A 121,896-nucleotide genomic window follows, 5' to 3' on the forward strand; every position below is an offset into this window, starting at 1 on the left:
TGTGGTTGATAAAATTATGGGTTTCTAAGTTTGAGGGGGTTAATCACCCCTTTACTCCCACCCTTGGACGTATTGAGCTTTTCATTAGGAAGGGAGGGGACATTGGACTGTTTATTACACTAGTCCCCAAAGTATTATAACAACGTTTTCTCAATTCTTGGCGTAACATCTTTGGAGACTTAAATTAAATTTTGATTGGTTGGTTAAGTAAGTTCAGTTCCAAACGTTTCAACCACTTATTGTAATCTACAAAAAGGATAATATTAATGTATCATTATTATTATTTATCAGGAATTGTCTTAACTCTTTAGATCCCTGGCTTTTCATGGAAGCCAAAGATTGTCCCTTTATAAATTTACGACAAGAGATGAAGAAATTATACGTGACAGGTCTCCATTCAATGAGGCTGAAATTAAATAAATTAATGCATAGATTTTTAGATATTCAATTCAAATTAGGATTTTCTTTAGCTTGGGTCTGTACATCCGTACGTACATTTTAGTCAATTTAGACACGTTAGAATTGTCTTATCTAAATCAAACTTTTGATGAAGATTCCTGTAGAAACTCTATAATAGTTATAGATTTTTACTTTTTGAGTTTTGACATTAATTTTTTGTATTAAATTGTCTCATTCATCTGATATTGGGAACAATGAATCCTAGATCAACCAGATACTATATTTTAAGCGAAGCATCTCTATAATCATCTATTATCTTTGCTTATTGGCATTTTTTAAAGTTTTTGGCAAAATGTCATAATTTTCAAATTAGAAATCCAACCCTTAGTCTATAGCCAGCTTCGGGCCACTACTAGGCTTCTCTGAAAATTGTGGAGAAATAGGTGCAGTTATTTGAGAGATCTTACACATACACAACATATTTCTTTAGAGTTTAGAATTTTATTATTTTGTTTGGCTTTTAATTCATTTTGCTTGAAAGATTCAACATATTTCTTCGTTCGTCGTATTTTAATCTCTCTCCCTCTCTCTCTTCTCTCTCTCTCTCCGTTCTCTCTCTCTCTCTCTCTCTTCTCTCTCTCTCTCTCTCTCTCTCTCTCTCTCTCTCTCTCTCTCTCTCTCTCTCTCTCTCTCTCTCTCTTCTCTCTCTCTCTCCTCTCTCTCTCTCTCTCTCTCTCTCTCTCTCTCTCTCTCTCTCGCTCTCTCTCTTCCTCTCTCTCTCTCTCTCTCTCTCTCTCTCTCTCTCTCTCTCTCTCTCTCTCTCTCCCTCTCTCTCTCTCTCTCTCTCTCTCTCTCTCTCTCTCTCTCTCTCTCTCTCTCTCTCTCTCTCTCTCTCTCTCTCTCTCTCTCTCTCTCTTTATCTCTCTCTCTCTCTCCTGTAAACCAATGCGTTCGTGAAACAATTCGTTCAATGTAACAGAAAATTGATAACAATGATTATTATTTGAGACAAAATTAATTTTCTTTACATCTTATTATACAAAAGCATGGCTTATTCCTTAAATAAAAGTATATGTATAAAAGTATATGTCTATTAGTCTATCATTGTGTCTTGACTGATATAGATTTCTCTTTTACAGTAAAGCTTCTTATAGGTCCAAGGGAGGTTTTTATATCTGTTTTGAGGGAGGCTACCTCCACCCTCCAAAAAATAAAAAAATAAGCCCCCCCTCCCTCTTTCAATATTTCTTTCTTTTTCAAACTAAAAATCAATCATTGTAAACCTAAAATTGGTTACACAAGCAAATATGAATTATATTTAGAAATTACATAAATTTAGTTAAAACATCAGAAAATTCAAATCCCGAGGCATTCATTGTTTTATTGTACTTATGATTTGATAACATTGGCTATTTTTAGCGGGTTTGAAAACCATCCCGTGAAACAGATTTCTCCTAGAGAAGGCTGGATTCAAGGACATTATATAACAGTATTATCACAATACAGTAACAGCTCAATTTAAGCTGATGTTCTACTGTCTTGTTTTGATATTAATCAACTAAGGAAATGGACATTAGAGAATTAATACACAAACATACACACACACACACATAAATAAAGTTTAAGTAGCAGTTGGTATTGAAATTCCTTAAAGCTAGGACATCTGAAATTATATAGTGATTTATTTGTACACAGTGAAGAATTTAGATTGTTTTCAGTGAGATGACGCGGATATTATCAGAGAGAGAGGGGGAAAATTATCTATAACACTAGTCCCCAAAGTCTTATAATAACGTTTCTTATTCGTTGGCTATCAACTTTGGGGACTTTTATTGATTTTTGATTGGTTGGTTTATTAAGTTGAGTATCTAAACATTTCAACCACTAAATATAATCTACAGAAAGGGTAATCTTGTGTATTATCATTGGTGATTTACATCAATTTATAGACCATTGTCTTATTACTTGCCTATTATACAATTTGCATTCATAGCTTGATACTACAATTTACAAACAGTAGAAAGTAGAGTCTTTTTTTCTTTTTTCGGCTTCTATAAAAGATAGACGACTTATTTCTTTTTAAAGATTTCTTAGAAAAATGAAGAAAAAAGTTAATTTACTTTTTTTCATCCCTCAGTGAGATCCGTCAATATTAATATAGATATTTTTAGGGGGGATATGTCATTTGCTTGGATGCTATTTAAGATATACGGCTGGATGAATTGTAATAATTCGGTATGTTCGTAAAACCATAGGGATCAACATATTTGAATAGACTAAATGTAAATGTAATTTACTTAGATCATACCATTTCAGGAACACAGTAATAGTGTCTGACTGATTATGACGTAACAAAATAAAATTAGCCAATGAGAGGCCGTTATTGACCAATGGTAAAATTTATAGTGGCCTCTCATTGGCTAATTTTTTTTGTTACGTTATAATCAGTCAGACACTATTACTGTGTTCCCATTTCAGATATACGGCTAAATTTTCTTCCAAATGTTCATTAATATGAGTGGGGCATTAAAAGGTGTTTAATAAGAAATTATATTTATTTTGGTCCTAAGTGAAACAATAGATATTTTGTTAAAATATCTCTGAAAGTGTAGCATATCCTATTTTATAAAGTAGTAAAGTTTTTTTTGTCTGTAGCTTAAGATCTCAATAACTACTGAACTAATTAAGTAGTTCATCTTTTATGTAGGCTTTACTTGTCCCGTATAATGGTTTAAGACTATTATTTTTTATATTTACGTGTTTTTTTAGCCTCCCTCTGCCTCGTCGAATACACAGCCCCTAGAGGCCATATGCGTAGCTGCTATACATTTTCTTCTGTTACGGAAAATGTTTTTAACGTCTCAAGTAAGACCTGTGGTGGATTCTTAAAAAACTTTTTGGCTCACTTGCTCACTACAATCAGTGAGGCTTACTAAAAGTTTTTTTTTGTGAAATAATCTCCAAAATCGCATAGAAATATAAAAATTTAAAAAATCATTAAAATAAGATTTTGTTTAATTTTTGAAGATTTTTTGTGCAATTTTGTAGGATTTTTCATAAAAAGTTTTATCAAGCCTCACTGATTTTAGTGAGCCAGTGCAGTGAGACAAAAAGTTTTTTAAGAATCAACCTCTGATTTCTTCCAACTAATGCCGTTTGGCTAAGATCTATACTTGAAAGACCGATAAACAATTATAAATAGATATATAAATGGATAGACAGACAGACAGATGGATGGATAATTAATTGATAGGTACGATAACAGATTGACAAACAAGCGCGAAAATGATTAAACTAAATAATGATAAATTATGTGAAAAATATAAATAATTAACAACACCTTTCTAATCAGTTTAAAGTGTATAAAAATAAAATGTTGCTTTTTATAACACATTATTCAATACACTTCTTTTTCAGTATGACTGCGAAACTAAATAATATCCGCTGGATAAGAACCGGTTCTCAGACATACTGAAAAATCATGTATAGCATCGTAATGCAGACAATTTTCCACTAATATTAAAATAAAATCATGAGATGAATACCAGTTTTGTTAGCCTTGGAATTTGGACCTCGGGGCTAACAAACAGTTTTAATTCTAATAATTTTTCGATTTAATCTCCGCGGAAAGCTAACTATAATACAATGCGATAACTATGATATACATAAATTTTTATGTTGTATTAAAATTTAAAGATTGCCAATAAACAAGGAAAGTTTTGCAATTCTAAATTATCCCCAGAATTAATTTTGTCCCCAAAGCTTTATAATAACCTTTTCTTATTCGTTGGCTCAACAACTTTGGAGACTTTCATTGAATTTTGATTGTTTGGTTCATTAGTGGTTTCTACCACTAATTGTAACCTACAGAATGGGTAATTTTGTGTATCATCATTGGTTATGTATAGTGTGTTATCCCTTTAGATCTCTGGTTTATGTCGACTCTATGGCTTTGATAATAAGTGGCTATTCCTGACATGATATCGACAAATTATGACTTTATAACGACATTCTTATGAAAAAAATCGCCTTTGAAGAAATGATTTGGCTCCCAAAATTCTGGGATTATATATGTAAATTTGCTTATAATCTTTACTAAAATGCATATGAAATTCGATATTAGGAGCCAGTAAAAATTAGGAGCCAACTCGCGGAATTTGAATGTTGACATAATAACGACTCAATTTTTGATAGGGATATTGACAGATTTTATTGCATATGACAGGGTGGTAACTAGTTAACTAGCGGCTGCGTTCCTAGCATCTAGAAGCTCTGTATTCGAAGGAGTAAGAAAAGGAAAAAAGTCTAAAACAAAAATTAGACATGAATATTAGATAGCTTAAACCCATATAGGGACCTGTAAGAAGCTTCCATGAAATGGAGAACTCAATTGATTCAGTATTTATCGAAATCTTAAGCTACAGACAGAAAAAACTTACCACATAATAGGATAAAATATATGAAAGGATAACAACCATGATTAATTTTTTTTAAAGTTTGCATAAAATTGTCGATATAATGCTTAATGAAACAAGGATGACAACACCCATAAAACCAAAGATCTGAATAATAAACAAACAAACGAACGAACATGATCTCTTGTAGAGTGACAAAACTTAATAAGCAGAATTGTAATCTAAAATTAGGATTCTGTTTAAGGACATACTTACATTTTATAACTCGATTATAAAGATGCTGCGCTTAAAATGTTGTATCTTTTTGTCGTACAGGGAGACGTACAGGCCTTAATTATGGAACAGCTTTGCTTGTAAAAAGAGGGGGAAGGAAGGGAGACACATTTTATTTATCTTCCTATGACCTATCACTGCATCTCACATTTAAATGATTGAATTTTCCCTCGTGGGAAAAATAATAGATTCATTAACCTAGTGATGGTTAATCAAACACAATTATCCGTCCAATTTATAAAGTAAATTTTAGCAGACGAAGATTTTTGTGTTTTTATTCAGTCACATATTATTCATTTAATTAATAATAGTGACGATATTTTTTATTTATATTACATTTATAATCTCCGGAAAGCTGGCTTAGATTATAAAAAAAAGATGTTACTTTTTATAGCTGACTTCTTGTATAGATAGATAGAAATAAATTACAGCCCTTTCGTTCAAAATGTATACACTTTCTAACCAATAATATTGTCAGATCATTCCTACGTTATTTTCCTTTAGGCTGAATTAAAGAATTGAGGATCTAGAATTTCTATATTTATTGGAGAGAGTAAGAAAAAAGGAAAACGAGAGAAAAGAGAAAAAAAGAAAAAAATCTTCAATTTCACTTTTGTTGTGTCATCTTCATTTAATTAAGACATCAAACACCGAGAGGGAAGGGACATAGGGCTGTTTACTACACTAGTCCCCAAAGTTTTACAATAACGCTCTCTTATATATTGGCTCAACAACTTTGGGAATATAATTTTGATTGATTGGTTATTTAAGTTAAGTAGCCACACGTTTCAACTACTAATTGTAATCTACAGGGTAATTTTGTGTATCAACATTTGGGATGTACATTAATTTATTAGCCATTGTCTTGTTCCTTTAGATTCCCGCATCATACAGTATTCTGTGTTACTTTGAATCTCTTAAACATCTAAATACATGCATTAATAACTTAAAGAACATTTTAGTAGCATACACTTTTCTATCTTAATTAGTAGTTGAGAAAATCACGTTTCCTAAAAGAATATTCCATTAAGACCGGCAGACATTTCAAACTATAAAGTTGTTTGTTAGATTGGGCCTTTGGCCTCTCAAAGATAACAAAACTGTCTATAACCTTTCATCTTAAACTCCGCGGAGAGCTTTTTATAATACGATATGATAAATAAATGTTAATAAGTACAAACAAAATTGAAAGTAAATATATTCCAAAATAGCTTTATTGCATTTTGATGCACCGATAGACCATAGTTATAGAAAAGCTAAGCTTTTAAAAAGATGTACTGACATTTCTTTTAAAAACTTTTAAAGGTCAAGGATGTTTTCTTACTTTAATGCTATACATCATAAAAAGTTTTCAAAACACATACATCTTAAAAATCATGAAAAATCTTACTTTTAGTAGTTAATTTCTAATAATACAAGCTTCCAAAGACAGAGGTAAAAAAAGTTAAGAAATGCAAATAATCTTTTAGTTGAATTAGAAAAAAATTCGTAAAACCTTTTTTACTACTCGTGACTACGCCCCTAGAGTCATATAGGGTACTTGATTGAAGGGGAGAGAGTCAACCCTTCATTATACTTTTTTTTTGTTGGGGGGGGGGGGGATTTTTTTAGAGGCTCTTTATCATAAGATGGTTGAGACACCCTCTCCTATCCTACACCTGTAAGAAGCTTTACTGTAAAGAAGAAAAATATCGGTTCAGCGGTAAGCAAGAACCCTTGCTCCATACAGATAGACTTCCTGTTACTGCTATAAGAATAGGTTAGCCTATGCTGTATATAGGTCTACCTAATCTAGAAGAAAATAGCCTATTTATTTAGCTAGGTATGCAAACAGATTAAAATCAAATGTTTTTATTAGCGACTACATCCCCTAGATGCCTCTAGATGCACTTGAGGAGGGGGTTGGAGTTGAATTTGATAAGCCAATTTTTTTATTTTAGATTTTTTTAAAACATATCTGTTCAGCAGTTAGCGAGATCTTTTGGTACAAACGAACATACATCCTGTTACTTTATCATCAGGATTATGCCTTACAGCTAAATAAAATTCTTGATTTCTAAAATTAAATTTCTAATCTATAATTATCTCATTTTATCAATCAAATATGTCGATAATGATATCTATAATTATAAATAGAGGTAATAGATAGATAAACACTTGTAAATTATCCCTCTCCCTTTATATAGTACTAGCGGCTTATCCCCTAGGGGCACTTAAGGTGAGAGGGGGGAAAGTTGACCCTTCCCCAAAAGAGGTTTAAAGCTTCCCATGACCTATATGAAGCTTCATTGTAAAGGAGAACCATATCGGTTCAGCGGTTAGCGAGATCCTTTGGTACAGACAAACATATTTAAATACTTGTGAGTTTATAGTTATATGATATTGATATAAATTTTAAGCCTCTATCTGTTTATCTATTTATAACATATCTTTATACCATGCTTCATTGAATAGTTAAAAAACAACAAATTTAACTATAATACAAATTTATTTTACCCCCCCCCCCCCCCTTTATCATTACATGCTAAATTTTACCTTTTTTCGGGAGGCGACATTGATCTGGATGTAAATTATACTGGTACCCAAAGTTTAAAAATACTACAATTTCTTATTTGAAGGCTTATAAACTTTGGGTACTTTGTTAGATTTTAATTCGATGGTTCCAAATTTTTAGTGTCCACAAAATTGAACTAATAATTTTGAACCACTGCACAGGAAGGGGTAATTTTGTTTATTATAAAACTTATTATCAATTCAAAGATAGTGTCTTGTTTTTATCAATACATTCCGTCTAAATAAGGATCATTTTGCTCTATTGTGTCGCATCTACGACTATCGATATATTATTATTTGGATGTTGAACCAGATTTTCATGTACTCTGATTAAATGAAACTAATGATAAGCCCCATCCACCCCCTTTACCCATACTCTCCCCTCCTAATGGATGATAAAACTGACCAATGAATGAGGAACATTGTAGCAACCTAATTTGACCACACAATTCGGATATGATAATATGCGGAAGTTAATGCACACCTGGTGAAAAGGGCTAATAGATACAGAATACGTGGATATTATGACAGGGGAAATTTTGTTGTTAATTTAGGTTGCTACAATGTTCCTCCTTTATTGGTCAGTTATTTCATCCAGTAGGGCGGGGGAGTGGAAATATGGGGTAAAGGGGGTTGATGGGGGGGGGGGAATCAATTTAGGTTGTTCATATTGACTTCATTTATTGGTCAGTTTGTTCCGCAAGTAGGAGGGGAGTTGATGAGATGAAGGGTAAGGATGGGGTGTGTGTATATTAAGTTAGCCAGCTTGGAGAAATATTTTAGCATGCTATGCGAAAATCTATCACAATATCCACGTATCCTATATCCATAGCAGGGCCATATGACACCATAATGAATATTTAGCACTTGGGGACAATTTATGGTAACTTTAAATAATTTTTAGTAGCGAAGCTACTCTATAATTTGAAATGTCCGTCTGTCCGTATGTCTTAAACGTTTTGGGGGAAACGAGATTTTCTCGGCTCCTATAAAAGATAAAAGCATGAAACTTTTTGACAACATTTCCTTTATTAAGAAGCATAATTGACTTTAAAACATCCATTGCGGTTGGACTCATTTTTAGCAGGTTTTTGGCTATTTTTATGTTTTTCACATTGTTCCCCATATCTTTGGTGTTTTTGGTCCGATTTTCAAAACAATTTTGGATGTCAGTTTCAAAATAAATTTTTCTATTGTTCTGAGCATCCAGTATGTAAGTTACGTAGATCGTCAGTCTATTAGTCATCATAGAAATCAAAATGAGGTTTCGTGTTCATTTTCTCCAATAAATCTATTCTAGATTTTAACAAATAATCTTTAAATCTACTTGTACGTATTTCATCTATGATTTTTTATGCTTCGCTACTTATGGATATTGTCATCCTTGTTTTTACTTCTCAATAGGCTTCATTAATAGTATAGAATAATCCCTAGAAGCATTGAGTGGACAACTTCCCCCCCCCCATCAAGTAGCAAAAAGATGGAAGGGAGGGAGGGGAGATGGGTTATATAATACACTAGTCCCAAAGTATTTATAATATTGTTTGGAAACTTTAATTGAATTTTGATTGGTTGGTTCATTAAGTTGAATGTTCAAACATTTCAACCACTAATTGTAATCTACAGAAGAGGTAATTTTGTGTATTATCATTGAGGATATACATCAATAGGGGATATCCGAACCATTTCTAATTTAATTCGGCCCATAATTTTTTTAAAAAGATTGTTCAGTTTTAATTGAAGTGATTTGCTAATTAAATTTAATGATTTTAAATAAATTTTCGAATTTTCTTTTCTGAATACCCTTTAATTGATTATAATTATGCTTATATTTTAATGTTTTTTTTTTGGAGATACGGAAAGTTTCATGTGTGACGTCATAAAAACACGTCTAAAAAGTAAGGATGAGAGGAGAAGTTGGAAATGAAACCCCTAAAAAATAGAGGAATTTGAAGGTATTTTTATGACGTCACACATGAAACTTTTTGTATCTCCTGTTTTTTTAAAGATCAGCTTTTCTATTATTTGGGTTGGTATGTCCGAAAGCCAATATTTGTTAGCTCGTTTCATGAATTTAGACATGTTAAAATCATTTTATTAATTTCAAACTTTTCATGATGATTTTTATAACATTATAAATAAGATTAAGGAAGCGTAGCAACTCTATGATTGTTATCAGAAAGACTGTACATTTTAAAAATACTAATTCTTTAAAACTTTTTTAACAACAACTTCTTCTGTGATACAATTATTCTATTCATCTGATATCAAGATCATAGAATTTCTCTCAGTTCTCTACTAAGCTCCACAGGGAAAAAACCCTAAACACGACCCAAAAGAAACTGAACAAACCATATATAATCATAAATAAATGTTTTTTTTTAATAAACTTAAATTTATGGGATTGATTTTAAATGATCATTTAAAATTGTAAGATTTCAAATAAGAACATGATATTGTGTACTTTTTTATACACAATACCTCTAGGGATTTAATAGATGTTGACATTATGCCAACATCCATAGACGTCCAAAGGGGGGGGGGGTTAATGGGGTGATTACCCCCCCCCAAAAAAAAAAAAAATTTTGGATTTTCAATTTTTACCCTTCCCCCCCCCCCCCAAATAAAAAATGCCTCTATGAAATAAAGATTACCCCCCCCAAAAAAAATTTTTATTTTCAAAATTTTATCCCCCCAAATAAAAAAGCTTGGACGCCCCTGCCAACATCCATAAATGCTCAACAAATAGACAAGCAAACGAACGGCATTGACATATACATTGTCTTTTTTATTAAAGTATATCTTTTCTCTACGAACGTCTTTGCAATGATTATAGAGTTGATGCACTCTTTGCAATGATTATAGAGTTGATGCACTCTTTGCAATGATTATAGAGTTGATGCACTCTTTATTTTCTAACTAAATGTTACAGGAATTATCATGCCAAAATTGTAATCGTATAGGATAAGATATAGGCTATACATTTATGGACGCACTGGCGCATTTGGTGAAATTAAATCATCATAAATTGATTTAAAAGTTATATAAATTTTATATTTCGACTTCAACCAATCGAAGAAGTTTATATTCTCTACATTTTCGTATTATTTGGAAGGTTTTTTTCCCCTACTTATTTATGAACCTTACAATAATGAACTCTACATGTAGAATAAACGTTACTCGATAAGTACCTAATTCAGAATTGCTACGCTTTCTAAATCGTATCTAACAGGAACCATCATGCAAAGTTTGAAAGCGGTCATGCCCAAATCAACGGTATGAGCCCTTTAAACAAAACAAAATTTAACCAATATGAAATAAATACATTTTTTGCTTAATGCTTAAAGCCAGGGTTGATATCCTGGCTATCACCGAATCAAGGTGGACAAATAATGGAGAGTTTAAACATCATTCTGGCTTGAAAATACTTTACTCAGGCCATATGAATGAGGATCTAGGACATAACCAAGGGGTGGCTCTTATGCTGACCAAGCAAGCAGAGCAGGCCATGATCAGTTGGCAACCCCATGGTCCAAGAATCATGGAGGCTTACTTCAAATCCTCAGATAAAAACATCAATCTGAGAATAATAGTAGCATATGCTCCTACAGAACAAGCAGATACAGAGGTCAAAAATGAATTTTATGACCAGCTTGACTCTGTATTTAAGAATGGTCATAAAGAGAAGGACCTGACCATGCTCCTAGGAGATTTCAATGCTCAAGTGGGGAGTAATAATGAGAATTTAGAAGAAGTCATGGGCAGATATGGCCTAGGCTTAAGTAATGGCAAGGAAAATGACAATGGTGATAGACTTGTAAGTTTTTGTACTGAAAACAAACTTGTCATTGGTGGAACCATCTTTAAACACAAAAAGATTCATACTGCCACCTGGAGATCAAAGAACCTTTAATCAGATAGACCACATCTGTATATCTAGACGTTTTTAAGGGTCTCTCCTTGATGTCAGGGTTGAAAGAGGACCTGATGTTAATTCAGACCATTATCTTCTATCTTCTAAAGTTCGGCTTAGATTTAAAAAGCAGGACACAAAGCCTAACCCCAGGAAAAAGTATAATTTAACAACCCTTCAAAACTCTGAAAAGCTACAAGAGTTTAAGCTCACTCTAAAGAACAGATTTGAGTTGTTGACTCTTCAAGAGGATGATGGAGTTGAAGATATTTGGCAAGGTATCAAAAAAGTTTATAATGATACTAGCCAAGAAAAATTAGGTTTCAAAAAGCTAACCAAAAGCCGTGGATCACTCAAAGATCCATTGATCTCATGGATCAAAGAAGAGAGGTAAAACAAAAGACACTCTCTAGAAACTCTCCAGAAGATAAAGACCTGTATAAGATGCTTAGCAGGGAAATCCAAAAAAGTGTCAGAATTGACAAAAAAGAACACTTGGAAAACAATTACTATTGGAGACCAAATTCTTGAGGATGTAGATTGTTTTGAGTATCTTGGAAGTAAAATTGATGAAGCTGGAGGCACTTTAACAGATGTTAAAGCTAGAATTAACAAATCTAGGACAGCCTTTGCCAGCCTGAACAAAATTTGGAATCCCAACAACATCTCCATAAAGACTAAGTTAAGACTGTTCAAGTCAAATGTTCTCTCTGTTTTGCTGTATGGGGCTGAAACTTGGTTCCTAAACACAGCAGTGGTCTCCAAGTTACAGACATATGTCAATAAATGTCTCAGGAGAATCCACAAGATCTTTTGGCCAAATAAGATCACAAATGCTGAGCTTCTAGAGCGCAGTGATATGTCAGACATTAAACTGACAATAAAACAGAGAAAATGGAGATGGTTGGGGCACACTCTAAGGAAAGGTCATGATGATATAACCAATCAAGCCTTGACTTGGAACCCCCACATAGGAAAGAGGAAACCAGGTAGACCAAAAACAACCTGGAGGAGGGAACTTTTAAGTGAACTGAAAGCTAAGGATATTCCATCTTTCAGCAATGCCTCGAAACGTGCCGAAACAAAGGAAGATTGGAGAACCATTGTGCATGGCCTAGGTTCTGCCGAGAACTAAAATCTGGGTAAAAACATTTTTTGCTAGAAGTATCAGGGGCGTCCAAGCTTTTTCATTTGGGGGGGGGGGGGTAAAAATTTAAAAATAAAAATTTTGGGGGTACCAACGGCACCCCAAAGCTCATTTTTTTTTGGGGGGGGGGGGAGGTAATCCTTATATCATAGAGGTAATTTTTTTATTTGGGATGGGAGTAAAAATTGAAAATACAGAATTTTGGGGGTGCCTATGGCACCTCCAAATTCATTTGGGGGGGGGGGGGGTAATCACCCTTTACCCCCCCCCTTGAACGTCTTTGTGAAGTATTATTACTATATAATCGATTTCCCATTGTCAGAAATTAAATAAATGCAAAAAGAGGCTTAAAAATGATCCTCAAAATTCTTTTACAAACGATGTCACTCATTGTTTGTTAACGTTCATATGTCTGACAATACCATTTGTTAGGCTTTGTTTTCATCGCTGTTGTCATCCTTGTTTTTATAATGATTCTTATTCTTTTGTGATGCAATGGATATAATATACGTGGATATTATGACAGCGAAATTTTTTTCGTTGAGTTAGGTTTCTAATGTGGACCTCATTAATTGATCCGTTCGTTCATCCAGTAAGAAGGGATGGGGTGAAAGGAGTTATATTAGCTAACTGGAAGAACTATTTTAGTACAGTAGGCGAAAATATGTTGCAACATCCAAGTAATAATATATCGTTTGTTATGCATGGGTAAATTTGTTTAGGTAAGCGAGACAAACAACTTTATAAGTGCAAGGGACAGTCCGTAAGGACAATTAAGCCCATGTGTAGCACAGCAATAACAAGCTTACAATTGATATTGTAGTTTTCGGAATAGCAGCGAACTGCAATACAGTAATACAGTAATGATATAGAATAATAAATAGTTGGGTTTGGTTAATTACCAAGTAAATTCAAGGGTCATTAAAGGTATTGTGGAAAGGCGTGCAGAAGGAGGGTGTATCCACCCCCTGGCAAAATTATGGTGGGTGGTTACACCGCTCGACACTTCCCTTGACAAGTTTCTACAACCCCTATTACAGCCATGGGGGATGTAAGGGTAAAACAAATCACAACCTCCTGGTATTGTGTAAGTGAATTAAGGTATCTAAAGGGATAAGACAAAGGCCGATAAATGGATTTAAATTTACCCCCTTCTGTAGATTAAAATTAGTGGTTATAACGTTTCGACACTCAACTTAATGAAACAACCAATCAAAATTCAATAATATTCATAAAGTTGTTGAGCTAACATTATTATAAAACTTTGGGAACAGTAATAATAATAAATAATTAAAGAAATCAGTAATCACCATCTAAAATGTCTTTTTTCGATAAGAAGATCCTTTGAAACAGAAAGTCTTTGGATTAAAAAGAACATAACTGACTTTTTGATAACAGTCATACATTTGCTACGCCTTTTTTATTATGCCTTATAGTTAAAATAATGTTTTGACTTATATAGCCTGTCTTTTAAAAGATGTTATATTTGTCCAATTCATCTGCCTTTTGATTCCTATTAAAATACAGTAAATTAATTTTAAAGCATCTCTATAACCAAGTCCTTAAAAAGTAAGTATGTTCTTAAACAGTATCCTATATTTACGCAATTTGTATGACTTATTTAGTTCCGACACTCCACAACTGTTGATATTCGTTTGTCCTTCCGTTTTCAGATCTTCGCTTTTATTGATGTTATCATCCTTATTTTACAATGTCCTTGCTGCGATTCTATGCATGCAGTCAACCTTGTTTAAATAAATGTTTTATACTCGTTCCATAGTTTTTAATGCTATAGTAGTACAATTGAATTGAAGCCTAAACTAGACTGCCACTGCGATGTTATATTACTGTTACTACATATCTTTAGAAACTAAAATCCTCCAAAATTTCGCAATAAATGCAACTTTATTTAAGAATAATAATGATTAGGCGTACATTCCATACAGTGAGCTTTAGAAATAGTCAGAGGGTTTGATTAAGCAAATTTAATCCATTTGTAATGGACGAAAAGTTGGATATTTTTGGGGATAAAATTGGAGTAAATATATTAAGCAAAAGGGAAGTGTGTTGAGGTAATTTTTTTATTTAGAATTATTTTTCAAAAACATAGCCCTTTGTCCCTCTATCAGATTTTTGCATTTTTATTCCTAGGACAACACGATACAATGTTAAAAGCCTTTCTATAATCAAGTTCTTACGATGTAAGGATGTTCTTAAACAGTATTCTTTATTAAAGCAGTTTTGCAACAAATTTAAATACAATTTTGTTTAGACCTACACATTTATATTTTGTTTGTTAAGTTCTGACAATGTGCAAATGTTAATGTTTGTTTGTCCTACCGTCTCATTTTAGAGCTCCTATTTCATGGATGTTGTCATCCTTGCGTTTTTTATACAAATACAAGCCATTACGTTTATATTTTTGATCATGCACCGTTACATTTTCTATTATATTTTATTATTATTATTGTACATTTTGGTGGAAATAAATGGATTACCCCTTTGAGATAGCGCAGCTTTAAATAGAATATTATGTACATTGTACGTATGTTTGTCTGTCTTTTTTTTCTGCTTGAAAGCAAAGGTGAATTTTTGATTCTCTGATTTTCAAAATGTACCTTTCAGCTTTTGATAAATAGGCCTATTTAGGACTTCCAGGCAAAGAGTTGGTTGTCTCATGGGTGTTGCTTAACCTAATACCCCGTGTGTTTGGACACAAATAAGATATTTGGCTCCCCTTAATTATCCTGGATTGTTAGACCTGGCGTTAAAGTGTCATAGACAGCAATAAAGGTACTAAGAAAGAGAGGGAATGTCTGATTGAGCCAATAGGAGAATCGCATCGGAATTTACATTGCATCTCATTGGTTGAAATTGTGTACTCATTTTGGTACGAAGGCATGTTTTTTTTCATTTCATACATACATAAAAGTCAGCTGTAAACAGTATATTTTCTTAGTAGAAAGCTTTGCGGAATTAGAATTAATTGCCCAAAAATTTCGTTTAAATTGGAAAGCTTAGTAACGAGGTGGATTCTTAAAAAAAAAGTTAGGCTGGCTACTCGCTGGTGAGGCAAAATTATTTTTGTGAAAAATCCTCTAAAATCGAAAAAAAGAATTTACAAAAATGAAATAAAATCTTAAAAGGGTTATTAACATATGATTTTGTTTAATTTTTGTAGATTTTTAATGTGCTTTTGGATGATTTTTCACAAATATAATTTTGCCTCACTATCGAGTAGCGAGTCTATAATTTCTTAAGAATCCACATCAGCTTGAGTCGAAAGTAAACAATACTTTTGTCTGCTAGAAATGTTCCTTCTTAGATTTGACGAAAAAAGGGTTCAGAATATGCTTCTATTCTTCTATTTCTATTTAGACAGCATCCCCTGCCCCCCCCCCCCCGTCGTTGATGGGTACTGTTAAGGCCTAGTATTTTTTGGTTGACTTTTACTGTGTAACATTCTACTGTATTTATTACATCTAAACTCTGTTTCACTACTTTTGCATATAATTGTCCTTGTTTTATAATGATTATTATTTGGTTTGCTATGTATTGCAAAAACAAAATATATATAAGTATTTGTAACAGTTCTGATCAAGGATATTATGAGTTGAAAGGGGGGAAGGGGGGGTGTTGGGCTGTAAATGATTCTTACCCCCAAACTTTATACACTCGTATCATTGCAGGGAGGAAGGAGACTTTGGACTGTAAATTATACTGGTCCTGATTTAACACGATCTCTCATTTGTTGGTATAAAGAGACTTTACAAACCTTCAGTGTCAAAAATTTTCCACTAATAATTCTAATCCACAGATGGGGTGATTTGGTTTATCATCTTATCATCAAAATAAAATTATTTACGTATATGTGGAGTGTGGACAAAGACCAGTCCCCAAAGTTTTAAAGAACAATTTCTTATTTGTTGGCTTAACAACTTTAGGGACTTTTGTTGAATTTTGACTGGTTTGTTCATTGAGTTGAATGTCCAAACGTTTCAACCACTGATTGTAATCTAAAGAAGGGGTGATTTTGTGTAACATCATTGAGTATGTACATCAATTTACCTGCTTTGTCTTATCCCTTTAGATCCCTGGTCCATTGACCATCTATCGTTGTATCAATTATAAATGCTATTATAAAAGCAATGATGAAATGACATATAAAGATGCTATCAATTTATCATTTCATGAGTATAGCTTACAAAACAGCTAAAATATATCCCTAACAAATAAAAAAATTGGAATTAGAGTACATTAGATTATAAAACACTATGATACCCAACGTTTTAAAAGCAACGTTATTTTTGGCAAAAAACTTTGGTAATTTTGTTAAATTCTGATTGGTTGGTTCCAAACTTAACTTTTCAACCAATACTTTTCAAAAGGGAAGAATTTGTTTATTTTCATTGGAGATGTATATAAATTTATCGTCCATAATTTAATGTGCACAACTCGGTGGCAAAGTTTGAACACTGCTGTTTTAAACCACGAATGAAAGAACGCAATTATAAATCTTTTGGGACTTGCATACCCACTTGATAATTATACCGTGTTATTGCTATTTAAGCTCATTTAAAATATGCTAATGTTTCGCTGAAATGAAGTCACATGTCTATTTTATAACACATAATATATTTTGTAAGACAATTAGAATTTTATCACTAAAGCGCAGCCACTATAAAACTTCACATACCCCCCTGTGAAAACCCAGTGCACATTACTGGTTATTTTGTGTAGTTAAGAAAATGTGTTTGATGGGTTAGGTAGGTAATGGTTAAGAGAACTCCGCAAGGATAGAACCCTTTATGAATAAGGCCATTATTTCAATCATATGCAATTAAAAATCATCCTACTATGTAAAGTATAATTGAGTTCACATAAGATTCCCATTGGTCGCGGAATGGTTGAAGTTATTTTTCAATTTTTAGTTCTAAGTCTTGTTATTGTATTGATTAAAAAATACATTATGTTTTATTTTGGTACTGGCTTTTTTTTCTGCCCCGTTCTTATTCTCTGTATACAGATGCAAGGGGCGCAGTCACTAGTTATATTAAAAACTATTTAAATCATAAACTTTCCACAAATACAAACATTTATCCACATAAAGGTGATGCCTGTGGATAGTCATAGAGTATCTACACTTCGAAAAAGAGAAATTAAGTTGTTTTGTTTAAAGCACAATAGGATTTACTGCCGTTGGGTTATTAGATTATGAAATCTATCTTTTGGGCTGCGTTTATACGCAATATGGTAGATTTTTCATTATCCAAGATACTCTATAATTCACAATGTCTTTCTGTCAGTCTCTAAGTACGTAAGCTAAGGGGGAAATGTGATTTTCTCAAATGCTGTTCAAAATAAACGGTAGAATTTTTGTTTGATGATATCCAATGCAAATGATCATCCAGTATATAATGTACTTTGTCCTTCAGTCTGTCAGTCTTGCTACATATATTGATTTATGACCATCGAACATCTGCTTTAATTATTTTCTATTAGCGTAGATACTCTATTTCAAGAATATGTTCGTATGTCAAAATTATATCGTATAGGATTCCTAATGTTAAAAAGCTATTTCAATGATATACGATTCTTTATTGAAATGGAGAACAGTTATTTATGCATCGTACTATTCCAGTTTTGTTGGCCCCGAGGCACCGAAGTCTCGGGCCAACAAAATAGGTATAATTTTTATGATTTGTCTATAATACGATACAGTAATTAATTTTTTTGTATGGTTCAAAACAGGTTCTAATACAACGGTAATTAATTGGTTTAGGATAATTTATTTTATAAAAAAAATCCAGAGAATATACGGATTAGAGTAGCCAAATAATTTAAAATTGATGTCCTTTTTATATGTTTTTAAACTTTCTTTTTTACACGGAAATCAAATATGAAAAAAATCAAAAAGGTAAACAAGGATGACAACATCTTTAAGTAGCGAAGCACAGCAAAAGATATGCATGGACTAACGTACTACAAGGCTAGTTATAAAGCAGAGGTCATTTTGTTGTTGTAAATTTATTCTTTTTAACTATTAAAGCATCTAAGGGCTCTGTATTGGACTTGATAAATAGCCTAAAGTCATCCTTGTACCGAAATCTAAAAATTAACCGGCCTAAAACTATACCGGGACCTATGTAAGCTTCCCTTAAATGGAGAGCTTAATTGGTTAATTATTTTTCGAAATTTTTAGCTATAGACCAAAAAACTACTTTATTTAGTAGGATAAAGGCTTTTGGAATAGCTTTGCTACTAAAATGTATTATTTACTCTTTTTTTGTGAAAATCTAAACAATACACAAAAAATTGTCACACAAATATCGGGGAAAAGTTAAACGTCCAATAATTGATGTTTTCATCTGTATATGTAGAAGCGAAGCTTCTCTACACGTCGCTCATATTAGTCGGTGTGTATCTAAGTTAAATGTGCATGACTTTACAGTATGATTTGCTTTATATTTGGTTTATTCATTTTTTTGTGCAAGTAAGGTTAGTTTAGCTGGTTTCTTTTCGAGGGGGGGGGGGGGGGAGGTGGTAACAAAGCTCTTGGTTTTTACATACAAGATAAATTTTGACATTTCAAACCAAAATGTCAGTTGGTCCCCCCCCCCCCCCCCCCCAACAAATAACGCCCCCCCCCCTGGAAATTCAATTCCCCCTCAGTTAAAGCATGGATACCTTGGGCCAATTATAACTATCTAAAACATTGTTGAGCTTGTTAACGTTTGTATGGTTTTAAAACAATGGACCTAACTTTTTATAAAATTATAGCCTGAACTGAAAACTTGGTATGCACTAAATTCAACACATTTAATATCATCATATTGTAACAAATAAAGGGTAGGGAGTATTTTTCTTGGGTGGGGGGGGGGGGGTACCACTGTATAAGAGAACCTTATCGGTTCAGCTGTTAGTGAGATCCTTTGATAATAAACACAACAAGAGGTCTAACAATGTCTACCCAAACCCCCCTACATAATGAATATGCAAAAAAGTCTAAAAATATCATTTTTACCCCCCCCCCCCTACCTTTTAATTCAAAGGAGGATACTTTTTAATCTTTAAATTGAAATAAACTTGAGTCCCAGTTACCAAAGGCATAAGGCAAATATCCCATATATTTTTTTGTAAAAAAATCACACAATAAGTGTTGAGTAGCTTCGCTCTTTAAAAAAGTGTAAAATTTGTAGAATTAAGACATTCATCTTCATAGCGCTGCAAGAATTCTTTTAAAGATATTTCTAAAGTTACAAACACCAGAATATCACAGTTAAAATCAGCTCATGCTAGCCTGCAACTCTGCTGTGTTACTACAGCAACAAAAGGACGTTTGAACCGACCATTGTTTTTGAAAAATCAAGGTCGAATCTTCACAACTACCAAAGAAGGACAATTTTACCAGGGATCTAAAGGGGTAAGACAATGACCGATAAATTGTGGTATTTCATCAATGAAGATACACAAAATTATCCTTTTTTAGATTATATAGTTAGTGGTTGAAATGTTTGAACACACGACTTATGAACCAACTAAACAAAATTTAGCAATAGTCCCCAAAGTTTTCAAGCTAACGAATAAGAAAATTTTATAATAAAACTTTGGGGACTATTGTAACAAACAATAGTCCCCAAAGTCGGGCACGGGAAAGGTTTATATCTTTTTTTGAGGAGGTTACCTCTACTCTCCAAATTAATCTTTCATTTTACCATTCGTAGAAAACTGTCAATGATATAAATAACAATTATCTCCCTTCCCTTACTGCTGTATATTGCTTCTCGATGTTTAATGTTTGTGTGTTTCAAATTTTCAAGACTCACAGAGAAGGTCGGAAAAACTACCACCTGGAGATTCCTGTAATATTAATGTATATTCTTTGATCGCGTAGCAACTTTATAGACATTACCGAAAAATACACTTTGAAAATTTAGCTATATATTATTAAATGTTTTAGTTAATTGTATTATTTAAAAGATGATTTACCATTACACCAAATGTAATAAGCAACGCAACTATATGATTACGCCTTATAAAGTAAGAATCATCATAAACAAATTTTATGGCAGATAAACAACGAAATTTTTGTTTAGAAAAATTTTATGATCGTTTGAGTTCGACTGAGCTTCGCTTTAATGCATACAAGCGGATGAATCTAGGTGCTCTGTATTTTAAGAGGTAGGGAGTGGATAAAAAATAACCTAAAACCATCCTTAGACCTACAGATTAGAAGCTTTCCAAAGGTTAAAAAGTCATTCGGTTCAGAAATTAATAAAATATTAAGCTTTAGAGAGAAAAAAACCCTCACTAATTTGTATAGTATTAGCCCATTAAGGCATCTCTTGGGAGGGTGGTAGTACCCTCCCCCCAAAATGGTTGTAAACCTTCCGAGGACCTTAGAGAAGCTACATTGTAAATCAGAACCATGACGGTTCAGCGATTAGCGAGATCGTTAGATACAGACAGACAGACACATAGATAGATAGACATCCTGTTACTTTTATATAAGAACTAGAGTTGGCTCGATATAATTATCTCCCTATTGGCTAGTTTTCTATATGCATATCTATTTCTCAATAAATCTATTTTCCTCGCCCGGCATTACTATCTAAAAGAAAGTAAATATTTAATAATCTAAATGATTTTAAAAAGATTTTTTAAATTATATTTTTTTCTTTACATTACCATCACCAAAGGGTTAATGATGATGATTACAATTTTAGTTTAATATTTGAACACACAAAGTGTCGCCACAATCGAATTCTTTTAAAACAGAGTTTTCTTACATTTATTATATTATAAATTTAAATTTTCTTTTTTATGATTAGAAATTAAATACATTGATATAAGGTAAATAGCAACATGAAATTAAAAAAAGGAATTCATTTTTAATAAAGTAAAATAATGGGTCTTATCGTTCTGGGCAATGAGAGTTTATTATGGATTATTGGAGCACTATGAGTTTTAAACAAATATTCCTTGGAAAACTTGAGCTCGTTTATAGACATTTATTTCCTATATAGATCTGACATGGATCTTGAAGCAATTAAGCAGGCCGTTTTGTACATGTTAAAACTTGGAAGATTTCATTAAATAAAAGTTATCGCAAATATACTTAGTAAATGATTGTTATCCTTGTTAACGAGGCAACTGTTTAACTTAGATTTTGCCAAATTATTTCACCTTTTGTGGTTTAAACATATTTTTTAAACATTTTACTTATTTTATACACAAAAATGTGCTTTTGAAAGCGAAACTTTTCTATAATTAGGGTAGGTCCGTCCGTTCAAGATAGATAGCTTTTTTTCGTTAATTTAGGCATTTTAGAATTGTCCTATTGATTTCAAACTTTGCATGGTGATTCATGTAGTAGTTAGGTACAATTTAGAATGCGTAGCAACTCTAAAATAATTACCAGAATGTCCGTATGTCCATTTTATACATGTGGATTTTTCTACTTTTTTAACAACAAATTTTGTGTGTTCTAAATATCCGTTTGATCTGATTTTTGGTATATTGATTTCTCGGACAACAAAGTACAATATTATAAGCGAAACAACTCTATAATCAAGTCCTAAAAATGTAATTATTTACGTCCATAAACATTATCATGTATCAAGCAGTTTTTCAACAAATTTACTTACAATTTTGATCCGACTCTTATACTTTTCTATTCTGATTATTCAGTTCTGACACTATACAAGTGTTAATGTCCGTTTGTCCTACCGTTTCAGTGCTTCGCTTTTATGGATGATGTCATCCTTGTTTTTATGTAATTTTATACAACACAAGGACATGTAAGTTGATGCGAAGCGCAGCTATAACAGAATAATAATGTATTATAATAAGGTATAAAAGATTCAGTATTTAGTTAATATAATTTTATGTCATGCAAATCTAGTTATAGTAAAGATTTTCTGGTAACTGCTAAAGATTTTTCTAGTTTACATTTCCAAAAAGTAGATTAAAACCTTCCCTGGACCTAAAAGATTCGTTGCTGTAAACAAGAGGTATATAGGTCCAGCGCAGCGGTAAGAGAGATCTTTCTGTACAAATAAACAGACTGTCAGACATACAGACGGACGACATCCTTGTTTGTAATGGATTTGAGTATACGTGGATATTATGACAAGGAAAAATTTTCGTCAATTTAGGTTGCTAAGTTATTGGTCAGTTCGTCCATACAGTTGCAGTAGAAGGAGAGGGAATGGGGAAAGGGATTGGATGAGGTAGGAATTGTTATTTAAGCAAGTTTCATGTTATTAGGGAGTACATGATAATCTGGTAAAAGATCCAAGTAATAATAAATCCAGAACACTGTAATAGTGTCTGACTGATTATGACGTAACAAAAAAAATTAGCCAATGAGAGGCCGTTATTGACCAATGGTAAAATTTATAGTGGCCTCTCATTGGCTAATTTTTTTGTTACGTCATAATCAGTCAGACACTATTACTGTGTTCATAAATCCATTTTGTTTGTTCATTTAGAATATTTGTGAACGTGACTCGGAAGTAAATTTTGAATATACAAATTATGCATTGTTTCATTTTTATTGTGGGATATAGACGGTCACAGTAGAATATCAATGGACGTCAAAATATATAAAAAAAAAGTTAATCCTTATAATAAAGTAATAGGATGTCTGACTGTATATTTGTACCAAAGGAGCTCGCCAACCGCTAAACCGACATGGTACCAACACCCTCCCAAGAGGAATCGCTCTAGAAAAAAATCCCCCCCAAAAAATAAAAAATGGGTTTAGCGAATTCAACTCCCCTCTTCTTAAATGCCTCTAGGGGCTTAGTCACTAGAAAATGTCTAATTTGGTAAGAGAGAGGGAGTTTAGGAGGATAATTTAACCCTCCTGAAATATATTTCCTCAATGGTGCTGCATTGAGTTCCTTTTAATGTTTAGAAGCTCAGGTTTTTTAGATGTTTTTGATTATTTTTGATTGTGTGCCTTTCGAACACTGACCCTCACCCCCAACCCTAATTTTTGAGGGGTAGTATTTTTTCTGATGCCTAATCCCTGCAGAGGACTATTCATTAGCTCCACCTTACCATGCGGGGCTACCCAGCACCCACTATAAGCTAATCTAACCTGACCTAATGCAATGTACAAACCAAGTATATCGATTTATTGTTTAAACAGAAAGTTTAATTTCTATAAAGATTATTTAAAAAGAACATTTAAGTACTTTGTTTTATTCCTGCTTACGTTTCAAATAAACTGTGATGTCTGATAGGATAAAAGGATAAAAAATACAATAAATATACATAAACATTAGTAAGTACATATTTAGGATGATAGTTTTTATGCCAATTATTGTGTTGACTTTTAAAAATCATCTTTTTTGTCTATATGCATTTTTGTATAATAAAATGGTAAAAATGGCTTTTTTCATATGTAAGACGAAGAAACTAACACTGAAGATATTTTTTGTCCTAAGTATGCTCTAAACTTAGAGAGGAAAAACTTTTATAAAAATTTAATGGGCTAGTTTTCAAAGTTTTATTACAACGTTTTCTTATTCGTTAATAAGACAACTTTACTTTAGTGAATTAAGTTGAGTGTTCAAACGTTTCAACCACTATTTCTAATCTATTTTTGTACCACTATTTGGGATGTACATTAATTTATCGGCCATTGTCTTATCCCTTGAGATCCCTGCAAACAAATAGGATGAGAACCTTCGCTTTTCTGATATTAACAGACAGATAAACTTATGGATGGATAGATAGATAATTATTTGCACCTATTGTCCTTAATAAATACAATCAACAATTAACACGAAACGCATAATAAAACAATTAAGCCTTTTTTTCAGACAGAAAAAAAGGTAGATTGAATGGGGAGGGGTGAGGCGTTCTATACTTCCGATTTTAAAAATGATTTCTATTAAATAAATATTATTTTTCAGATAAAATGTAAGAAATAAAAATGAAGTCAGAATTGATGAAAAAATGAAATTTTAACAAACAAAAAACTAAGAACTTTTATAAAAACCAAGAAAAAAAGTGCACCAAAATGGTTTCAGAGCTTAAAAGTCTAGGTAAATTGAATCTTCTTTTCTATCCAAACTCACGGGGTAGTAGGTTAAGTAGCACCCAAGAGTCAAGCAACTCTTTGATTGCACTACCTTTGTCTGGAAGTCTTAGCTATGCATGGTAATGAGTTGCGCCTGTTTTGGGACAAGTCATTCCCCTTACTCTATCTATAAATGTAGCGTATCTGAGATAGTAGCAGTAGCAACCAATTTGAACGTCTTTAGCTTTGAACCAAGATTTGAAACGTGTCACCTCCGCGATGGCGAGCAGATGCACTACGTGTTAAGCCACAGTTGCAGTTTAAAAGTTTCAGTATTTTAATGGAATCTAATCCTCCAAAATACAAGAAAAATTATTTAAAATCAAACAAATCTTTGTTGATTAAGAAAGCATGAGGGATAATTAAATTGAAAGTAACAGGATATGTGTGTGTATGTCTTTGTTTTGTTTCATAGGTCGTGGGAAGGTTTATAACTATTTTGAGGTAGGTTACCACCACCCTTCCAAGGAGAGCTAACCCAATAAGAAAATTCAAAAAAAGTATCTATCTATCAATCTTCTATCTATCTATCTATCTATCTAGGTGTACTGACAGTACTCCTGTCCACAGTTTATTGTGTCCCTTCAACCGACGAAGGGGATATTCAAAATTTTGCAGCTACAAAAACTGGATTTAAAGAGGTGGACTTGGCATGGTCCATGGTAAGATTTTTATTAGCAACGTTACTCTATAACTCACTTTGTCTGTATGTTCATCAGTCTGTATGGTTAGCGAGATTTTGTGCTGCTTACGGACAGACTATGCATCTATCAATCAATATATCCATCATTCAATCAATCTATCTATCCATCAATCAAACTATCTATCAATCAATCTATCTATCCATCAATCAAACAATCCTTCTATTCATCATTTAATCTTTTTATCCACCAATCAATTTATTTATCCATCAATCTATCTATCCATTAATTAATCTATCTATTAACTCATTTATTTATCTATCCGTCAATCAATTTATTAAGTTATTAAACTATCCAATCATTTTTCTATCCATTAATTGATTAACTTATCTATTAAACTATCTATCTATCTATCCAATCATTTTTCTATCCATTAATTGATTAACTTATCTATTAAACTATCTATCTATCCATCAATCAATCTGTCTTTCCATAATTCATCTTTCTGTCTATTCATTTATCTATCCATCAATCATTTCATCTATTCATAATACTATAACATTCAATCTATTTATCCAATAATCTATTAATTGATTTCAGGATTTTTCAAATGTATTTTCCACCAAATGGACAAGTGTGGCTCGAATTAAAGTTGTATGGTTCAGAATTCGCTATTGTGAAATACAGGTGCAATTTTAAAATTTTCTGTAATTGAGTTATGCACGACTGTTAATCTGATCGAACATAATGGTTAGCTCTTTTCGCTAATTTAGGCATGTTAGAATTGTCCTATTGATTTAAAACTTAGAATGATGATTCCTGTAACAGTTAGGGGAAAACTATTGTGTCTAATACTCTTTTGATGGTAAAAAGATCCAATTCTTATGATTTTTTCAGATATGGGGAGAGCATCATTGTAAAGCTAAGATAATTAGAAGAAAAAGAGATAATCAGATTTATAGTCAGCAAATAACAGGTATCTACCATTATTTTCTAGCTATCTAATAACATTATCCCATCTCTGTCTTCGTTTCACATGATTTTTATATACATTCTTTAGCTTCTAACTACATTCTAACTTACTACATTCTAGCTATTTTCAATCTTTCTTTTATCTATCTTCTTATATTCTAGCGATTCTCTAGCTATCTTCCAGTTCTCATTTAGTTGTTTTCTTAAAATCTTTCCAGAATCAATGAAAAGCCTAATGATCGGTCCATCCGTTTACGATATCCTAGCGGACATACAGATAGACATCCTGTTCCCCTTCTACATAGGATATCTATCTTTTATCATTAGTTTTCTTATATCTATCTCATAAGTATCTTCTTGTAATTTTACTCATAATTTATCTATTTAGATCTTAAGATGAACACAGAATACAATTTCTATATTTCTTCTTTTGACTCGAAGGTAAGAATAATATGCGCTCAATAGCCCCTAGGTCCTCGCCAAAAGAAGTGGTTTTACATTTATTTGTGAAACATTTTAGTTTATGTTGTGTGGGGCATTTTTTATGGGATTAGGTAGTGTCGCACTTACCTTCCCTAGACCAATAGAAAACTTCCCTGAAAATTTATGGAAGGATATAAACAATGAAACAATGAAATGATACTTTAGTATATTTAATCATTAAGGTGCCTTCCCTCAAATAACTACCCCACCCCCTTATATTTAAAGAAATTGAAAATGATTACGAGAGATATATTTTTCAAAAAACCTAACCTCTGCAGGGGGCTCTAATCCTGTGATACCTGTCCATACAGTGCCATAACCCTGGCTAACCTAACCTAGCCTAGCCTAAGGTAACAATAACCACCAGTACAAAATAGGAGGGGGTGGGGGGTGTTTGTGCTTGACTAAGAACTTTGAGGGAAACCACCATCATTTGTATTATTTTATAGGAAGAGCTAGAAGAATATTTAAAATCTCTTCCTAATAAAAGGTAAAATTGATTATTTTAAAGAGTAGCTACTAAATAATCTATGTATATCCGTAAGTCTGACCTGTCTGACATGCAAGGCGTTATTTTGTTGTCAACCAAGTGCTGAAGAGTGTTTTCAGTTGTAAGTAAAAAACAAAAACTGATGTTTATTGCTTATTTTTGAAATACAATTTATTGTTTTTAATTTTATCTAAATAAATTTTGGCTTGTTTTTTTTTTAATTTTAACAATCCTTGCATTAAAGTAATAGGAAGACTGTCAGTGTCAATGTCAGTTTGTAGTAGAGGATATCGCGAACCATTAAACCTTTGTGATACTGTTTTACAGAAAGGTTCCGTTCTTTAAGACCCAGAAAAGATTTATATCGTCTTTTTGAGGGAGGGTACATGCAAACTTTCAGGAGAGATCGCCCCTTAAAAAAATTTCTCTCTTCCCCAAAGAATTTTTCCTTTTTATAGATGAAATTGAAAGTCTATGGTTGAAATTATCTTCCCACCCCCCATACTGCACCTTTAATGTCCCTTTAGGCCTCTAAGGGTTTAGCCGCTAGTTTTTAAAATGATATTTATGTAATTATATGAAAATAATTAATGTTTAAGAATGAGATATGGAAAAGCAGAAAAAATGTTGAAATTATCCACCAAAGGTTTCAGCGCTACGGCCAGGTAAAGATCATTTTAGAATCCAACCTTTTTCCGCTGTATAAAAATCAGTTCTGAAAAATATTATATGACAAATATGATCAAATCTTTTTTTTTTGTAAAGACAGCAAAAAACGAGCAAAACGATGGCGCTCATTTTACGATTGCATTTTCTGAGACATACATGTCATAATTTTTCATTTTAATGTCCGCGGAAATCAGTCTATAGTACGATGCGATAAACAATTATTTCATTGTAGTGATTGCAGTCCAGATAAAACAATTGTAGAAGTAGAAACAGGTAAACATTTTAGGAATTTAGGGAAATTGCAATGAAATATGAATATCTTCTAATGAGAAATTACAAATTTTAAAATTAGATTATGAATATAGGGGGATGGGGGGGGGGGATAATCTATTCTACACTATTTGTAACATATGAAAGCATTTTATATGTCTACTTTTAATAATATATTGGTTTCATTGCAATGCCCAAATTAAAATCTAAAAAAATATTAAAAATCATTTAATTTTTAACCTTTTTCCAATTTATTATCTCATTTTTAAAATAATATAATTCGTTATAAACATTTTTTGGTTCTTAACAATTTTCTCATTATTATGTAAATAAATTTTAAAATTGTCTGACTTTATCCATACGAAGGACACTAGTCAACTAAAGAAATGAAAAATGTTAATGCCCTAAACTAGTTACTAAAAGTGCCCAAAACCTTTTGATTAAAAATGTCTATTGAATTTAGAGAAGGCCAAATTTTAAAATCATTTATGTTTAAAATATGTTTTTATTATTTTGTAATTTTGATTTTTTTACCAAGGGCCTGATTTTGACGGTAGAATTGGGGCAGAGGGATCTTTACACCCATCCTGTAATTTTCAGGTAAATATCAGTAGATTCATTACATCATACTCTTCGATACTATCCTAGATGCCTCTAGGATCCTGCGAGGGAAGAGAGGGGGTGGGGTTGTCGACCCTCCACTTTCAATTTTAGTCTAATTATTTCTGTTGTTTATATTTTCTGGGAGGGTTTGGGTACCATTCATCAAATAATTGTAAACATGGAATTTAGGGTGCTTCACTGTGTAGGAGAAACATATCGGCGTCCAGGTGATTAGCGAGATCCTTCGCTATACACAGACAGATAGACACCCTGTTATTTTATATAAAAGAAAGACAAAGAAATGTTTATTATAGGGATCTGGTGGACAACAAAGTATGTACACACTTACCATCGATCATAAGGTATGTAGTTTTAAGAAAGCGAAGCTTTTCTACAATTAGGGTATGTATATCCGTTCGTCCGTACGTAGCGGTTGACACTTTTAATTGATTTTTGCATATTAGAATTGTTCATCTTTTTCAAACTTTTAATGATGATTCCTGTAAAGCTTAGATACGACATAGAAAGTGTAGTAATTCTATAATCATTGCCAGAAAGTCTGTACGTCCATTAAAAACCTTTCTTGGGCCTACATTAAGCTTCCGAAGCAGCTTATAGTGCTTATACAAATGACCAATGATAGGCCAGTATACATTGACCAATGGTAAAATATATACTGGCCTATCATTGGTCATTTGTATTGTATGACGTCATTTTTTGTATAGGCACTCTAAGCTGCTTCGAAGCTTCCCTGTAAAGGAAACCCATATTGGTTCAGTGGTTAGTGAGATATTTTGCTACACGTACTCATAGATACAGTCAAACATCCTACCACTTTATTATAAGTATCTGTACTATTTTAGCTCTGTGGAACAACTATGAACGGTACAACTGCCTGGACTTATATAGTTGTTCAAGAAAACCTTCCTATTCTAACACATACAACTAGAAGGTATAGAGATAGATCAATAGATCGATGGATAGACAGTTTGGAAAGTTTTAAAGTCGATAGGTAGACAAATAAATTTAAATGATGGACAGTCATATAGACAGTCAGATAACCAGTGAAATTGACAGTCAGATAGACAGTCAGATAGAAAGTTAGATAGACAGTCAGATAGACAGTCAGATAGAAAGTTAGATAGACAGTCAGATAGAAAGTTAGATAGACAGTCAGATGGACAGTCAGATAGACAGTCAGATAGACAGTCAGATAGACAGTCAGATAGACAGTCAGATAGACAGTCAGATAGACAGTCAGATAGACAGTCAGATAGACAGTCAGATAGACAGTCAGATAGACAGTCAGATAGACAGTCAGATAGACAGTTAGATAGACAGTCAGATAGACAGCCAGATAGACATTCAGATAGACAGTCAAATAGACAGTCAGATAGACAGTCAGATAGACAATCAGATAGACAGTCAGATAGACAGTCAGATAACCAGTTAAATAGACAGTCAGATAGACAGCGAGATAGGCAATTAGATAGACAGTTAGATGGACAGTCAGATAGATAGTCAGATAGACAGTCAGATAGACAGTCAGATAGACAGTTAGATAGACAGTCAGATAAACAGTCATATATACAGTCAGATAGACAGTCAGATAGACAGTCAGATAGAAAGCCAGATAGACAGTCAGATAGATAGTCAGATAGACAGTCAGATAGACAGTCATATAGACAGTCAGATAGACAGTCAGATAACCAGTTAAATAGACAGTCAGATAGAAAGTTAGATAGACAGTCAGATAGAAAGTTAGATAGACAGCGAGATAGGCAATTAGATAGACAGTCAGATTGACAGTAATATAAACAGGTAAATAGACAGTTAGATAGTCAGACAGATAGACAGCTACATTGACATATAGATATACAGTATGTGCAATAATAATTTGATCTATATATATATACAGGGTGGGCCAGATAAATCCGGACTTTTTCTTATTTTTAAACAAATGAACATAAAATCGTCAATTTTAAAGATTTTATTGAATTTTAAAAACTGGGAAGTAAACTAGGTATATGACTATTAGATTATTCAATAAAATCGCCGCTAGTCTCAATCACCGCCTTTACCCGCCCCCTGAACCGGCCACCGATCCTGGTCACCATGTCCCTGTCCAAGAGGGCGAAGTTCTCCTTGATAGTGGCAATGAGAGAGGTCTTTATGGTTATAGGCGCGTCTATTAGTTCGTGCTTTAATGGCGCTCCAGGCCAATAAGTCAATTGTATGAAGATCAGGGCTGCTGGGAGGCCACATCTCCTTAGGGACGTGAGTAACCGCAGGATCCAAATATACCCATCTTTCAAGCTACCATTCGACACGGCGGCTCTTATTTTGGCCACAGTTAAGCTAGAACAACGTTTTATACCTTTTTGGAAATGGCATGAAGATTAAGCTATGGTTATTATCGCAACACATAGTCTAATACGATTTTTAAGGTTCCAAATGGGCCCATGTAGTCGAGAACCAAGAAATTTTCAAGATTATTGACATTTTTGACACCTTAAAATCTGCCACGTTTCACTTTGCCGGAGTACTACGGACAAACCAGATGTGATAGAGAGCTTTAGTTTTTTCTAGTGCCTTCATTAAGTATCTAACAGTATCTCCAGCAAGTTTTATAAGTCTATCTCAGCTACAGATGGGCTGAGATCAGATTTAGTGAGCCCATATTGATAATCTAGGGTAAACTAGCGCTCATTTCGAATCTGCCATGTTGAACATAAGCACTGCCAGCACGGAGTACACATCCTCCATCCTCCAAAAATTTTTATGGGCCAAAAGGTAATTACCTAAGCTTTTTATAGTGTGGTCAAGCGTCCTGATTGGTCAAGTAGTTTTGGTGCTATGGCCGTTTGAAAAAAGTCCGGATTTATGTGGCCCACCCTGTATATTTAAAGTTATATGGCAAATTTGAGAGACAGAAAGAAAGACAGACAGTTAGGTTAACAGACATGTATAGACAATAAAAAAAAACAATTAGATGAATAGTAAGATATCAACTTAGACAGTTAAATAGAAAGTTAAGATTAAGAGAAACAAAATAATAAATAAAATTTTCAGATATGTAGGTACACAGATAGATTGTCAGATAGATAGCCATAAAATAGTAAAATATACTTTCAGATAGTCAAATTTCAATTCAATTTCAATTCACATACAAAATGTAGATTGATAGATTTAAAAATGAAGGATATATTTTGTTCAGGTTCCAAGTAATCTGTAAGTTGTTAGTAAAAGACACATATACAGTTAAGACAGGCTTTATTCTACCTGGCTCCAGTAATATAAGGTGAAACTTACTTTAAAAAGCTTAATTATCTTATTTTCAGTTTTAAAGTCAGGGATCTCAATGAATAACACACTGGCCGATAATTTGATGTACAACCCAAATGATGATACAAAAAATTACCACTTCTGTAGAATATTATTAAAGGTTGAAACGTTTGGACACTCAACTTGATAAAACAATCAATGAAAATTCAACAAAAGTCTCAAAAGTTGTTAAGCCAACGATTAAAAAAAACTTTGGGAACTATTTTAATAAACACCCCAATGTCCACTCCCTCTCTGTAATATTTACTTTTTAACGCTTACTTATCTTATTTTAAATCCAGTGTTACAGTACAGTTTCGCGGGCTAGGAACTTCAATTTTTGAACCATTAAAGATATAATTTCCTACCATATCGCCTCCTATAGAGGTTTTTAATCCTATTCTAAATATGCTAAGAATTGAAAAATATGATATAAAAAAGATTTTTAGATAACTTCAATTAACTTTTTCAAAAAAAAAAAACACTAGAAAAGATATTGAAAAGGAATATTGATTTAAACACTGAATACATCTGACAGGATCTCTTTATAGTGCCTATAAGATGCTGTGAGTATTGGTGCAAAAAATAGGGACATGATTCTAGTGACGTCATATTTTTCTTTCCCGAAAAAGGGAAGGGGGGAAGAAAATCTCTTTAAAAGAGATGGGGAAAACCCCCTTTTCTCCCATCTCCTTTTTTCCTCCCCCCTTCCCTTTTTCGGGAAAGAAAAATATGACGTCACTGGAATCATGTCCCCATTTTTTGCACTAATACTCACAGCATCTGCCTATAAAAATGACGTCATATAAGAATAGACTAATATGACGTCATTTTTTTTATAGATACTATAAAGTGCTTCCACCTGACAGCTTTTCTTTCAATTTAATGGAAAGATGTTTTTTATATACAACGAAAAGGAATTTTTAGAGGAGCTCCACAGTGTACTGCAAAGTTTTGTTTTTTTAGTTAATTATGTCTACAAATTATTGCAAAAAAATATATATTTGAAACTAAAATTTTCCTGGTCACCAAAATCAGAAATTATTGCATTTTTCAAATTTTTTCACAGGTGCAACTTTTATTTCACAAAAAATATATAGGAAATAACTTAAAATACATTAAAACAAGTGAGTAGAGGGACTGGGACATTTTTCAATAAGAGGTGTTTCAGACCCAATTTAATTATTAATTTCACTGAAAAGTAAAACCAAATTGGTCCAGACGTTATCGACATCTTTAGTTTTACTTATGATTTATGTTTAGATTACCAACAACAGATAAATCAATAGAGAGATCAGCTAGGAACCTAATCCAAGGAGGTAAAATTATACCTATCTATATATATCTATCAGTCTCTATGTCTGTCTGTCCGTTTGTCCGTCTGTCTGTTTATCTGTCTGTCCGTCCGACTTTCTTCTATCTGTTAATATGTCTGTCTGTCTGTCTGTCTGTCTGTTTGTCTATCTTTCTGTCTGTCTGTTTGTTAGTCAGTCAGTCAGTTAGTCAGTCAGTCAGTCTATCTGTCTATCTGTCTATCTGTCTATCTGTCTATCTGTCTATCTGTCTATCTGTCTATCTGTCTATCTGTCTATCTGTCTATCTGTCTATCTGTCTATCTGTCTATCTGTCTATCTGTTTATCTGTCTATTTGTCTATTTGTCTATCTGCCTGTCCGCCCGTCCTTCCGTCTGTCTGGCTATCTGTCTATAATTCTTTCTGAATTTCTATCTGTCTGTCCATTTGTCTGTCTATCTGTCTGTCTATCTGTCTGTCTGTCTATCTGTCTGTCTGTCTATCTGTCTGTCTGTCTGTCTGTCTGTCTATCTGTCTGTCTGTCTATCTGTCTGTCCATCTGTCTGTATGTCCATCCGTCCATCTGTCTGTCTGTCTGTCTTTCCGTCTGTCCGTCTGTCTATCTATCTGTCTCTATGTCTGTCTGTCTGTTTCTGTTTGTCTCTCTGTATTTATATGTGTCTGGCCGTCTGCCTAACTGTCTGTCTACTTTTCTGTCCGTCTGTCTGTCTGTCTGTCTGTCTGTCTGTCCGTCTGTCTGTCCGTCTGTCCGTCTGTCCGTCTGTCCGTCTGTCTTTCTGTCTGTCTGTCCGTCTGTCTGTCTGTCCGTCTGTCTGTCTGTCTGTCTGTCCGTCTGTCTGTCCGTCTGTCTGTCCGTCTGTCTGTCCGTCTGTCTGTCCGTCTGTCTGTCGGTCTGTCGGTCTGTCCGTCTGTCTGTCCGTATGTCTGTCCGTCTGTCTGTCCCTATGTCTGTCCGTCTGTCTGTCCGTCTGTCTGGCCGTCTGTCTGTCCGTCTGTCTGTCTGTCTGTCTGTCTGTCCGTCTGTCTGTCTGTCTGTCCGTCTGTCTGTCTGTCCGTCTGTCTGTCCGTCTGTCTGTCCGTCTGTCTGTCCGTCTATCTGTCCGTCTGTCTGTACGTCTGTCTGTCTGTCTGTCCGTCTACATAGTATCTATTTATCCTTCTACCTTTTTATTTAGATATTCCAAGGCACGAGTATAATATGGATATGGACGCAGAAGAAAGTTTGGTTGATATTATTACTCTAGAAGATTATATGGGTAGGTTGATAGATACACTTAGATAGATAGATTAATATTGATAGAAAGATAGATAGATAGTTTGGTTGATATCATTACTCTAGAGGATTATATGGGTAGGTTGATAGATAGCATAGATACACTTAGATAGATAGATTAATATTGATAGAGAGATAGGATTGACGGTATCATTTTCGTAAGAGATTCTTCGTAGAGAACATAAATTTGGAAAAATCGTACAGAAAATTCGTATTCATAATCATAGATAGATTAACATTGATAGAGAGATAGAAAGGTAGTTTGGTTGATATTATTACTCTAGAGGATTATATGGGGAGGTTGATAGATAGGATAGATACACTTAGATAGATAGATTAAGATTGATAGAGAGATAGATAGATAGTTTGGTTAATATTATTACTCTAGAGGATTATACGGGGAGGTTGATAGATAGGATAGATACACTTAGATAGATAGATTAAGATTGATAGAGAGATAGATAGATAGTTTGGTTAATATTATTACTCTAGAAGATTATACGGGTAGGTTGATAGATAGGATAGATACACTTAGATAGATAGATTAAGATTGATAGAGAGATAGATAGATAGTTTGGTTAATATTATTACTCTAGAAGATTATACGGGTAGGTTAATAGATAGGATATATACACTTAGATAGATAGATTAATATTGATAGAGAGATAGATAGATAGTTTGGTTAATATTATTACTCTAGAAGATTATACGGGTAGGTTAATAGATAGGATAGATACACTTAGATAGATAGATTAATATTGATAGAGAGATAGATAGATAGTTTGGTTAATATTATTACTCTAGAAGATTATACGGGTAGGTTAATAGATAGGATAGATACACTTAGATAGATAGATTAATATTGATAGAGAGATAGATAGATAGTTTGGTTGATATTATTACTCTAGAAGATTATACGGGTAGGTTAATAGATAGGATATGTACACTTAGATAGATATTGATAAAGAGATAGATAGAAATTTTGGTTGATAGTTTGTCAAAGTATAAAGTATGAGGATGTTTGTTTGTGTATCTGTCCCAATTTTTGGCGTATTTTATGTTGGCTAAAATGATTACAAAGTTTTGAGTCTATACGTCTATAGATGAAAGGGTAGTCAACTTATTGTCTAAATTCAAATTGATTAATAAAATAAATATCCTATAAAATAAAGAAGTAAGGTTTTTTTGTCTGATTCTTAAGAGTTTATTGACTACATAACCGATTGAGTTGTCTAATTTAGGGAAGCTTCACATAGTTCATAGAAGGGGTTTAGGCTATTTTTTAGATTTAAATCTTATGATTGTTTTAGGCTATTCTTTAATTTTATTCCGTTTAGATCCAGACAAAGAAGACCAGCTACAAAATTTCATTGACTCAGATTTTGGTACACAAGGTAATATATGTTTGATCTTCATTAATATAAGATGCGTAGATTACATTTCTGGCAACTAAAAAATCCACGAATTCTTATTTTGAGAAAATTAAGATTAAATTCCATCCCCTTAAAGTTCCCGCATGATCGTGATAAGAAAAGCAAATATTCTTATTTAAATCCTGTACAAGTTTGCTTTTGTACAGTTCTTCATAAAACCATTCCTAATGGAAGTAAATTAATGTTTATTTTTATTAGCGGCTTTGCTAAGGTCACCATATCGAGCATTCTAAAATCATATACAGGATGGTTTTATGAAAAACTACATAAAAGCATACTTGAAAAACAAAGTATATTTCTTTTTAAATAATAGATTATTTCATTCCTATGTTTAATTTTGGTAATTTTGTATGATAACTTGGCAGTTTTCCTCAGAGTGCTTAGTCGTGTAAAGAAACCCCTTTATAAAAAGATTAGGGGGAAGGGGGCTGGTAGATTTTTGTGTGTTTGTGTTTTTCCATTGGATTAGTTTTGGTTAGGTTATATTGGGTTCAGAGTAGCCACACAGTGTTAGGGCCCTATAAGTATAAGACCCACAGGGTTATGGCTCTCCAGGGGCTAGATACAAAATTACCCACCCCACTCTTTTATTTTTGAAAATTAAAGGGAGAGGGTTAAAGTGCTCAATTGTCACTTTGAGTGAAAACAACGATAATTTTCAGGAAAGCATGACCAAGACGTTCTAAAACAGCTAGAGTATCACGCGGCTGAGAAACAGCTGACCCCAATAGAAACTGGCTATACATTTTGGAGCAGGTTATTATCATTATATATATTTACTAAGTATATTTGCGATTACTTTTATTTAATGAAATCTTCCAATTTTTAACATGTACAAAACGGCCTGCTTAATTGCTTCAAGATCCATGTCAGATCTATATAGGAAATAAATGTCTATAAACGAGCTCAAGTTTTCCAAGGAATATATGATTAAAACTCATAGTGCTCCAATAATCCATAATAAACTCTCATTGCCCAGAACGATAAGACCCATTATTTTACTTTATTAAAAATAAATTCATTTTTTTCATTTCATGTTGCTATTTACCTTATATTGATGTATTTAATTTCTAATCATAAAAAAGAAAATTTAAATTTATAATATGATAAATTTAAGAAAACTATGTTTTAAAAGAATTCGATTGTGGCGACATTTTGTGTGTTCAAATATTAAACTAAAATTGTAATCATCATCATTAACCCTTTGGTGATGGTAATGTAAAGAAGAAAAAAAATAATTAAAAAAAATCTTTTAAAAATCATTTAAATTATTAAATATTTACTTTCTTTTAGATAGTAATGCCGGGTGAGGAAAATAGATTTATTGAGAAATAGATATGCATATAGAAAACTAGCCAATAGGGAGATAATTATATCGAGCCAACTCTAGTCCATATATATCAATGTCTGTATGTCCGTCTGTCCCTTTGTTTGTCAGTCACTCCATCTTACCGTTCGTCTGTTTGTACATCTGTCCGTCTATATGAAGATCTCGGAAGGAAATATCTATTTTACTTAATAATTGGGGGGGGGGGGGGGAGTTGCAATAAATAAGCATATAACAATCAAATAAATAGAAAGATAGAGTGTTCTATGGAAAACGGAAATATAAATATTAATAGAGATGGATACATAGATAGCTTATAAATGGATGTTGCACAATATTTTGTATTCTGTAATAAAATGATCTTTCCAGCTGGCTAATATGACGATACCCTCCATCTACCCCTTTTACCCATCCCCTCTCTCTTACTAAAAGATAAAACTGACCAATAAATGAGAACTAAAGTAGCATCCTAAAATGACGACAAAATCTCCCCAGTCATAATATCCATTATCATATTCAGCCTGCCCTCTGTGGATCATGTCGGGTACAGCAAAAAGGAAGTACTCAATACTGTCAATCGGAAACCTGGATTTACAATTTCATCCCAAGAGTTAGGAGGTTAGTATGTCCTGTTCTGCTATAGTTGTTTTAGTAACGAAGCTACTCTTACTTTACAAGTAATTCGCTCTGTCTGTCAATTGTCTTTCGGCAAATCTAGCAATTTGCCTATGCAACTACTACTTTAGCATTTAAATGTCGTTTGTCTGTTACCTGAAAGTGAAACACTAAAAGGAAACTTGAATTTCTTGGCTGCTATTGGAGATGGTTAGTTGGATAAAATTCTCCATACCTTATTTAAAACTTACTTGGTTTGTTGGTCTGTCGGTTAGGCTACAGTTGATAATGAATTTCTAAGATATGAAAAAAAAACAAGTTCTTTATATATAAAGGTTTAGTGATTTTCTATATATCTATCATCCAGTTCTCTATCTTTCTTTCTCTCTATTTTTTTCCCTCTATTCATTTATGACCTCCACAATATATGTTCAAAATCAGTACGTTCGTTAATTGTTTTTTTTTCTGTTCCTAGCTATTTATGGATGTGTCATCCTTGTTTTGAAATTAGGATAAAAACTTTATAAAACCAGGGAAAAGGGAATGTGATTCTGACAAACAATTCAAAGTGAAAATTTCCCCTCAACCCCTTCCCTGTTTTCTCCCCCCTTCTTACCCACTTCCCTTCAGTTACACCACAAAAACAAGTTTTACTCCAACTTTACTGCAACAAAATATTTAATTTTTGGAAATTTCAAATGGAATTAATTGGCTGAATAGCAGCCACTGTATAAAACTTTTATTATACAGTATACATTATTACAAACATTAAACTTATATTAAAAATGTTTTTTAGGTTTTGAATCTGGACAAGAGAATCTTATTGCAAGCGTTTTAGGTTTGTGTAACGTTTTGTAGATTTACTATTTTGGAGCGAAACTGCTTAATAACCAATTATGTTTGTATGTATTGTATATCTGCCTGAATGGGATAGGTTAATTTAGAAATGCAGTTTCTAGACAGCTGATTTTTTTTTTGAGTTTCCTCAGATTAAATTTAAACTGACTTTGTCCGTCTGTCTGTCCATCGTGCTAATCATGAAGAAGGTATAGTAAATGAGAGGGAAATACAATTTTCTTGGCTTCTATGTAAGGTTACCCTATGAAAGAAAATCCATTATTTTATTCAAATTTAGGGGTCTTAGGGATAAGACAATGAATGATAAATTGATGTAAAGTACACCTGTAATTACGTTTAACAAAATTACCCCTTATGTAGATTGAAATAATTTGTGGAACGTTTTTATGAATTAGACATAAAACTTCGAGGACCAGTCAAATTTACAATCAAATGTCCATTCCTTAAATTACGTCTGTTTAAACGTGTATTGATCTTATTTTCAAAGAACGTGTCCTAGCTTTTGTGATTAAAAAAAGAATAGCTAGGCGGTGCTTTTAGTAAGTAGTAGATGTAAAATGATCCATAGAATTTAGATATGCAGTCTTTTTTTTGTAGACCTATTATTTTTGAAGTAATTTAAGTTTTTTTTTATAAATAGATAGATATAATGATTTTGAGGTACTTAAACGCAACAGCAAGATCTTTAATTTGACACCTTACTTTTTAAATTCTGTTGAGTAATTATTGAAAAAATCTATTTTGTTGAAGTCCGGTTAATCAAAACTTTGAACTTTGTTAGGTCGTCACGAATGGGTTAAACAAAAATCACAAAAGTTAGATCACGTTCTTTATCCTTTTGTTGTGCTATACTTCTTTAAAACATTCCTGTTTTAGTTTTGTGTGGGATTGGAGTTTGTGTTCTACTTTGTACCATTAGTCTCATCTGTTTATGCAGGCCTAGGTAGATAGATAGACAGACAGACAGACATACAGATAGATAGATACATAGATAGTTTTGTGTGGGATTGGAGTTCTACTATGTACCATCAGTCTCATCTGTTTATGCAGGCCTAGGTAGATAGATAGCCAGACAGACAGACAGACAGACAGACAGACAGACAGACAGACAGACAGACAGACAGACAGACAGACAGACAGACAGACAGACAGACAGACAGACAGACAGACAGACAGACAGACAGACAGACAGACAGACAGACAGACAGACAGACAGACAGACAGACAGACAGACAGACAGACAGACAGACAGACAGACAGACAGACAGACAGACAGACAGACAGACAGACAGACAGACAGACAGACAGCAGACAGACAGACAGACAGACAGACAGACAGACAGACAGACAGACAGACAGACAGACAAATAGACAGACAGACAGACAGACAGACAGACATATAGACAGGGAAGCATACAAATTGCCACAAAGCTAACCTGCTTATTTAGAGGTAAAAGACAGGCAGACAAAATCAGACAACAAAAAGAGAACTTAATGATAGTTATTTCTCGCATCGTATTATAAACAGCTTTCCGCGGATATAGAATTTACAATTATAAGATTAAAACCATTTTTTTTAGCCCGTGCCTTCGGTACCTTGGGGCTAAAAAACTGGTTTAATATTATGATTGTACATTTTTATATTCGTAGAAAGCTGGATATAATACAATGCTAGACATAGATTTTTAGTATGAATGAGAACCGGTTCCTATCAACTGGATTCGAATGAATACGGAAAAAATATTTAATTTTTTTAGAAAAGAGAAAGAGTCAGCAAAAAAGAAAAGGAAAAAGATAGAATCTCACGTCTAAAATAAAGTTGTTTTTTTTGTTGATTGTTTATTTAATCCTAAAATTTCCTTTTCTCGTTTATTGCCTAAATTAATCATTTAAATCTGTGTTAAAAAGAATACTCAGTGCTAGGATTCAAGGATAGGTAAATGGATTATAAACTTCGTGAAAGGTACCAAAAGCTGGTATTTTTCTTTTAAGGGAGAGACTTTTTTTTCGATTTCATTTGTCTACTCGTGAATCCTTAATAATTATATCTATGCTAATTATAATGTAGTTTATCGTATGGATTATTAAATAAAAGTTCCTAAAATTAATCAGGAATAAAGGTCTAAAGAAAGAACTTATATAAATGTCTCTTAATAATTCCTTGTTTTAAGAAATTTCTAATGATATTATTTTCGCCCTTCTCAATGGGCTTTAACCCTACTGGTTTTATCTTATTTTAGCTAAATAAATTATTAGCCAATCTATATAACCCTTTATTTCTGAGACCTCCTGATCATTAATTATTGCTTCCATTTAATTTCAAAGATTTTTTCTCAGGAATAAAAAGGATTTAGCACATAAAAATACTTTGATTGCCCAGTATTGAACAAAATGATGCTTTTATCGCATCGTATTATAAACTGCTTTCCGCAGATATTAAAATGAAATATTACCAGTTTTGTGAGCCCCGAGTTTCCGAAGGCCCTATCTAACAAAACTGGTGTTTTTAATGAATTTCATTTTATTATTTGTAGAAAATTGTTTGTAATAGGATGCAATACATCATTTTTCAGTATAACTGATAAACGGTTCTTATCCAGCGGATATTAAACGGTTTTGAAGCAATACTGGAAAAAATGTAATTATTTTAAATTTACGAGAACTGGGGTTTTTCCCACTTCATAGCCTCTTATTTTCAACTCTTAGAGATGGTCGGATGTATTAATTTTAATGGGCGACTTTTTGTGGAAATATTTATTGCTTTATCCTTTTTATTTCTTGATTTTTGTGTTATTATGAATCTCATCATAAAATTTGTTATTTTTAATTATCTATTTTATATATCTATGTTTATAATGTATTATTTTATCATTCTTATTATTAAATATATTATTATCTAGAATTTTTCTTTGGTTTGATATTAAACAACATACCTTTATCTATCTACAAAATAGTACGATGCCTGTCTGTCTGTCTATTTGAACTTTAAGATCTCGGTAACAGCTGAACGAGGAGGTTGTGCTCCTCAGGTTTTGTTTGTCCGTTAAGATCTTGCTAACCACTGAACCGAATGAGTTATCTATTTTCAGGAATTTCTTAAATTCTAGACAATTTTAGTTTTAAATCCAGTATCTTTAATTTTTAGTAATGTTAAAAACATCCATCACGAAACCTAGGTATTGACAACAAGTATATTAATGTATGTCCAAATTGATATGGCTCTCCATTATAGAGAAGATTTATAAAGTTCACTAAAAGGTTTTTGTGTTTTTAAAAATTACCCTCCCCATCTTAAAAATTAATTCGGTGGTTTTTGACCACCCGTATAAAAGACTCTTTTAGTTACAATGTGCAGGTTTTAGGCTACTTTAAAGGTGTACAAAATTGATATAAAAAATAATTAAATAGAATGCAAATTTGTTGCAGTTTTGCCTAAATACAGGACACTGTCTTACGACATATAATTACATTTTAAGAACTGATGATACATTGTACCTTGTTGTTCTAAGAATTATTATTCCATAAATCTGATAGATAGGGCAATCAGTCTTGTAAAACATTGTCTTCGAAAACGTTAAAAAATCAACATGCTTTCAATGGACCTATAGACTTTTCAATAACGATTATAGACTTGCTACGCTTGCAAAATCGTACCTAACCTTTTAAGAATCACCCTGCCAAGTTTAAAATCGATAGGACAATTCTACATGCCTCAATTATTACGTCAAACTCAAGAGCTATTCGTTACAGACGGACCGACTTTAATTAGAGAAAATCTTTTATTTTTAATAATTTTTTTATTTGTACTTTTAGCCCTATAATGTAAAAATATCTATTTTTTGACGCTTTCATCAACAAATACAGGAAAAGGGAAAATAAGTTTTTGTACATTAACAATTTAGAGTATGTGTGTGTGTGTGTGTGTGTGTGTGTGTGTGTGTGTGTGTGTGTGTTTTGTGTGTGTGTGTGTAGGTGTAGGTGTGTGTGTATGTGTGTGTGTGTGTGTGTGTGTGTGTGTGTGTGTCTGTGTGTGTTTGTGAGTGTGTATGTGTGTGTGTGTGTGTGTGTAGGTGTAGGTGTAGGTGTGTGTGTGTGTGTGTGTGTGTGTGTGTGTGTGTGTGAATATTCCCCTCCTACTATGGTACTACTACCCTATATTTGTGTATTCCTCCTTTCTCTATTCTACTCTTACTTTCATTTGACTGGGGCGGATAGTTCAACAACCTTCATTTCTATGATTGTTGTAAATTTGTCAATTTATCCTTCTCCTAAATACTTATAGATATTGTTTTACACGAAATAATCACAAAGTTCAATCTATAGACTCTCACTCAGAATATAGATTCTAAAATTATTAAAGTAAAGCTATTCTATAATTAAGGTCTGTACGTCCGTTGTTTTAGGCATGTTAGAATTGTCAATTTCAATCTTTACTGTTGATTCCTAGTACAATATAACTAATTGCCCCATGTTCATTACTTTAGCTTTCTATTGTGAATACTTTCCCTGTATCTTTATCTTGTATTGATAATCCACCTACTACAATTTACTTAATATAGCTTAAAACCTGTGCTGTTTGTCTGGGATTGGATAATGATTCATTTAATTTATTTTGCTTACATTTCGATTAGGCTATATGGTCAAAAAACTGCTTTTTTTTCTTTGTCAAAATGTCGGTTGTCTCTCAGAGGCTAGATCTGTGTGCTTATGTTTGTTTGTGTGTCATTGTGTGTGTTACAGAGAATAGAATAGTTTCTCGGTTAGATACAGCAACACACAAACACCACTAAACACACACGCACACACACACACAACACTATGTTGCAAAAAGGAGGAAAGGTTGTACAGGGGAGGCAATGAGGTGAAAGGCCCCGGAAGGGAAACGATGTACCTTCTCCGTCGACGGAGCAAAATACTATTTTTACCCCAAATAAATGTAGGTATTGTCAATAAATTTTATAATACTTGAATCTTTTTAGTTTTTATTTCCTATATGAATAACAATTATGCTGTTGTACACAGGAGTATATCCGAAAGAATTATACTAAAAATGAACAGCAAATATTTTTGATCCACCAAAATACGATGGATGTGTGGAGAGTGATTTTAAGTTGATATTCGTCTTCTCTTTTACTAGAACTTTGACGAGAATAGAGTTTGTAGTTTGTACAGGACAAACAGGGGTGCCTGAGTGGATCTTACACTGATACAATGAATATAAAACACATGGATATTATGACGGGATTTTTTGTCATCAATTTAGGTTGCTACTTAAGTCCTCATTTATTGATCAGTACTTTCCTTCATAAGAAGGGAGGGGATGGGGTAAAATGAATGGATGGGGGTAATGTCAAATTAGCCAACTGGAAGGCCTTTTTATTAGAGTAGGCAAAACATCCAAGCAATTATAAATATACAGGGTGTTTTTTTTTAATGGAACAAAAGTATAGCTTAATATAACCCACTTGCCATTGACAGAAATTAATAATCTATATCTTAATTTCTAATATGTATCATATTCATGCTATTTGTAGTATAGAAGATATGTTGGAAAATGTGAGAAAGGTCGAAAAGTTTTAAGTAAGTTGGGACATTTTACCATGTAGCTCCTAAACTATACATAGCACAGGAATAGTTCATAAACACCCAAAAACTAGAGTTTATGACGATATGCATAACATTTTTCTAATATTAACACAAGCTGCGCAATTTGAATTTTTAAAATGTATGCATTTTTGCACACTCTTTAAATTGGTCATTAGGTAATTTCATAATGTAACCAAATGAAGAAAATCAAAGGTCGCGGTACAAATACCTGTTCTATGCATAGATATAAGCTTATATATGCAATTTTAGCTTTCTAGAAGCATTCTTAGTGGTAGAAGGTGATTTTGCATTTTTTTTGCCAATACGCGAATTATCTAAAACATCGAGGTTCTTGGTTACCCGTCTTTAAGCTGCCCTAAAGGCACTCTTATGTCATTATAGACTATAAGTTCAAATTGTAACTGCCTTTCATTCTTCTTGTCATTTCTAAAAAGCTAAAGAGCTTCCATCTAGCCCTTCTGTGAGTTGAGATCTGAAAAAAGTGGAACCGAGGCTCCATTGAAGGATTGAAACTATGTATAGAGAGCTTGAATAGTCCATCTTTCAACCTGCCTGCTGGCACAGGAGCTCTTAATCCCGCTACAGTTTGGCTAGAATGGTGTTTAAGGTGTTTGAGAAAGTTCTTATTGTCAGTAGGAGATAACATTAAAGGATGCCTAGTATAAAAAAGACTTTAGAATTCGCACCCTGAAGACATTTAACCAAAAAAATTCAATGTTTCACCTTCGCCTTCAAAATCCAAGTTTTGACTTTGCCAGGTCTGCCAGGGAAGCTAAAGTAGACCAATCTTTGATGTTAATGTGTCTATAGAGAGCTATTATTATCTTTCCAAGACAGTTAATTTAGACATAATTATTCATATAACAGTAAAGTATGATTTAGAAAGCGTAGCAACTCTATAAATGTTACCAGAATGTCCGTATATCCATTTTTATGTGATGTAAATATCCTTTTTATCTGATTTTTGGAATACTGATTCCTATTACAACAAGGTAAAATTATATAAGTAAAACATGTCTATAACCAAGTTCTAAAAATGTAAGTATGTCCTTAAACAGTATCCTGTATTTAAGCAGTTTTGCAACAATTTACTTACTATTTTTTTTCAACTTATATATTTGTATTCTGCTTATTCAATTCTGACACTCAACAAGTGTTAATGTTTGTTTGTCCTACCAGTTTGGAGCTTCGCTTTTATGGTTGTTGTAATCCTTGTTTGATGAAAATTTGCCATAATAGGCCATTTTTGGGTCTTTTGAATTGCTGTAAAATGCTTCAAAATTGAAATATCTTTAAAAATGTCTTAGTACATACTAACTGTCATATTCTATCTCTTACAGGGAGGTCATACCATGTCGCCAAGTCAAGTCATTAGAGGGTCAGTTTTAGTGGTCTTAGGTAAAATATCTGACCCAGCATATTACCCTGACAACAAAAACACCTTTGGAAGTGATTTGGACACCTAGAACTGATTCTATGGCCAATATACTAACCCAATTATTACCAAAATCCAAGAATCTTAAAATATTCTCAGTTCTCGACTTTAATGTCACCTTTGATGTCGTTTCAGAATATATGTTCAAATGATACCTCCTAGTAGAATCCAATGCCATTTTTAAAATGCTAAAGAACATTTTTCTAGCTCATCTGTGGCCAATTTTAGAGTTATTGTCTTAAAAACTAGGTTGAAAGGTCAATATTTTTCCGTTCTCTATATGATTTTAGAGTACAAAGGGATCCTTGGTTTTACTTTTTCAGATCTCAGCCCACAGATGGGCCAAAAAGACGTCCTTTTTCTTTATAGAAATGGCAAGGCAAATGAAAGGCAGTTATTGTTTAAACTTATAGTCTAAAATTACATAAGAGTGCCCTTAGGACAGCCTAAAGACCGGTAACCAATAACCTCAATGTTCAGGTTTAGAGATTCATACTTCGCGTATTTTCGAAAAATCTTGATTTCACCTTCTACCACTTAGAGTCAAGATAGAACCAAAAAAATTCATAGTATTGGTTATTTTTATGTATAGAACAGGTATTTGAACCGCGACCAAAAATTTTTTTTTGTGAAATTACCTATTGGTCATGATCCAAAAATCTTCCAAAAATAGGTACTTTGGAAAAACCGGTTTTTAAGGCATAATTTGTTGAAAATCAACAATTTTTTTTTCTTATACAAAACTCCCCAACCCAATGAAGAAATTAAGATATACATTATTAATTTCTGTCAATGGCAAGTGGGTTATATTAAGCAATACTTTTGTTCGATTAAAAAAAACACCCTGTATATGAAATACTGATACTATAAGTGGTTTTGAAAATAGTTAACCTAAATCAGCAAATAAGAGAATACTAAAGATACATTCATGACATATCATTGGTTGAAAAATTTTACAGATCTTAAAACACAAGGGCATATTTTTTTCATTTTCATTATGAGTCAGCTATAAATTGTCATGTACCTTAAGTTAAGCTTTTCTTAGGTAAATCAATTTGTGTAAAAATTTATTCACTAGTATAATGTAAAGCATTTGACAAAACTTATAAAAAGTTAGTTATGAATAGTAATTTCTTAGAATAAAGTTAGCTTTTAAAAATCATATCGTCAAAAGATGTCATCCTTATCTTTTATATAACAATAGATAAACAAAGGTTTTTGTCTGCAAAAAATACCTTTTCAAGTTTGATGAAAAATGGGGTCAGATAGACCATCTAGATATATTATGTCTATTTGTATACCATAAATTCTGATTTTTGTTTCTAAATTCTGAACAGTCATACTGGAAAGGTGTTGTTCCGCTGATTGATACAGAATTGCCAACCATGACACAGTAAGTCATATTTTTTATACAATTTTGCTAAACAACACTATAATTTTTACTTCTTTAACCAATTGAAATTTTAAAAAAATTCTTTCTTGTCCACCTTAAGAAATGATATTTTATAATAACAAACAAATAAAAAAATACTGAAATTTAAAAAATAACGAAGAATTACAAGCTATAATGAACAGTTTAAAAATCAAATTATCAAGCTAATCACCAGAAAAGAATCCAAACAAGAGAAATTTTTGCCAGTCTTAAACCAACCACGATCGAGTGAAGGTGAGATAGTGATTTTTATAATCAGTTTAAATATTACTATATGCATGAATTTTGGCAAATTACATATATGTTTTTAGAGAATTTGTTATAAAACTCTAAATTAATTCATTTTTTCTCTAAAGTCAAGCTTGATTAAAATAGGCACAAATCTACAGATTTTTTTCTCCCAGCCGTTAATATAAAGAAACAGGACCATTGAAATTAAGTGCAGTATGCTAAAAAAATCCATGTATTGTGATTTATTGACAATTCTGTCTAATTAGTGAATTTAATTTAGTTTGGACTCGCTGTAAGAGACCTAAGAATATTGAAACAAGAGGTAAAAATCTTATTTATATCTATTTACACTTATAAAGTAGCTACGCCCCTTAATTCACTCATAGAGTAGCTACCCCTTAATTCACTAATACAGTACCTACGTTCTTAATTCACTTATAGAGTAGCTACGGTATTAAACAAGCTGTAGAGTAGCTGTGCTATAAACCCCTTATAGAGTTACTACGATCCTTAAACGTCTAACAATAGGCTGCGCCCCTAAGGAAGCCTTGAAATAACCATATATTAATTTTTTTCTAATCTAGATTTGTTTGTAGAAGGCCGTTCCTTATTTAAACTATTTATAGAGTGGCTGCGCCCCCAAAGAAGGCCTAAAATAACTGAATATTAATTCTATTCTAATCTAGATTTATTTGTAGAAGGCCGTTCCTTATTTAAACTATTTATAGAGTGGCTGCGCCCCCAAAGAAGGCTTAAAATAACTGTATATTAATCTATTCTAATCTAGATTTGTTTGTAGAAGGCCGTTCCTTATTTAAACTATTTATAGAGTGGCTGCGCCCCCAAAGAAGGCTTAAAATAACTGTATTATTTTTTTTAAATATCTAGAATTGTCTGTAGAGAGCCGGACCTTGTTTTATTGAGTAGCTGCGCCCTAAGGAAGGACTTAAGAGGCCAAGCATTAATCTTCTTTTTTTATTAAGATATATCTATCTATATGAGAGGCGGACTAAACATCTATTGAGTAGCTGCGCCCTAAGGAAACCCTTAAGAGGCCAAGCATTAATCTTCTTTTTTTCATTAAGATATATCTATATGAGAGGCGGACTAAATATCTAAATATCTGTTGAGTAGCTGCGCTCTCAAATACAGGCCTATAAAGAAAAGTATCTAATGAAATTAATAGTTTTTTTTATGTATCTAGAAATTCGTTGATGATGCACTGTTGTATGGCTTAGGCGGACCTGTTCATCAGACTTCTGGGACAAGACAAGAAGCCTCATATTGGTCCACCCCAACAGAGCTGTCCCTGCAGTGTGCACTGTTTTACTCTACTTATTCTTAGGTAAGAAAAGGTAGCTATAGATACTGATAGAGTAAAGGGGAGCTTCCATGAATAGGGTTTCATCAATTTAGGTATCTAAATAAACCCGAAGCTATACCTATACCTAAGACAGCCAGTACCTAATTACCCATACAGGGATGTAATGAATAGATAACCCTAACCTAAATAAGAGGTTCCTAGATGGGTTTGTGTTAAAAAAAAACGTCCTAACTTACCTATACATTAAACTCTATAATTCGTTGATAACAACTACAGCTTATGTTACATTAGAGTAATCATTTGAAAGAGTAAACCTTACCCTAAAGGGTCAAGCCAATGAAAGGTATTTAAAGGATTAAACCAGCTTATTTAATTGTACCAATAAGCCTTCCAGATTTGTCCGGCTATTGGTTTCTCTGACTTATAATAGTTTATTGTTTCAGTATTCAACACAGTTGATGCAACCGTAGAGAGACACTGCTTACATGTAAATTAATTCATATCCAGAGTCCTACAAACAATTAATACCTATAATTTTAACCACCATTTTATCTACATGTCTTATTTATTTGTTACCTACATAATTATGTGCTATTATAAATAAATTGTCGTTTTTAATTTATTGTTAATTACTGGTGGAGAATATAAGATCCATATGTAGCTATGTAGCACTAAAAATCATCACTTATTTTATTTTGGTAATATAATTGTCTAAAAGCTTACACGGAACTTTGTAATGCTCTTCCAAAATATAAACTCAATTGGTTTAATAGATTAGTGAGATCTTTACATAAAATATTATAATTTTTTTGAGGTGAGAGTAATTCTTTAGGGATGATTTTTTTAATAGGGTGTTTTTATCCTTTCCCAAAATAGTTGTTAACCTTCCTTCAACCTATGAAAAGCTACATTGTAAAGGAGAACTTAATCGGTTCAGTGGTTAGTTTTAAACTTTGTTATATACAGACAGACACAAACGGATAGACATCCTGTTATTTTTATCCCTATAAAGATGATTGCATGTTTTGCACTGAAAATTATTGACTTGACAACTCTGTCTTTGACGTACTGTGTTTCTGTTCTCCGTGACTCTCTAACTATCCTTCTATCTCTATTCCCTCCGCTCTCTCTCTCTCTCTCTTTCTCTCTCTCTCTCTCTCTCTCTCTCTCTCTCTCTTCTCTCTCTCTCTTTTATATATTCCCCCTCTCCCTCGCTTACTCTTCTTTACTCTAGTAGAACATAATATATATAAACAGAGTACTATATATACTAAAGAATAGAAAAGTAAAGTAGTATTTAGTAATTCTGAGACTTTAAAAGCCAACAGAACCTCATTGAAAAAATTAGCAAAAAATTAAACTGTACACTAATTCAAATGTACTTTGTTATATAATAATAATAATATATTAGTTGTTATAATTGTTACAAATTAATAATTATTAGTTAAAAAATAAATAATTATAGAAATTTTTAGAAATTAGTGAATTGAATATTGTGATTTTGTTATAATAATTGTTTGTGTGAATATTATGATTTTTAGAATTTTAGAAAAATAAATTGAAGGTGAGAATTTCATGCATTTTATGTTTAAATCTTTTTTTTCTCAATGAGAGGGTTAATCTTAGCAGCTGGAATAAATAAAAAGTAGTATACCTACTTCTTGTAGGGTATAATAATAGTATATGCTAGTATATTTATCTACCTATGTTAATAGATAGATTTACCTAACCCTAGTTTGATCTCTCTTAATTTTATTATTTTTATATAGAAGTAACAGGATGTGAACATATGTGTGTACCGAAGGATCTCGCTAACCGCTTAACCAGTGTTGTGGATCCGGATCCGCAAGGATCCGCACTTTTTTGAGTAAAAGGATCCGGATCCGGATCCTGGGGTATAAATTTATGGAAAAATCTACCTAAATTTATATAAAATAGTCACTTACAAATTTTGAAAATCAGACATTCTCGTGATATGAGCCAATTCTTAAGGTTTAGGTTAGACTTGAAAATTAAAAGTATTTTTGACTTCGAGATTAAAGAATAAATATTTTTTTGAAAATTTGGTGATTTTATTTTTATTGTCAAGGATCCGGATCCGGATATGCACTGACCAAATTTGGAGGATCCGGATCCGCATACAATCAATGCGGATCCGCAACCTATATTGTTCTGATTTAAAGTGTAGCTTCTCATAGATCCTAGGAAGGTTTGTAACTCTTATTCGGGATGGGACCACAACCATCCCAAGAGAAATTTTTTCTTGTTCTGTTAAAAAACTGAAATTGAAATTACACTCATGTAGTTGTATTTTGTAGATAAAAAAAAAGATAAAGCTGTTGTAGACATTCTATACATCAACATTTTTTGTATTAATATTAGTTATTAAGTACTAAGAAAAATAAAAGATTCATATACAAAATTTAGGCCTATTTTCATGATTAAGAAAGTAGATTTTTATTTGAATAGCTAGCACTATTTTGTAAAATCTTATAAACGTTCCTAGGCTAACCTATATGTATGACTTTGGAAATCCTAACTCCAAGGCTAGCCTAAGAAATTTTTATGGGAATTGGCCTATTATTTATTAGTACTAAGTTTGTTGGGTTCCTAGGCATAGTTTGACGTTGCTCCTAACCTCTAGGGTTTACACCCAAAAAATTTGTAAATGTTCTAGAAACTAACATTTTTGGAGAAGAAAAAACTTTAATTAGGCTTGGTTAGATGTATCCAAAAAACATATGTTATAAGGGAGATGATCATTCTCCCCGTAAATTAGACTAAAACCTGCCCTGATTATATAATAATGACTGTAAAGTGATTCTAAAGCAAGTTTTATGCAGAATGAATTTATTTTTTTTCATCAAAAGATGTAAAGAATTAAAATAATAACGTAATTATATCAAAAATCAACAAAAAGGCGTTTATAGGTTATTTAAATTGTTTAAATGCGTAGTTTCTTCGTAATAAGTTGCTGTACATTTCATCATATTTTCAAGATTTAGGGGTTTATAAATTGGTCAAAAAACAATTGATAGATTCAGATTATTATAGGGGTTGTAAAAAAAACACCATACAGTTTTTTTACTCACTTCCTCCTACAGTAAATATTTTTCTTCTTCTCGGTGTTAAGCCGAGATTCGAACCTATCACCTCCCCGACGACGAGCGAGTGCGCTACGTGTTGATATCTCTGTTGATATCTGGTTAGGATATCTCTGTGTGTTTGATTGTTTGTACCGAAGAATCTCGCTAACTGCTGAACCGATATGGTTCTCTTTTACGAAGCTTCGTGTAGCTTTGTGGGAGGTTACCGTCCACCAACCTCCAAAAAGAAATCATATCATAGAAAATAAAGACCCCCCTCAAAAAAAAACTTTTACACTTTTCTTGCACTTAAATTAAAAATAGGGAGTGGACCGACTCCCCCCCCCCCTCTCCTGAATAACCCCTAGAGCCCTTTAGGGGCGTGTCCCCTAGGTTGAATTAGACTATATTTTTAAAAAATATTAAAGGCATAGTGTATACTTTTTATTGCTGCACTAATTATTCATACAAATTCTGGTTTCTAATATTGTATATTTAAATGAATTTACTTTTTCCTTTTTCTCCATATAGCACAAATCTTAACACTCCCCTGTTTTTTTTTGTGTTCTAAATTTTGATGCTTTTTTGCTATTATGAAATTCTATATCTATGTGAAGGGTGGGATGTGTTCACATAATAAAGACAAAAAATCTATTTATAACTTGAGATATATAGGGTTTACCCCACCATAATAGGTTTTTAAAAGCGAAGCTTTTCTATAATTAGGGTCGGTCCGTCCGTCCGTCCGTAACGGATAGCTTTTTTTTTGCTAATTTAGGCATGTTAGAATTGTCCTATTGATTTCAAACATTGCATGGTGATTCCTGTAGTAGTTAGGTACGATTTAGAAAGCGTAGCAACTCTACAATCATTACCAGAATGTCCTACGTCCATTTTAATCATGTTGATTTTTTTACTTTTTTAACAACAAATTTTTATGTGATCTAATAACCCGATTAATCTGATTTTTGGTATACTGATTCCTGGGACAACAAAGTACAATATTATAAGCGATGCAACTTTATAATCAAGTCCTAAAAATGTAAGTATGTCCATAAACATTATTCTGTATCAAGCAGTTTTTCAACAATTTTACTTACAATTTTGCTTCGACATTTATATTCTGATTATTCAGTACTGACACTATACAAGTGTTAGTGTCCGTTTGTCCTACCGTTTCAGTGCTTCGCTTTTATGGATGTTGTCATCCTTGTTAAAAATAGGGTTAGTTCTTTGGATATTTCTCTTTGTAGGGTTGAACTATCTGCCCACAAAATAGGCATAAACCTGTCCAGGACCTATAAGAACCTACAATTTGGGGAATCCCAAGACCTAAATATAAAAATAAATTAGCCTAAAACCTTCCCGGGACCCATGTGAAGCTTCCATAAACTGAAGTTCAGTAGTTATCGAAATCTTAAGCTACAGACAATAAACCTTACCACTTCATATATAGGATTTAAAATTTGTAAAACAAAGAGGGGGGGCCACCAATTATATTTTTTTTTAAACATCAATTATATGTCTTTAGGACCTTATAAAAGGCTCCTACCTTATTTTTCAAAATTGATATAATTTAGACAAAATTATAAAAATTCTGTTTAATGTTGGCAGTAAGGTTTGAGGCATTTCGTTTTTTTTTGTAGGTTTCATATTCAAACCCTTTAAACAAATTTAGATTTCTTAATAAATAAATCAATTCCCTATTGATTTATATTTGTTTTAAAGTTTTTGTTTAAGCATATTTTTTTCTTTTTAGTAAAAACACCTTTTCCAGATTGCACTGCAAAAACATGAAGTAAAAGCATTAAAAAGGAAGTGGCGTTGAAAGGGGAGGGGGACGTGGGGAGAGGAGGTGGTAGTTGCGTACATAAAATGTAGGTCAAACTACCCCTCCTCCACCCCTATTACTACATTATACTCCCCCCCCCCCCCCCGCGTAAATGCGGATTATCGGAGTTGGGGGGAATATATTTTTGTATATTTGCTTTTTCAAATAATTAATTATTTACACCTAAAAGTCTGTAAATTTGCCTAGATTGTCTAGTGATAAATACTATTTTATTTATATAATGCAAATCTACAAAATGAATATGAATTGTACACCCCCTGATTGACGGAGCTTTCTATGGGGTGGCTAATATCGGGATGAAAAATATGTGGAATTGTGTCACTAGGGGCAATGCTAAACTTGTCAATTTCTCCCAGAGGGGGAGGGGTGGAAATTCTATCTTTTACAATTATTTACGGGGGTTGAAACTGTTATCTTGGATCATGTTACTTGTCGATGCAGCGCTTATCACATGTTACTTGTAGATGCAGCAAACTCATACATGTTACTTGTAGATGCAGCAATATCCCCCCTACATTCCCTATAGAGATACTAATATGATTATAAATAGAAACAATTAAGATTAATTTTTTCGCTAAACATTTATTGGTTTTGAATATATGCAAAAATATTGTTAAATAATTACACATGATATTAAATACCTAGCAATCTGGTTGCACAAATTGTAAAATACATTATCATTATAGCGATCCCTCCACATGTATTCATCCAAATAACTTTGTAAGAAGGTTCTGTGACAACCTCTCATTACTTTGATATGAGTCTTTGAAGTTTTGAAGTTCTTTAGAAATGACTAAAAAGCTTATTTTCAATAAAAAATATAACTAACATTGTCTGCCTATCTCCTTTATTTATCTCCCTTCATCATGTTACTTGTAAGTGCAGCAAAGTTAAACATGTTACTTGTAAGTGCAGCGCTGCATCGACAAGTAACATGATCCGTTATCTTCTTAAAATGTTCATTGTTAGCTAGTAAAATTCAAATATTAGAAGTATCTTTAAAAAGCTGTTTTATCGATAATTTTAAAAGAATAACACATTCCAAGTAATAAAATAATTTCTAGAGGCAAAAATTGAAGAACAGCTTTATAGATTAATACTTATCAATAAGGGTTATTTAGGTTATAAATAGCTTAAAGCATTCCAATACAAAGCTAATATGAAAAATATTGAATAGTACCAGTTTAGATTATGCCTTGAAATAAAACCATCAAATCAAATACACTTACATTAAAAGAAAAAAATAGTTTTTAAAAAATTTAGATATAAAATTGACCCACCAAGAGTAGACATTGTTAATTGAAGAGGGTAGGAAACCCCTCTCGGAGCTTCAAAGTACAAACTAATTTTTTCACATGAGCTTAAAGAAAAGAAAGAGCTTACTCTCAAAATAATTAAGCATAAGACTATGTCAAAATCCGCAATTTTAAATAAAATTGTACAAGAGTTATTATACCAAAAAAGCTGACTTTTTATGTTTGAATAAAAAATTTAGATTCTAACGAAAAATTTCTGTTTTTCGACTTCTACGCACAATTATATAATTTAGTCAGGAATTTTCTCCCTCTTAAGGAGATTTCTTTCCCTTTCCTTGTTCTCCGAGTATTACTTTCCCTGCTCTCCCTCCCCCTCCCTCCACCCCTCTCTCTCCCTCTCTTCTGAAAGTAAGACAAGGTTGCTATATATTGATTTCTACAAAAATAAAAAGTTTCCCCCCAAATTTATTTTGTTTATAAATAATTACTTTGCTTTTACGTCGTAGAATTGCGCTTTTTTGTTTACTCTATTCCCTAGCCTAATCTTCTATAATACAAAGTAGAACGATGTCTGTCTGTCCGTCTGTCCGTCTGACCGTCTGTCCGTCCGTCTGTCTGTCTGTCCCTTAAGATCTCGGTAACCACTGAACCGATCGGATTCTACTCTTCAGGGTATCTACCTATTGGTCCTGTGGTGGTTTTAAGCTATTTTCTCGGGGGGTGGGACACCCCCAACCCCCCCAAAAACCAAAAAATCCCCCCCCCATTTTTTTTTTTTTTTTTTTTTTTTTTTTTGAAGGAGTTTCCATGGTCCTTTATGGTCTCTCGCAATAATTTTTTTTATCACCTCTTGGGCAAAGCCCCTAGAGGCTAGGGGCGAAGCCGCTAGTTAATGCTTATATAGGGGTGGAAAATAATAAATATACGTCTATATAAAAGAAAATTTTGTCAACTTCTTTTTGTATGCTATATATAATCACTAGCGGCTTCGCCCCTAGCCTCTAGGGGCTTTGCCCCAAGAGGTTTAATCAAACCATTTTTTTTTTTGGGGGGGGGGGTGTTTTTCATTTTTTTTTCGAGGGGGGGGGGTTGGGGGTGTCCCACCCCCCAAGAAAATAGCTTAAAACCATCACAGGACCAGTAGGTATAATCCCTGAAAAGTAGAGCCCAATCGGTTCAGATCTTAAGCTTCAGACGGACAGACAGACGGACAGACAGACATCGTTCTACTTTGTATTATAGATATCAACCTATTTATTAGATTTTTTTGGAATAACGATGCCTACAACAACAAGGTACAAAATTATAAGCGAGGCATCTCTATAATGAGATCCTGAAACTGAAAGTATGTCCTTTAACTGTACCCTGTTTTTACACGATGAAAAATGTCCACGATACACAAAATTTTTAAATAGGAAGACACATATACAAGTCATACATCCTATAGGGAAATGATTTTCTTATGTATTTAGCAAAAAAAAATTAAAAATTCATTGAAAAATGACCAAGATATTCAAAATTTCATATTGGCAGACCGACATATATCCTATTACTTCTACAGGAAAATTCCTTAAAAGACAGGTGATGGCGAGAGAAATCAGTTTTACTACGTATTATACCAATAAATGGATATAATATAAGTGGATATTATGATAGGGGAAATTTAGGTTGCCACTTAACCATAGAATAAGGAGGAATAGAAATGAAAACCTCAAATACAGGGTGTTTTTTTTAATGGAACAAAAGTATTGCTTTATATAACCCACTTGCCATTAAAAGAAATTAATAATCTATATCCTAAATTCTTCATTGGGTTGGGGAGTTTTGTATAAGAAAAAAATGTTTAGAGATTCTCAACAAATTATGCCTTAAAAACCGGTTTTTCCAAAGTACCTATTTTTGGAAGATTTTTGGATCATGACCAATTTAAAGAGTGTGCAAAAATGCGTACATTTTTAAAAATCAAATTGTACGGCTTGTGTTAATAGTAGAAAATTGTTACGCATACCGTTAGAATTGTCATAAACTCTAGTTTTTGGAAATACATGTATCGTATTCATGCTATTTGTAGTATAGAAGCTACGTTGGAAAATGTGAGAAAGGTTTAAAAGTTTTCAGTAAGTTTGGACATTTTACCACATAGCTCCTAACCTATACGCAGCACAGGAATACTTCTTAATCACCCAAATGACGAGTTTATGACGATTCTAACAATATGCATAACATTTTTCTACTATTAACACAAGCTGCACAATTTGAATTTTAAAAATGTACACATTTTTGCACACTCTTTAAATTGGTCATGATCCAAAAATCTTCCAAAAAAAGGTAGTTTGGAAAAACCGGTTTTTAAGGCATAATTTGTTGAAAATCACTAAATATTTTTTTCTTATACAAAACTCCCCAACCCAATGAATAAATTAAGATATAGATTATCAATTTCTGTCAATGGCAAGTGGGTTATATTAAGCAATACTTTTGTTCCATTAAAAAAAACACCCTGTATTTTAGGGAATATTGAAGAAAAGTTGCGCTTGCGCAATGAAAACATAATATGAAACTTGAATGGTACACATGTCAAGTTGGGACAAAACTGAAATAATATCTTTTTAATGAAAATATATCGAAAAGTATTAGATTTTTCCTCTAACTTTATGTCTCTACTGCATAGAAATTAAATTTATGTTTATCTAATATTGTTTACATTTCACCACTGTCAATGTACTTTATGATGCAACTTGCGTAATCACTCAATTACGAAATGCAAAAGTAACTTGCGTATAACTCAACAATTAATAAAATAATTTATGATAATAATTGAAATTAAAATACTTAAAAATATATAATTGGATATAAACATCTTTTACTCTCAGACCTTGAAAGAATTAAAAATCAGCTGCTAAGGATTTTTTGTAAACAAATTCATGCACAACCCTAATACAAATGCCGTGATCATTATTTCTTAACCAAATATTTTTAAAGTCATTTTTTTACTAAATTCATGTTGAAATGAATTTTTGTTTAAAGTTTTGCTAATACTATAAGGTTTTAATCCATTGTGAATAGGACAAATATGGCTGGACGATTGGCTGTATGGCTTTTAGTATACTATTAAAAAAGGCATTTATTTTTCATATCATTTCTCGATAATATCTGAAATCATATGATTTTACTACAAGCCTTGTAGCCATTTAGGGTATTCAAAAGTTCCAATTTTATTTCAGGCTAGCCAGGCAGAATCTTCTACCTGGATTCTATTCTATACTTTATCTTCTTTGCACTTAACTCCAGTCCTCATTTATTAGTCAGTACTCTCCTTCAGTAGGAGGGAAGTTTGATGGAGTAAAATGGGTGGGTGGGGGTTAGCCTGCTGGAAGGGCCATTTTATTAGAATAAGCGAAAATATGGTGCAACATCCAAGTAATTATATATCTATTAATTCAACCTTGTTTGGCTATAGATATCTAGTACAAAATAATCATGCATTTTTGCCCTTTTATTCTTATGCACGGGATAGAGAGGTGGATTCTTAAAAAAAACTTTTTAGCTTACTGCCTCACTATAATTAGTGAGGCTCGCTAAAAATTTTGTGAAAAATCCTACAAATCGCATTAGATATTTACAAAAATTAAACAAAATCTTATGCTAATAACCCTTTTATGATTTTATTTAATTTTTGTAGATTTTTTATGCGATTTTGGAGGATTTTTCACAACAGTTTTAGCGAGCCTCACTAATTTTAGAAAGGCAGTGAGCCAGAAAAATTTAAGAATCCACCTCAGGGGTAGGCGAAAGGAACATGAATTAACAGATTATCCGTTTTCCTAGCTGTCGTCTAAAGGCATAGATTGGTATTAGTTTTAGTTAACTAACAAATTTAAATGTAAGTATTCAGTCAGTCATTCCGTAACGTTATGGGGGGAAAGTCATTTTCTCGGATGTTAATGAAGATTGACATCTGAAATTTTCAGTGAAGATTCTTATAACATATGCTCATTTAGTCTATGCATAGTTTTGTCCGTCTGCCTTACGGTAAAGTCTCAAAAACCATTAAACTTTTTTAAGGGTTTCGTGATTTTCTACGAGTTTTTGCATATTATATCTCTTATGGTAACTGAACATCTACTCTATAACTCAAATTGTCCGTTTGTTCATTTCAGGATTTTTTGTGCCTCGCCACTTATGGATGTTGTCATCCTTGTAATTCTCTATTGTGTTATGAAAGATTATTTTATCTTGTGTTATTCTCTCCCTGTATACCTGGATTATTCTCTCCCCCGTATACCTGGATTATTCTCTCCCTGTATACCTGGATTATTCTCTCCCTGTATACCTGGATTATTCTCTCCCTGTATACCTGGATTATTCTCTCCCTGTATACCTGGATTATTCTCTCCCCCGTATACCTGGATTATTCTCTCCCTGTATACCTGGATTATTCTCTCCCCCGTATACCTGGATTATTCTCTCCCTGTATACCTGGATTATTCTCTCCCTGTATACCTGGATTATTCTCTCCCTGTATACCTGGATTATTCTCTCCCTGTATACCTGGATTATTCTCTCCCTGTATACCTGGATTATTCTCTCCCTGTATACCTGGATTATTCTCTCCCTGTATACCTGGATTATTCTCTCCCTGTATACCTGGATTATTCTCTCCCTGTATACCTGGATTATTTTCTCCCTGTATACCTGGATTATTCTCTCCCTGTATACCTGGATTATTCTCTCCCTGTATACCTGGATTATTCTCTCCCTGTATACCTGGATTATTCTCTCCCTGTATACCTGGATTATTCTCTCCCTGTATACCTGGATTATTCTCTCCCTGTATACCTGGATTATTCTCTCCCTGTATACCTGGATTATTCTCTCCCTGTATACCTGGATTATTCTCTCCCTGTATACCTGGATTATTTTCTCCCTGTATACCTGGATTATTCTCTCCCTGTATACCTGGATTATTCTCTCCCTGTATACCTGGATTATTCTCTCCCTGTATACCTGGATTATTCTCTCCCTGTATACCTGGATTATTCTCTCCCTGTATACCTGGATTATTCTCTCCCTGTATACCTGGATTATTCTCTCCCTGTATACCTGGATTATTCTCTCCCTGTATACCTGGATTATTCTCTCCCTGTATACCTGGATTATTCTCTCCCTGTATACCTGGATTATTCTCTCCCTGTATACCTGGATTATTCTCTCCCTGTATACCTGGATTATTCTCTCCCTGTATACCTGGATTATTCTCTCCCTGTATACCTGGATTATTCTCTCCCTGTATACCTGGATTATTCTCTCCCTGTATACCTGGATTATTCTCTCCCTGTATACCTGGATTATTCTCTCCCTGTATACCTGGATTATTCTCTCCCTGTATACCTGGATTATTCTCTCCCTGTATACCTGGATTATTCTCTCCCTGTATACCTGGATTATTCTCTCCCTGTATACCTGGATTATTCTCTCCCTGTATACCTGGATTATTCTCTCCCTGTATACCTGGATTATTCTCTCCCTGTATACCTGGATTATTCTCTCCCTGTATACCTGGATTATTCTCTCCCTGTATACCTGGATTATTCTCTCCCTGTATACCTGGATTATTCTCTCCCTGTATACCTGGATTATTCTCTCCCTGTATACCTGGATTATTCTCTCCCTGTATACCTGGATTATTCTCTCCCTGTATACCTGGATTATTCTCTCCCTGTATACCTGGATTATTCTCTCCCTGTAAACCTGGATTATTCTCTCCCTGTATACCTGGATTATTCTCTCCCTGTATACCTGGATTATTCTCTCCCTGTATACCTGGATTATTCTCTCCCTGTATACCTGGATTATTCTCTCCCTGTATACCTGGATTATTCTCTCCCTGTATACCTGGATTATTCTCTCCCTGTAAACCTGGATTATTCTCTCCCTGTATACCTGGATTGTTGTTGTTCTTGCAATTTTTATGTGTCCATGAATTTTGCAAATATTTGCAACTAACCAAAATTTAATATGACGTCATTATCTAATTTATTTATTAATTTAATTTCTATTCTAACTATCTAGGTATATTTATATCTATTTAATATTTGCTTGCAATTGGTTCATCTTTTTTCTCTTTATCAAAGTGATTTATCTAAATAGCATTTAATATTAAAAATATTGGATATAGAATAAATAAATATATTGCATCAATTTAAATTGCTAATATGGACCTCATTTATTAGTCAGTTCGTTCACCATGTAGGAGGAGAGAGATGGGTTAAATAGGGATTGGAGGTTAGTTTTTTAGCCATCTGGGTGTATCACTTTATTTCAGTAAATGAAAATTTAGTGCAATATCCAAGTAATTTTTTTTTCGATTTTACTAATTCAAATTCTTTCTATCTGTATATTTCTCTTAATCTATATCTATTTCTTTTAATTATTTTATTATCTACTAGCGGCTGCGCCCCTAGCACCTTTTGAATGGTAGAGAAAAGTAGAAAATTAGGTGAGGGGAGAAAGTCGCTCAAATATAATTCTGACGTCATAAAAATAAGGGATGAGGAGGGGAGGAGGTGAAAAGAGAACCCCTAAAAAAAGATGGACAAAACCCTTACTTTTTTATATAATTAAATTTTAAATTATCCATTTAGAATGTTTATGTGTATGTATAGTGTATATCTAATGTATACATCTATAAATTTATTTATGAAAAAGCATAATTCGACACTTGGCAAGATCATTTATTGTTCAATGCCCCAACCCTGACACCCTATGTATTAAGTCATAGAAACAACAAATGCAAAAATAAAAATGAAGGTCACTCAATGAAAAATAACAAGGATGACAACATCCATAAATACACAAAACAAATCTATACCATCCAAAGTAATTTAATTTTTCATCATTGTTAAAACTAAATGTATTTTTTCCTCTAACCTATTCTTATTCAAAAGTAACAGGATATTCATCTGTCTAGTGTGTCTATCTACACTAAAGAATCTCGTTAACCGCTGAACCGATATGGTTCTCTTTACAATGTAGCTACTCATAGGTCCTGGGAAGGTTTATAACTATTATTTTGCAATTGTTATTATGAAAGCAAGCAGTATTAATTTTAAATGATTATCAGAAAATTTAAGCAAAATATTGTGCTCATAATAGTTATTTATCGCATCGTTTTATATTCAGCTTTCTGCGGATATTAAAATGAAAAATTATAAGATTAAAACCAGTTTCGTTATCATCGAAAAATGTCTTTAATACAATACTATACATGATTTTCCAGTTTGGCTGAGAACCGGTCCTAATAATTGGTTTCGAAGCCTTACTGGAAAGCATTACAATTTTTAAAGACGGACCGAATTAATTAATTAATCGCTACTCTCCCTGAAAAATGCAATTTATAAGCTTCATGATATCAAATACACAGCTGTTTTACTTTACAAGGGAAGGGGGCCTTTAGTCATAATTAGTGATAATGTGACAGTATAATAGAAGACTAGCAAAGGCAGAATTTCTCATGTTATTCCAACACAAAACCTTTCCTATAGTAAACATATAAGCATGCTATTTTAGTGAAATGAACCAGGGATCTAAAGGGATAAGACAATGGCTGGTAATTTAATGTACATCTCCAATGATGATACACAAAATTACCCCTTCTGTAGGTTACAATCAGTGGTTGAAACGTTTGGACACTGAACTTAATGAACGAACCAATTAGCATCCAATAACAGTCCCAAAAGTTGTCAAGAAAACGAAGGAGAAAACGTTATTATAAAACTTTGTGGACTAATGAAATGAAAAGCCTAATGTCCCCTTCCTCCATGGAAATGATCATAAATAAAAATTCTACAAAAAATGAGTAACACTTTTCTCTTATTCATTCGAATCCGGTGGATAGGAACCGGTTCTCATCCATAAGAAAAAACTATATCTAGCATCGTATTATATCCAGCTTTCTACGAATATAAAAATGTACAATCATAAGATTAAAACCATTTTTTTAGCCGGTGCCTTCCCTCGGGGCTAAAAAAAATAGTTTTAATCTTATAATGTACATTCTATATCCGCGGAAAGCCGTTTATAATACGATGCGAGAAATAACTATTAAAATTAACAAGGACAATTTTTGTTTATTAGTTGCTTAACTTTTTTTATGAAATCAACATGGCATTTATTGTTTGGGAAGCCTACTATTGGTCCAAGGTATGTTTTGGGCTAATTTACTAGGGTATGTATGTGAACCCCCCTAAGAGGGATTTTCCATTCCCATATTTTAATTTTTAATTAAAATGAAATGTTGGGGGATAAAATAAATAAAAGCAAGTATAGTCCATCTAAATAATGTTGGACATACAATTATTTGATAATCAAAGAAAAGCTGTGCAAAAAAAATAAGATGTCAACATCAATAAGTAGCGAAGCTAAAAAGCTGCTTCATAGCATTACTTACTGAAATATGTCCCATAATGATAGGAATGTTGAAAGAAAAAATCAGGGGACTAGCTTTAATAGCAGCTGAGTACTTACCACATATCTTTAGGGAAACGAACGGACGTAAAAAGTGAATTTTAGGGTAGTTTCGCTACTAAAAAATAGGGAAAATATGATAAGGACTGACTAAGCTGTTGCTAATCGTCTAGATTTAGTTTTTGCATCATTTTTATAAATAGTCAAATTTATTTTTACCACTTGCGTTTCATTGAAAGTGTTTTAAATGGCTTATTTTTGCGTTTACCCTCAAAGAGCTTTGTTGAGCAAAAGTACCCCGCTTCCCAATCAAATTTTAAGATACAAATAAGGGGTTGGGAGGTTAGTTTTGAGTTTGTTCAATTCTTACTTCGATTAAGGTTAGGTTAGGGTACTGGGTAGCCCCGCAGGGTTAGGTCACCGCAGGGATAGGCCACGTAGGGTTAGGTCACCGCAGGGTTAGGGCACCGCAGGGATAGACCACGCAGGGTTAGGGCACCGCAGGGATAGACCACGCAGGGTTAGGGCACCGCAGCGATAGGCCACGTAGGGTTAGGGCACCGCAGCGATAGGCCACGAAGGGTTAGGGCACCGCAGGGATAGGCCACGCAGGGTTAGGGCACCGCAGGGTTAGGGCACCGCAGGGATAGACCACGCAGGGTTAGGGCACCGCAGCGATAGGCCACGTAGGGTTAGGGCACCGCAGGGATAGACCACGCAGGGTTAGGGCACCGCAGCGATAGGCCACACAGGGTTAGGGCACCGCAGGGATAGGCCACGCAGGGGTTATGCATAGGAAAAATAACTAACCACTCCTTAATATTGAATTTAAGGGGGAACGGGGAGGGCTTGGCTTGACAGGCACTTTGTGGGAAAGCACCGATTATTTTCGATTATTTTTCACTATACCTACCCTAATAAAGTCCCTATAAAATAGAGGCTCTGCCACTAGTATTAATTACAACAAGAAATATGTATTTAATTACAGGGAGGAAAGGGACATTGGGCTGTTTAGAACAATAGTTCCCAAAGTTTTTATAATAATGTTTTCTTATTCGTTGGCTCAACAACTTTGGGGACTATTATTAAATTTTGATCGCTTGGTACCTTAAGTTGACTGTCCATACGTTTCAACCACTAATTGTAATCTACAGAGGGGAAAAATTGTGTATAATCATTGGGGATGTACATTCATTTAACGGCCGTTGTCTTATCCCTTTAAATTCCTGATTTAATTCATGTTTGGATAAAAAGCTACACAAAAAAGAAGAATAAGGGTGTTAATGAAATTTACAAACAGATATTATGTTTATGCAAAGGATTTTAACATCCATGAAAGCGAAGAACAAAAAACAGAAGGAATATCACTTGTAGAGTTTCAGAACTTAATAAGCAGAACATTAATTTGTAAGTCTAAACAAACTTGCATGTAAATTTGATAAAAATTGCTTAAACACAGAATACAGTTTAAGGACATATCTAAATTTTTGTACTTTATTATTGAGATTTTATAATATTGTACTTTATTGTCCTAGGAATCATTATTACAAAAATCAGATGAATAGGATAATGATATCAAACAAAATTTGTTGACAAAAAGCTAAAAATCAGTATGTTTAAAATGGACGTATGGACTTTCTGTTAGAGTTGCTACGCTTCATAAATCGTACAAAATTGTCACTGAAATCGATAAGACAATTTAAACAAGTGACGAAAAGAGCTAACCGTTACGAACGCACGGACCTACCCTAATTATAGAAAAGCATAGAGAGAGTTAACTTTTTAAACTTTAAGATATTGCTAAAATTTTTAATCTTGATTTTGACACATCGTAAGGACACCTTGTAGTTATTTAGGTTAATTGTTTTTGCTGATTAATCCGCTTTTATGACAAGTAAAAAAAGCGAGAGAAAAAATGTAATATATCCGTTTATCTATCAATCTCTATGTTTCTTATTTTATCTATCTATCTATCCAAAAATTTTCTATCTTTCTAAATGATTTTCTTGAGTTTCTATTAAAACAAAAAAAATAATATCTCATACTTCAAATGTACATGATTTATATTCCTTGATTCGTAATTTATCTATTATAAACATTTAAAAATACATAAATTCATAGTTTGTTTCATGTTTAACTCGAAATAAATTATATAAAAACAAAAAAACATATAAACTCTGTAAAATATATCCGTAAAGTAGTAAGGTTTAAACCGGTTTCTTTGTATGGCTGTTACAATCTCGCTAAGCAATGGATAAGTTCTCCATTTAAGGATAGCTTTACATATGTCTCCGCTCGGATTTTTTTATTTGTTTCTCATTCCCCTTTTACAGGGACTTCAGATGTTACGAAGGGCGGTCTTTATATCTATAGATTATAATTGATAAACTTCACAAAATAGCCATTAACTGTATAGATTAGGTTAGGTCAAATCTGATCTAGTTTCAGGGTTTAAAAATTGAAAGCAATTTCCCCAGGTAAATTAATATTTTTTTTATTTCAGGTTTGGTACCATGAATGAGGAGACGCCTTCCTTTGAAAAACAATATAAGGTAATGCTATTTCTCGTATTCATTCGAATCCGGTGGATAGGAACCCGTTCTCATCCATACGAAAAAACTATGTCTCGCATCGTATCATATCCAGTTTTCTACGAATATAGAAATGTACAATCATAAGATTAAAACTAGTTTTTTTAGCCCGTGCCTTCGGCATCTCGGGGCTAAAAAAACTAGTTTTAATCTTATAATTGTACATTCTATATCCGCGGAAAGCCGTTTATAATACGATACGAGAAATAACTATTCTTGTATTCATTCGAATCCGGTGGATAGGAACCGGTTCTCATCTATAGGAAAAAAACTATGTCTAGCATCGTACTATATACAGCTTTCTACAAATATAAAAATGTACAATCATAAGATTAAAACCAGTTTTTTAGCCCGTGCCTTCGGCACATCGGGGATAAAAAACTGGTTTTAATCTTATAATTGTACATTCTATATCTGCGGAAAATTGTTCATAATACGATGAAAGAAATAACTATTATCACATCGTATTATAGACAGCTTTCCGCGGATAATAAATATAAGAATAATTCTAAAGATCCCAATCAACTAAACTTGTATTAATTTTATGATTCGTGAAAAATTGTATAAATTATGATGCGAAACATGATTTTTAGTATGACTTATAAGCGGTCGGAGTAAAAATTAGGAATTAAAACCAATATTACATGATTAAAATATACAAAATTTTCAATGTGTACATTTATCTATCTAAATATTAATAAACGAAGAAATTTTCCTGGTTGTTAAATTAATTTTCTGTTACCTAATCAATTATTGATTCACAGTTGGGGGGGCTAAACCAAGTCTTGGTCGGTAGAAACATGGTTTAAATGTTCATCTGCCGGTCTTTCTGTAATTCTATTTGGATAGTGATTTACTATATTATAATGTATATCGTCAGTTATATAAAATATGCATTTAAAATTCATTAATTATTTTTAATTTTTCTTGTCAATTAGTCAGGGGCGTCCAAGGAAGGAGGGTAAAGAGGTGATTACACCCCCCCCCAAAAAAAAAAAAACTTGGACGTCCTTGCCTCAAGATTACCCCCCAACCAAATGAAGTTAGGGGTGCTCTAGGCACCCTCTTAATTTTAGTTTTCAATTCCCACTCCCCAAAATAAAAAAGCTTGGACGCCCTTGCTATTAGTATCTGCTTTATAGGCCAAATCCTTGATTTTCTACACAGTAACATCTGAGCTTGATCTTTAAATCGTTTATAGGTGATTTAAACCGGGGCGATTCATTCAGCGCACCATCAAATTATTAAATATCTTTAAATCGAATTTGCATGGGCGATTTGGCGCGCCTAGTGGCGCGGTACCGGCGCGGCAATGCCACTCACCGAGTGGCATTGCCGAACCAAATTGGGGTGATTTATTTAATAAATAAATATTTTTTTTAATTACTTTAATATTTTATTGCAAAACTATCGTGAAAACATTTTTATAGTTATTTTTAAAATAAATTATATATTAATGTTTTATATAAAATACCATACTGACACGGCATTTTATATAAAATACCTTACTGACACTGCTTAAGTAATAAAGTTGTACTGGCGCGGATCGATATTTTAGTGAGTGCGCAAGCAATTTAACAACACCGCGCCGGAAATCTTTTAAAAATCAGGTGTGTTGTGGCTTACCACCAGCGCACCTACAGTTCACCTCTGAATCGCCCCGATTCAGCGCACCATAAAAACGATTTAAAGATCAGGCTCTGGTTTCGCATTCTCAACTGATTAAGGAAAAATTTATAGAAAAGGAAGATTTATATCTAATGATATAACAAATATTGGCCTTCCTGTGTATAAATTGATTATTTTGTACAGTGGGCATTTTTGGGGGTTTGTAATCGTATAGAATAATATGACATAAATTGTACCAACAATTATATGTAGATGTATACCCCAGACAACTACCTGGCTCAAGTGGTAGGACCTTTTTGTCTAATGCCAAATCGCTTTCGCTAATATGGTAGCGACTTAATTGTGTTTATATTTCCGACGCTATTGGCTGACATGTAAAAACCAAATTGAAAGTCGGCACAGGGTCCCCACCCCGTGGGTGGAGTTACAAATAACTCGTGCCCCCTCTATTATTTTATTTTAATGCACCAACTAGTCTTACTGAGGAAGATTTTTTGCAAATCCAAAAAGCCTAAAAAGTTGTAAGTAAATTTGAATATATATTTTTTAGAGGGGTAAAATGATGGTATACACTCTCCTATGAATTTAGCAAGAGGGGGAGGGAGGCTATGTATATCTAAAGCATAAGGAAAAAGGATAAGAGGATGAATACTCCCCCTTTTTCATGGTAAAATACTACTTCCCCATCCCTAAATTTAGAAGCAGACGAAAATCAAAAGCCGCCCAGGGCTTTTTGTAAGTCAATCATAAATAATAATGTGAATAAAAAGAAAAGCGATATTTAGCAAACAGCCATGGGTGGTCAGAATCAGCTGAATGTTCATAATGAAAAAAATTTTCCCCTTTTTAGAAATAGAAGGATTCATCTTTTATGAACAAATTTTTTTAAATAAAAATAAAATTCTATGTAATTTTTAATTAAAACATTAAAAGGAAAATATCTAATCTAATATTCTTGCCCTAAATATAGAAATAGTAAAAAGTAAAAAAAATTTTTTTTAATAATTTTTAATCCTCCCATTTGAAAAGTAGTGGAATAGCAATAAATTTTAGCGCGGCAACAGCGCTGAGTAGGCCTCTAGGCCCACTGCCTATTTTCGTCTTCTAGTTGCTTCGATTCCTCTCTTTTATTTTTTTCTCTATGATCTAAAGTTAAACTAATATATATCTAGTAGCTTTTTTTGAATCTATATAACCAGTGATTTCAAATGCCATACCCTAAATTATACTATTTGTTATTTATTATGTTGTCACGTCACTCGTCTGGCTGTTATGATTTAATTATCCATTTTCATAACAAAATAAATTATATAAGATGTGATTTGATAATGATATAACAAAGGTTAAAATTATTAAAGTTATCTTCAAAAATTTATAAATATGCTCTATCTGTTCTATAAAGTTTAGAAATATGTAACTTAAAATTTATTATTTTACTACCTATCTATCTATCTATCTATCTATCTATCTATCTATCTATCTATCTATCTATCTATCTATCTATCTATCTATCTATCTATTTATCTATTTATCTATTTATCTATCTATCTATCTATCTATCTATCTATCTATTTATCTATCTATCTATCTATATATCTATCTATCTATCTATCTATCTATCTATCTATCTATCTATCTATCTATCTATCTATCTATCTATCTATCTATCTATCTATCTATCTATCTATCTATCTATCTATCTATCTATCTATCTATCTATCTATCTATCTATCTATATATCTATCTATCTATCTATCTATCTATCTATCTATCTATCTATCTATCTATCTATCTATCTATCTATCTATCTATCTATCTATCTATCTATCTATCTATCTATCTATCTATCTATCTATCTATCTATCTATCTATCTATCTATCTATCTATCTATCTATCTATCTATCTATCTATCTATCTATCTATCTATCTATCTATCTATCTATCTATCTATCTATCTATCTATCTATCTATCTATCTATCTATCTATCTATCTATCTATCTATCTATCTATCTATCTATCTATCTATCTATCTATCTATCTATCTATCTATCTATCTATCTATCTATCTATCTATCTATCTATCTATCTATCTATCTACTTATCTATCTATCTATGTATACATCTATGTTTATTTCTTTAAATTTCAATCTTTATAAAAATCCTCTAAATTTTATTGTAAAAATCTGTGAATGTATTAATTGTTATTATCTATCTAGGTTGGCCAGGTGCTTGGGAAGGGTGGATTCGGGACTGTGTATGCTGGCATCAGGACCAGAGATGGAGCCAAGGTTGCCATCAAGCATGTCGCCATGCTCAAGATCAAGGAGTGGGGATATGTAAGTTTTTTGTTATTTTTTTATAGCAAAGCTACTCTTCAAGTCATATGTGTCGCTATGTCTGTTGTTTTATTGTTATGAAATAAGTTGGTTATTATCCATTTATATTTATATAGTTAATATCCATCCATTTCTCTATTCATCCATCTTTCTTTCTATCAATTTATCTATCTATTTTCCAATCAATTTATCCATCTTTCTATCCATCATTTATCCATAGTAAATGCATCTTCTCATAGTAACTATATATTTGATATCAATGTTTTTATCTATTTTGCTATCTATTTTTCCATCTTTCTATCCATCCAATCTATGGAAATGCATCTTCCCCTAGGAACTATTAGTTACTATCCTATCCCCTATCTATTTTTCTAATTTCTTTCTATCCATTTATCCATCTTTCTATCCTATTATATATGACTATATGGCTAATCCATCAATTTATCTATCCATCTATCTATTTAATCTATATAAATGCATCTTCCCCTAGTAACTATATGGTTACTATGTGCCTTATGAGTGTAGGGATGGTTCGTACTTTCAAACATATGAGGAGTACAGGGTGACTTAGAAAAATAAATATTTGTGTTCAGTAGAATTTAACTAGGGAGGGAGAAGACATTTTTCTAGTGATTAATTACAGAATGTTTACTACATTGTGATGTATTGGTAATTTAATTTTCAAGTAAATTATTTTTTTCTTAGAACTGATTTTGTTCTAAATCATATTACCATGATCCCTTTACAATTTTGGTCAAATTTTCTAGATAAATCTGGTTTTCATTGCTTTTCAGCGAAAACTCTAAAATTGAATTAATTGCCCATTGTCCCCTCCCTTACTCCCTGTATATTTGTTAAATTTGCAGAGCCTAGACTTTTTAACCCTTTTTAACCCTTAAGATCCCTGCCTCTATCAAAATGTTTTAGAAATGACTCTTTGGAGAAATAGAAATTTATATTTTTTCCTCTTAAATTTTCCAAATTCGGCATTAAAAAGAGATAAACAGATATATCATTTACTGTAAAAACTTAAATTATTCATAGATTTGAATTTACATAACCAATCAATTTTAAGATATTTTGTATTAAATGAAATGTTTTAGAAATTAATGCACAATTTTTTTTTTGGATCACTCTATATTTCTGCAAACTTATTGTGCATGTGCAATTCTTGTGTGTGTGTGAAATTGTGTGTAAGTGTATGTGTGAGTGCGTGAGTGTGTGTATGTGTGAGTGCAAATTTAAGTCTTGTGGATTGTTGCTAAAATGCATTTGTGTGTATGTGTGTGTGTGTGGGTAATATAGTTAACTTCAAGGACAGAATAGTCAGTGTGTGTGTGTGTGTGTGTGCATGAGTCAGTGTGTGTGTGTAGAGTTGCTATGCTAAATGTATGTTGTGGGAAAATTACTTCAAGGGCACAAAATCTTACTTTCTAACTAACTATCTACATATCTCATCTAGGTATCTTATCTATCTATCTAACTTTCTAACTATCTATCTTATTTGAATGTTTATCTCATAATTAAAGTAAAACAAAGCTTTCATTATTTTTTAACCTTTTTTCCTTATAATTATGCAGTTGTTTTAAGTTTTTTTCTTCTTAAAATTTGACCTTGGATTTTAGTTGTTTGAAAAGTTTAAACTAAAAGCAAGTAAAATTTTTATTAGATAGATAAATATAGATAGAGGTAGCAATAGGTAGAGGATAGATTGATAGGAAGACATGAAATAGATAGTTAGATAGATACATTAAAACATAATTGTCTTAAAGCAAAACAAGTGGGGGATATGAAGATATACAGAACAAATTTTGCATTAAAAGCCAACTTGCATTTTTTTCATAAATGAAACTAACAATACTTACTAATTATGAGTAATAACATAAATTTTAATGTTTAAACTTAAAAAGCATAATAATAAAACTTTTTTCTTCGATTGTCACAACATTTTTGACTTCTACATGAAATAACTGCCAGTTATTATCAATAAATCACAGAAAATGACATTTAGGTGAGATTATATCGTATGCTAAAAATTTATTCAAAATCCGCCAATAAACGAAAAAGTGACGTTGGTCGTACAGACCTAAGCTAGATACAGAGTAGCTGCGCGTAAAAGCATAAAACAAACAAACGTTATTATATCTCAAATTGTAAAAAATTGTTAAAATTTGAGCTATAAAAATGTCTGGCGAATTGTAATGGCTGTTTTTTTTTTAGAAAAATGATAATTGTATGTTGTTTAAAAAAGGCGTACTATTTACAAAGGCGTAGTTGTTTTTTCAAAAGACCGTCAGTCCGTCACGGTTACCTCTTTTCGTTAATTTAGACATGTTAGAATTATCCTATCGATTTCAAACTTTGCATGGTGATTTCTGTAGTAGCTAGGCATTATTTAGAAAGTGTAGCAACTCTATAGTCATTACCAAAATGTCCGTATGTCCATTTTAAACATGTTGATTTTTTACTTTTTTGACATCTAATTTTTTTATGTTAGAATTATCCGACGCATCGGATTTTTGGAATACAGATTCCTATAAAACATGGTACAATTTTATAAGCGAAGCATCTCTATAATCAAGTCCTAAAAATGTAAGTATGTCCTTAAACAATATTATGTATTTATGCAGTTTTGCAAGATATTTACTTACAAATTTGTTTATACTTATGCAACAATGATCTGTTTATTCAGTTCTGACACTCTACAAGTGTTAATGTTCGTTTTTCCTTCAATTTTAGAGCTTCGCTTTTATGGTTGTTTTCATCCTTGTTTTTTTAAGCTACAGCAGACTTTTATTCACTTGGTATTTAGTAATTGGTAAATTGTAATGGATTTAAGCTATTTTCTTAAAGAATATCACCTCCCGAACTAACAAGTATTATTTTAGAACAACTGCATAAAACAATTATGTATAAGATAATTTCTTTGTTTAAAGCCATCAAATTGATTTTAAAATTCAAAATGTAAATAATAACAACTTGCAGTTTTAGAGTAAGTAGATACGTTGACATTTATCTATAATACAAAGTAAAACAATGTCTGTCCGTCTGTCTGAAGCTTAAGATCTCGGTAACTGCTAAACCAATTGGTTTCTACTCTTCAGATAATATAGATACTGGTCCTGAGGTGTTTTTTAACTATTTTCTAGGGGTTGGGAAACCTTAACCCCCTTAAAAAGGAAATATGCCTCTCCCCTCAAAAAAAGTTATAAACAAAACAAATATAATTAATATAGTATACTAGTTGCAGCGTCCCTACCATCTTGAAGAGCTTTGTAATTAAAGGGATAGGAAAGTGTTGATAAATAGCCTAAAACCCACCTAAAACTGAAATCTAAACAACCTAAAACATTCACGGTACACTCAAAGGGAGAACTCAACCGGTTTAGTATATACCCAAATCTTAAGCTACAGACAAAAAAACTTATCTAAATTACAAAGTAGAACGATGTCTGTCTGTCCGTCTGAAGCCTAAGATCTCAGTAACCGCTGAACTGATTAGGCTCTACTTTTCAGGGATTATACCTGCTGGTCCTGTGATAGTTTTAAGCTATTTTCCTGGGGGGTGGGTCACCCCCAACCCCCCCAAAAACTAAAAATCCAGCCTCCCCCAATTTTTTTTTTTTGTAGGAGATATCCTTGGTCTTTTTTTTGTAGGAGATTTCCTTGGTCCTTCTTATTTTTTTTTATGAATTTCACCTTAACTTTTTTTTATCATCTCTTGGGGCAAAGCCCCTAGAGGCTAGGGGCGAAGCCGCTAGTTTATGTTATAGGATAGATAGATAGATGAATAAATTATAGAAAAATTGTTAATTTCATCAATAAGCTTTTCACCCACTGGCAAAATGACATGAATATTATGCTGCTTTAAATATTGTCATCCTTGTTAGTTGTCGAATAACTAGACAGTAAAATGGGTGAACTGAAATTAGTTTCCGAATGTGAACACATTTTTCTAGGTGTTTCCCAATCCTATCTCAATATTTGCTACTAGCTAAAAAACCTTCAAACTTCAAAAAAAAAATCAAAATTTGAATGTATTAACGATTTATACATTATACATTCAAAGTTTTAATTTTTCAAATTTTGATTTTTTTTTTGGAAGTTTGAAGGTTTTTTAGCTAGTAGCAAATATTGAGATAGAATTGGGAAACACCTAGGAAAATGTGTTCACATTCGGAAACTAATTTCAGTTCACCGTAAAATGGCATAATAAAATCATTTTAGCTGACAAGTGAACCACAGACCCCCCCCCCCCCCTCCCTTCTTATTTGTAATATTTAAAATGTTTCTCACTCCTAAGGGGAGCTGTATAACTATGTGGACCTATCCCTGCGGGTCACTATCCATTAAACGGCTCTTTTAACCCAACCCAACAATAAATAAAAACTAGTAATTTTAGCATCCACTTGTCGTTTGGATGGTAATTAGTTCAAATCTCGACCAAAACCGTGTCATAACTAAAGACATTAAAAATTGTACCTACTGTTCCAATGTCAGATATGCTACAAAAATGGTAAGCATGGGGGAATGCCTTGGCCCAAAACAGACACAACTCATTACCATGCACCGTTAGAACTTACAGGCACAAAGGTCGTGTAATTAAAGGGTGTGTGTCTTGTGTAATAATTTGGATGTTATAAAATAAAAGTCTGCCCCTGAGTTGTTATCAACCATTCCCAGAGGTATTAATAAAAGTAAAATAGCATTTTCTCACGAATTTAGACAATGGTCCAATTTTAGTTTAAGGGAAAATGCTGGTAACAATTTTCAGAAATTAAATTTTAATACACAAGAAGGAAAAACTTGAAAATAAAAGTTTTATAAAAGTTGTATAATAATGGTGGGTAGGGTTTAGGCTTGTCTTTCCATCTGTCTGTCTGTCTGTCTGTCTGTCTGTCTGTCTGTGTATCTTTTGTACACTTTGCGTACAGACAGGGCTTGTCTATTGATCCAGGGAGGGAGGGGACATTGGTCTGTTTATTACACTTGCCCCCATAGTTTTATAAAGACGTTTTCTTATTCGTTGGCTGACAAAATTTGGAGACTTTTATTGAACTTTGGTTGGTTGGTTCCCTAAGTAAAGTGTCTAAACGTTTCAACCACTAAATGTAATTTACAGAAGGATAACTTTGTGTATCATTATGGAGGATGTACTGTACATCAAATTATCGGCCACTCTCTTATCCCTTTAGACCCTTGCTATTGATCTCTTAATCTGTTAAGAAAGCAAAGCTTTAGTCATGATAGAATAGTATGAACATTATAAAACTTAAGTTTATACTATTCATGTTGTAAATTTTACAATTCACGTCGTAAAGCTGCCCTTTGGGTAAAACCAAAATGTCAGAACATTTTAATGCAACTTTGATGCAACGGAATAATAAGATTTCTCATATTCATTCGAATCCGGTGGATAGGAACCGGTTCTCATCCATATGAAAAAACTATGTCTAGCATCGTATTATATCCAGCTTTCTACGAATATATAAATGTACAATCATAAGATTAAAACTAGTTTTTTTAACCCGTGTCTTCGGCACCGCGGGTCTAAAAAAACTGGTTTTAATCTTATAGTTGTACATTCTATATCCGCGGAAAGCGGTTATAATACGATAAAAGAAATAACTATTCTAGTATTGTAAAAAGCGAAGCTTCTTTATAATTAGGGACTGTCCGTCTGTCCGTAACGGATAGCTTCTGCGTTAATTTAGGCATTTTAGAACTCTCCTATTAATTTCAAACTTTGCATTATAATTCGTGAAGTAGTTAGGTACGATTTAGAAAGCGTAGCAACTCTATAATCATAATTCCTTTAGTTCCATGCTTTCTATCCAAAACAGACAAAAAAAAACCGTTTAAAAGTTGTAAAAAAAGTAATTTTGAAAAAAGTGCTTTTTTCCTCTTAACAAATAGTTTTAAAACAAGGTTAACACTATCAGTTAAAGCGAAGTTTTTAGAGTTTACAAAAACTTGTGTTTTATCATCTAAGACATCACTTTTTCTGTTTCATTTGGAGTTGAGGTTAATTCATAGACATGACATATCCCTCTATACCAAGGACATTCAAGCTTTCTTTTTTGAGCAGGAAAAATTGAGGGGGTTTGAGGGGGATATTTTAAATAATGTTGGACGTCTATGCTCTATTCTTGTAAAAAAAACGTCCTATTTTGACCGCCGTGCTTTAATTTTGCTTTAATTTTGTTGTTTCTAATGATCATTATTTTAACCCTGATATACTTGGTGTTCTTTTAGTTCCTCAAAAATATATCAAATCTTCAAAATTCGCGGATATTTCTAACAGCATAAACATTATATTTCTTGTGTACTGATGCCACTCTATAATTCACTTTGTCTGTCCGTCCATCAGTCCGTAACGTTATGGTGGAAATTTGATTTTTTCAGCTTCTATTGCAGATATACAGCTGAAATTCCTGTAACAAATGCGCATCTATCATAAAATTGTTTTGTCTTGCTTCTAAAGACCCAAATCTTTATTTCAAAGATTTCTTGATTTTCTTTCGACATTTTTGCATAGTCTCAATCGTTTCTTTGCCTGAATATCTAAGTCATTTTTACATTATTTATCCGTTTGTATTCTCCATGATTTTTTAGGGCTTCGCTAATTTTTTGTTGTATTTATCTTTGTTTCAATATGTTATGCTGATTTGATGATATGTGGAAGTGTATGCACAACCTTATTTACTCCCCTTTTCGATAGTCAATGTCATTATGGCAAAAAATTAGTTATTATTGCATCGTTTTATAGACATTTTCCGCGGATATTAAATTGAAAATTTAAACCAAAAGCCTTGGTTAACAAAACTAGTTATTAATTTATGATTTTTATTTTAATATTCCTAGAAAATTGCCTGTAATATGATGCTATATCCGATTTTTCAGTAGAGTTGGGAACCGGTTCAAATCCAGCGGATATTTATCGGTTTTGAAGTCTTAAAGAAATATTTTTTCCTATTCTAATAAATTAAAAGTAAAGATAGGAACAGTAAAGGATTTAAGTAGAGAATGATATAAAAACTTGTAGCTAATTGTATATTTTGACTATTTCTATAGGTAGAAATGTGATTTTCTCTGCTGCTATAACAGACAATCGTCTGATTTGTTGTTTGTTTTAAGAATATTAATCCCCTTCCTAACTAAAACTAAAAAAGCAAGTGTTCACTTTTTGCTTAGAAAAGTACACACATTGGCCTTTTATAGGAAGGAGCTTTTAAGTACTAGAGCTACTTTATAACTTTTTCGTCCGCCTACCAAATACTTTTGACAACAAATTTTTTTTCTATCTGCTATTGCAGACAGACATTTAATTTGTTGTGTAGATTTAACTTATTATAAGACAAGCCAATGCATTTCTTATTTTTTAGAACCAATAGTCAAAACACTTACGACTACTTTTTAATCACTTTTTTCTTCGCTTTTATTCAATTATTTTTACTAAAACATCTTTTTATGTGAGTATTCCCCAGTTTACCCTAACTAACGTGTGTATTTGACTTTATACTTATATTAGAACTTGCAACTGCTTTGCCCCTTTCAAAATGCTATAATAATAAAGCAGCTCTACTTATGACTAAATAAATTTATTTTTTGGTTAATTTTTTTTCTAGCGGCTGCGCCATAAGCATCTAGAAGCTTTCCATTAAGAAGAAAAATAGCCTAAAACCATTAAAAGAAACTTATAATTTATATGTTCTAAAACCACCCCGCGAAACTATGTGAACTAGCTCAATCGAATCAGTGCAGTGCAGTGGTTCGTTATGCTTTGTAAAACGGTGTAGCCCTAAAAAGTATCTTTTATGAAAGAAGCTATAGTATATACTGCTGATAATTAAATAAAATTTAAATGTCATTAAAGTCATGATTTTGAAAGATTTTGAAAGTTAAAATTTTAATGGCAAAATTTTTTTTTAGACAATATTATGATTTTTGTCTTTGCCAAGGGTATTATTTATGTATAGCAACGACCAAAAGACAACCAATTCTTTCCTTGAAATCCATACTGTGTATGGTAATGAGTTTAGTTTTAACGTTTTTAACGTCTATAGTTTGACGCATATTACCAATAATTCTTTTTAAATCCTAACTATTAAAGTACACAGCAAGATATTTTTTTTCAAAATCATGAAATTTCGTAGAAAATGAATGATAAAACTGTAAAATGATCATTTTACTATAACAGTAAAGTTGAAAATTAAAAACTTAGGTGTCAACATCTAAAAATGGTTTTAGCGCATTTTTCTTATGCTCAAATAATCAACCTTTTGCAAGAATGGCTGCTTAACACTTCAAAGTTGAGATATAGAGCTAAAAATGTATACAGATACTATTAGGGACATGTACTAGAACATATCAAAGTTTGAAGGTCATATCTCAACCAGGGAGGGAGTACTGGCCCCCCAAAGTCGACTACAGAAAATCCATTTTTTTAAGAAAAATGCGCTAAAACCATTTTTATATGTTGACACCTAAGTTTTTAATTTTCAACTTTACTGTACTTTTTCAACAAAAACTGTAATTTTTTTTTGTTGTTTCATAATTTCCCTTAAAAAACGAAGAAAATAAGCCATAAATCATTAAATTCTGATAACTATAAGTGGGGTAAAATTGCTTTCAAAAAAGTTCTCATAAAAAAAACACACTGTATAACATTAACGATACCCTCCCATCTATTTCTTTTGAATAATGGAAAGTACTGACCAATAAATGAGGACTAAACTTAAATTTATCTTTTATCTTACAAGAAAGGTTGCTACTAATTTTATTGGCGAAAGTTTGAGGCAAAATAGTTCGCTTTTCTGAGGTGCCATATGACTAACCTTGCAAAAATATGACTTTTGCAAGTTTGCGAATAGTCTAGAGGACACTGGTGCAAAGATAAACAAAGGGAGAAGAAAAAAGAGGGGAGACAAAAAATGTTAAATGCAGTTTTAGGAAAGAGAGAGATAGAGAGAGTGAGAGAGAGAGAGAGAGAGAGAGAGAGAGAGAGAGAGAGAGAGAGAGAGAGAGAGAGAGAGAGAGAGAGAGAGAGAGAGAGAGAGAGAGAGAGAGAGAGAGAGAGAGAGAGAGAGAGAGAGAAAGAGAGAGAGAGAGAGAAGGGGGGGGGGGGAAACACAAGAAGCAAGAAGGAGAGGGAAAATGATTAATGCAATTTTAGTGGAAGAATAAAGGGTTAAAAAGGGCAGGTGAAAATCATGCACTTATGTTTATGTTTAATAAAAGCTTACTTTGATAGATGAGTAACTGGATAGTTATAGAGATCTTAAGGGATAAGACACTATAGTTTATGTACGTACACAATGATGACAAACAAACTTAATCTATCAGGATTTAATGAAAACCCCCAACATTCTAAGCCAATGAATAAGAGAACTTATTTATAAAACTTTGGGTTTCCAGTGTAATTTACAGTCCATTGTCCCCTCCCTGCCTTGAAAAGTGAATAGATAGATAGATATTATACGTCCACCTGCATAAAATGCAATATAAATACATTTTGTTATAAATATTATTTGTAAAAAAAGATGTTCATCGCATCGTATTATAAACATCTTTCTGCGGATATTAAAATGATAAACATAAGATAAAACCAGTTTTATTAGCCCCGTGTGGCTAAAGTTCCAGCAAACAAACTGGTTATAATTATAAGTAATACGATGGTATACATGAGTTTTCAGTATGTCTGAGAACCGGTCTCATCCAGAGGATATTAATCGGTTTAGAAGCCATACTTAAAAAAAGATTATGATTTTTTCAATATGCACCTGCTTTGCTTTTTTGTCTGTAAACAAACAGGGTTCTGATATAGGTCAATTGAAGATAAAAAAATATTCCTCAATTTACATTCTATATCTATCTATAATCTATAGCTATCTCTTTTCCAACTATTTATACGCTAACTGTCCATCTTCCTATCTTATCAATCTATTTTTAAAATCGAAGCTTTTCTATAATTAGAGTCGGTCCGTCTGTACGTCAGTCCGTCCGTAAAGGTTTGCTCTTTTCGATAATTTAGGCATGTTAGAAGTGTCCTTTCGATTTCAAACTTTGCATGGTGATACCTGTAGTAGTTAGGTAGGGTTTAGAAAGCGTATCAACTCTATAATCATTACCATAATGTCCGCACGTCCATTTTAAAATTTTGATTTTTAACTTTTTTAACAGCATATTTTTATGGGAACAATTTCTATAAACAAGTCTTAAGAATATAAGCATGTCCTCAAACAAAATCCTCTATTTAAACAGTTTTTCAACTTTACCTAATATTTTGTTTCTACTTTTATACATTTATATTCTGGTTATTCATTGTTGATGTTCGTTTGTCCTACCGTTTCAGAAATTTGCTTTTATGGAAGTTGTCATCCTTGTTTTCTATCTATTTTTCTCTATCTATTTATCTTTTTGTCTGCTGACCCTGACATAAAATGATTTGGTGTAATTCAATTTTTAGAATAGTTAGTCAAATTGCGTATTTCTTGGAAGAAAAGAAAAATATTTGTCTTTTTGTACGAGTACAGGTTTTAGGCTATTTTGATTGGGGTAGGGCAATCGCCTGGAAAAAAAATCATACCACCCACCCACCCCCCTAAATGAATCTTTTCTTATTTCAACAACTTTCAAAAACTTTTTTTCCCCCATATAGTAAAGTTCTAAGAAGCAAAAAAGAACGTAAACACGTTAAAAATAGCTGCTCAAAAACAAACAAATAATAAATAGTCATATTTAATGCTTGAAAAGATGACCTTATACCGTTCAAATTGTACTCAGCAATCGATATACAATCACTTGGATGTTGCACCAGATTTTCATTTACTCTGATAAAGTAATAATTACCTAATCCACCCTCATTACCCCATCCCCTCCCTTCATACGATCTGACCGATCTGAGTGAACGATCTGACCAATAAATAGATCTATATTAGCATGCTAAATTGACGTCAAAGTTTCCCGTGTCAAAATATCCACGTATTATCCTATATCCATTTACACAGCAAATTATTTGCTAAAAAAAAGTGGCTAGACTTTTTGCAAACAACTATGCTGCACTGCAAACTGCATTATTTTCGAGGGAAAGGGGATACGAGTCACCAAAAAATAAAATCTATGCAATAAATAAAACAAGAAAAATCTATTAAGTTTCCTTTGTTGGTTTGTTTAGGTCAGGTTAGGTAAGGTTGTATTGGTTAGCCCCGCTGGTCTAGTTCACCACAGGTTTAGGCCCAACAGAGTTGGTGCAAGGAAAGGTTCTGAAATGTTAGGGGTTCGTCAAAAGGCAAAAAAAACAATTCAAAAATAAGGGGGAAGGGGGTTACAGCGCTCTTTGAGGAAAAGCACCTTCAAATCCTTCTATTGCAATAATTAAATTTTGTAATGTTTGTCAATTTTCATGATTATGCTGAATTTAGCACATGGCCAGTTTTTTTTAGCGAATCTACTCTTTAGATTTACATCAAAACAGTGGACATACAAACAATTTCTCTGTTATAAATAAGTCTACAGACTAAGATTATTAATAAAGAGATTATTGATCCAATTGTATTATAGACAGTTTTCTGCGGATAATAAAAGAATAATGAAATGATTAATTCCAGTTTTGTTGGCCCTGATTGAACAAAATATTGTTTGTTGTTTATTAATTTTTTGTCAGTTTATTGTCTCCTCGCATTTATTTTATGAGATTGTCCTTGTTTTTATACTGTACCCCTTTATTTACTATCTATCTATTACTGCATATATTTATCAATCTATCTAAAAGCGTGCATCATTAGATTTAGTACATGGTCATCACGGTAAATCATCACAACGGCAGATTTGTAGTAATAGGTCGTCTGTTTGTACAGAATAATCTTACTAACCGCTGAACCGATATGTTTCTCCTTTACATTGTAGCTCTTCCTGTAGGTCCTGGAAAGGTTTATTGCTATTTTGAGAGAGGGCAGTACCACCCCTATTTACTGAAGTTTACTATTAGGGGAAGCTTTAAGATTCTTTTTATTCAAATGGTGAAGCTTTTTAAAAGATATGCTGATCTTAAGGCGACACAATTGGAAAAAGAGAAAATTTCACGCTGCGGACACACGAACATAAGCCACAGCTGCTTATATAAAGTAGCTCCACTATGAAAAGCCAACGACCAACTTGCTTTTTCCTAAATCCATGCCTTTTCTGCACATAAATTGAACAAAAACAAATATAGCTTATATAGATAGATAGATAGACTTTTGCAACACTCAACTAACTTGCGAATTTGTAGATTGATAGATATAATAATATTCTATAAAGTAATAGATTGTGTTGGTGTTTGTGTGTGTGTATTTGTATGTCTTAAAGGATCTTGTAAACGGCTGAAATGATTGTTTTAGCGTAGTATTTTAGTATCGGTCCAGGGCAGGTTTTAGGTTATTTAGTTGGTAGGAGGGCGACAAAACAGTAAAAAAGATAAACAGAAACTTTTCAAAAGATTTTTTAACCACTTAAACGATTAAGTTCTCTACTGCAGGGAATATTTACATAGGTTGTAGGGTGGTTTTAGGCTATTTTATTTATAGTCTTGGAATGGATCTAGGCTATTTATCTTAAGTCTTGGATGCAGCCGCTAGTAGATAAATAAAGGAATTACCGATAAATTGATAGATAAGATTAAATAACAATTGAACTCTTTGTTATATTCTTTTTTTAAAATCTACTAATTAATTCTTAAAATACACTGACTTCCTATTTTAATTATCGCTAATTATCTTAAAAGATTTTTCAATGAATGGCAAATAAAGACAGAGAATGATTGCTAAACGCTAAACCGATACGGTTCTCCTTTATAATGTAGCTTTTAATAGGTCCTGGGAAGATTTGAAAACTAAAATTTGTTGGTTCTAACTTGAAAAACACTAAAATAGAAAGAAAAATATATAATAGAATTAAATACGAAGCCACTAACAGACAGACAGACAGACAGACAGATTGACAAAGTGAGTAATAAAATAGCTTCGCTACTGACGAAATGACAAAATATGCAGGACAATGGGCTGTTTATTATACTAGTCCCCAAAGTTTTACAATAATGTTTTCATTAACAACTTTGGGACTACAGTGAATTTTGATTGTTTTTTTCGTTAAGTTGATTGTTCAAACGATTCAACCACTAATTTTAATATACCTACACAAGGGATAATCTTGTGTATCATCATTGTGGATGTTTATCAATGTATCGGCCATTGTCCTATCCTTTTAGATCCTTGAGCATAAGCACATCTTTTTACATGTGATTTTTTTCTACGTATTATGATTTGGGAATTCCAGCAAAGATTTCTTACAAATGTTCTTGAAAATAAGTAGATTTAATTAGTCGGTAGGTATAGGTTTATAGCAGGACGGGAGGGGACATTGGACTGTTAATTACACTGGTACCCAAAGTTTTATTACCCGTTTCACTTTTTGTTGCCTCAAAATCATTGGGTACTTTTCTTGAATTCTGATTGGTTGGTTATAAACTATTAGTCGCCAAACTTTTCAACTAATAATTTCAATCTACAGAAGGGATAATTTTGTTTATTATCATTGTGGATGTATATCAATTTATCGTCCCTTATCTTATCTCTTAAAATGCCTAGTTTTTAGACAATGACATGATATTGACGTATGTCGAAACAATGTAAGTTAGTTAATTAGTTAGTGTTCCTCTATTATTAATTAATTTTGCATAAAAAACAGCTCCCTATCCCCTGCGGAGGCCTAAAAACTAACTAGTATAAGCAGGATATATCCTAAACTATTTTCTTACCTTTTTAACAAAAAAAAAACATTTTTATTGCAAATTTTTTTATTAATACTTTTTATAGGTTGTTATAAAAGTAGTTAAAGTTGAAAAAACACATTTGTAATGTTCTTATCAAGTTATTAGATTTTAAAGGACAAAATTGCAATGGTTTAACAATAAAGGTTTAAAAATGTTTTGTTTTTCGGGGGCGGGGGGGGGGATTTTTTTAGAGAAGATTTTTCTAGTGAAAGTAGAGTTAACTTATCCCAAAATAGGCATAAACCTTCTCTGGGCCTAAAAGATGTTTACTGTAAAGAAGAACCATATTGATTTATCTGTTAGCGAGATCTTTTGCTACAGTTCGACGGATACACAGAGACATCATGCTAGTTTTATAATAGGACTAGCGGCTATGCCCCTAGGGGCCCCTAGTTTGTCATCCACAATTTTAGTTTCTATGATCCAACTTTTTATTAGTACCTAATATCTTTTTTGGTTCATTACTTTGTACTTAAAAGTACAAGAAGGACTATTATATCCAAAAGTAGCAAACCAATGGAAACATAATGAACAGTAAATTATAATACAGTAAATTGCAATACTAGTTGTTTTTTACTATAAATACTTGAAAAATACCTCTTGGGACGGTTGATAACATTGCAGGACCAGAAATTTCTAGTAGGTACCAAGGCACTACCGTCCTGATAATCATCACTTTGATTGCATGACCTTTTTTCTGGATGTGCAGTGCATGGTAATGAATTGCGCCTATTTTGGGCCAAGGCATTCCACCTTCTATTACTATAATTGGTGAGTGAAGAAAGTCGCTCAAAAAAATTCTGATGTCATAAAAAGGAGGGATGGGGAGAGGAGGGGTGGGAAGGAAAACCCCTAAAAAAGAGATGGATAATCTCTAATTTTTTGACGGAACATGCTGATTTTTTGATCGACTTTCTTCACTCACCTATTATTGTCATACATCTTCAATGTTATAATGCAAGTTGTTATGACGCCAGATTAGAACCAATCACCTCTCCGACAACGAGTGGATGCGCTTTAGGTTAAGTTACAGACGCAGGATAATTAGTATAGATAAATAGATCTATACATTATTATGTCATGATTATAAAGTAGCTTCGGTTCTTGCAAGAAGTAAAAGTGAATCATTCATATTTTATGACGTTGTACTTAAAAGTCATATTTTATTTTTACTTCCATCATAACTAGTGGCTTCGCTACTAACCTCAAGTGACATAACAGAATAGTTATTTCTCGCATCGTATTATAAACAGCTTTCTGCGGATATAGAATGTACAATTATAAGATTAAAACCAGTTTTTTTAGCCCCGGGGTGCTTAAGGCACGGGCTAAAAAAACTGGTTTTAATCTTATGATTGTACTTTTTTATATTCGTAGAAAGCTGGATATAATACGATGCTAGACATAGTTTTTTCGTATGGATGAGAACCGGTTCCTGTCCACCGGATTCGAATGAATACGAGAAAATGCATTTAAATTGTCATAGAATCAGTAAAAAGCTCCTATGAATTAATTAAAAGTGAGATCTTAAGAAACAGACAGACGGAAGACATCGTACTACTTTAAATGTTACATAGGTAATAGATATATTAGAACATTTGAGTTGAGAAGTATTTTTATCCTCATAAAAAAAGAAACAGAATGTTCTCTGTTTATTTGCCTGTCTGTTTGCGCCAAGGGATCTCGCTGACCGCTCAACCGATATCGTTCTACTTTACAATTTGTAGCTTCTCCTAGGTCTTGGAAAAGTTTATGAGTATTTGGGGGGGGGGGGGGGGAAGTAACATCAACCTCTCAAGAGATATTGACCCTAAAAAAATGACTCAATCCCCCGAAATTAAAAAAAAATAAAATTGAAAAATGAGTGGGGTCGTTGAGAGGCCTCTAGTGACAATGCCAGAACAAGAAGAAAAAGTAGAAAAAAAACTAGATAAACTTCAGATGTTTTAATATTCTTGAATCAACAAAGTAACGTCATTGATAATCATATTTAATCAAATAAATAATAGAATCATGTGATAGCAATGAATATAGAATAAACGTGGACATTATGACAAATTTAAGGTGCCAACATTTATTAGTCAGATAGTTCATTCAATATGAGATCAGGAGATGGGATATAGGGGGTGGATTGGGGGATCGTTATTGTAAACAGCTACAAGTTTCACTTTAGTAGATTTCCATCAATACATATTTTGGAAGCTAAATATCTCTAAAATGGCTAAAACAAACTGAATGTGCTATTAAAGCACTTGCCAAATGCTGTGAAGACTTCAGTTGAAAAATAATCCGCAAGTTGACTCATTTTAATATTTCAGATTTTAACTTTTGTAAATATTAGTTCAATGTTTGTTCGCAAGATGACTTAAAATCACATTTCAGAACAGAATATTATTCTACTGATAGATATTTTTCACTTTTCAAAGATTTTAGTTCAAAGTAAATCCGCCAGGTGACTTATTTTAATATTTCAGATTGGAGACACACGACTACCAATGGAGATATGCCTGATGAAACGGCTGGAGGGTGAACCTGGTGTGGTCAAGCTGCTCGACTACTACAAGAGACAAGATTCCTTTATAATTGTCATGGAGAGGCCGGAAAATTGTAAAGACCTGTTTGATTTTATTACAGGTAATCAATTTACCATCCCTTGCCTTAACTCTTCATAGATCCCTTTCTTCAGCGGAGTGGCGAGAAAGAAATAGTTTTACTCGAAAATTTTTTAGCTTTAATTTGTATATATTTCTTATGGATAAAAATAACTGCAATATGGATTATACATAGAAGTATTTAATATTTTTGCGAAGTTAATTGGTCGTTACTTAATTCGTATTATTAAAATTCATAATGAATTATTTTTCAGAAAAGAAAGTTCTAGAAGAAAAACTAGCAAGAAACTTTTTCATACAGGTAAAATACTTTGGAAATTCAAAAACACAGAAATTTTATCTCAATAACCACTGGCTGGACCGATTAGGATCAGCCTTCAAATCCGTTCATTTCATACTGCCATTTCAGATACAGAATGCTGGGATCTAAAGGGATAAGACAATGGCCGATAAATTGATGTATATTGTACATCCCCAATGATGATACACAAAATTATCCCATCAGTAGATTACAAAGTGGCTAAAACGTTTGGACACTAAACTTAATGAGTCAACAAAGCAAAATACTATAAAAGAAAACGTTACTATAAAACTTTAGGGACTAATTTTGCCTCATGCCTATGGGAATCTACACAAAAAAACTTGTCTTTTAAAACTTACTTTAACACGTGACGTTAACATACGTGAATAATATCAGGTTGCAATGTTATAAGAAACATGTTATTATAAGCGTAGCAACTCTATAATGCATCCGCAACTGAAGTCTTGACCAGTTTCCTAAAAAGAATTTGGAGTAAATTTTAACTTTTGCAGGGAGGATGGGGATATTTGGCTTTCTATTATTACACCAGTCCCCAAAAGTTTTGTGATCAATATTTTATTCGTTATTATTAAGTTGAATGTCGAAACGTTAATTTTAATTACAGAAGGGGTACTTTTGTGTATCATCATTTGGAATGTAATTGTACATTAATTTATCGGCCATTGTAGTATCGCTTTTGATCTCTGACTATTTGTTTGTTTTTTGGGAGGGGGGGGGGGGTAGTAGGGAAATTCTCCTGAGAATCTAAGAAATGTCCTGCTTTCCTGACTTTAACTAGCCTTAAACCTGCCCAAATAAGTAAAGTAACAATCATATTGTTATAATTAGGCCGTTTACGAGATTTAATATGCTTTATTTCATATAAATGTATAACCTACTACTCTGAAAAAATTGCATACGTACATGTTGCAAATGTATATTTTGCAATTGTGCGCAATATTTTTAATGACGTGTTGTACAAACCTCCTTAATGTGTCCGCTAGCCTGTCACAAAATAAGAAACAGTGTTTTAAAATTTAATTATTTAATGACGAGTTGTATAAGGTTCTTTTGTATTTCCATTAGCATGTCTCCAACAATTGTTTGCTAGCCTGTCCCAAAATTTACAATTTGGTTTAATTTTTTTTATGACGTTTTATACAAACATCTAAATGTACAGTATGACCCTCGAAAAGGTATTTTTTAGCATCTGCAGCCCATATTTCTCAATAAAATATTAAAAGATGCATATGTACTTGTTCTCTATAAATTTTCACATAAGAGGATATCAAATTATTTTTTTTCATCAATTAACAGCAGAGATTTTTAAAGCCAAAGTTTGGAAAAAGTGCTTGAGAAACTGGACATTGCTAAATATTTCTTAGTTTTTTATTAGTATATTACTTTTTTTTAACCAATTAAAAAACAAATAAGAAAAAAGAGCAAGTTTACAATTAATACATTTATTATTGCATTAAAAAATGTTAGTTTACATATAAAAAACTACTTTTTAAAATTTTTCTTATTACCATTTACCCACAAACCTTATAGTATCCCCTACTTCTTAATATGACCTGGAATGAACCCCTCCCCAATTTATGCTTACAACCGGAAGGATTAGTGCTACTTTGACCCATTAAATTCACACCCTCACATACAAATTACTTAAAGACACATAAAAATCATGTAAATTGTTAAATGTTAAATAAAAGTTTAGCTGTATTTTTTTTATTTTTTAACTTATTTTAATAAAATAAAAAGAGTTTGATCTGTTTATATAAACTTTTAATCTGATACTATGTTTTATAGGATTTCCTTGTGTAAGGGTGTTTTTGCTATTTACACTATTCTAAAAATGTCTTTTAGAACAAGTGAAAAAAGTGCTTTCAGCATGAAATAAATTTTTTGGATACATCTTTTTATAAGTTTTATAAAAAGTATTGAAATTGTGAAGAAAACACGTCATTTCACTTTAAAAAAGCATTTTTCTTGAAAAGTTACTTTATCCTCAGGCACTTTTTCAAAACTTTAGCTCTAAAAATCTCAGCTGTTAATTGAAGTAGAAAAAAATATTTTGATATCTACCTATGTGGAAATCTATAGAGAACAAGGACATATACATTTTTGGCGTTATCCTCTTAGAAAATTTTTTTTCAATTTTTTTCAATTTTGTACCCCCCCCCTAGATATACCACACTTTTCTGGGATCTTGCTGAGTCAAGTATCAACTGTTGGGAATATCAAAGGATGACTCCATGCAAAATTTGAGCCGGATCCGGCCAAAACCGGCCGTGAATTTTATGAAAAACCGGTTTTTTCCGGTTTTTAGGGGGTATCTGTAAATCGATTCAGCTGGAGCAAAACCGGTTAGAGGTTCAAAAAATTTTACTTCACATGAAATTTAGCCAATGCAATTGCCTACAAAAATGTACTTCAACATCAACTTGATTGGACAACTCTTTCCCCTCCTAAATGTCCATTAAAACCTCGGAAACGGCAAAAATCGCCAAAAATCACGCCTTCGGCGGCAAATAACGGCTAAACGGTAAGCCGGAGGCGAATGAAACATAAATAAAGAAATGTCTGCCTCAAAAAGTTGTTCAACATCAAAGAGATGCTTGAAGTCTCTAAAACGACTCCTTCCCCTCCTTTAAGGGGAAAAACTGAAAAAACGTGATTTTTAAAAGTATGCCCACTTCGTGGTTGTGGGGGGCACTGAACCCGTCAACCCAGGGTCACCAAATATAAAGTCTAGGCGGCCCACAATGCTGAATTTTCACCAAGTGAAAGTCTTGTGTCATTATCTCTTATAAGAAAAAAGTTATTAATTAATTAAAATTTCAAATTGTGATTTTTTGATGGATTTCTTTGATGAAATGACAGGCCGGTCAATTTTTAGGCCATTTTTTCGGTTTTTGGGCCGTCACGCCCAAACGGTTTGAGATAATCTCACGGGACCTTTTGCCCAACCTAAGTCTGGTTATTTGTAAGGTCTAAGAAAAAAAAATCCCGGATTGGATGAAGCACGACGTCGCTGCGTGCCGTCAAAAATCGCTGGTCGGCTCATTTTGCCCCCTCAAACCCTCACCTCGTGCCATTTTTCTGTGTAAAGATTATAATTATAATCTTTTGCGTAAGTCTGTTTTTTTTTCCTAGACCTCACAAATAACCAGACTTAGGTTGGGCAAAAGGTCCCGTGAGATTATCTCAAACCGTTTGGGCGTGACGGCCCAAAAACCGCAAAAAATGGCCTAAAAATTGACCGGCCTGTCATTTCATCAAAGAAATCCATCAAAATATCACAATTTGAAATTTTAATTAATTAATAACTTTTTTCTTATAAGAGATAATGACACAAGACTTTCACTTCGTGAAAATTCAGCATTGTGGGCCGCCTAGACTTTATATTTGGTGACCCTGGGGTGACGGGTTCAGTGCCCCCCACACCCACGAAGTGGGCATACTTTTGAAAATCACGTTTTTTCAGTTTTTCCCCTTAAAGGAGGGGAAGGAGTCGTTTTAGAGACTTCAAGCATCTCTTTGATGTTGAACAACTTTTTGAGGCAGACATCTCTTTATTTATGTTTCATTCGCCTCCGGCTTACCGTTTAGCCGTCATTTGCCGCCGAAGGCGTGATTTTTGGCGATTTTTGCCGTTTCCGAGGTTTTAATGGACATTTAGGAGAGGAAAAAGTTGTCCAATCAAGTTGATGATGAAGTACATTTTTGTAGGCAATTGCATTGGCTAAATTTCATGTGAAGTAAAATTTTTTGTACCTCTAACCGGTTTTGCTCCAGCTGAATCGATTTACATATACCCCTTAAAAACCGGAAAAAACCGGTTTTTCATAAAATTCACGGCCGGTTTTGGCCGGATCCGGCTCAAATTTTGCATGGAGTCATCCTTTGATATTCCCAACAGTTGATACTTGACTCAGCAAGATCCCAGAAAAGTGTGGTATATCTACCCCCCCCCCCCCCCCCCCCCGACTACCGACGAACAACTATTTTAGGTTAGGTTAGGTTTTAGGCTAGGGAGCCGAGCGCTGCGGCTAGGCAGGCAAGGGGGCCGAGCGCTGCGGCTAGGCAGGCAAGGGGGCCGAGCGCTGCGGCTAGGCAGGCTAGGGAGCCGAGCGCTGCGGCCAGAGTTCATAGTTCGCTGTCGGGGGGGGGGGGGGGGGTGGGGGGTTACTCAAATTTTCAATATTGAGAAAAATATTTCTAAGAGGATAATACCACATTTTTTAATAATTCATTGAGAAATATGGGCTGCAGATGCTAAATAATACTTTTTCGAGGGTCATACTGTATACGCTAGCCTGTCCTAAAATTTTGAATTTGATTTACATTTTTTCTAATGATAAATTGTATAAAGTTATTTCATATGTCTATTAGACCGTCCAAAATATCAATAGCTACACTTTATAGGAGTATCTTATCGAGCCAGTGGTTACCAAGATCCTTTTTTACTAATAGACAGAGGGACATCCTGTTACTTTTATAAAAAGGATTATTATATTGTGACAGGCTATTATTGTTGAAGATTTGGTAATAGTACACGGAATTTGTATCAAATTTCTACACGGATTTTCCAAGTAGTTATTATGTATATGGAGTTTTTACATGCAAGGATAAGACAATGGTAATTAATTTAATTTACAACCCTTTCCAAGTCATACAATACCAATGAAATACACAGAATAAAATACCAATTGCAGGCCAGTATACATTTAATTGACTATTGTTAGACCAGTATGACGTCATTTTTTATAGGCACTAATAATTTAGAGCTTCGACGCAATGATAATTGTTATTAGGCCACTAGGGGCTAACAAAACTGGTTTTAATATTATAATTTTTCATTTTACTGTCTGCAGAAAGCTGTCTATAATACGATGCGATGAATAACTATTATACCTATTCTTTTTTAGATTGTTCAAACAATTTTGGCCTGCCACGAAAAAGGTGTTCTCCACAGAGATATCAAGGAACAGATTGTCAAAAACAAATTTTTAGCGAAGCTACCTACTTGTGATCGTACGTATGTCCATCTAAAACACTATTTGAACATAAATTTATTATGTACGTATAATGATCATAATAGATTGATTATTTCTAGGAAGTTTAAGTAATTGTTATAAGCAAAGCATCATATACAGGGTGGGGCAAATAAGACCGGACAAATTCTAACTTCTAAACAAATAAACATAAAATCGTCAATTTTAAAGATTTTATTGAATTTTAAAAACTGGCAAGCAAAATAGGTATATGACTAGTAGATAATTCAACAAAATCGACGCCAGCCTCAATCACCGCCTCTACCGGCCTCCTCAACCGCCGGCAGGTCCAGGTCAAAATGTACCTGTCCAAGCTGGCGTAGTTCTCCTTGATAGTGGTAATGAGGGAGGTCTTTGTGGTATGGGCACGTCTATTGGTGCATGCTTCAAAGTAGCCCTAGGCCCAAAAGTCCATTGAATTAAGATCGGGCTGCTGGGAGGCCACATTTCCTTAGGAACATGAGTAACCGCCAAATTGACAAAATCTATGTTTTTGCTCTCATTTGGGCTAGGATTTAGCTACAGTAGACTTTAAGTACTCAAAATGCGTGTCTCAATGAGCTTTAGACACACAAAAAATTTTGGGTCAAATTTCCAACTCCTTCACTGTCGGGCCCTACTGTTTGTGATTTCTTAAGGCTCAAAATCTTGAAAAATCGATCTCATTTCGGCTAGGATTGAGCTAAAATGGATTTAAACACAGCAAAATGTGTGTCTCAATTCGCCAAAGACAACCCACAAAATTTTGGGTCAAGATTCCAACTCCTTCCCTATCGGACCCTACGTTATGTGTTTTTGCGAATTAACCACCGGCGCATTTGGAATCTGCCTTGTTGTACATATGCGCGGCCAGCTCGGTGTACACGTCTATCTTCGTCCAAAATTTTTTTTTGCTAAAAGGTCATTACCTAAGCTTTTTATAGTGTGGTCAAACGTCCTGATTGGTCAAGTAGTTTTGGCGCTATGGCCGTTTAAAGTTTGTCCGGTCTTATTTGCCCCACCCTGTATATACTATATATACATTTATATACTAGCGGCTCCGCCCCTAAAGGCCTATTAAGGGAAGGGGGGGGGGTGGCAATTTTTTCTTAAGAGTTTGAAGGTATTATCCCCAAAAATAGTTATAACCTTTTCCTGAAGCTATGAGAAGTTTAACTGAATGCGAGAACCATATCGGCTTAGTGGTTTGTCTTAAATTGACAATCTACCCTCTGTAGGACGAGAATGTTCTAGTTGACCTGAGAACGCATCAGCTGAAGCTGATCGACTTCGGTTCCGGGGCAGTATACAAGGACTCTGCATACACGGACTTTGATGGTAAGTAAATTACAATAGATAGATCTATAATTTGTGAATTCGCAATTATTTCGCAAAAAAAAATTGTCGACAAATTCGCATTTTTTCCGTTGGGTATTGTCTAGTTACATACTCTCGTAATTAACCAAATGGACAACCTGGCCATATTATTGGTTAGAAAATGTACAGATTTTTATACGAAAGGGCAGTTATTTCATCACTCAAAGACACATACTCTCTAAATAAGCAAATATTAAAACAATGGGGGGAGGGAGGGAAATCCGGCCATGTTTTTGGTTAGAAAGTATGCACATTGCTGTGTTGCTAGGGGCGCAACCGCTAAAACTTTATATAGTGTCGGTGTCAATAATTTTTACTGCCTAAACTAAACAGGAATCGCTAGAAATAATATTCAAGAAATAAATATTATACACAACCGTTCGTAGATCAATTTCACTGATTTATAGAGGATTTTAGGCCATTAGCCTTTACTTACAAAACATTATAATAATGAATTAATTTACTCAAATATTGTTATCTCTTTCATAAAAAAAAGAATTTAAAGGATAAGTAAATTGATTTAGAATTTTAGTAGAAAAGCTACTCTATAATGCATTTTGTCTGTCCGTCAGTCCGTACCGCTCTTGGGAAAATTTATTGTTTTTCTCGGCTATCATTGAAGTAAATTTGGCAAATTTCTTTTTAATTGACAGATTTTTTTGCATCAAATTATTCTTATTCTGATCCTATTTAGACAATTTTGTCAAATAATTAAAATGACGAGCTACGGATAATCTTTTCATATTGAATAGCTTTGTTGCTTTTTTGTGTGCAAATTACATAATCCCTTAACCCTGCATGTATGCTTAGCTGATAAAAAATTTGCCTATAACAAAAAATGTATTGCAAAAACGTCTTTATTTGCTCTTTACCAAATTCAAGGACGTTTAGAAATAAAGAAATTAATAATTATCCATCGCATCGTCAGTTTTATGACTTTTATTTTAATAATAGTGGAAAATTATTTGTAATTTGATATGGCTGAGAACCGGTTCTAATCCACCGGATATTTATCGGTTTCGAATCCATACTGAAAATTGTTATTTTTTTCAACTGCAAGGGGCATTACAAATTTCAAAAAAGGAGCATTTTGAAGTAAGTTGAAATATAAAATTTAAAAGATTTGTATTGCATGTATATAAAGGTTTATAGAACATTTTCCACGGAAAGGAAAATAAAAAAAAGGATTAATTCTTGTTTTGTTGGCCCAAAGATTATATAAAAATATGAATATGACTGTTCCTTGCGCAACTCAAGGATAAACTTTTTGTTAAATTTTTTCTTGATAACAAAAAAAAACTGGCAAACAAATTAATTATTATATGAATCAATAAAAAGTACAATTCTGTTATATAAAGTAGTAAGTTTTTTTCCTGTAAGTTCTCTTTATCTATTAAATCGCTTGAGTTCTCTATTTTAGATTAGCTTGAAATAAATTAATCTTGAATTGGTTTTAAGCTATTTTCTTGCACATTCTGCCCCCTTCTAATACAGATCCCCTATATGTTAGGGGCGTAGCCGCTAGTTATATATTAAGTAGTCTGTTTTTTTTGTTTGTAGCTGAATATTTTGATAACTATTGAACAGACTGAGTTTTCCATTTTATTTAAGCTTCACATAAATAGGTCTTGGGATGGTTTTAGGCTACTTTATTTTTAAATTTAAATCCCAGGAAGATTTTCGGCTATTTGTAGACTTTTAAACATACATTGTAACAGCCGTACCTAAGTCAGACAGAAAGACATTATGACACAATGTTTAGTGCAATGTATCGATTTTAAACGTACATTTTAACCCGAGTTTATAAATTCTAAATGCATCATAAAAGTGCAAATAAGAATCTTATATAAATATATTTCAGTTAAAGCGCAGTTTTACTTGAGCAATGCATCTCTATAAGAGTAATGTACCTGTTTAGTTGTCGACTGTTCTTTCATCTTTGGAAGTGGTTTTGACAGTCAAGAAGCAAAAGAAAGAGATCCTCTTTAAATATATCTAAAGTATTAAATTTTCTGTTTTAAATGCTTTGCTACTTTTCGCTGCAATCAAACTTGTTATTTTCTTATCTTAAGAATAATGCAATAAGGGCCGAAGGTTAATTTAACTGATTTTATTAGTACATTCACCTAGCTACGTTTTATGTAAATGTTCATTGTTAATAACGACGATATAACTATTGATCTATCTATCTAGGTACCCGAGTGTATGCCCCGCCAGAGTGGATAGAGACCAGCTGCTACCATGGTGACCCGGCTACTGTCTGGTCCCTGGGAATACTGCTGTATGATATGGTCTGCGGAGATATTCCATTTGAAAGTGATGCACAAATTTGCCGCGCTCAGCTAAGGTAAAGATTGTATTTGGTTCCATTATCCGGTTTTAATTGATTTTGAAAAGTTTTATATTGAAATTGAAAATTTATTTAATGGGAATAAACATATTTTTTTAATAAGGCATAAGTTTTCATGGAAACTAATCTTGTCCTATTTCAGATTTCGCACTCGTCTATCTGACCAGGTGAAAGACCTTATCCACCGATGCCTCCAGGTAGATGTGAGCAAAAGGATCAAGCTGCAGCAAATCCTGCAGCATCCTTGGCTTCTGATGCTACCAGGTACAGCTGGCGACCTCCAGCAGTTGTTTGCAACCACCAGCAATCATTTGCCAGGTAACAGCATGGGTGGTGTCCCGATACCTGCGGCGAACAACAATATCTATCTTCATAGCAATCGGCATCTCAATCACCACCACCCACATCATAACCATCACAACAGGCAACATCTTGACGATGGTCTTAACTCAGTGGGATCATCCACAAGTAGCCCGATAAATGTTATGGAAACAGATACATCGGTGGCATCCTCAAATGCATCAGATTCATCGCTTAGTCAATCACCAATGATTGTTGACAAATCCACTCCACCGCAGTCACATTTAGTGTCTTCAACACATCACAGTCTTGATCTTCCCACAATTAACAGCAGCCATTTAATGTCGTCGTCTCGGCCAGTTGTTTCATCTACGCGGCATTTGCGCTTTGCAGCTAACAGTAGTAGTGGGCCATCTGCCATGCTACGTAGCAGACACAGTATGCCAGTATTTAATAACAGTATGTGCAACTATGATGCAACAAATAGTGTTTGTAGCAATAGAAAGGTGGCACTACAAGGGTCAAATATGCCTTCAGTGTCAACGATTAATCAAACTGTTCTTCGCGTGCATGTGATTGATCACTTGTCTGCTCTCAATTCTGCAACTTCAGCTTCCCGTCCTTTGGAGATCACTGATCTTGTTGATAAAGTTAAGTCATAACACAGCCCAATTTGGTCTGTGTTCACCCATGCTAGTCATTAATATTAGTTAAATTAACATATTTTGATATTTTATTATGTCAAAATAATTCTAAAAAACTACTTAAAATCTACTTAAAGTGTTCATATCCCAAAATTGCAATTAGAAAAAATATCTCAAAACTTAATAAATGTGCTATGCAAAATTTTTTAAAAATTATACATTGCTAGGGTATTTTTTTTATTTAGGTTTTTTAAAAATTATTTGTTACTTCTAATAGATCTCAATTAAGAAAAGATCCTCATTTTAATCAATTACCTATTTGTCAAATAATTTAGATTTATTTAAATTTAGAAATAACAATTTAGGTTATTAAAAATTATAGATTTGCAGCTTAAAAGATCCATTGTCAGCTAGGATTTTAACTTATTTTTAAAGTACATAAAAATTTTTGCCAAAAATTGCAATAACATTAAAGAATATGGCAAGGTATGTAGAAAATAAGCTTTTTATACATAAAACAATTTGTTATCTAGTGATTTAAATGCCATGTTAAATAGATTTTGACCCCAATGTCGTCTTTGAACCCAGTGAATAGTAACTCAATGTCGTGCCATTTATAAAAATTGTTAAAACTTTAATTTTTAACACAAATTTTTTTTGTTAAGTTAAATTATTAATTAGATTTTAAAATTAAAATTTTCCCTTAGCTATTGAAACTTATTATTTGTTTAATCTTCAATGATTTTGAACAATCTGAACTAGTCATCTAAATACTTGTCACAAATATTAATTATTCAAATTGTAAATACATTTTAGACCCCTCTATAATAAACCAAAGTAATTAAATAAAAATAAAAATGCGCCATATTACAAAAATTTAAAAAAATAAAATTAATTAATAGAAAAAAAATTATTAATAATTCTTGGATGCAATTTGTGTAAATATTTGGTGTTGTAATTTGTTTTTATATTTGGTGGAGAGATAAAAGTAAACTTTATACTGTGATCAGTTAAAAAAATATTTTAGAAATTCTTGTTTTTTTCCTATGATTTTAATAGTATTTAGCAATTAATTAATTAGAATTCTAAATTAAAATTTACATTAGGTTTATTAGTTAACAATTCAAAAATAGAAACATTTATTATAGATTTTCTAATTTTAGATAAGCAATTTAGTTTTTGAACTAATTAAAATTTACACTAGGAATTTAATTATCTTAATTACATATTCAGTTAGATTTTTTTAAAGGGGTTAATATTTTCTTAAATTATAGGCATTTTATATATGTTTTAAATTGCATTTTTGTATAAATGACAATTTTAGATAATTTGTTTTGTGCATTATTTGAAAATAACTTGAAAAAATTGAGACAAAAATATTTTTGTCCAAAAATATTAATTTTTAGTTATAATTGATCTCTTTTTATGATTGTTGTTAAAATTAAGTTTTTACTAACTTAAAATTAATTCTTTATCAAATTTGTTAAAACATGAAAACAAAAATCCCGGTTGCTGAAAACTTGACATTTGTTAAAAACTTTTTTAAAACATATTTTTATAGTAATTTGTTTCCTTTGAATCAATATTAAATCTTTTATAGCTTTTACAAATTGTATTACAAAGCAAAAGTTAATCATTAATTTGACAAACTTTGTTGAAAATCATTACTAAAAATTACTTGTATCATTTATGTATTGATAATACTGTGAATTATTTTTGTAGCTGCCTATAGGGCCCTAACAAAATGGGGGATAGATAGACATATATCCCCATTCCCCATTTTCCTAAGGCACTAAACAAACACAGCTTCTTATTTTTCAGTTCCAATGAAAAATTCCATAAATTATTGACATACAAACAATCTTTTAAGTATTTTTTTTGTGTAAAATATGCAGATAAGGTTGAAAAAAGTACCTTAAATAATTTTTAAACATTAATTATTTGTATAGCATGGTAATAAAGAATTGGCTAAATCCACGATTCTTCAAATGTAGTAACAGTTAAAAGACCTCCCATTTTTATATTTTGAAGGGTCATAGATTCATAATTTTTAGGCTCAATTATCCCTTCCCTCCCCCCCCCCCAAAAAAAAAGAATGGAACATATATTTGAAGAGGAGAGTTTAGGTATAATTGTTTACTTCATTTGGAGATAAGGGGATTTTTCTATTGATTCATACTGTAGTGTAATTTTTCCTCCTATAGTGATCCGTTATTTTTATACAGGATGATCTACAAAAAACGTTCTCAATAATATGTTATTGATTTGAGGACAAATCAAACTCATTACAACTTTTTAAAAGAAACATCCTGAATATCAAAATTAATAAAATGTAAAATTAACAGATTTGTTGCAAAATGAAAATTAAAAATGCAAAAAAAATAATCCAAATATGATTAGAGACAGGGACAAATATTTTGTAAATAAAATAGTAGAACAAAAAAGCTATGAATTAAGAAATAATTTTTAAAAATTGTTTCTAATTTATAGGAGTTAGGCTACTGATGGATGTTGTCATCCTTGTTTTTCAATTTTTATCATTCTTCTTTTATGTTCTATTATTTTTCTTATAAAAAAAATTACTTGTCTCCTTCTCTGCTAATCAACCCGATTTAAAATGAAACTTTAAAAACAATCATTTTTTTATATTTTGAATAAAAAAAACGCTCTTTACTTATTTTAAAAGTATAAAATACTTAATAATGAAAATTTAAAATGATTTTATTCTTTATAACAAGTCTGTTCATAAAGTGGCGCAGCGTCTGGCTTTAGAATTTAAATATAGAATTTAAATATTCGTCACAAATAAAATAAAAAACCTATTCTTCCATTAGGCGGTTTTATTTTTGACTTGTTCTAATTTAAATTCTAGAATATCTGCGCTTTCTTATAAAGCTTTAATTAAAAGTAAAAGAACAATGTAATATTTTATTTTTTGTACAAAAAAATGTTTTTGTGAATTTTTTTTTTAATTTGTACTTTTTGTGCTGTAAATAATGAAATAAAGATTTGGTGAAGAAAATCTCTTTGTAATAAGTATCCGCTTCCCTCACTGAATGACTGACTTAACTCTTCCAACAGAATTGTTGTATGGCCTTACAATAATATTCATATTCTTGTAGAGTTAAGAGTTAGGACTAGTTAGGGGGCTATAGGTGTCGCTTCGGGTACTAGACCTCTCTCCACGCACCTTGGAACATACATACAATAATGATTGCGGTGTAAAGCGCCCATTCACCCATCAGACAACCAACTCTCTGAGATGCACGACCTTTGTCTGCGAAGTCCCAACTGTGCATGGTAGCGAGTTGCGCCTGTTTCGGGCCAAGGCATTCCCCCCCCCCCACTCTAACTATTTACGTCGCGCATCTGACATAGTAGCAGTGGGAACCATTTTTAACGTCTTTAGTTATGACGCGGTGTAGGATCGAGATTCGAACCTATCACTTTCCCGACGACGAGCGGATGCGCTACGTGTTGAGCCACGGTCGCGGGGTATATATATTCTTGTAGAGTGCCCTTAGAGCCAACGTTGTTAGAGCTTTGCCTGGACAGGGTTTTGCCAAAAAAATAACCCATTTTAGGATTTTTGATTCATAGGGTTGTTTTCAGGACAACAAGAGGGGAGCTTTCTTATGGTTGAAGGTGTGGATTATAGTCTTATTAAAGCCTTTTCTGGAAAGATATTTAGTGCTCAATCCTTTATTTATGAAACAAATTGAAAGTAAAGAGGAGGTTAGCTTCTTCTTTTGGCTTACCCTAGAGGAGTCAATAACTCTACCAGGCCTGTACCTGCGCGGTGCCCGAACCCTGTGAGGCAACCCAATTCACGATATAACTCAACCTAACCAAACCCAAAAGTAATTAACACACAAACGAGAAACTACCCCTTCTATTATTTTTAATTTAATGCAAATAAATAAGGGGGGGGGGGGGGGGGTAAGCAGTGCTAAACAACGCACTTTGTGTAAAAGTGACAAATATTTTCAATAAATTTCAATATGAAGACTATTTCTCATTCTAAATTACATTCAATCTACAACAAATCTTACAGGGTAGCAAAACTTTACTCTTCATGATTTGTGATTTGTGAGAACTAAGGGCTCTGAACCAAGGCGAGAAGCGCCATAAATTGCAGGCTCTTTTGGAGGCGGGGGGTTAAGTCCCAATCTACAAAAATACATTTGAGGTTGGGGTATAACCCCCCCCCCCCCCCCCCCCATCAGTTTGAAAATACCTGTAGCTATATCTCTCAAAACACAATGTTAAATATACATAAAAAGTAATAAAAACAGGTATGACAATATTCATAAGTTGCAAAGTTAATAATCACAAAATAATTTATTAAATTAGTAAGAACAAAATAATTTATTAACAACAAACAAACAGGCTTGGAAATTAAGTTTTAGAGTTACTGATTCGATATTTCAAGGAGAAATCTATCTTATATAGTAGAGAAGAAAATATATCTTTCAATGTATATTATACTTATATTTTTACTACAGCTAAAAAATTTGATAACTCATGCTTTCTATCTTTTTCGGATACATTAGCAAAAAGGACGAACATACAAACAGAATGTTGCTTGGAATTATAGAGTAGCTTTACTACTATGTAAAAACTCTTTCCCCTTCAAGTACTTTTACAAGTACTGAAAACGTGTATAATGTAAAAATGGGGGGAATATTTTCGACACATTTGTGGGGATATATATACCCCCCATCCCACACCCTTTACTAATAATGAAATATCAGATTACTATAGATGCGTGAACAAGTAGTCAAATATTACCTACTTTAAAAGGGTTTTTTATTTCTTCTATCTTATTCAAGATTATCACGTACACTAATAAAGTGAAACTTGTAGCTGGCTTAAATAATGATCCTCCCCATCCACCCCCTTTACCCATCCCCCTTTCTCCTGCAGGGTGATCGAACTGCCCAAAAAATGATGTCCATGTTAGCAATCTAAATTAATGACAATATTTCCCGTCATAATTTCCACGTACGTATATTAACATCCATTGTACACTGCGAATTTTAAAAGAAAAAAAGTTGACCCTTAAAATTCCACCTTGAAGTGATACTTTTCTAATAGTTTATAGTCCACTAAGTCGTAAGCAGTAAAAATTAAAATCCATTAAGTCCCTTCTAACGAGATATTGGCAACTTTTTGCACACATTTTCGCAAACGGCAATTATTTCCTTTATTTGGAGTTTTGGTTAATAACATTTTCATAAAAGTTTTCAGTAATAATCATTTAAGATCCATTGTTGAGAAGAAATGACTGAAAAAGTGTGTTTCCATGCAAAATAAGCTTAAAATCTAATGATTTTAAAATTAGCGATTTAATAGTAAAAAAAAAATATTTTTAACTTTTTGATAGCCTGAATATGTTTAATTTAGTTTTTTTATATAATCTATTCTTTAAAAAGACAGGCATATTCTTTCAGATTTGAAAAAAAATAAAAAAATTAAAAATCGGAATTAATCAAAATTAATCTATAGCCTTTAAAAAATACTTTTGATATTTTTAACCTATATAATCAATAAAATCAATGGAAAATAAAATATTTTTATAAAATAAACTTTTGGAAAAGGTTTAAGATAACTTCATAAAAGTAGCATTTAAGTAGAATATTTTTCTTGTCTTTTTAAAAAATGCAAATTAAACATAGTTAACGACTATTTAATTAGCAAGAATGGTAATAAAATATTTCAATAACTGCTTAAACCTTTTTGTGGCCATGTTATTTACTTAAACAGAAATTCTATTTTGTCAGAATTATAAAAATAATGAAGTATTTTCAAAAAAGCTTGCAAAATAAACGTAATTTTATCAAACTTCCTCACAGTTTATAGAGGGTATTGTTGTAAAATGTTAATTATCAAAATAAAATCTTCAATTTACAACGTTTAAAACACCTAAAAGTAAATTCTAAGCAAAATTAGATTTATTTCCTAGATATAGAGTAGCTGCGCTACTTAAAAAAACATCTAGTATTCAAACCAATCAGCTGATCAAATTGCTATAGACATTATTTGTTGGGTTGTTATTAACTGAAACATTTATTTTCTTTTTAATTCTAAAACGATGCTTGCCATGCTAAAAACGCTACGCCCCCAGCAATCATTATGGGCACTAGAATTTAATCCCCTCTATTTTTTAATTTAAGTTTTACAAAAAAAAAACAAGGACCACATCTGTTCAGTGGATAACGAGTTCCTTTGCTAGAGACAGATATACATACATCCCGTTATTTCCATATAAGGACTAGCGGCTACGTACCCTTAAATCCTCTAGGGACACTTGGGGATAGGAAGGGGAGGGGGGGGGTGGAGAGTCGCAACTACACTTAAGATCATAGTTTTTCAAAAATTTTAGAGGGTTATTTTTTGTTAGGAGCAATTTTTATATTGTGGAGGTACCCTTTCCCAAAATAGTTATAAACATGGCCAGGACATATGTATATAAAGCTTTAATGTAAAGAAAAACCATATCTGTCTAGCAGTTAGCGAGATCCTTTGAGACAAATAGATAAATATCCATCATGTTACTGTTATATAAGGATAAAAATCAAAGACACCCAAGCTTTTTTGGGATTCAAATTAAAAATAGAGTTATGCGACAGGTTTGTGGGTAAAATGATGCACGGAGTATCAAAATGCAGTTTCACACTAACTTGAAACTTATATTGTGGGATCAGAACAAAAATTTTTTTATGAACATTCTTCTTATCAATATTTTTGACAAACTGAATTTGTGATATATTTTTATTCATGAAAGTGTCCCCTTGCAAAAATTTCAGAACAAACTAACATGCTAAAATTTATTGGGTTATACTTTGATCATTGTCAAAATAAAACATTTATGACAACAACCATTAGTAGCAAAGCACAAAAAATCTTGTAATGGTCAAATGCACAAAGTGAGAGCAGATGTTAAGTTTTCTTAACAAATACAAATGAGAGGAGAGAATATGTAATATGTCTTTTGAAGCATGACCAACAGACAGACAAAAAGGCATTGTAAAGAATAAATGTCAAAAGAATCTTCACTGAATATTTCAGCTGTCTCCAATAAGACCTAAGAAAATTACATTTTCCCCTTAGTGTTACGGACTAACTAACACACAGAAAAAGTGAATTATAGAGTAGCTTCACCACTAAAGATTTGATTCTGAATAGTATTAGCTCAAACACCCCCTCACTCCTAAACAAAGCAGCTTCACATTGCTGAAATCTAATATGAATTATCATAAACATTAAACTGTTTTTAACCTATTTTTAAAACATATATCAAAAATATACTATGACACCAGTAGAATTAAACTGCAGAGCCTAAATTTGAATTAAGTCCCCAATAAACTTTTTTTAGTGGATTTAAAAATTAATTTTACTGTTGCTGTGGTCTTTTTTGATCAGAGCAAAAGGTCTTTTTTTATTTGGGTAAAATTCTTAGCTTTTAGAGTGTTTTGCTTCATATATATAGTATTCTGGTATAGAGTAAAATTAGGCCTTTTGATTTCATCTAAATTAATTCATTAAAAACTTAATTCTTTACAATATATCAATGAATTAACTTTATCGTGCTTGTTTTCCATCACTTATTTTTAACACAAGAAAATTGGCTGTAAAGGGTTAAATAGTGAAAGATGACAACAAACGTTTACGCAATACAACAATTTTTTTTTGTCACATATACAAATATGATAAAATATAAGATTATTCAAACTTATTTTTTTAAATATTTTTAAAAAGCATGTATCTATTATGTGTATAGTTTTCATTCTTTTCATTTTAATTAAATAAAAATTATTTAACTACATTGGAAATAAGTCACTTTGTGAAAACACTCTTTTTTGAATTGTAAAAAACTGAAATGAAACAAGACTTTTAATTGGTTCAGACTTCAGAATAATATGTTTTATTTTAATGTTAAATTTCTTCTATATAAATTATTGTTTTAGAAAAAAATTATTTGCATCGAACAGAGTAGAGTTTTTATTATTGTATTGATATAATCTGAATCACATCAAATTGTTCTGTAAGAAACAATTTAACCCCAAACTAAAAAATGCTTTTGCTTCCATCAAAATGATCACAGCAACATATAAAATTAATTTTTAAATCCCCCAAAAAAAGTTTATTGGGGACTTAATTCAAATTTGGGCTCTGCAGTCTGATTCTACTGGTGTCATAGTATATTTTTGATATATGATAAAAAAATAGGTTAAAAACAGTTTAACAGTCCTTTTAAAGAAGATTGTAATTATAGAGTAGCAGCACTTAACTACTTAACTATAATTAAAGAAGAAAGTTATTTGTAGATACAAATTTATTTAAATATGCTCTGATGAAAATTCAATTGTAGCTCTCAGTAGAAAATAAAATATTAATAAAAAATAAAATAAAGGCAGCCGTTAGTAATATTTAAGTAAAAAAGGACCTAAAAACAAAGGTTGTTAAATAAAAGGATGAAGAAAGCGAAAATTTACTTTGACTCACTTAAAGTCGGAAATTTATTATCAAACAGGGGACATACACAGAAATTTTAAGACCTCTAGCTCTAATAGTGGCTCAGATAATAGGGGAGGGGGCGTCGAACACCACCCCCTCACCCCCGACCGATAAAGATGCGGCAAGGGGCCCGACTGTTAAGAATTAAGTAAATTATACAATATGACATTTAGTCAAATTTCAAACAAATATTTTTTCATTAATTCATTTATAAAAATCAATATTATAAATATGAACTCACAAAGAGACGTTGTATGTTATCATAATACATTTAGTCTGCTATGTAAAACAAAACAAATTTTTTTCTTCTTTCATTGCAGGGATGATTCTGGTACAAAAAAAAAACAAAAAAAAATAAATTATTTTTAATTTAATTTGATATTACCGTACAATATTTTTTTATATACATAATTTAAGAAATATATTCATAACATCTTCACCTGTCATAAAGACGACATATAAAATCAACATCCTGATAAGGATATTAAAGTTTATGTTAAAAATTTTCAAATTCATTTTATGCTTAAGAAGGAACGAGAAGGAATTGAATCTCAACATTAACTTGTTATTTTGCCTTTATATTTATCATATTTGTTTACAGTTTATTGGTAAAGTTTGGTAATACTTTATTTCGAGTCTATCATGCAGTGTGTAATTTCCCTTTTAACACAATTCAAATAATTTAAGTCACCTTGATTTTAGCAAAACATTTGATAAATTAATAAATCAACTATTTACATCATAATTAATATTTCCTCTAACAAAATTTGTAAAGTAGACTTAATACTATAATTTATTCATCAATCTATCTTTAGATTAATATATTCATTCATCTATCTATCTATCCATCCATCCATCCACTCATTCATCTATCTATCCATCCATCTATCCCTTTATTCATCCATCCATCCATCCATCCATCCATCCATCCATCCATCCATCCATCCATCCATCCATCCATCCATCCATCCATCCATCCATCCGTCCGTCCATCCATCCATCCATCCATCCATCCATCCATCCATCCATCCATCCGTCCGTCCGTCCGTCCATCCATCCATCCATCCATCCATCCATCCATCCATCCATCCATCCATCCATCCATCCATCCATCCATCCATCCATCCATCCATCCATCCATCCATCCATCCATCCATCCATCCATCCATCCATCCATCCATCCATCCATCCATCCATCCATCCATCCATCCATCCATCCATCCATCCATCCATCCATCCATCCATCCATCCATCCATCCATCCATCCATCCACTATTCATCTATCTATCCATCCATCTATCCCTTTATTCATCCATTTATCCATCTATCTATCTAAGACACTGTAGAAGGAAAATAAAAGTATAAATATTGCTACGCAAAACCTTGGAAGGCCGAATTCTAGAGTTATAATAGACCAACCAGTCCACATGTTTTACAAAACTAGTTCTAAGCTATGAATGAAAAATATGTCTTGCATAATTTTGATATAAAAAAGATAAATGGATGAATAGGTCCTACGACAAACGCAGGAGTCCCAAACATCGGAGTGGACAAACGTCGGAGTGGACACTTAATCTAACCTGTTTTAGACCATCTTATAGGTTTTTTAAATGCCTAACCCCTGAGGGGGGCCTACTTGTTCATTCATATCTTAACCTAACCTAATCTGTACAGAAATACTTAATAAAATTAATATCTTAACACTCCTGCGTTTGTCCACTCTGACGTTTGGGACTCCTGCGTTTGTCCTGGAACCGATGAATATATAGATTAAAGGATAGATAGGTTGATAGAAATACAGATAGAAGGATAGAAAGATTGCTCGATATATTTTTTTAGAAGATTAATAAATGGATTGGTGTAAAAAAAAACCAAATCATTTAATTAATGAATCAACGAAATACTGACTACAGAACTATCCTTGTTTGAATTATTCGTTAAGAAAATTTACCGCTTAAAATTGCGAATAGTCTAGAAATCATGCGTCTATTTCTAAAAGAAGGACGGCCTGACGGATGGTATAGTGGCAGAAATAAATGGGGGAAATTAAGAGTAAATCAGGGAAAGAAAGAGAGGCTGAGAAAGGGTATGGGGAGGGGTAGAAAAAAAGAGAGGGATAAATGTGAAGAAAATGGGGTGGTTATTATTTCAGTATACAATGAGCGGTTCTATAATTTTATATTACAGTTCAGTCCAGGCATCAAACATCTGAAAATACTGTAATTCGTCCTAATATTGTATCTAAAAAACCCGCCAAAAGTTGTAGTAGAATATATAGTAGTAGTAGTAAGGTCTACTGCGATCGATCTTTTACTTTTGTCTTTTCTCTTATTGGGAGGTTTATATTATTTATAAACTTTCTTTATATCTATCTAATTTTCTCATATACTTCTATATATCTTTAGTAGCGGCTGCGCCCCTAGCATCTATGTGCTCTATATTCGAAAAATAACCTGAAACCATACCCAGACTTATTTGTAAAAATAAAATAGCCTAAAACCACCTCAGAAACTATAAGAAGCTTCTCTGTAAACGAGAAACATATCGGTTCAGCGGTTAGTAGGATCCTTCGCTAGAGACAAAAAAGCTACTACTTTATCTAATGTGATGTATATAGGCCTCTAGGGGCAATTTATTAAGGGGAAGGGATGTAGACCTTCACTTATTTTAATTTTAGTTTTTTTATGTTTTAAAAGTTTTTTAGGGGGAGAGAGATGTCATTCTTTTTAGGACAATTTCTCTTGGTATGGTAGTGGTACCTTCCCCCAAAACAGTTATCAACCTTCACAGTAGCTATGAGAAGCTTCACTGCAAAGGAGAACCATATCGGTTCAGCGGTTAGCGAAAACCTTTTGGATAGACAGACACAGATCCTGTTACTTTTATAAAGACTAGCGGCTACGCCCCTAGAGGCCTCTAGGGGGCACTTGAGGAGGAGAGAGTGTCCCACCCCCTAAGAAAATAGTTATAAACCTTCACGGAACCTATGAGAAGCTACCCTGTTAAGGAGAACCCGATCGGTTCAGCGGTTAGCGAGATCCTTCGGTACAGACACACAAACACACAGACAAACAAAAATCCTGTTACTTTAGTATTAGGATATATATGTACCTTTCTATCCGATTTTCTATAAATTCCTATTTCTAATTATTATATTTAATTTTCTATCTATTGAAGTCTCTTCTTATTTATAACTATCTTTTATTGTAAGAAATTTTTAGATCTTTTTTTCTGTATTTTTTATATTTAACCCACCAAGAAATATCGACCACGTATATTTTCCCCATTAACTATTCTATTAAGCAGTGGCGTGCGAACCGAAGGGGGCATTTGGGGCAATCGCCCCCCCCCCCTAGCGACCAAAACGCCCCCCCCTAGCCACCGTCCCCCCTGCCCCCCCCTAAATGTTGAAAAATGCCCCATTTTGCCCCCCCCCTGGTCAACAAAAGTGCCCCTTTTTGCCCCCTACCCTACAAAAAGCAAAACTATCCCAGTTTCCCAAAAAAAGATCAAGAAATATTAAAAAAAAAATGTTTGGCGCTTCGCGCCATCCAGACAGTTACTATTCATTTAACCTTACAAAATTTTTTAATTAGTGTAGAAATTAGGTTATAATATTTTTTCACTGAACATAAAAAACCAGGTAATAGGAAGTATTTTATTTTGTACTAGCGGCTACGCCCCTAGAGGCCTCTAGTGGCATTTTGAATGTTTTTTTTATTTAAAATATCTAATTACAGAAATAATTGGTTTATGTTTCGTTCAAGTCTCTTTTTCAGGAGGGGTAATTTTTTTCTAGGGGCGATTTCTCCTAAGAGGGTGGTGGAACCCTCCCCCAAAATAGTTATAAACCTTCCCGGGACTTATGAGAAGCTACCCTGTTAAGGAGAACCCGATCGGTTCAGCGGTAAGCGAGATCCTTCGGTACAAACACACAGATAAACACACAGACAAACACACAGACATCCTGTTACTTTAGTATAAGGATAATATAAACTTTTTACCAAAGAAATTTTGTACATCCCCAATGATGATACACAAAATTACCCCTTATATAGATTACAATTAGTGGATGAAATGTGTGGAAACTCGACTTAATTAACCAACCAAACAAAATTCCATTAAAGTCCCCAAAGTTGTTGAACCAACGAATAAGAAATTTTTTTATGAAATATTGGGGACTAGTGTAATAAATAGCCCAAAAACCCCTCACTCCCTGAAAATTTGAAGAAAAAGATTTGCGCTTCGCGCCCTTCCAAATGATTTATGCTTTTTATCTGCTTTTTATTTTGTTTTTATTTCTATAAAAATATGTGTAAAAAACAAATATTTAATCAAAAAGTTATTTTATATAAAAAAGAAACAGCGTTGATATTTATCTAAGCCTTTTTCTCAACACTGTATGTCTGTCTAAATGAATAACTATATATGATGTCATATTATTTTCAGGATAAGTTTATCATTTTTTTTTGTGTACATACCCTTACAAAAAGACATGTTTTTTTTATGGCAATTTTCATTAAAAACCCTTAAAACTAACTACACTCTATATTCCTAACTTGATAAAATACGCCACTCTTGTTGTCTTTAATTGATTTTAGTTCAAAGGGGGAGTAAATATTTTTAGGTGCGCTTCAGGCACCGCCCTTATAAATCCTTGGAAACACCACTAAATAAAAAATCAACAGAGTTTTAAAGTGCCATTTAAAGAGGGTAGGATATGTTGATATAACTTTTTAGCCTTTCTATAATTCACTATGGCTGTCAGTACGTAATGCTAAGGGGGAAATGTGATTTTTTCAACTGCAATTAAAGATAGAAGGCTAAAACTTAATGTTAACATTCCCATCATTATGGAGTATAATTAACTATTAAAAATTCATGGAGGTCGGACTGCTTTTCAGGACGTTTTTGGCTATTTTTGTATCTTTTAAATTTTGGGTATAGTCCCTTTTGTGACATTGCCTCTTAAGGTGCATTTCGTTGTATTTTCACAGTAGCTTTTCACCTAATTATAGCTCCTGCGGGGCCAATTGCCTAACCCTGCGGGGAAATCACCTGACCTAACTTAACCTAGAATAACCTATTAAAAGCTACTATGAAAATACGACGAAATGCCCCTTAAGAGGCGTTGCCACAAATGAGACTATACCCCAAAGTTTTCCATATTTCTAAGAGATTTATATACAGTATACGTTACGAAAAATGACCGCTCTTTAAAATGTTCCTGCCTCCCATCTAATAAAGTTGTAACCCTATTTTTTGTATGTGTGCTTTTTATATATATGTTTAATTGTGTGTGTTGTGGTCAGTTAAAATAAAGAACTTTTACCGACATCTGGCAGGCCATAAAAGAAAAAATTCAAAATGCCAAAATTCAACCTATTATTATTTTTAGTGAATTTTACTTAAGCCCAAAAATCACATAGTAAAATTAATTTTAGCCTAGGGGTTATTCAGAGTTTTATCTCAAGCATAAAATTCTGCTTCTATAGACACCTTACTCAGCTTCCTAGCTCTCATACAAGTCATTTGAGCACAAAAAGCATGCATCAAGAACTCAAAATCAATGAAATTTGGGCTTTATGCCCACTGCCCAGGGTGCCCAATTTTTAGATCTCAGCCCACAGAAGGGCTAGAAAAAAGTTCTTTAGCTTTTTGGTGATGGCAGAAGGAATAAAAAGCAGTTACCATAGTCTAAAATGACTTTAAAGTACCCTTAGGGCCCCTCATAGGCTAGAATCGAGACATTTTCCATTTTCGATTTTCAGGACTCCAGGTATGAGTCTTTGGTTTGACTTTAGCTTCCTATAAGTGGAGCTAGGGTTGAGATATTGGAGTTTTGTCTTCGATTACCTCTCACTGTGGTATCTCAGTGTACTATCCTAGCTTGGTAGCTTGATATCTCAACTATCAAAGAGCTGAGACAACTTTTAGTGAGACCGCTTCAGTAGAGGGAGGAAAAAATTCACTCAAAATACATAATTGGTCGATTTTTGATATTTTGAATATTTTCTTTTATAGCCTGTCAAATGTTGGTCAATGTTCTTTAATCTCATTGACCGCAACAAACACAAGCATACATATGTATAAAGAGCACACACACAAAAATATGGTTAAAACTTTATTAGAAGGGAGGCAATACCATTTTAAAGACCGGTCATTTTTTGTAACGTATACTGTATCTGTAGATGAAAGGACAAGTAATCTTTTTTTTTACATAGTTCTTTATATCTTTGGTTTGTATGGTACGATAAATTTTTTTGTGGATTATAATATTAAAAAAAAAAATTCTCGATGTTTCGAGCACCCAGTATGTAATTTACTTTGACTGTCATCACACAACATACAGGAAAAAGGATTTGTGACTTTTTCTACCTAGAATATATATTTATTTCAACAGATGCTCTTTAAATCTACTTGTCTGTATTCTTATTAATGATTTTTTGTGCTTTGCTACTTAAAGATGTTGTCATCCTTGTTGTCATACAATAAAGAAATATTTAAAATCAGTTTTACATATTAGGTTAATTTTTGATAAATTATTTCCAAAATGAGTGTTTTTATCCCCCCCCCCCACAAAAAATTTTTTTTAATGGGGTTATTCATCCTTCCTGCTGAGATTTTATAACATCCCCTTCAACCCATAAAAAATGTTTTGTGGTGGGGGGGGGGGGAAGGTTAAATTATTTTTTTTCGAAGATGCTTTCTAGCTCCCTTCCCTTCGGTCATTGCAGGGTGGGGAAAAGGGATGGGGGAGAAGAGATGGGGGGGAAGAGATGGGGGATATAAATGGGAAATAGGGATGGGGGAAGGGATTGAGAAGAAGGGATAAGGACTAGAAGGCCCATAATCAAATAATCCCACCCCTTAAAACGCCCTTATTTAAAATTAGTATATATAATCAAAATGCCCCTCCCTAAAGCAAAGTGCCCCCCCGGGGCACTTTGATTTAGGGGGGGGCAAAATTTTAAAAAATCTTCAAAATGCCCCCCCCTAGACAAAGGCTATTAAGGGCTTTGATGTGCCACTATAGTGTGGTAAAAAGGGGGTAGGGTGGAATGTGATCAAAAGGGGGACGTGACAAACTTTGCGTAAATAGAACGGTTCAATATTATTCTTTGAAGAATTATATAATTTTAGATCTTTTATTTGCTTGAATGAAGTGATTTGTACAAGAATGTTTTCATCAAAGAACAGCGTAGCATTTTTGAAAAAAATGAAAAAAAATTAAGCAGACAGTAAAACACAAATCAGAAAAGTAACTTTTATGAAATTACAGTACATTTTAAGTAAAAAGGTCCAAGTATTGCAGGCAGACAGACATAAATAAAGACCTTAATTTGTAAATAGAATAATCAATAGATAGAAAGTATAGATATGAGACGATTAATTATATTTATAATAGTAAAAATTGACACTATTGTAGATGGATAAGGCAAAAATAAGGCAATGGATTTATAGAATGCGTTGAAAGGGATAGATGGTTAATACATATAATACATACAAATAATAGATATATAGATAGCAAACATCAAAGGAAGCTAGCTATATAGATAGATAGAAAGTGAAGCTAGATATACATAAAATGTAGCTAGATAAAAGAGGTATATAGATAGATAAGATGTAAGATGCATCTAGGTAGATATATAGACAGAAAGTGGGAGATATAGAGAGATATAAAGTGGTAGCTTGATAGATAAAAAGTGGTAGCTAGATAGATAGAACATGGTAGCTAGATAGATTAAAAGTGTGGCTAGATAGATAGAAAGTGTAGTAGGATAGATAGAAAGTGTAGCTAGATAGATAGAAAGTGTAGCTAGATAGATAGAAAGTGTAGCTAGATAGATAAAAAGTGGTAGATAGATAGATAAAAAGTGGTAGCTAGATAGATAAAAAGTGGTAGCTAGATAGATAAATAGACAGAAATTGGGGGCTATACAGATGGATATAAAGTGGGAGCTAGATAAAAAGATAGAAAATAGTTGCTAGATATATGGATAGATAGTGATAAGAAGGGAAATTGAAGTGTTGCTAGATAGGTAGATAGAAATATAGATAGAAAATAAGACAAATGGCGGATAGCAAGAGAGAAAGTGGTAGATAGATAGATAGATATAAAATGTTAGACAGATAGATATATAGTATATGAATGAGGAAAATGTTCTAAGCACGAGGGAATATAATGTGATACTTGGACTTGAGACAGACATTCAAAACTACCAACAAAAATAGCTGTTTCCTCAAGTTTTCTCCTGAAACAGAAATAATTTTTTTTTGGTTCTGCTTTTGGAGTTTAATTTAGGTTAAGTAATGGTTAGTATTGACCCGCAGGCATAGGGTCCTGCAGGGTTAGAGATAAAAATAGGAAGATTGGGGAGGGGGTAAAAGTTATACGGCTGTTATTCTGGATAAACGGCTCATTTTTTATGTATTGATTCCACTGACAATTAGGCATCTTCTATATAACTAGAAACATTCTAAAAAATCTTAATTTAACTTTTTTTACACTCGTCTTTTTTATATGATAACTTTTTTTGGTAGAATGAGAGGGAGGGGGAAATATTTTTGCAAGGTGGAACGTAGATTCACATTGGAACAATCTTTTTTAAAAAATCAACCCCGCCCGATTTTTTGTCAGAAAAATTGTATAAGTGATCTATTCGATGATTTCCTAAAATAGAAACTCATTCAGTTCAGTAGTTATTGAAATCTTAAGCTTCAGACAAGAAAACGAAGAAAGCCCCTAACAAAATCAGCATGTTACGTCATAAAAACGAGGGATTATCCATCTCCTTTTTAGTGGTTTTTTTCTTACTTTTCCTCTCCTCATCCCTCATTTTTATGACGTCATTGAGGGACTTTCTTCGTCTTTTTACTTTATTTAATAGGACGAGGAACATAAATATGACCTTAATATTGAAGCTACTTAATACATTTTTATCCAATTGTTTATCTTAATATATATGAGTTTTTGTTATTAAAATAATCTTGATATTTGCACTTTTATGACACCTTGACTTATGCAACGCATTTGATAATGCTATTCTAAAAGAAAGGTCTGTTATAGCAGGGAGAGAAAGAACATTTAGCTGTTTACTACTTTTGTCCCCAAAGTTTGATAATTACATTTTCTTATTTGTTAACTTAACAACTTTGGGGGCTTTTATTGGATTTTGATTGGTTTGTTTGTTAAGTTGAGTGTTTAAACGGCTACATCATGGGTAATTTTGTGAATTATAATTGAGGGTGTACATCAATTTATTTGCCATTGTCTTATCCGTTTAGATCTTTGAGTTATAGAGAAATTTATATTAGGGTAATTTAAACCAGTTTCATCCCATTGTGACGGAGACACGCACACACACACACAAAATGAGGGAAAGTTATTTTCGCGGAAATATAAAGTGGGGGAGTAAACACAAAGGGGTGTGCAAAAAAAGAATAATTGGGGGAGCAAAGATAAGGGGTGGAAGTAAGGGTGGAAAAAGGATAAACATAGACTTAAAGAATCAAGAGGGGGTGGAAATACAATGTGATTGGGGGAATATTTTGGGTACTTGGTTGCGGGGGGATGTTGTGAGGGGGTGGCGGGTGAGTGTTGTGAGGGGGTGTCGGGGTCGAATCTAGGTCACTAGAACTTTTTATATTCCTGAAAATCCCCCCTTTCCTTCCTTCCTTCCGTCCGCACGTCATAGTAACACTGTTATTATGTGTGTGTGTGTGTGTGTGTGTGTGTGTGTGTGTGTTTCACAATGTTCTATTGTAAAAGTAGTAGGATGACTTTCGGTTGTTATTTGTTAAAAAACGACTTTGCTTAATAGATAATTTAATTTTGTAAGCTTAAGAATTATTTTTGGGATAGCAGTCCAAAATATGACCAAAGAATAAAGTTGCCTTTATAGATTTAAAGCAAAATCTGAACTAAATTCTCGTCAATTTTTCACTCCTACCAATAAAACACCTTTGTCTTAGATGTAAAGCTACCTTTTAATCATATTTCTATGTCTAGTATTATTTACCCAGCTGCTATTTGAGATAGACAGCTAAAAAATGATTTGTCACCTAGCTTTGAGAATTAAATATTTGATTTGTTATACTAATAATAAATGTTGTTATTCTTGTTTTAATTTTGACCATTTTTTGTTAGTTTGAAGCCACTGTAGCATGACATGAACAGACTTTCACTTAATTTCAACCCCTCACTATATACATACCTCAGTATTGCAAATAGAAACATGCGCATTTTTCAAGAACCATATGCTATACCTACAATTCACATAAGTAGTCCTAATAAATCCTTATATAAAAGTAACAGGTTGCCTGTCCGTCCATCTGTCTGTCTGTCAGTAACCGCTGAACCGATTATGATCTACTCTTCAGGAAAATAGATACCTGTCCTGCAGTGGTTTTAAGCTATTGTGTTGAGGGTTGGGAAAACCCCCCTTTGATTTCTCCTCTCATGGGGCTAAGCCCCTAGAGGCTAGGGTTGAAGCCACTATTATTATAAAGTAGTAGTTTTCATCTGTCGTTTACTAAGATCTCTTAGTCGGCTGGTCCTAGTGTCCCACAATTTTCAGGAAAGTTTCATATTAGTCCAGGGGCAAGTCTTTTATTATCATCTAAAAATTGTTGTACGATCATCTTATTTCTTTTAGCACAGCTGTTTAAAAATTTCGAAAAGATTGATTTATGAATGTTTGTGTGTCCAGAAAGATCTTGAAAACTGATTGGTCTTCATATTTCAAGGAATCTTTTTACTGGTCCTATCAAGGTTTACACGAGTTTTGGAGGATGGGCTTGGCTGTTGTTCACCCAAGAAAATCTGAAATAATTAGCCAGCTGGTTCTTAAAACAGGAATACTGTGAAAATTTTATTAATCCTCCCCTCAATTTTTCCCTATCCAAGTATTCATTAATTTATAATGTATGTACGTCTATATGCGGAGTAGCGAAGCTACTCTTCATATAGGAGGAAATGTCTTTCGGTTATTTTATTATCTTATTATACAGGTTTTTATCTTTTTATCTTTAAAGATGTCACAAACTGCTGAACAAATTTAGTTCTCCGGAACCATCCATTAGATCTCAAGATGGATTTAGGCTATTTTTTCCTTTCAACTAAGGAGCTCTAATATTTACTTGGGGTGAACAAGTAGCAAATATCTTAAGTATCATATATAATAGTAAGGATTTTTGTCTGGAGCTTAAGATCTCAATAACTACTAAACCGATTTGGTTCTCCTTTACAGTGAAGCTTCTTATAGGTCCAAAAATTGTTTAAGGCTATTTTGTTTCTTAAAAATAAGTCTGGGTATGGTTTTCGGCTAATTTTTGCCCTTTCCATATCTCTACGAGAGCCTCTAGATGATAGAGCCGCAGACGCTAGTGATAAATTAAGCCACATGGAGATAGAGGTTTCAGTTACAAAATCACAATTATTAATTAAAATGAATCAAAATATTTTTTTCTGCAATTTTAAAACAATGAATCTATTGGAGATAATCTTCCCAGTTAAGTATTTTATGTCTAAATATATTTAACACAAAATATTTTATTTATGTTTCCCCTCACCTATCTACTCATTAATTTATCATTATTTATGTCTGCGTATATTTTTAGTAGCGAAGCTACTCTATAACTCACCGTCTGTCCATATGTCTACCAATAGAAAAAAATGTCATAACTTTATCTATTCAATCATCTTTATTTTTTATTATTTATCTATCTACTCCTCTGCAAATCTTTTTATCTATCTTCTTTTTAAACATCCATCTATCTGTATATTTATCCAATCATATATAATTTATCCATCTATAAACTCATTTTGTATATTTCCATCTAACCCTCTGATAATCCATCTATCTATTTATTTATCTATTCTTCTATTTGTCCATCAATCTACCCATTTTTAATCCATTTATATATACATCTATCTATGCATATTAATATATCTATTAATCAATCTAAATATCAATTTTTTAATTTTTAAAAGCTAAGCTTTTTTATAATTAGGGTCGGTCCGTCCGTCACAAACGGATAGCTTTTTCCCGTTAATTTAGGCATGTTAGAATTATCCTATCGATTTCAAACTTTGCATGGTGATTCCTTTAGTAGTTAAGTACAATTTAGAAAGCGTATCAACTCTATAATCATTACAAGAATGTCCGTACGTACGTCCATTTTAAACATGTTGATTTTTTAAATTTTTTAACAACAAATTTTCATGTAATCTAATCATCCGATTGATCTGATTTTTTGTATACTGATTCCTGGGACAACAAAGTACAATATTATAAACGAAGCAACTCTATAATTAAGTCCTAAAAATGTAAGTATGTCCATAAACATTATTCTGTATTAAGCAGTTTTTCAACAAATTTGCTTACAATTTTGCTTATACATTTTATACATTTATATTCTGATTATTCAGTTCTGACACTATATAAGTGTTAATGCCCGTTTGTCCTACCGTTTCAGTGCTTTGCTTTTATGGATGTTGTCATCCTTGTTTTTATAATATTTACCTTTTCATATATATAGCTGTCTTTCTTTTTGCTATACAAATATTTATCTATTCATCGATCTATTACCCATCACATCTATAAATTCATTTCTAACCAGACATTTTTCATTCAACCCTATCTATTCTTCTTTCTATCTATCTATGTATCTATTTTATTAACTATCTAACTTTTTCATCTAATAATAAAATCATGTACCTATCTATTCGACAAGAACAAGCGGGAACAATTTGTAAGTAATTATTATGGCATAATAGTTCTTAATTTGTTGTATGTCTGAACCTAATCTTGCTTGATGTGCATGATTATTTGGTAAAACGTTCTTAAAAGGACTCTCCACAGAAAAATCAACTTTGGATTTTTGAAAATCTAACCTGAAATTATTATTCTCTGTTCAATTTTAGGCATTTTTTGTTTTTGTGGCATCGCGATCGAAGCCCTTTGAAATTTTTTACCTCCTTTAAGTGAATCCTCCCGCCATTTAATTTGTGCTGCTTTAGTGATTTTTAGCTTCTATTTTTGCCGCCGTTGCCGCATTCATCGCCCTTCTCCGCCGCTACTCCGCTGTACGTCGCTTTTTAATACATGCTCCCCTCTCCCTTGTTTAGAAATTAAATGGAGGCTGGGGGTGTTGTGTATAGCTACGTACGCAATGTATAGCGGAGTAGCGGCGGAGAAGGGCGATGAATGCGGCAACTGCGGCAAAAGATGGTTATATTTGGCGGAGGCGAACACAAAATGGAGGCGGCAGGATTGTCCAGTCAAGAAAGAGGATAAATCGTAGAGCGGCCGGTTGCAATGGAGCAAATGTTCTTTAGCGGCGAACATATATTGAGTGGAGGAAAGTGTAGTATATATTGTTATAGCGGCAGTACAAATAGGCGGCGGACAAAATTTTCAAAGAGCTTCGACCGCGATGCCACAAAAACAAAAAATGCCTAAAATTGAACAGAGAATAATAGTTTCAGGTTAGATTTTCAAAAATCCAAAGTTGATTTTTCTGTGGAGAGTCCTTTTAAGACAACTAACCCTTTGATTGCATGACCATTGTCTGAAAGTCCTAAATGTGTATAGTTGAGAGTTGCGCATGTTTTAGGCCAAAGCATTCACTCTAATCTAACTATTAATCTAACGCATACTTGACATAGCAGCAGTAGGATTATTTTTAACGCTTTTAGTTATAACTTGGTGTTGGTCTGGTGTGAGATATATATTTAGAATTAAATCTTAATAAATTAAATTAGCTTTAGGTTACAAAATTAGCCTATTTTCCAACTTTAATCGTTATAAATTGATTATAATATTTATTAATTAAGCATCTTCTGCTTTTATATTTCATTTGTCGAGACACAATAACTATTTTTTTCATATTTAAAGGTAAAATAAATGGTGGTAAAAAACAGCCTTAAAGTCTTAAATCTAACAAGGATGACAACATCCATAAAAGCGAAGCTCTGAAATGGAAGGACAAACGAACATTAACACTTGTAGATTGTCAGAACTGAATTAGCAGAATATTAATGCACCAGAACAAACAATATTTTAAGAAAAATTGTTGCAAAACTGCATAAATAGATGATACTGTTTAAGAACATACTTACATTTTTGGGACTTGTTTATAGAGATGCTTCGCTTATAACATTGTACCTTGTTGTAATAGGAATCAGTTTTCAAAAAATCCGAAGAATCGGATAATTTTAACATACAAAAATTTGTTGTCAAAGTTAAAAATCGACATGTTTAAAATGGACGTACGGACATTCTGGTATTGTTTATAGAGTTGCTACGCTTTCCTAATTGCACCTAACTACTATAGGAATCATCATGCAAAGTTTGGAATCGCTAGAACAATTCTAACCTGTTTAAATTAACGAAAAGAGCTAACTCTCTGTGACGGACGGACGTACGGACGGACGGATTGACCCTAATTATAGAAAAGCTTCGCTTTTAAAAATAAAATAGCCTTAAACCAGCCCAAGATCTATGTGAAGCTTTTTTTAAGATTTACAATTTTAGTCATAATAAATCATGCGTAGTAACTTTTCAATTAGCGGCTACGGCCCTAGAAGTATCTAGGGGTCCCCTAGGAATAGTAGAGTGAGTTGACCCTAAACTTTTCATTTAATTTTTTCTTGGAGGAAGGGTATTTTTTTAAAGATAATTTCTACTGGGAGGGTAACTTTGCCCAACATTTTACACACATTTTCTGGATCTTTAAGGGGCTTTACTATAAAAGAGAACCATATCAGTTGAGGGCTAAGCGAAATCATACATATTGCATACAAGAATTAATTCCTCCTATCCTCCTTTGTTGTTTAATCCCTCAGATGGGAGAAAACTTAATATAAACATCAAACATAAATTTAAGATTATATTCTCGGTGATTTAACAGTAAAGTTATCCTTTTATTTAAAGGAGAAAATCTTTTTTGTATGAAGCTTAAGATTTCAATAAATTCTAAGTTCTTCATTTTAGGGAAGCTACACTTGGTTGGTTTTAGGCTGTTTTATGTTTAGATATAAGTCATTGGGTGAATTTAGGCTGTTTGTCTGCAACATCTCTAACTCTTTGAATATGACCCCTAGATGCAAGGGGCGCAGCCTCTAGTTTAGTTTAAAACCTAAGAAATTGAGATATGTAATATAGCTGTATTGATGTATTTTTGACTTTACAAAAGCATTTGATTGTAAAACTAAAACTATCTAAACAGAGTTAAAAGGGAAAGAACTAGAGGCGTGCAGAAGGAGGTTATACGCCCCTCGAGGTGTCAACTGCTTCATATATCTACACCCCTCTTAACAAAAGTCTAAACCCCTAAACATGGGCGTCCAAGCTTTTTTATTTGGGGGGGGGGGGGGGGGCGGGTAATCTTTTATATCATATAGTCAAGGACGTCAAAGCTTTTTAATTTGGGGAAGGGGTAAAAATTCAAACTTTACGTCACCCCTAAATTCATTCGGGGGGTAATCTCCCCTTTAACCCCAAATCCCATTGGACGTCCTTGCCCCTAAATAAACAAGAGGGATGTCTAGGTAAAACAGTCACACACCCCTTAAATTTAAGGGGGTTATGAAAAAAAGGACGCTTTTTGGACAATTGTGATTATTCTTTATTGAGAGACGGGACATTTTGGGTGGCAGTTACACCCAAATGGATCTAAAAAATACTTTGTGGTCTATAAAACACCCCTCTCAAATTTTAGTTTATGGGAGGTTCCAAAATTTCATAAAACGCCACTGGAAAAGACAATGTCATTTAATCTTTAATCTAGGTACCCATTATTCTACTTAATATTGACTTTATTGGAGGCAAGCAATGATTAATAGTCCATTGTACTATCCTTAGGGGAAAATCAAAATTTTGGATGTAAAAATAAAATCAATCGTTAATTTTGTTTGTTTCAGAAAAAACCTAAAATTTTAACGTCTTTTAAACAACTTTATCTATTTATTTATTTGTATATTTATATACATATCTATCTATTTATCTCCCTAAAAAAATAACAAATAGTATAAATGTTAATCATGCTGAGTCTCTCATTTTACACAGTTTTTTTAATGGCATTATCCGTCAATTTTACTACTATTTAAAATGTACCCCTCCGTTAAGGATTTAAATTACATTTTTCATTATCCTACAATGTAAACTAGTAAGCTTTTTTATCTGTAGTGAAGGGTCTCGCTGACCACTGAACTGATATTGTTATCCTTTACAGTGAATCTTCTTTTGAGTTCAGCGGTTTATAATTTTTTGGGGGGGAAGGTACCACCAACCTTCCACCGCCCCTAGTGTATGTGTCGACACACCGCCCCCCCCCCTTCCCACAAGTGCCCCTAGAGGTGTCTTGAGGGGCTTATTAAATTAAAATTCAATTATAAGTTCTTTAATGATTTTTTTTATCAAATATGCGAGCAAATGCAAAAATACTATAATAATTAATTGACAAGAAATGTTTAGATCGAAAGAAAAATTGACCTAAAACGTAGGTCAATTTTAAAGCAGCTTCGCTGCGAAAAGAACTGTTTTTCCTCCCCTTTAACAATGTTATTACAAGGTTTTATTTCAAAAGATTTTCTCTAACAAATATTTGTTTTATGCTAATTCTTTTT

The 121,896-nt window shown here is 32.8% G+C and overlaps 2 protein-coding genes and 1 long non-coding RNA gene across 3 annotated transcripts; all 3 read left to right on the plus strand.

The window, feature by feature from the left end:
• Positions 1–24,625: 24,625 nt before the first annotated feature.
• LOC145305621 (uncharacterized) lies at positions 24,626–41,965 on the plus strand. Its single transcript, XM_080147306.1, has 20 exons — positions 24,626–24,759; positions 25,338–25,456; positions 26,036–26,122; positions 26,333–26,411; positions 26,796–26,848; positions 27,340–27,380; positions 27,980–28,045; positions 28,282–28,322; positions 28,858–28,919; positions 29,237–29,284; positions 29,786–29,874; positions 32,140–32,223; positions 33,510–33,565; positions 34,736–34,816; positions 36,171–36,227; positions 36,929–37,022; positions 38,114–38,211; positions 39,005–39,046; positions 39,943–40,009; positions 40,824–41,965. Exons 1-20 carry the CDS (start codon positions 24,735–24,737, stop codon positions 40,876–40,878), a joined length of 1,344 nt encoding a protein of 447 aa, XP_080003432.1. The 5' UTR covers positions 24,626–24,734; the 3' UTR covers positions 40,879–41,965.
• A 5,656-nt stretch (positions 41,966–47,621) lies between these two features.
• LOC145305809 (uncharacterized) lies at positions 47,622–49,713 on the plus strand. Its single transcript, XR_013874712.1, has 4 exons — positions 47,622–47,774; positions 48,052–48,093; positions 48,976–49,116; positions 49,539–49,713. It is a non-coding gene; the product is annotated as an uncharacterized LOC145305809 (long non-coding RNA).
• Positions 49,714–50,327: 614 nt separating this feature from the next.
• On the plus strand, positions 50,328–99,765 carry LOC145306694 (serine/threonine-protein kinase pim-3-like). The gene is made up of 9 exons (XM_080148997.1): positions 50,328–50,659; positions 66,259–66,307; positions 70,194–70,313; positions 86,598–86,757; positions 86,990–87,036; positions 91,968–92,022; positions 93,309–93,410; positions 95,643–95,796; positions 95,942–99,765. The coding sequence occupies exons 2-9, from the start codon at positions 66,269–66,271 to the stop codon at positions 96,759–96,761; spliced, it is 1,497 nt and encodes a 498-aa protein (XP_080005123.1). The 5' UTR covers positions 50,328–50,659; positions 66,259–66,268; the 3' UTR covers positions 96,762–99,765.
• The last annotated feature ends 22,131 nt before the right edge of the window (positions 99,766–121,896 follow it).

The sequence above is a fragment of the Acartia tonsa genome, chromosome 14 (genome assembly GCF_053477335.1).
Source record: "Acartia tonsa isolate MP-2025a chromosome 14, ASM5347733v1, whole genome shotgun sequence".
NCBI classification, from domain to species: Eukaryota; Metazoa; Arthropoda; class Copepoda; order Calanoida; family Acartiidae; genus Acartia; species Acartia tonsa.

Excerpts from the sequence above, each read along its gene's own strand:
- LOC145306694 (XM_080148997.1), top strand. The coding sequence starts at position 66,269 with ATGAATGAGGAGACGCCTTCCTTTGAAAAACAATATAAG. Across the intron at positions 70,314-86,597 it reads AGATCAAGGAGTGGGGATAT|ATTGGAGACACACGACTACC; the intron begins GTAAGTTTTTTG and ends TTAATATTTCAG. Across the intron at positions 86,758-86,989 it reads CCTGTTTGATTTTATTACAG|AAAAGAAAGTTCTAGAAGAA; the intron begins GTAATCAATTTA and ends ATTATTTTTCAG.
- LOC145305621 (XM_080147306.1), top strand. The coding sequence starts at position 24,735 with ATGGTTTCAGAGCTTAAAAGTCTAG. Across the intron at positions 25,457-26,035 it reads TGGACTTGGCATGGTCCATG|GATTTTTCAAATGTATTTTC; the intron begins GTAAGATTTTTA and ends AATTGATTTCAG. Across the intron at positions 34,817-36,170 it reads TACTCTAGAAGATTATATGG|ATCCAGACAAAGAAGACCAG; the intron begins GTAGGTTGATAG and ends TATTCCGTTTAG.